The 144,179-nt window shown below is 41.4% G+C and overlaps 3 protein-coding genes, 1 long non-coding RNA gene and 1 pseudogene across 5 annotated transcripts; 3 read left to right on the forward strand and 2 right to left on the reverse strand.

The window, feature by feature from the left end:
• Positions 1–37,642: 37,642 nt before the first annotated feature.
• Positions 37,643–70,768, reverse strand: LOC118938253 (zinc finger protein 3-like). Of its 2 annotated transcripts, XM_036940700.1 has the most exons (4): positions 70,084–70,768; positions 47,501–48,040; positions 38,670–38,780; positions 37,643–38,233 (listed from the first exon to the last, which is right to left on the reverse strand). In XM_036940700.1, exons 1-4 carry the CDS (start codon positions 70,406–70,408, stop codon positions 38,040–38,042), a joined length of 1,170 nt encoding a protein of 389 aa, XP_036796595.1. In that variant the 5' UTR covers positions 70,409–70,768; the 3' UTR covers positions 37,643–38,039. The 2 variants fall into 2 exon arrangements, with proteins under 2 accessions (XP_036796595.1, XP_036796596.1); XM_036940701.1 differs by lacking the exons at positions 37,643–38,233; positions 38,670–38,780 and adding an exon at positions 54,011–54,084 and having other exon boundaries at positions 47,908–48,040; positions 70,084–70,762.
• Positions 70,769–84,405: 13,637 nt separating this feature from the next.
• LOC110487366 (zinc finger protein 3-like) lies at positions 84,406–90,500 on the forward strand. Its single transcript, XM_036940706.1, has 2 exons — positions 84,406–84,982; positions 87,379–90,500. The coding sequence occupies exons 1-2, from the start codon at positions 84,640–84,642 to the stop codon at positions 87,927–87,929; spliced, it is 894 nt and encodes a 297-aa protein (XP_036796601.1). The 5' UTR covers positions 84,406–84,639; the 3' UTR covers positions 87,930–90,500.
• A 3,028-nt stretch (positions 90,501–93,528) lies between these two features.
• On the forward strand, positions 93,529–98,447 carry LOC118938259 (zinc finger protein 664-like; the record flags this gene model as incomplete). The annotated part of the gene is made up of 2 exons (XM_036940703.1): positions 93,529–94,314; positions 97,549–98,447. Coding segments are annotated over exons 1-2 (1,431 nt in total), but the record flags the coding sequence as incomplete, so codon positions are not given.
• A 29,775-nt stretch (positions 98,448–128,222) lies between these two features.
• LOC118938260 lies at positions 128,223–130,190 on the forward strand (annotated as a pseudogene).
• A 5,526-nt stretch (positions 130,191–135,716) lies between these two features.
• Positions 135,717–138,945, reverse strand: LOC118938261. The gene is made up of 2 exons (XR_005035514.1): positions 138,592–138,945; positions 135,717–137,077 (listed from the first exon to the last, which is right to left on the reverse strand). It is a non-coding gene; the product is annotated as an uncharacterized LOC118938261 (long non-coding RNA).
• Positions 138,946–144,179: the final 5,234 nt, after the last annotated feature.

A 144,179-nucleotide genomic window follows, 5' to 3' on the forward strand; every position in this document is an offset into this window, starting at 1 on the left:
TGTAGTCTGTTTCGCTGTACAGTGGATGTGTACTTTCCCCAGCTTATGTGGCACGAGTCATGACCGAGTCCTGGCAAGTCCATAGTCTAGGTTTACTATTAGTTTAAACATATTGCCTTCAATGTCATATTCTGATCGTTATCTTGCACTCATTGCTATGATATAATTCCTCCACAAAGACGTAAGACGTGCAAACTGTTTGGCCTACCGGCCGTTGTGTCACTATTATTAGCTAGGCTACTTAGCTAGCCATGCTGGGTGTCCTGTGTGTGTATCAGTGTGTGTGTTTTTGACTGACCTGGTCCCTTACTGGCGAACATGTCGCTTATTTTGCAGCATTTAGCTGCGTCTGTGGCAAGGGCCTTTCTCTTTTTATATTATCTCCCTCTCTGCTCCATCTTTCCTTTTCTGACCATCCATTCCGCCTTGTGACTTGTCTAAAATGTAATCAGTAGAGAAACAGGTACACGGTTGCTATGTGCGTCGCTGAGAGACCTGATGTAATTTCTGCGCAGGGACACTGCAGCAAGAGAGTGAAAAAGTGCGCCTGATGTGTGGATTCTACGTCAACTCATTCCTGCTTACTATATTATCGCTGGTCAAGTTGACTATTCACGGTAAGCCAAAACGACCCTCAGGCCACCGGGAAATGTCCTGGTTCTCCCGACGGCCAGTCCGCCACTGCCGCTCGGCAATCGCTCATCCTTAAACTTCTATGTACATATTCTCATTCACCCCTTTAGATTTGTGTGTATTAGGTAGTTGTTGGGGAATTGTTAGATTACTTGTTAGATATTACTGCACTGTCAGAACTAGAAGCACAAGCATTTCGCTACACTCGCATTAACATCTGCTAAGCATGTGTAAGTGACCAATAAAATTTGATTTGATTCGATTTTCCAGTTAGCTACCTACTTGAAAGAGGAACTTTAGCATAAAACCCACATGGAAAACTGAGATTTGGCAAATAACATATAAAGAGGCTTATTTGACACCAAACAAACAACAGTAGTTACTAAAACATAAATTGCTAATGTACGATGTAAAAGGTGGATTTTATGATGTAATGTCAACTTTATACATTTCTATCCCCGGGACCAAAAACTCATGCTTCCTATATTAAACTTGTCTGCACATTTTAAATACGTTTTACTCAACTGCGTTACCCACTCCAGTCAGCAGATGGGGATCTGCGACTTTAAGGCAGTGCTGTTAATGTGACGTATAATCTAGTGGATGGAACGCTTCTTTCAACAGCAGCAACAGTTAGTCAGCCACCTCGGTAGTTTGCTAGACAAAATAGCCGGACCAATAAAACTCTTTAGATGCTTTCGTGTATATTAGTCACTTTGCTTTAAACACACTTCTGTCGTTGAGTTAGTTATCCGATTTCATTTCATATTTACTTTGTGGTTTTTGGTCAGATTAGCGGGCTGTTTAAGTTAGCACTAGCCTAGCTAGCTAACATCCCCGACCTTGAGGTCACTAAACTACTCCTGTTAAAGAAGTAAAAGAGGAAGAGGAGGCTCTTACAGTGAAAGAAGAGGAAGACGCGTTCAGAGTGAAAGGGGAGGAGGATGTTACAATAAAAGAGGAGGAAGAGAAAGAGGAGGAGATCCAAAAATGAGGAGGAAGAAGAGGTGGAAACTGGATATCTGGGCTCGGTTTCCCATCCAAAGATTTTCCCATCCAATGGTTCTAACGATGAACGGGTTAACACTAGTAAGTACTGTCTTAAATACAGAGGCACAAACTCTGCAGTTGTTGAACTGATGTTTGGTGTTCAAGGGGAAATCTGCAATTGCTACATCCTTATTTTGACTTTTAAATTATTTATTTATAGCGATTGATTCTTGAAGAATATAACACATTCCCCATGAGCTTAGTTCAACTGTTGTACCCCATCAGAACCCCAAATAAGCTTTCTTTACTCCAATGTTTAGAAACATTGTAAATCAACACTGTATAGCCTCAACATGGTTAAAACTATAATGTTGATATCATGGATGGTCAGTCCTTGCATCCATTGGTCTGTCTACGAATTTGAAAGTAGTTACATTTCTCCAGCCCCATCCATCATCTTATTACCAAAAGTGGTGGAATTACAGCTTTGTTATTGTTTGAACTGAAGATTGGTTTATTGATGTGGCTTTTTTAAACCGTAGGATTTAAAAATAAATAAAATGGCATCCCAGAGACCTGAGCTGTGTTTGAATACTCATGCTAACCGCACTATTTTGGTTTCTGGTAGGTTAATACAGTTGAAACATTTGAGTCATTTCTAAGTTATATTCTTCAAGAATCAATGGTTATATAGTAAATGGGTCTTTCTATAATTGCCAGTGTTGATTTCCTGTGAGGGTCAAATTGTTAGAGCTGTTGATAAGGCATTAGCTGTGTTAGAATACTCAACCTAACCGTACTATTTGTGACATGAATTGAGTATTTTGTATGCTTATTGGTCATAGTATGATATACAGTGGGGAGAACAAGTATTTGACACACTGCCGATTTTTGCAGGTTTTCCTACTTACAAAGCATGTAGAGGTCTGTAATTTTTATCATAGGTACACTTCAACTGTGAGAGACGGAATCTAAAACAAAAATCAGGAAAATCACATTGTATGATTTGTAAGTAATTAATTTGCATCCCGTCAGTTGAGGATGCCTGGTCATTTTTTTAAAGTAACTTCCTCACCATCTTAGACAAGCATGCTCTGTTAAAAAAAAATGCAGAACTAAGAACAGATATAGCCCTTGGTTCACTCCAGACCTGACTGCCCTCGACCAGCACAAAAACATCCTGTGGCGGACTGCAATAGCATCGAATAGTCCCCGCAATATGCAACTGTTCAGGGAAGTCAGGAGCAATACACGCAGTCAGTCAGGAAAGCAAAGGCCAGCTTTTTCAAGCAGAAATTTGCATCCTGTAGCTCTAACTCCAAAAAGTTCTGGGACACTGTAAAGTCCATGGAGAACAAGAGCACCTCCTCCCAGCTGCTCACTGCACTGAGGCTAGCTAACACAGTCACCACCGATAAATCCGTGATAATCGAAAACTTCGACAAGCATTTCTCAACGGCTGGCCATGCCTTCCTCCTGGCTACTCCAACCTCCGCCAACAGCTCCGCCCCCCCCCCCCCCCCCCCCCCCCGCGCAGCTACTCGCCCACGCCTCCCCAGCTTCTCCTTTACCCAAATCCAGATAGCAGATATTAGCAGATGTTCTGAAAGAGCTGCAAAACCTGGACCCATACAAATCATCTGGGCTTGACAATCTGGACCCTCTATTTCTGAAACTGTCCACCGCCATTGTCGCAACCCCTATTACTAGCCTGTTCAACCTCTCCTTCGTATCATCTAAGATCCCCAAGGATTGGAAAGCTGCCGCGGTCATCCCCCTCTCAAAGGGGGAGACACCCTGGACCCAAACTGTTACAGACCTCTATCCATCCTGCCCTGCCTATCTAAGGTCTTCGAAAGCCAAGTCAACAAACAGATCACTGACCATCTCGAATCCCACCGTACCTTCTCAGCTGTGCAATCCGGTTTCCGAGCCGGTCACGGGTGCACCTCAGCCACGCTCAAGGTACAAAATGATATCATAACCGCCATCGATAAAAGACAGTACTGTGCAACCGTCTTCATCGACCTGACCAAGGTTTTCGACTCTGTCAATCACCATATTCTTATCGGCAGGCTCAGTAGCCTCGGTTTTTCTAATGACTGCCTTGCCTGGTTCACCAACTACTTTGCAGACAGAGTTCAGTGTGTCAAATCGGAGGGCATGTTGTCCGGTCCTCTGGCAGTCTCTATGGGGGTGCCACAGGGTTCAATTCTCGGGCCGACTCTTTTCTCTGTATATATCAATGATGTTGCTCTTGCTGCGGGCGATTCCCTTATCCACCTCTACGCAGACGACACCATTCTGTATACTTCTGGCCCTTCCTTGGGCACTGTGCTATCTAACCTCCACACGAGCTTCAATGCCATACAACACTCCTTCCGTGGCCTCCAACTGCTCTTAAACGCTAGTAAAACCAAATACATGCTTTTCAACCGTTCGCTGCCTGCACCCGCACGCCCGACTAGCATCACCACCCTGGGTGGTTCCAACCTAGAATATGTGGACATCTATAAGTACCTAGGTGTCTAGCTAGACTGCAAACTCTCCTTCCAGACTCATATCAAACATCTCCAATCCAAAATCAAATCTAGAGTCGGCTTTCTATTTCGCAAACAAAACCTCCTTCACTCACGCCGCAAAACTTACCCTAGTAAAACTGACTATCCTACCGATCCTCGACTTCGGCGATGTCATCTACAAAATAGCTTCCAATACTCTACTCAGCAAGCTGGATGCAGTTTATCACAGTGCCATCCGTTTTGTTACTAAAGCACCTTATACCACCCACCACTGCGACCTGTATGCTCTAGTCGGCTGGCCCTCGCTACATGTTCGTCGCCAGACCCACTGGCTCCAGGTCACCAACAAGTCTATGCTAGGTAAAGCTCCGCCTTATCTCAGTTCACTGGTCACGATGGCAAAACCCACCCGTAGCACGCGCTCCAGCAGGTGTATCTCACTGATCATCCCAAAGGCAAAACATCATTTGGCCGCCTTTCCTTCCAGTTCTCTGCTGCCTGCGACTGGAACGAATTGCAAAAATCTCTGAAGTTGGAGACTTTTATCACCCTCACCAACTTCAAACATCTGCTATCTGAGCAGCTAACCGATCGCTGCAGCTGTACATAGTCCATCGGTATATAGCCCACCCAATTTACCTACCTCATCCCCATACTGTTTTTATCTTATTTACTTTTCTGCTCTTTTGCACACCAGTATCTCTACCTGCACATGTTCATCTAATAATTTATCACTCCAGTGTTAATCTGCTAAATTGTAATTATTCACTCCTATGGCCTATTTATTGCCTACCTCCTCATGCCTTTTGCACACAATGTATATAGATTCTTTGTTTTCTACAATGTTATTGACTTGTTTATTGTTTACTCCATGTGTAACTCTGTGTTGTTGTCTGTTCACACTGCTATGCTTGATCTTGGCCAGGTCGCAGTTGCAAATGAGAACTTGTTCTCAACTAGCCTACCTGGTTAAATAAAGGTGAAATAAATAAATATCTGAGTCCTCCATCTTCACCAGCTGATGGGGAAACCATCTGAAGTAACTCTGGGCAGTTTCACTCTCTGAAAGTGAGCAAAGCGCTCGAGGTCACTCTGGTGCAGTTTGGCGGGAAGGCAACAACGCTCTCTCGCTCGAGACTAACAACCAGCAGCCAATCACAGCGCTTCAACGGGGGCGTGTCTTGCCCAGAATACGACCAGCAGCTAATCACAGCACTTCAGCTTCAGCGGGGGCGTGTCCTGCCAGAATACGACCAGCAGCCAATCACAGCACTTCAAATTCAGCGGGGGCGTGTCTTGCCCAGAATACAAGCGGGAAATCAAATGACACGTCTGTGATTGATAGACAAGGATCTGACGCCTCTTCACCGGCAGCAGACAGTTTGAGCAAACTCCAACATTGAAAAACAACAACGATAGCACTTTATGTATCTAGTCCCCCCCCATTTGGAGAAGTCATAAGTCTTTGGAAAAATAGTCAAACCTTAAGCTTGTGACTACAAACTTGTTGCATGCACTTGCAGTTTGTGTTTTGCCCATAGAACCTGAATGAACTGTCATTTAAGTGACTTTTATTTTCAGTCAGAATAGAATATGTTTCTGAACACTACTACCATGATGATTATGGATAATCATGAATTCATGATTAATGATGAGTGACAAAGTTACAGAGGCACAAAGATCATACACCTCCAGCGTTCTCACTCATCCTTCATGATTTTTGGATCCAAGGACCGACCATCCATCCATCCATGATATCAACATTATAGTTTTACCCTGTTTTTAGGATATAGGCCACAGTGTTTGTTTCCATATTGTTTACAAACATTGGAGTAAAACAACCTATTTTGGATTTGATGGGGGTGCGACAGTTGAATTTAGCATGTATACGTTACTTTGTTCAACAATACATGGCATTGGTATATATAAATGGATGTAGGAAGTGCATAATGCCGTTTTAAAACCACACATCAGTTCAACAACTGCAGAGTTTGTGCCCGTTATTGAGATTAGTACTTAATGGTGTTTATCTGACCTGTCTCCTCCTCTTCTTCCTCCTCCTCTTTCAATATGACAGTTCTCTCCCTCCTCCTCACTCTACTTTTACTGTGACATCCTCCTCTTTCACGACAATGTTCAGCCCCAGAGCCTCTTTCTCCGTCCAGCAGACCTCCTCTTCTTTAACAGTGAGTGAGTAGTTTAGCGAGCTCATGGTCGGGATGTTAGCTAATTAGTTAGCATTAGCGGCTTGTGCTAAATTAACGGGCCAGCTGACTACCAACAACAACGTAAATATTAAATATGGCAACTAGTAGTTACGAAAGAAGTGGGTTTAAAACAGTGACTAATATCAAACGAAACAATCTAAAGAGCTTGAATCGTTTGGCTATATTGGTTCGCTAGTTACCGAGGTGGCGGACACGCTGTTATTGTTGAAGTGCCCCGTCCACTAGATTATATGTCACACGCTGGCTGCATCGCCTAAAAGACAAAAACAAATTTGTCATATTTTTTTTAAATAAAGTGGTGATCTGCATTTGCTACATCAGTTTTTTTCCACTCATAAATACATTATATGTACCCATTGATTGTTGAAGAAAATAACTTGTTTCATGAGTTTAGTTCAACTGTCGTACCCCTTCAGAACCCAAACTATAAACTACTCGGTCGGGGCGTTGGGTTTGAGCCTGAAGGTAGGGAGGGGCAGTTCCCCTTGCTGCTCCGTAGGCAAACACCTTGTAGTGTGAGTGTGCATAGGAGCAGGGTGACATGGGAGAACTTGGGAAGGTTGAACACCAGGCACAAACGGGGAGCCCAGCAAACAATGTTATTCTGGTTAAACAGTGAGAGACTAGTTGATAATGGACTAACAGTCTAACAGTTTGAAGGACACAACTGATGTTATTCTGGTTAAACAGTGAGAGACTAGTTGATTAAGGGGGGGGGTTGACCATTAGGAAATAATATGTCATGTTTTACTCGTACCTCAGCCAGCATTGTGAATGGTTAGGAAATAATATGTCATGTTTTACTCGTACCTCAGCCAGCATTGTGAATGGTTAGGAAATAATATGTCATGTTTTACTCATACATCAGCCAGCATTGTGAATGGTGTCTGAGGCAGTGACATACTAGACCGTGGCAGTAAATCTAATACATACAGTGCCTTGCGAAAGTATTCGGCACCCTTGAACTTTGCAAACTTTTGCCACATTTCAGGCTTCAAAAATAAAGATATAAAACTGTATTTTTTTGTGAAGAATCAACAACAAGTGGGACACAATCATGAAGTGGAACAACATTTATTGGATATTTCAAACCTTTTTAACAAATCAAAAACTGAAAAATTGGGCGTGCAAAATTATTCAGCCCCCTTAAGTTAATACTTTGTAGCGCCACCTTTTGCTGCGATTACAGCTGTAAGTCGCTTGGGGTATGTCTCTATCAGTTTTGCACATCGAGAGACTGAAATTTTTTCCCATTCCTCCTTGCAAAACAGCTCGAGCTCAGTGAGGTTGGATGGAGAGCATTTGTGAACAGCAGTTTTCAGTCCTTTCCACAGATTCTCGATTGGATTCAGGTCTGGACTTTGACTTGGCCATTCTAACACCTGGATATGTTTATTTTTGAACCATTCCATTGTAGATTTTGCTTTATGTTTTGGATCATTGTCTTGTTGGAAGACAAATCTCCGTCCCAGTCTCAGGTCTTTTGCAGACTCCATCAGGTTTTCTTCCAGAATGGTCCTGTATTTGGCTCCATCCATCTTCCCATCAATTTTAACCATCTTCCCTGTCCCTGCTGAAGAAAAGCAGGAAACCATGATGCTGCCACCACCATGTTTGACAGTGGGGATGGTGTGTTCAGCTGTGTTGCTTTTACGCCAAACATAACGTTTTGCATTGTTGCCAAAAAGTTCAATTTTGGTTTCATCTGACCAGAGCACCTTCTTCCACATGTTTGGTGTGTCTCCCAGGTGGCTTGTGGCAAACTTTAAACAACACTTTTTATGGATATCTTTAAGAAATGGCTTTCTTATGGACAGAGTCTCCCACCTCAGCTGTAGATCTCTGCAGTTCATCCAGAGTGATCATGGGCCTCTTTGCTGCATCTCTGATCAGTCTTCTCCTTGTATGAGCTGAAAGTTTAGAGGGACGGCCAGGTCATGGTAGATTTGCAGTGATACTCCTTCCATTTCAATATTATCGCTTGCACAGTGCTCCTTGGGATGTTTAAAGCTTGGGAAATATTTTTGTATCCAAATCCGGCTTTAAACTTCTTCACAACAGTATCTCGGACCTGCCTGGTGTGTTCCTTGTTCTTCATGATGCTCTCTGCGCTTTTAACGGACCTCTGAGACTATCACAGTGCAGGTGCATTTATACGGAGACTTGATTACACACAGGTGGATTGTATTTATCATCATTAGTCATTTAGGTCAACATTGGATCATTCAGAGATCCTCACTGAACTTCTGGAGAGAGTTTGCTGCACTGAAAGTAAAGGGGCTGAATAATTTTGCACGCCCAATTTTTCAGTTTTTGATTTGTTAAAAAAGTTTGAAATATCCAATAAATGTCGTTCCACTTCATGATTGTGTCCCACTTGTTGTTGATTCTTCACAAAAAAAATGCAGTTTTATATCTTTATGTTTGAAGCCTGAAATGTGGCAAAAGGTTGCAAAGTTCAAGGGGGCCTAATACTTTCGCAAGGCACTGTAGGTGTTTTTAGTCATGCATGAACATTGTTACACCATGTAGGAGTAGTATAGACCTAGTCTGTTCATTATATACATCTACATGATGTATCGTTACACCATGTAGGAGCAGTATATACCAGCAGTAGCTAGCTACTTATTTAGATGTAGTATGACTTAATGAAACTGCCTTAAATGTGCTGTAGTAAACATTTTTATTCGCACTAATCAATCAACACATTCCTGTCTTTGTATGTCTCAATATAATAGTATTATTTAATTAAATCCATTTAAAATAAGCTTTGTCTGAAAATAAAATATGATCCTCAACTGCGTTTCCCCTCCAGTGAGCTGTAACGGATTTCCTCCTCTTCGTCTGAGGAGGAGTAAGGATTGGACCAAAGCGCAGCTTGGTAAGTGTTCATGATGTAATCTTTAATGAAATGAACACTTAAATACAAAACAATAAAGTGAACGAACAAAAACCGAAACAGTTCCATGTGGACCAAACACTCACACGGAAAACAAACACCCACCAACCAAAAGTGAAACCCAGGCTACATAAGTTTGATTCTCAATCAGAGACAACTAACGACACTTGCCTCTGATTGCGATCCATACTGGGTCGAACACAAAAACCAACATAGAAAAACAAACATCGACTGCCCACCCCAACTCACACCCTCACCATACTAAAACAAAGACAAAACACAGGAACTAAGGTCAGAACGTGACACTCGCTGATTATTGAGTTGCGGCTGTCATTGAAAAGCATCTCAAATAGCTGTGAAGATATTGTCTCTTGAGTATAATTTAAAATGTTGAGACAAGGAGAAGGGGAGGGTTGTGTGATGAATATATACATGTAGGTGAGTCTCTATTCAGAATATGCTTTGCTGGCTTCCACCAATTCTTGTTTCTTCGTTGTTTCATTGTGTGAATTGATTGCCATTAGATTGAGTTTATTATATCAATTCCCCATTACAAATGTCACCAGTAGTAAATGTACCGTTACTTCATGTTATTTGGGTACATTCATTTCTGTTAATGCATGTATTAATTACATTAATTTACCGTTGTCATTCTCGGAGTGGAAACGTTGTCTGTTCAAAACCTGCTACACTTGTGAGAAACCAGTTTTGGTTTATTTCAGAACCATAATTTCCAAGATTTGTCCATTTTTTCATTGTTTTTTGTTTGTAGTTCTCCATGTGAGCCATGAGCATGTCTGGTTTCTCTGTCCTGATAATGTTGAGGGAGCGCCCACCTGAGTATAGAACTACTTGGCCTGCTGTGCTGAAATGTAGGAAAGTGTTGTTGTTGTTTTTTTTTACATCCAAGCCAAAAATGTCACCCAACCACATGCACATATAATATCATGTCTGCATTATAAATAGTCTATCACTAGTTTACTGAAATACCACTCTTGGCTTTGGACAAGGGACCAACACAGTCCACCAGAACCCTGCTGAAAGGTTTGTCAATAGCAGGAATAGGGTGCAACTGGTACAGCTTGGTTTGGTTTACCTGTCCTCTGGCAAACGCCACAGGATTTACAGTGAGCCACAACATCCTGTTTCAGATGTCTTGTTGACCCCAAGATGGCCTGCCATACAACCATCGTGAGCCAACCTCAGTATTTCTTGTCGAAGCGCAACTGGAACTACAATTTGATATAAACTGGGCCAATCGTCTTGCCCAGAAGTGGCGTGAGAACACCATTTCCTCATTAGAGCGGCGTTTTCTATTAGAGCGCCGTTTCCTCGTTAGAATGCCATATCTGTCAAAATTACCAACATGAACATCATTAAACTCCTCTTCTGGATGTATCTCAGCAAAAAGAGGGAAACATCTTTACTCTGTTCAGCAATCAGCAGCTTCCTAGACATCCAAGTGTCAACTGTAGGGATCCTCTCTTCATTCAGAGGTTCTACAAACTCTCACCTTTGGGGTTTTCGAAGGAGAGGTAAACTCAGGAGGTTTATGAAATCAGGATCACCCATAAACGTCTCAGACATATCGACCACTGTGGGATCGCTGACATCCACAATCTTCCCTCCAGCCAAATAATTTTCCAATTTGAATGAGACCCCCTTCACCAGTAGGCTAGGTCTCACTCCAACGACAACGGAATGAGAAATGTTTTAAAGTTGTACCAAGGATTATTTTGCTATTTAATTTTGAATTGTAAGACCAATGGAAGTATCAACAAAAAATATTCAAAAATTATTTTATGTCAAAAATGTATTAGGACATACTGCTATAACCCATAGTAACACATTGGATAACATTCACAATATGGAAAAACAGTAACCATAGTAACGCCGATACCGATTATTGGAGGACCAAAAAAAGCCGATACCGATTAATAGGACGATTTTGAAAAAACAGTTTTTTTATTTGTAATAAAGACAATAACAAAAATACTGAATGAACACTTATTTTAACTTAACATAATATATCAAAAAAATCAATTTAGCCTCAAATAAATAATGAAACGCGTTCAATTTGATTTAAATAATGCAAAAACAAAGTGTTGGAGAAGAAAGTAAAAGTGCAATATGTGCCATGTAAGAAAGCTAACGTTTAAGTTCCTTGCTCAGAACATGAGAACATATGCTGGTGCTGGTGGTTCCTTTTAACATGAGTCTTCAATATTCCCAGGTAGGAAGTTTTAGGTTGTATTTATTATAGTAATTATTGGACCATTTCTCTCTATACGATTAATATTTCATATACATTTGACTATTGGATGTTCTTATAGGTACTTTAGTATTGCCAGTGTACGGCACAACCCAAGGGGGGGGCGACAACCCAGACAGGAAGATCACATCAGTGACTCAACCCACTCAAGTGACGCACCCCTCCTAGGGATGGCATGAAAGAGCACCAGTAAGCCAGTGACTCAGCCCCTGTAATAGGGTTAGAGGCAGAGAATCCCAGTGGAGAGAGGGGAACCGGCCAATCAGAGACAGCAAGGGCAGTTCGTTGCTCCAGAGCCTTTCCGTTCACCTTCACACTCCTCCTTGAGACTACACTCAATCATATGACCCACTGAAGAGATGAGTCTTCAGTAAAGACTAAAAAGGTTGAGACCGAGTCTGCGTCTCTCACATGGGTAGGCAGACCATTCCATAAAAATGGAGCTCTATAGGAGAAAGCCCTGCCTCCAGCTGTTTGCTTAAAAATTCTAGGGACAATTAGGAGGCCTGCGTCTTGTGACCGTTGCGTATGTGTAGGTATGTACGGCAAGACCAAATCAGGAAGATAGGTAGGAGCAAGCCCATGTAATGCTTTGTAGGTTAGCAGTAAAACCTTGAAATCAGCCCTTGCCTTAACAGGAAGTCAGTGTAGGGAGGCTAGCACTGGAGTAATATGATCAAATGTTTTGTTTAAAAAATATATTATTTGTTTTTCAACAGGACAATGACCCCACACACCTCCAGGCTGTGTAAGGGCTATTTGACCAAAAAGGAGAGTTATGGAGTGCTGCATCAGATTACCTGGCCTCCACAATCACCCGACCTTAACCCAATTGAGATGGTTTGGGATGAGTTGGACTGCAGAGTGAAGGAAAAGCAGCCAATAAGTGCTCAGCATATGTGGAAACTCCTTCAAGAAGGTTGGAAAAGCATTCCAGGTGAAGCTGGTTGAGAGAATGCCAAGACTGTGCAAAGCTGTTATCAAGGCAAAGGGTGGCTACTTTGAAGAATCCAAAATATATTTTGATTTGTTTACCACTTTTTTGGTTACTACATGATTCCATGTGTGTTATTGCATAGTTGGCATGTATTCACTATTATTCTACAACTTAGAAAATAGTAAAAATAAAGACAAACCCTGGAATGACTAGGTGTGTCCTAACTTTTGACTGGTACGGTGTGTCTCATGAATGTTTTTGCATTCAGTTACAAAAAGTCACTTTCTTACCACTTCTTCCATAGTCAAACATGTAAGGAAAGCTTTTTTTTAATCAAAAGGGATGCTGTCAAAAATGTATTGAATTCAAATGGATTAACCCAGCCTACAAAGCACTCCAGCCACTCTGTGATGACCAGTTCTGATCTTTTATTGAGGGATCTAGTCTAGATTAAACCTCATAGGAAGACCTTTTTATCATGTGGAGGTTTCATTCAGGTCTCTGTTTAACGAGATACTCTGTCTTTGGCAGGAGAGAGACCAGACTCTCACTCTGACAGCGGGAAGAGTCCTTCAGGGGAACCAGACCCAGAGACGCCCAAACCAGTGAGACATCACCACTGCTCCCACTATGAAAATAGTTTTTGCTGGTTAAGGAACCTAAAACTGCATGAGAGGACACACACAGGACAAAAGCCTTTCCAATGTTCCCAGTGTGGAAAGAGTTTTACCTGGTTAGGGAGCCTGAAGGAGCATGAGAAGACACACTAAAAAAGTACTACCACTGCTCTCTCTCTGTGTGGAAGGACATTTTTCCAGTCAGAGAACCTGACATCACATGAGAAAATTAAAGGCGCTGTGTTCTGACTTATTTTTGATTGAGAATGTGTTTTTGTTTATGCCACATGAAATCATATTGTTTATGATTATACCTGTCTGTTTAAGGTCCCACGGTTAACAATGCATGTCAGAGCAAATACAAAGCAATGAGGTCAAAGAAATTGTCCGTAGAGCTCAGAGACAGGATGGTGTCGAGGCACAGATCTGGGGAATGGTACCAAAAATGTCTGTAGCATTGGAGATCTCCAAGAACACAGTGGTCACCATCATTCTTAAATGGAAGAAGTCTGGAACCACAAAGACTCTTCCTAGAGCTGGCCACCTGGCCAAACTGAGCAATGGAGGTGACCAAGAACCATATGGTGTAAGGGTTTTCCTGTGGTGAAGTAGAGGCGGACCGAAACGCAGCGTGGTTATATTGATTCATGTTTAATAAAAACAGATAAACATGAACACTACAAAACAATAAACGTGGAAAACCAAAAACAGTCCTATCTGGTGCAAAACACAGAGACAGGAACAATCACCCACAAACACACAGTGAAACCCAGGCTACCTAAATATGGTTCCCAATCAGAGACAATGACTAACACCTGCCTCTGATTGAGAACCATATCAGGCCAGACATAGAAATAGACAAACAAGACATCCAACATAGATCACACCCTGACCAACCAAAACATAGAAACATACAAAGCAAACTATGGTCAGGGTGTGACAGTACCCCCCCCCCCTGAACCTGAACCTATTGGGGAGGGTCTGGGTGGGCATCTGTCCGCGGTGGCGGCTCTGGTGCTGGACGTGGCCCCCACTTCACCATAGTCTTAGCCCCACCTTGTCCGCTTCCGTGGCATCCTAGCCACAGCGACCCTACAGTGCCTTGCGAAAGTATTCGGCCCCCTTGAACTTTGCGACCTTTTGCCACATTTCAGGCTTCAAACATAAAGATATAAAACTGTATTTTTTTGTGAAGAATCAACAACAAGTGGGACACAATCATGAAGTGGAACGACATTTACTGGATATTTCAAACTTTTTTAACAAATCAAAAACTGAAAAATTGGGCGTGCAAAATTATTCAGCCCCTTTACTTTCAGTGCAGCAAACTCTCTCCAGAAGTTCAGTGAGGATCTCTGAATGATCCAATGTTGACCTAAATGACTAATGATGATAAATACAATCCACCTGTGTGTAATCAAGTCTCCGTATAAATGCACCTGCACTGTGATAGTCTCAGAGGTTCGTTAAAAGTGCAGAGAGCATCATGAAGAACAAGGAACACACCAGGAAGGTCCGAGATACTGTTGTGAAGAAGTTTAAAGCCGGATTTGGATACAAAAAGATTTCCCAAGCTTTAAACATCCCAAGGAGCACAGTGCAAGCGATAATATTGAAATGGAAGGAGTATCAGACCACTGCAAATCTACCATGACCTGGCCGTCCCTCTAAACTTTCAGCTCATACAAGGAGAAGACTGATCAGAGATGCAGCCAAGAGGCCCATGATCACTCTGGATGAACTGCAGAGATCTACAGCTGAGGTGGGAGACTCTGTCCATAGGACAACAATCAGTCATATAGTGCACAAATCTGGCCTTTATGGAAGAGTGGCAAGAAGAAAGCCATTTCTTAAAGATATCCATAAAAAGTGTTGTTTAAAGTTTGCCACAAGCCACCTGGGAGACACACCAAACATGTGGAAGAAGGTGCTCTGGTCAGATGAAACCAAAATTGAACTTTTTGGCAACAATGCAAAACGTTATGTTTGGCGTAAAAGCAACACAGCTGAACACACCATCCCCACTGTCAAACATGGTGGTGGCAGCATCATGGTTTGGGCCTGCTTTTCTTCAGCAGGGACAGGGAAGATGGTTAAAATTGATGGGAAGATGGATGGAGCCAAATACAGGACCATTCTGGAAGAAAACCTGATGGAGTTTGCAAAAGACCTGAGACTGGGACGGAGATTTGTCTTCCAACAAGACAATGATCCAAAACATAAAGCAAAATCTACAATGGAATGGTTCAAAAATAAACATATCCAGGTGTTAGAATGGCCAAGTCAAAGTCCAGACCTGAATCCAATCGAGAATCTGTGGAAAGAACTGAAAACTGCTGTTCACAAATGCTCTCCATCCAACCTCACTGAGCTCGAGCTGTTTTGCAAGGAGGACTGGGAAAAAATGTCAGTCTCTCGATGTGCAAAACTGATAGAGACATACCCCAAGCGACTTACAGCTGTAATCGCAGCAAAAGGTGGCGCTACAAAATATTAACTTAAGGGGGCTGAATAATTTTGCACGCCCAATTTTTCAGTTTTTGATTTGTTAAACATTTTTGAAATATAAATGTTGTTCCACTTCATGATTGTGTCCCACTTGTTGTTGATTCTTCACAAAAAAATACAGTTTTATATCTTTATGTTTGAAGCCTGAAATGTGGCAAAAGGTCGCAAAGTTCAAGGGGGCCGAATACTTTTGCAAGACACTGTACTTAATGGCTCCGGCGACGCTGGGCAGACGGGAGGCTCCGGCGACGCTGGGCAGACGGGAATCTCCGGCGACGCTGGACTGAGTAGCTCTGGCGCCTCTGGAATGAGGGGCTCTGTCGCCTCTGGGCTGAGGGGCTCTGGCGCCTCTGGGCTGAGGGGCTCTGGCGCCTCTGGGCTGAGGGGCTCAGGCGCCGCTGGGCAGACGGGTGGCTCAGGCGCCGCTGGGCAGACGGGTGGCTCAGGCGCCGCTGGGCAGACGGGTGGCTCAGGCGCCGCTGGGCAGACGGGTGGCTCAGGCGCCGCTGGGCAGACGGGTGGCTCAGGCGCCGCTGGGCAGACGGGTGGCTCAGGCGCCGCTGGGCAGACGGGTGGCTCAGGCGCCGCTGGGATGGCTCAGGCGCCGCTGGGGTGGCTCAGGCAGCTCTGGGCAGACGGGTGGCTCAGGCGGCGCTGGGCAGACGGGTGGCTCAGGCGGCGCTGGGCAGACGGGTGGCTCAGGCGGCGCTGGGCAGACGGGAGGCTCCGGCGACGCTGGGCAGACGGGAGGCTCCGGCGACGCTGGGCAGACGGGAATCTCCGGCGACGCTGGACTGAGTAGCTCTGGCGCCTCTGGAATGAGGGGCTCTAGCGCCTCTGGAATGAGGGGCTCTAGCGCCTCTGGAATGAGGGGCGGGAGCTCTGGTAGCGCCGAACAGGCGGGAGACTCTGGCTGCGCTGGAGAGGAGGAAGCCTCTGGCAGCGCTGGAGAGGCGGGAGACTCCGGCAGCGCTGGAGAGGAAGAAGGCTCCGACAGCGCTGGAGAGCCGGGAGCCCCTGTAAGGATGAGACGGAGAGACAGCCTGGTGCGGGGGGCTGCCACCGGAGGGCTGGTGCGTGGAGGTGGTGACGGATAGACCGGACCGTGCAGGCGCACTGGAGCACCGAGCCTGCCCAACCTTACCTGGTTGAATGGTCCCGGTCACCCTGCCAGTGCGGCGAGGTGGAATACCCCGCACTGGGCTATGCAGGCGAACCGGGGACACTGTGCCCAAGGCTGGTGCAATGTAAGCCGGAACAAGGAGACGCACTGGAGACCAGATGCGTAGAGCCGGCTTCATGGCACTTGGCTCGATGCCCACTCTAGCCCGGCCGATACGCGGAGCTGGAATGTACCGCACCTGGCTATGCACCCGCACTGGGGACACCGTGCGCTCCACCGCATAACACGGTGCCTGCCCGGTCTCTCTCGCCCCCCGGTGATTACAGGAAGTTGGCGCAGGTCTCCTACCTGGCTTCGCCACACTTCCTGTGTGCCCCCCCCAATACATTTTTGGGGCTGCCTCTCAGGCTTCCTTGCCAGCCGTGTTCCCTCATATTGCCGGCTCCTCTCTCCGGCTGCCTCTGCTCTCCTAGCTGCCTCCACCTGTTCCCATGGAAGGCGATCCTTTCCCGCCAGGATCTCCTCCCATGTGTAGCAACCCTTGCCGTCCAATACATCGTCCCAAGTCCATTCCTCTTTGCGCCGCTGTTGCTGTTGCCCGTTACCACGCCGCTTGGTCCTGTTGAGGTGGGTGATTCTGTAAGGGTTTTCTTGTGGTGAAGGAGAGGCGGACCAAAACGCAGTGTGGTGATATTGATTCATGTTTAATAAAAACAGATAAACATGAACACTACAAAACAATAAACGTGGAAAACCAAAAACAGCCCTATCTGGTGCAAAACACAGAGACAGGAACAATCACCCACAAACACACAGTGAAACCCTAAGTATGATTCTCAATCAGAGACAACTAATGACACCTGCCTCTGATTGAGAACCATACTAGGCCGAAACATAGAAATACCCAAATCATAGAAAAACAAACATAGACTGCCCACCCAACTCACGCCCTGACCATACTAAATAAATACAAAACAAAGGAAATAAAGGTCAGAACATGACATATGGTCACTCTGATAGAGCTCCTCTGTGGAGATGGTTGTCCTTCTGGAAGGTTCCCCCATCTCTGCAGCACTCCACCAATCAGGCCTTTATGTAGCAATGATTAAAACCTCTTAAGGATGCGCCCCTTTTTTTCAAAAACCTGTTTTTGGTTTGTCATTATGGGCTATTGTGTGTAGATTGATGAGGAGGGGAAAATGTTCAATTTTAGAATAAGGCTGTAACGTAACAAAATATGGAAAAGATGAAGGAATGAATGAAGGAATACTTTCCGAATGCACTACCGCTGGCTGAGGTTTCTACCGCTGGTAGTTTTGTACACTCACGTGATACGTGGTATAGAAAAATCAAATTTTACGAGAGTACATGGGAGGCAGTATACTGTGTCTCTGCAGGTGTCTATCTGGTTAAAACCACTGAAACAGGAGCCCCTCCACCCTCTGGTGGGATGGATCATGTCTACAGAGAAACCTAGATTAAAATACTTAGATTTGTGTGTATTGGGTATATGTTGTGAAATTGTTAGATATTACTGCACTGTCAGGGCTAGAAACACAAGCATTTCACTACACCTGCAAAAATATCTGCTAAACACATGTATGTGATCAATAAAATGTGATTCGGTTTTGATTTGAAATAAAAGTCCTATTTATCAAAGGTGCTTTTGGCTGGAGTCAAAATGACTCCAAAGGATTTGAATTTGTTAAACGTCCATTTTGATACAGAAACATTAAACCATGATTTAGATTTATTAAGAACAAGTTGGTTGACAAAGTCATGAACATTTGGAAGAATTGAATAAACCACATTTTGGCTATGATAAAAGATATGCCTCTAGGGTCAAACTGATCTATGTCAGAAGTATGGTTCAATGCAAATATGTAGTGGGTGTACAGTTTGTTTTAAATTATCACTCATTAATAACGAATCAATCAACACATGCTTCTCTTTGAACGACTTAATATAATATTAAACTTTTATGAAATCAATGAAAAATGTACTTTTGGTTCCTCAACTGCGTTGCCCCCTCCAGTCAGCAGATGGCGATGTGCGTCTTTTAGGTTCAGGCGACGCTGCCAGTGTGACGAATAATTTAGTGGACGGGACGCTCAACAACAGCTTGTCAGACACCGGTAGCTTTCTAGCAAACATAGCTACAACACAACATTCATGCTCTTTACACTGTTTTGGTGTACATTAGTCGCTGTGTATTAAACCCACTTTTTTATGTATGTATGTACTTGTTGGCCCATTCAATTATATATTTACGTTGCTTGTCAGTTAGCTGGTTTGCTAAGGTAGCTTGGAACTAGGCTAGTCGCTAATGCTAGCTTGCTAACATCCCCGAGCATGAGTTCACTAAGCTACTCTCCTGATAAAGAAGACGAGGTCTGCTGGACGGAGAAAGAAGCTCTGGTGAAAGAGGAGGAGGAAGAGGAGGATGTTACAATACAAAAACAATTAGAGGGTGAGGCTGTTACCGTTTCAGTGAAAGAAGAGGAAGACCCGTTCAGAGTGAAAGAGGAGGATGTTATAGTAAAAGAAGAGGAGGAGGGGGTGATTTCTGTCACATTGGAGGAGGAAGAAGAGGTTGGAGATCTGTTTAACACCAGTAAGTACCGTCTCTGCAGTCGTTGAACCAATATGCAGTAAAGGGGTTTTACACTTTAATGTTGTTCTGTAGGAGTGGCTGAAGCTACACTGTAACTTGTCAAGAGTTGACCATCAGCAAAACGTTAACAATTGATCATATGCATCCAATGACAATGCCTGAAATACTGTAGTCCTCAATATCTCCTATTAGCTTAGCCCAATATGTAGTCTTAAAGGGGCAATCAGCAGTTACATCCATTTTGGGACTTATACATCAATGATATGTACCCATTGTTTCATGAAGAATTCACTTATAAATGCCTCATGAGCTTAGTTAAACTGTCGTACCCCATCAGATCCCAAAATAGATGCATTTTGTATTCCAATGTTTGTCAGTAAGTATGAACAAACACTTTATATCCCCAAAACATGGTTAAAACTATCATGTTGATTAGAGGTCGACCGATTATGATTTTTCAATGCCGATACCGATACCAATTATTGGAGGACCAAAAAAGCCGATACTGATTAATCTGCCTATTTTTTTTAATTTGTAATAATGACAATTACAATAATACTGAATGACCACTTATTTTAACTTAATATAATACATCAATAAAATCAATTTAGCCTCAAATAAATTATGAAACATGTTCAATTTGGTTTAAATAATGCAAAAACAAAGTGTTGGAGAAGAAAGTAATATTTGGCAATATGTGCCATGTAAAAAAGCTAACGTTTAAGTTCCTTGCTCAGAACATGAGAACATATGAAAGTTGGTGATTCCTTTTAACACGAGACTTCAATATTCCAAGGTAAGAGGTTTTACATTGTGGTTTATATAGTATTTATAGGACTATTTCTCTCTATACCATTTGTATTTCATATACCTTTGACTATTGGATGATCTTATAGGCACTTTAGTATTGCCAGTGTAACAGTATAGCTTCCGTCCCTCTCCTTGCCCCTACCTGGGCTCCAACCAGGAACACATCGACAACAGCCACACTCGAAGCAGCGTTACCCATCTCTCCACAAAAGCCCCGGCCCTTGCAGCGTAAGGGGAATAACTACTCCAAATCTAAAAGCGAGTGACGTTTGAAACGGTATTAGCGCACACCCAGCTAACTAGCTAGCCATTTCATATTGGTTACACCAGCCATTAGGCTGATAGACTTGAAGTCATAAACAGCACACGAAAGTGCTGTTTGAATGAATGATTGCGGGCCTGCTGCTGCTCAGTCAGACTGCTCTATCAAATCAGACTTAATTATAACATAATAACACACAGAAATACGAGCCTTTGGTCATTAATATGGTCGAATCCGGAAACTGTCATTTCGAAAACAAAACGTTTATTATTTCAGTGAAATACGGAACCGTTCGGTATTTTATCTAACGGGTGGCATCTCTAAGTCTAAATATTCTTGTTACATTGCACAACCTTCAATGTTATGTCATAATTACGTAAAATTCGGGCAAATTAGTTCGCAATGAGCCAGGCAGCCCAAACTGTTGCATATACCCTGACTCTGCGTGCAATGAACGCAAGAGAAATGATACATTTTCACCTGGTTAATATTGCCTGCTAAACTGGATTAGTAGTTATAACTAGTGATTATGAATGATTGTTTTTTATAAGATAAGTTTAAATCTAGCTAGCAATTTACCTTGGCTTCTACTGCATTCGCATAACAGGCATGCTCCTCGTGGAGTGCAATGGTTAGAGCGTTGGACTAGTTAACTGTACGGTTGCAAGATTGGATCCCCTGAGCTGACAAGGTGAAAATCTGTCGTTCTGCCCCTGAACAAGGCAGTTAACCCACCGTTCCTAGGCTGTCATTGAAATAAGAATGTGTTCTTAACTGACTTGCCTAGTTAAATAAAGGTATAAAAAATCGGAAATCTGCGCCCAAAAATACCGATTTCTGATTGTTATGAAAACTTGAAATCGGCCCTAATTAATCGGCCATTCCGATTAATCGGTCGACCTCTAATGTTGATATCATGGATGGTTACATTTCTCCAGCCCCACCCCTCAGCTTTTTACCGAAACGGGCAGGGAGTTTGCTTTGTTATTGTGTCTACTGCTGACTGCTGTCCCCGTTACTCCTTAAGGTCCAAGGACTGTATGTTATTTTCAGAGGTAGACTGGCTCTGGCAGCTAAAATAGTCAAATATTCCATCTAAATATGAATCGATTTTCCGTTGCGATACGTTTCTAGAAACATAAATTGCTGTACTTTCATATCACATCAACATAATTTCACAATACTTTCATATCACATCAAAATCGTTTTTTTAATGTGATTTTAAAGCTTCTGAACATGGTGGCTGGTAAAAGCTGTCATGGGATGTCAATGTTTCAAATAGACCTAGCTTGTGCATCACTAACACCAGAAATACTTTAAAAAATGAGGATATTGGAAACCCCTTTCGATTCGTTTTAACAGCTTAAAGAAAATGATATTGGCATGAATTACCCTCTGTGAACAACAAGCACAACATTACAAATATTTTCAGAGATGTGAGATAATTAACCTGTTCTCTGTAATATCGTATAGCTTTGCAATCGTGACATTACGTACTTTCAAGGTAAATAGGCATGTTTCTCGACTCATAGCCTGACTTTAAAAAGGGATTTTGTGAGAATTAGCTTAGGAACTGTGTGTCACAGCATGACAATGTGAACACGACAGTCTCTTGGACGGGCGTTATATACGCTTTGACATTTTCTGGAATAGTTTTTATTTGAAAACGGTTTTGTTTACTTGCCTGCCTGTTGAATTTGGAATACACTGTACTGTTCATCTCTGAAACTCACTGAGATAATTCCTTTGATACAGTAGTAGCAATACAGGGATATAACATCTACCTATGGGGGAGGTGTTGCTGTATACTTTTCATTCTGAAAGTATTCAGACCCCTTGACTTTTTCCACATTTTGTTACGTTAAAGCCTTATTCTAAAATGGATTACATTATTTTTTTACCCTTTCATTTAGCTAATTTATTTGGCACACCTGCATTTGGGGAGTTTCTCCCATCCTTCTCTGCAGACCCTCTCTAGCTCTGTCAACTTGGATGGGGAACATCACTGCACAGCTATTTTCAGGTCTCTCCAGAGATGTTAGATCAGGCTCAAGTCCAGGCTCTGGCTATGTCACTCAAGGACATTCAGAAACTTCTACTGAATCCAAACCACACTTGGCTGTGTGCTTAAGGTCATTGTCCTGTTGGACGGTGAACCTTCGCCCCCAGTCTAAGGTCCTGAGCACTCTGGAGCAGGTCTTTCATCAAGGATCTCTCTGCACTTTGCTCTGTTAATATTTCCCTCGATCCTGACTAGTCTCCCAGTCCCTGCTGCTGAAAAACATCCCCACAGCATGATGCTGCCACCACCATGCTTCACCATAGGGATGGTGCCTGGTTTCCTCCAGACGTGACACTTGGCATTCAAGCCAAAGAGTTCAATCTTGGTTTCGTCAAGCCAGAGAATCTTGTTTCTCGTGGTCTTAGCGTCTTAAGGTGTCTTTTGTCAAACTCCAAGCAGGCTGTCATGTACCTTTTACTGAGGAGTGGCTTCCGTCTGGCCACGCTACCATAAAGGTCTGATTGGTGGAGTGCTGCAGAGATGGTTGTCCTTCTGGAAGGTTTTCCCATCTCCACAGAGGAACTTTTGAGCTCTGTTAGAGTGACCATCAGGTTTTTGGTCACCTCCCTGACCAAAGCCCTTCTCCCCCAATTGCTCAGTTTGTCCGGGTGACCAGCTTTAGGAAGAGTATTTCATTTATGAATGATGGAGGCCACTGTGTTCTTGGGAACCTTCAATGCTGCAGTGTTTTTTTTTGGTTCCCTTCCCCAGATCAATCAATTGAATTTACTACAGGTGGACTCCGAACAAGATGTAGATACATCTCAAGGATGATTAATGGAAACAGGATGCACCTGAAAGCAATTTCGAGTCTCATAGCAAAGCGTCTGAATATTTTACCTGTTTTCACTTTTTCATTATTGTGTGTAGATGAATGAGGATTCTATTTGTTTAAATCCATTTTAAAATAAATCTGTAACGTAACAAAATGTGTAAAAAGGGAAGGGGTCTGAACATTCTGAATGAACTCTGTTTTATTTCATTTAAAAAAATGTAACCTTTATTTAACTCCCAATCACAGCCGGTTGTGACAGCCTGGACTCGAACCAGGGTGTCTGTAGTGACACCTCAAGCACAGAGAAGCAATGTCTTAGACCGCTGTGCCACTCAGGAGCACCAAAATCACGTTCTAGTACTGTCCCCACCTAAAATAAATGTTTCTACCAATCGATTGGTTGAAATGCTATGTGTATTTGTCCTTATAGACACACCCCACGTGTTTTAATAACATCTACTATATGTACTGAACTGGTCTGACTAGATGTCGACCGATTAATCGGAATGGCCGATTAATCAGGGCCGATTTCAAGTTTTCATAACAATCTGAAATCGTTATTTTGCAGATTAAAAAAAAAAAAAATGTAACATTTTTTTTTTAAACATCTTTTTTTTACACCTTTATTTAACTAGGCAAGTCAGTTAAGAACACATTCTTATTTTCAATTACGGCCTAGGAACAGTGGGTTAACTGCCTTGTTCAGGGGCAGAACGACAGATTTTTACCTTGTCAGTTCTGGGATTCAATCTTAACCTTACGGTTAACTAGTCCAACACTAACCACCTGCCTCTCATTGCACTCCACGAGGAGCCTGCCTGTTACGCGAATGCAGTAGAAGCCAAGATAAGTTGCTAGCTAGCATTAAACTTGTCTTATAAAAAACAATCAATCAATCATAATCACTAGTTAACTACACATGGTTGATGATATTACTAGTTTATCTAGCGTGTCCTACGCTGGGGGATGATTTAACAAAAACGCATTTGCAAAAAAGCACAATCGTTGCACGACTGTACCTAACCATAAACACCAATGCCTTTCTTAAACTCAATACACAGAAGTATATATTTTTAAACTTGCATATTTAGCTAAAAGAAATCCAGGTTAGCAGGCAATATTAACCAGGTGAAATTGTCACTGCTTTTGCGTTCATTGCACGCAGAGTCGGTGTATATACAACAGTTTGGGCAGCCTGACTCATTGCAAACTAATTTGCCAGAATTGTATGTAATTATGACATAACATTAAATGCCATACAACTCTCCTTCAGTGACCTCCAATTGCTCTTAAATACAAGTAAAACTAAATGCATGCTCTTCAACCGATCGCTGCCTGCACCTGCCCGCCTGTCCAACATCACTACTCTGGACGGTTCTGACTTAGAATATGTGGACAACTACAAATACTTAGGTGTCTGGTTAGACTGTAAACTCTCCTTCCAGACTGACATCAAACATCTCCAATCCAAAGTTAAATCAAATCAAATTTTATTTGTCACATACACATGGTTAGCAGATGTTAATGCGAGTGTAGCGAAATGCTTGTGCTTCTAGTTCCGACAATGCAGTAATAACAAGTAATCTAACTATCAATTCCAAAACTACTGTCTTGTACACAGTGTAAGGGGATAAAGAATATGTACATAAGGATATTTGAATGAGTGATGGTACAGAGCAGCATAGGCAAGATACAGTAGATGGTATCGAGTACAGTATGTACAAATGAGATGAGTATGTAAACAAAGTGGCATAGTATAAAGTGGCTAGTGATACATGTATTACATAATCCGTGTAGGCCGTCTCGTCGTTGTTGATAATCAAGCCTACCACTGTTGTGTCGTCCGCAAACTTGATGATTGAGTTGGAGGCGTGCGTGGCCACGCAGTCGTGGGTGAACAGGGAGTACAGGAGAGGGCTCAGAACGCACCCTTGTGGGGCCCCAGTGTTGACGATCAGCGGGGAGGAGATGTTGTTGCCTACCCTCACCACCTGGGGGCGGCCCGTCAGGAAGTCCAGTGCCCAGTTGCACAGGGCGGGGTCGAGACCCAGGGTCTCGAGCTTGATGACGAGCTTGGAGGGTACTATGGTGTTGAATGCCGAGCTGTAGTCGATGAACAGCATTCTCACATAGGTATTCCTCTTGTCCAGATGGGTTAGGGCAGTGTGCAGTGTGGTTGAGATTGCATCGTCTGTGGACCTAGAATTAGCTTCCTATTTCGCAACAAAGCATCCTTCACTCGTGCTGCCAAACATACCCTTGTAAAATTGACCATCCTACCGATCCTCGACTTCAGCGATGTCATTTACAAAATAGCCTCCAATACCCTACTCAATAAATTAAATGCAGTCTTTCACGGTGCCATCCGTTTTGTCACCAAAGCCCCATACACTACCCACCACTGCGACCTGTACGCTCTCGTTGGCTGGCCCTCGTTTCATACTCATCGCCAAACCCACTGGCTCCAGGTCATCTACAAGACCCTGCTAGGTAAAGTCCCCCCTTATCTCAGCTCGCTGGTCACCATAGCAGCACCCACCTGTAGCACGCGCTCCAGCAGGTATATCTCTCTGGTCACCCCCAAAACCAGTTCTTCCTTTGGCCACCTCTCCTTTCAGTTCTCTGCTGCCAATGACTGGAACGAACTACAAAAATCTCTGAAACTGGAAACACTTATTACCCTCACTAGCTTTAAGCACCAGCTGTCAGAGCAGCTCACAGATTACTGCACCTGCACATAGCCCATCTATAATTTAGCCCAAAGAACTACCTTTTCCCTACTGATTTATATCGCTACCTTGCACATTCTTCCACTGCAAATCTACCATTCCAGTGTTTTACTTGCTATATTGTTTTTACTTCGCCACAATGGCCTTTTTTTGCCTTTACCTCCCTTATCTCACCTCATTTGCTCAAATTGTATATAGACTTATTTTTCTACTGTATTATTGACTGTATGTTTGTTTTACTCCATGTGCAACTCTGTTGTTGTATGTGTCGAACTGCTTTGCTTTATCTTGGCCAGGTCGCAATTGTAAATGAGAACTTGTTCTCAACTTGCCTACCTGGTTAAATAAAGGTGAAATAAAAAAACATTGAATGTTGTACAATGTCACAAGAATATTTAAACTTAGGGATGCCACCCGTTATAAAATACCGAACGGTTCCTTATTTCACAGAAATAGTAAACGTTTTGTTTTTGAAATTATAGTTTCTGGATTCGACCATATTAATGACCAAAGGCTCGTATTTCTGTGTGTTATGTTATAATTAAATCTATGATTTGATATTTGATAGAGCAGTCTGACTGAGCGATGGTAGGCAGCAGCAGGCTCGTAAGCATTCATTCAAACAGCACTTTCGTGCGTTTTGCCAGCAGCTCTCGCAAGCACAGTGCTGTTTATGACTTCAAGCCTATCAGCCTAATGTAACCGATGTGAAATGGCTAGCTAGTTAGCGGGGTGCGCGCTAATAGCGTTTCAAACGTCACTCGCTCTGAAACTTGGAGTAGTTGCTCTGCTAGGGCCGCGGCTTTTGTGGAGCGATGGGTAACGCTGCTTCGAGTGTGGTTGTTGTCGATGTGTTCCTGGTTCGAGCCCAGGTAGGGGCGAGGAAAGGGACGGAAGCTATACTGTTACACTGGCAATACTAAAGTGCCTATAAGAACATCCAATAGTCAAAGGTATATGAAATACAAATGGTATAGAGAGAAATAGTCCTATAAATACTATATTATATTAACTACAACCTAAAATCTCTTAACTTGGAATATTGAAGTCTCATGTTAAAAGGAACCACCAACTTTCATATGTTCTCATGTTCTGAGCAAGGAACTCAAATGTTAGCTTTTTTACATGGCACATATTGCACTTTTACTTCTCCAACACTTTGTTTTTGCATTATTTAAACCAAATTGAACATGTTTCATTATTTATTTGAGGCTAAATTGATTTTTATTGATGTATTATATTAAGTTAAAATAAGTGTTCATTCAGTATTGTTGTAATTGTCATTATTACAAATAAATCCCCCCAAAAATCGTCCAATTCATCGGTATCTGCTTTTTTGGTCCACCAATAATCGGTATCGGTATCGGCGTTGAAAAATCATAATCGGTCGACCTCTAGGTCTGACGCTTTAAGCACGCTGTTTGATCAAATAATTAAAACACACAAATGACTCAAGGGAGCCAGAGATCAAGATAATTTTTCTCCTTCTGGTTAGGTTATGTTTTTATGCTACTGATGTTTCCGGTAATGGGCTACACCAGCGGTTGGCAAACTTTTCCAGTTGGAGTGCCAATTTATCTGACCATTTCAACCCAACCTGCGTGCCAGTTAGGATTTTCATAGGCACATTTTACTGGAGCAGTTTCATTTAATTTATAATAGTAATAATAGTTATAATAGTCTTTATCTCAAAGTCATTGTCTGTGATTAATCTACATTCTACATTATATCTAACTCTAAAGGAAAATGATACAAATCTAAAAGTAACTTTTATTGCCATTGCCAACTATGTAAAAATAGATCTACATAAAGCCAACAAATAAATATTTTGCAGCCTGCTGGTAGAAAATATCCTATAAATCACATTTGCTGCACATGGCCTATCTGGGCCCTCAGAATTTCCCATGCCTGTGAGTTTGGGACAGACACAACTGTCGGCTATTTGTTCAAAGAATAAGAAGTAATCCGGTATTTTATGACATTTCCACTGGATCAGAGCATTACATTTTTTCCCTTTCATGCCAAGTGGTTATCGAAAGACCATGAGCTGGAAATATTTTACGAAAATACTTTGAGGGACTATTGTCATTCGCAATTGATTTTGATTAGACTTTGTTTACTTGCTGTTTGAGGTGAAGAAAAAAATACTTTGAGAAGTGTTAGAATTGCGTAAATTCGAATCTGGTATCAGGATAAATATAACAATGAGTCACCGATTGCATACTAATCAAATCAAATCGAATATAGCCCTTCGTACATCAGCTGATATCTCAAAGTGCTGTACAGAAACCCAGCCTAAAACCCCAAACAGCAAGCAATGCAGGTGTAGAAGCACGGTGGCTAGGAAAAACTCCCTAGAAAGGCCAAAACCTAGGAAGAAACCTAGAGAGGAACCAGGCTATGTGGGGTGGCCAGTCCTCTTCTGGCTGTGCCGGGTGGAGATTATAACAGAACATGGCCAAGATGTTCAAATGTTCATAAGTGACCAGCATGTTCCAATGATAATAAGGCAGAACAGTTGAAACTGGAGCAGCAGCACGGCCAGGTGGACTGGGGACAGCAAGGAGTCATCATGTCAGGTAGTCCTGAGGCATGGTCCTAGGGCTCAGGTCCTCCGAGAGAGAGAGAGAGAGAGAAAGAGAGAATTAGAGAGAGCACACTTAAATTCACACAGGACACCGAATAGGACAGGAGAAGTACTCCAGATATAACAAACTGACCCTAGCCCCCCGACACATAAACTACTGCAGCATAAATACTGGAGGCTGAGACAGGAGGGCTCAGGAGACACTGTGGCTCCATCCGAGGACAGCCCCGGACAGGGCCAAACAGGAAGGATATAACCCCACCCACTTTGCCAAAGCACAGCCCCCACACCACTAGAGGGATATCTTCAACCACCAACTTACCATCCTGAGACAAGGCCGAGTATAGCCCACAAAGATCTCCGCCACAGCACAACCCAAGGGGGGGCGCCAACCCAGACAGGAAGATCACATCAGTGACTCAACCCACTCAAGTGACGCACCCCTCCTAGGGACGGTATGAAAGAGCCCCAGTAAGCCAGCGACTCAGCCCCTGTAATAGGGTTAGAGGCAGAGAATCCCAGTGGAAAGAGGGGAACCGGCCAGGCAGAGACAGCAAGGGCGGTTTGTTGCTCCAGAGCCTTTCTGTTCACCTTCCCACTCCTGGGCCAGAATACACTCAATCAAATGACCCACTGAAGAGATGAGTCTTCAGTAAAGACTAAAAAGGTTGAGACCGAGTTTGCGTCTCTCACATAAGTAGGCAGACCATTCCATAAAAATGGAGCTCTATAGGAGAAAGCCCTGCCTCCAGCTGTTTGCTTAGAAATTCTAGGGACAATTAGGAGGCCTGCGTCTTGTGACCGTAGCGTACGTGTAGGTATGTACGGCAGGACCAAATCAGAGATAGGTAGGAGCAAGCCCATGTAATGCTTTGTAGGTTAGCAGTAAAACCTTGAAATCAGCCCTTGCTTTGACAGGAAGCCAGTGTAGGGAGGCTAGCACTGGAGTAATATGATCAAATGTTTTGGTTCTAGTCAGGATTCTAGCAGCCGTATTTAGCACTAACTGAAGTTTATTTAGTGCTTTATTTGGGTAGCCGGAAAGTAGAGCATTGCAGTAGTCTAACCTAGAAGTGACAAAAGCATGGATTAATTGTTCTGCATCATTTTTGGACAGAAAGTTTCTGATTTTTGCAATGTTACGTAGATGGAAAAAAGCTGTCCTTGAAATGGTCTTGATATGTTCTTCAAAAGAGAGATCAGGGTCCAGAGTAACGCCGAGGTCCTTCACAGTTTTATTTGAGACGACTGTACAACCATTAAGATGAATTGTCAGATTCAACAGAAGATCTCTTTGTTTCTTGGGACCAAGAACAAGCATCTCTGTTTTGTCCGAGTTTAAAAGTAGAAAGTTTGCAGCCATCCACTTCCTTATGTCTGAAACGCATGCTTCTAGCAAGGGCAATTTTGGGGCTTCACCATGTTTCATTGAAATGTACAGCTGTGTGTCATCCGCATAGCAGTTAAAGTTAACATTATGTTTTCGAATGACATCCCCAAGAGGTAAAATAAATAGTGAAAACAATAGTGGTCCTAAAACGGAACCTTGAGGAACACCGAAATTTACAGTTGATTTGTCAGAGGACAAACCATTCACAGAGACAAACTGATATCTTTCCGACAGGGGCTTTATTACTGCCACTTTTATTGAGTTTGGTACACATCCGGTGGATAGAGAGCCGTTTATTATGTTCAACATAGGAGGGCCAAGCACAGGAAGCAGCTCTTTCAGTAGTTTAGTTGGAATAGGGTCCAGTATGCAGCTTGAAGGTTTAGAGGCCATGATTATTTTCATCATTGTGTCAAGAGATATAGTACTAAAACACTTGAGTGTCTCTCTTGATCCTAGGTCCTGGCAGAGTTGTGCAGTCTCAGGACAACTGATCTTTGAAGGAATACGCAGATTTAAAGAGGAGTCCGTAATTTGCTTTCTAATAATCATGATCTTTTCCTCAAAAAACATATGTACTATGTATTTTTTATTAGCTAAGTAATAAATGGCAAATGCAACTTTCGTATTAACGGGCTCACTGTAATACCACGCAGGGCAGAACAGAGAACTGACAAGATGTATGTAAACAGTGTTCTTATACTGTGATAGGCCAACAGACGGGTTGGAACAATGTCTATCACAGTAGAGGCTGGGTGTGGTTTAAACTTGCTCAGCCTATCTCAGGCGGGTCCCCGCCTCTTGGCGCTTCTTGGAGTCCTCCCTCCGTCGATGTATAGATTCCTACTGTTCTGGTATCACCCCCTAGTTATATCAGTTGCTCAGTTCCTGCTATTGTGTAGTTCAGTATTTTTCCATCTCAGTTAAACCTCGTGATGACCACCCCTCCCTATCACAACTTTGTAAGATACAGCAAGTCACACCATGTGCTCAATATTGTTACATACAAACACAAGCACAAAGCATCTGCTGGGCTGTTATCTACAGTTTTGCAACATGCAGGTCACACCATGTTACTCAGTTCTTGTCACACACACAAACAGGCAAGTAGCAAGCAGTTGTTTAATCTCATAATGATGCTCCAGTGCACAAATGCAGACACCTCACACAACCAACATCAGATAATATTTAATAATATATATGGTAATGGCTATAATGTAAAATACAGAATCCCACAGAAGCTCCACAACTCATTAGTGGTGCAGCGTTAAGACAATGAGAAGTACTATCAGACATCCCCAAATGGGCACATTTATAGGCCTAGGTCAGGTAGACTTATCCTACTTCTATATGGGTAATCAGTCGTGCGTCCTTACTCAACATTGACAGGAGTGTTTCAAACAAAAGACAAAGAATAAATTAACATAACTAACACATCTTGCGGGGTCAGGCCAGGGTGGTCTGCCATGGGCCGTTTAATTTTGTATCATTTTGGGTCGGCATGGGGAATGATTGTATTTCCCCATAGTATGTTGTACCGAAGTTGACCGACTGTAAGGGAGTGTAACTTTATGACTCTAATTACTGTTCCTTGAAGGAGGGACGTGAGGTACAACACCTGTTTGGCCCCGCCCTTTTCTGGGTCGGTGAAGAGCGGTATGAAATTGAAGGAATAAATCTGAGCCTCACGCTCATCACCTGTGGAAGGCCGGGCTTCAAATGAGGCGCGGATTTAATAGTATGTTGTACCTAGTTTCCCTCCTTCAGGGAACAGTAGTTATAGTCATAACGTTTACGCTTGTCATATGATGAACTTAAACTTAAATACTGGATCTTGCTGTGGGACAGGTTTTTGTATTCAGATCTCTGAAATGCTAACTACTTAACATTTAGTGTCTCCTTATGTTACCCTGGGAAAACAGGTTTCATGGGCACAGAAATCATAAATCATTTCAGAGTTTGCTAAATCCAATGGATCGGAGTCACCTTAACTTTATTGACACCCAAATCGATACTGTCAGTAAAATGGTTCTTCAATGATTACACATAATTCTTAAAACGGTAGCTGTTTAGTTACAGTCAAACGTTCCAACTATCATCAGCTGATCCAGGAAATCATTTTCTGAAATACAGTCAATTGACAAACATCACGACATGCAACAACAACCAAAGTGCTTCTTCATTCATTACTCTGGTAAAGACAGTTATGCCGTGCTCCATGTTGGATCCATCATCCCAAACAAATTGATGTTTATAATGTGTTATTGTCTGCTTGATTTACAGTCGGGTCTTGTTAGTCTGTTTGCACACAGAGATACTTTGCTCATAATGTGTAGTGAACTGTTCCTTGATGGATAGGCTATTGTACAACACACAGCTATTTTCCTTTATTCAGGACATTTATAATGACAACACATTACAGAGTAGCCTAGTGGGATTATTCACAAAATTATCTGGTTATGAAATGTCATGACAAAGACATTTTAGTTTCCATGTTTCACCTGAAATATGAAATGATTTATAGTCCTATGTCTATATTATTGTTAGGTGAAGTTATGGGTCCTACAGTAGGTCTATGTTATTGTTATGGGTCCTAGTTAGTGTACAAACCCTCATTGTCAGGCTGATGGCAAAGCCAAAGAGCATTTTACTGGTTGAAGTGTTTAAGTATAAAGCAGTTGATTTGCGGCAATAACACAAAGTTAAGTTGGAGATTCAAACGAGCCTTAGAATTATAATCTAACAGTAGTGTGAAATACACTCATAAGCAACCTGGAAATGGAGGCTATTTTTGCTGTCAGCCTATGAGAACTCCCCTGAGTTTTCCCCCACGGTGGTGAATTAGTGAATAGACACAGAGCTTAATGTGAGTTTCCTTGAGTAGCACTCCTGATCTTGCGCTGATAGTGTGCTGCAATATTCAGAATACATTGTGAAAAACTCAAATCTTTGCTCACCATTTTTGCTCAAGGCTACATCCATAACTTGTGGATTCCTTGTGAGCAGGGAGAAGTTTCTACAACCAGATATACTACATCCATAACTAGCGGTTTCCTCATTACCAGATATAATGAGGAACAGAGTGGTTTCCTCATTACCAGATATACTACATCCATAACTAGTGGTTTCCTCATTAGCAGGGAGAAGTTTCTGCAACCAAATTGTGTGTGCTTTCCCCTCATGCCGCAATTTTAGCAAACACAGAAAGTGGCCTATATTGGAGACCCAAAGTCGTCTGGCACATTGCTTAGGGTTTCAAGAACTTTAACTTATTTCTAGCCTGCAATCATCGATGTTACTAATAATGTGAAAACAAGACTAAATATCACTATTGTTGCTCATTTTAAGACAATTGTCAAATAATTGTCTAACATTCATTAGACGTTAATTGTTGTACAACATCATGGCTACGCTGTTGGCATCACCTTTTACAGTGGATTCAGCTGTTGTGGGTCTTTAACCACCTGTCTGACTTTGTTGTTCACACAGGAGAGAGACGGGACTACCGTGGGTCCTCTGGGGAGCCTCAACAACCTCATGACGCTGACGAGGCAGAGAAGAGTCTCTCCAGATCAGAACACCTGCAGAGATCCACAGGGAAGAGAACTCACTGCTGCTCTGACTGTGGGAAGAGATTCTCCTCCTTATCAGGCATTCAAATTCATCAGAGAATCCACACAGGAGAGAAATCTTATGGCTGTGATCAATGTGGGAAGACTTTTGTTCAATATCGCCGTCTGAAGATACACCAGAGGACACACACAGGAGAGAAATCATATAGCTGTGATCAATGTGGGAAGAGTTTTACTCAGCTAAGCAGCCTGATATCACACCAGAGAACACACATAGGCGAGAAACCTTATAGCTGTACGCAATGTGGGAAGAGTTTTACTCAGCTAAGCATCCTGATATCACACCAGAGAAGTGTCGTGACGTTGTATTAGTTAATGTGACGACTGTTGCTCATCGAATTAAATGTTTCTAATTGCGTGATTAAATGAATCAAGCAATTATTAACTCATTAACCTGGGGCACCATGGGAAAATTAGTTTTATTGAGTTTCTATTTCCCAAATTAACTCAAAGAATATCAGAATATCGATTTTATAACCTTCGCTAATTAATCAGTTTCCTTTACAATCTCATTCTGAACGTCGCATAATCCGTCAATCTGCACAAACCCGAGTCCCACCAATGAGTTCGTACCACACCAATCTTAGTCGAGTATTTATTTACTAGAAAGATAAAATGATGATACAAGATACACATACACCAAAAACACTGTCTAGGCTATTGATTAGAACTTAATATTATGGGCCAACACACTATGGCGCGTGTTACCCAAAATGGGGATTTAAAAGAGAGAGAAAAAGTGAAAGCACACGAGAGAAATATACATTTGGATGCATTTGTCAGTGATGCTTATTTTAACCCTAGCCTTTGCCCCAAACTGCCGCTCTTATGGGTCAGAATATAATGATGTAATTACGTGTGGGAGGTCTCAGATGGGAAGCTCCGCGTGGGTCGCTTTGGCTTCTCAATGACGCACTTCTCCAGCGCAACTCTTTGGTCGTCCTCACGATGTCAGTGTCCATTTGGTCTGATTCCTCGCCCTTGCTCTGGGAGGAGTCTTCTGAGGACAGACAGATCTGTAGCTCAGGGCTCACAGCGTAGGAATGAAACAGTGTAGATACCACGATTCGATGGAGAGTGGAGGTTAGGTGGTCCGGCTTGAATTCACCTGCTGAGACACAGCTACTCATCAGTAGCATGGGTAGAAAAATATTTCTTTGTCTTCAACCTTGGGTTGAGTTTTGGGTTCGTTTACTTTTTAGACCTAGGCTGCAGCTTGGGTCACTTAGTCTGATCTGTTCATTCTGACTCACAGGTCTTATACCCTCGGGTCAGAAGTGGGCGTAACTGCCTTCAGGGCAATTCTCTGGGTGTACCAAGTTAAGAGGAAAGGTCTAGATTTGACTCAAATCCAATTTTAGACAACTAACTTCACATTTCAACTTTACCAAAACATTCTCTTTGATTTGGACATTTTCCACACAACGTCCAATGAATAAACATCAAGTGTATCCTAGGAAAACTCTTAAAGTTACAATGTTTCCGTAAAGACATTGTTCTTTAACCTTTTAATAACCAGACAAAAATTACATACATTTTCCATCTATCGTCATGACCACCATTGTGGCTGATGGAAACCATTGTTCCAAAGTCCCTTTATTGCATGTTTAATGTTCTGAGGCTGGTTCTCCATAGTGAAAGGAATGTTGTCTGTGGCCTAAGATTGGGCGTGAGGGGTCATAAAACCCCCACATCTTCAGACCCCTAGATCTCTCCTCCTCTGTTGGGGGTGAGAGATTATCTGTAGGGTTGTGGTCTCCTGTAACCTGACCTGATCAGGACAGTCATTTTATTTATTTTTATTTTACCTTTATTTAACCAGGCAAGTCAGTTAAGAACAAATTCTTATTTTCAATGACGGCCTGGGAACAGTGGGTTAACTGCCTGTTCAGGGGCAGAACAACAGATGTACCTTGTCAGCTCGGGGGTTTGAACTCGCAACCTTCTGGTTACTAGTCCAACGCTCTAACCACTAGGCTACCCTGCCCCGCCCCGTCATGACAGAACACACACAGGAGAGAGACACCATATAGCTGTGATGAATGTGGGAAGAGTTTTACTGCATCTAGAAATCTGAATCTACACCAGAGAACACACACATGAGAGAAATATTTTAGCTGTACTCAGTGTGGGAAGAGTTTTACTCTGCTAAGCAACCTGATATCACACCAGAGAACACACACAGGAGATAAATCCTATAGCTGTGATCAATGTGGGAAGAGTTTTACTCAGTCAAACAGAGATTTACTCTGCTAAGCAACCTGATATCACACCAGAGAACACACACAGGAGAGAAATCTCTTAACTGTGACCAGAGATAATCTGATAAAAGATATCAGATCTTCAAGTACATACATGAAGGAGTTGTTTCATGATGTCAATTAATTCATGTCACAATGTAAAATGTTTTAACAATGTACTAGGAGTATTTTAATAATGTCACAATGTAGAAGCCTAAATGTTTGCCCCTTTATCAATTGATTTCAACATGATATGGATATTAGCCTCAGGGGAAAAATCCAGGCTATGAATTGAAAGTTGTGTTGTTTTACACTTACCACGTTGGTGACCCACTTGAATCAAAATGCAACACTTCAAAATGTAGCTAGCTGTTTACCACGTTGTTGTCCTCTAACCAGTGATGTACACATTATTCCCAGATTCCGTGTGGCTTTTGAGCTGTAAGTTTTAACAGGACGTGCAACCTCATCTCCCTCCTCTCACACAATTGATTTCAACGTGATATCGATGAGTGATGACAAATAAGTGAGGCGTTCCTTTGTTTAGTGACCCCTAAATTTAAATGCATCACTCCAAAATGTAGCTGACTGTCTTCTGCAGGTTGTCCTCTAATCAGTGAGGTAAAAGATATCTCCCATTTCAATGTGTTTTTTTAGTTGTGTTAGTTTCAACAGCATGTACAACCTGATTTCCCCCCTAATCGATATCAGTGATTTATTGCTGCTTGTTCATTTTTATAAGGTGCTTGTTTTCAATAATACAAGTAATATGATTATTGTGGCAGATGTTTGTGTATATTGCACATTTTATGTTTAGGTTTTCAATATATTACAAAGTGTTTCTGCATATTGGTTATTGATTTGCACACATTAAAACTGTGTGTTGACATTGGGGCTATCCCACCTAGCAAAATTGAAAAGAAGACTATGCCCAACGGCCAATAATCAATAAATCTGTAATCAATTTTATTAACAATCCTACATCACTCCAGTATTTCTTTACAACATTCAAATCCCAATTGTCTTTATTCCACTACTGAAGAAGCATGACTCAAATCACCTCATATTTCAAACATCCAGCCTTACAAAAGATACATGTTTTATTATTCCATGCCTCACCATTATGATAATTATTGCCAATACATATTAACAAAGGGTGTACATTTGGTTTTGATACATAGTATTTACAATTCATGTAACATTCAGTAATCATAATGATTTATGCAGCCAACTGACAATTTTTGGGTACAATTTCATTGACATTGTTACCTTGCTTTTATAATATCAGGATTACAATTTATTTTGACTGCACGTTTTTCCATATTGGAGATGAGTTTTGTTTGGGCTCCTTCCAAGGGGATGAGAGTTCTAGAAGCTAGTGAGTTTTAGGAAGACGAGAGTTTTCTAGTGGGTAATAAATGTTTTTTTTCTTGTTTTTAATTATTGAGAGCCAGTTGACACCATGTTTATAATGTAGAAGGTGAAGCATTGTAATTGATTATAATGTGAAATGGAAGTTGTTTTCTGTTGGTGGTAAGCATACTTGTCCAACAAAAATATACAATATATTTGGTGTCTTAAGAGGGAAGGTGTTACAGGCTTTGGTTTTTCCATTTATGTTTTGAGGTTGGACGTTAGCTCGTCAGCACGTACTGATTGGTGCCACCTCGTTAGTCAGTATGTGTTACACCTGTGCTGGCTTGTCCATCTCGTTAGTGGGAAGGTGTTTCACCTGAGCTGGTCCAGGTTCTATTTAAGAGTGTCTGGCCCAGTGCTCCAGTAGTCTTGATAGATGTGGAGAGTCAACACCTTTAGTTGCGCTACCTTTTTGGTTTGCTTCCTGTCTTTAAGTTTGGTGTGGGTTTTTCTTTTGTTTGCCTCTTCTTGGTCAGAATTAGTGGGTCTCATGGTGGGTGTCTTTTAGGTCCCAGTTGTTGTCACTCGTCAACTTTCGGTGGGCACCCCCATAGTGTCTTTCAGAGCCCCTCCTAAAAAACAAGCTTGTATTTTGGGTTGGATATTGCATCCAATTATTATTTTAATCAATGGCATTTCCTTAGGGTGCTCATTAGTCTTTCAGCTGTTAGTCTTCTGTTTGTTGTGTACTAAATATTATTTTTTTCTATTTATTTATTAGTTTTTTTCCTGTGAAGCCATTGTGTTGCATCCATGTCTGAAAAGAGCTGTATAAATTAAGCTTGATTTGATTTCAACAAATGAACCCAGTGAATGACCAATCAACAGACTCTTGGTCCATCTTAGTATGAAAAACAGTATCAATACCACTTTTCAAGCCTGCTGAATGTGTGGTGGAGTGGTAAACACCACCGGGCTTGAGGTGGTCTCCCACAGCTCTGCTTATGTCATGTTCTGTGGCCTTGTCATTCCATTTCTTGACTGCCCCTGCAACACAGAACGAAACACATTTGGTCATATTATATACAACACTCAAAGTAATGGATATGGAGCATCTATGGTCTCAGTTACACATGGCACCTAAATGTGACTTCTGTCATCTGATCACTCCAAGCTGCATTAGGTTCAGATCTACCAAATGGGCCTTTGACATAGTCTGGACGCAGTCAGGCCACCGAATATGCTTAAACAATGTAAAGAGATGGGGTGAATTAGTGGTGGGAAAAACAGACAAAAATGACCTTCATAATAACAAAGAACAAATGTGTGTGCCTGAGGGGAAATTAACTTTCATACAGCTGACAGGGGTGAGAAACTACACCAACATCAGTGGACCATTTGTACTAATGTAAATAAACATAGATGATGGAACATATTCCATTTTGCTGACGTGATGAACCGCTAAGGGGACATAAATATTTACCATCTAAACCATGTGTGACCTCTCTGGCTGGAGAAGTGTTCTTCCTAACCAGTCCCTCAACAGCTCTCTGACTGAGCTCCACCCTCACTGGGTCTTCAGAGGAGAGGAAGGCTGAGGAGAGATGGAAGGATGAATGGATCAGTCACTCAATAAAGTTTAGAGCTGCTATCTATGCTGTCTGACAAAATCATTATTTTAGTAGTTCATTAAAGGAAATCAGGTTCTATGACTGCTGAATGCCAACTATCAATCACTTAGATATTTTCAGGTAGAGATACATCCTTGGGACGTTCCTAGCCCATTGAAGTTGACTTTTAAAATGGCTACGTTTAGGGTAGGGATGTCCCAAGGATTCCAGATAGCATTGACCATTGTCCATTATTCTGTCTCTTTTTTATAGCAGGTGTAAAAGAAACAGATAAGACAAGTAGGTGGGCAGGGCATTATGGTGATTGTAGTTTAAAAAATAGCATATAATTATGCCAATCTGTATGTGGGGTTGTTAGAGAAGAACGTGATTGTCAGCCCTAACAATCCATTCTAGCACCTCAAAAAGTCTTCATTGATGACGTGTTCCTTCTATTCCATGGGACAGCAGAGGAACTTCCATCGATTCCACTCCATCATCAATACAAGCAGTGAACATCTGAAATTCACCCTCACCTTTGATGCGCATGAAACAAGTTATCTGGACATTTTTATTAAGAGGAATGGGGGTGGCTTTAGCACAGACCTATACAGGAAGCAGATGGACACTAATTCCTTCTTACGCGGAGACAGCTTCCACCCTACACCCCTAAAAAAACAATTGTAATACTTGAGTAAAGAAAACATTTAAAATGTAAATTTGTCATTTTAATTTTGTACATTTAAAACCTAACTGTTTGTACTTGTAGGTAATCAGATCGCGACTTCAACTCAGTTACTAAGTCTTTAACCACACTGTGTTGTTACACTGGTGAATAAAAAATCATGCTTCCTAAACTTTAACTTTTTGTCTGACAATAAAATCTATATTTTCCTCAACTGCGTCCAGTCAGCAGATGGACGAGATGCAGTTTAGGCCGCCCGTTGTGACTCCGTCAAGAATTCAGCAGAGCAAGTTTGTATGAAGGTCTGGTTATTAAATGGGTACATAGTTCAATAGTAATATCCTGTAACACCCTCTGGTGATGAACTTTGCTGCCCTGTTTCCAGTTGTCCACATTTCTGGGAGAACCTATTCAAGTAAGTAAGTAAATAGATTTTGAAAATGGAAAAAAAAACGATTATATTATTAGCTAACTAGCTACAGTGCAGGCTAACTCAAATGAGCTGCTAAATTAGCTATCTAGACAACTTCAAATACTGTATAGATAGCTAGCTAAGTGAATTAAATATCACCAGCTACCTAACTTCATATCAGCTAGCTATCTTGATGTATTTATCACTGTAAAAAAAGCAACTCCAAATGCATTTGTAGGTAGCTAGCTAACAGCCATGGAGGAGGGTGAAATGATAGCAGCCCCAACTGTCAGTGAGAGAGGAGGCTATTCTGGATAGGGCAGGTACTTTTGTGTAGTTCCTGGCCCCAGAAGTGAAGACGGAGATAATTGGAACAAAATATTCAGTGTGGTGTAATTTGACTAGAATGAAGTCTGTTTCTTGTGAGGTTTTCTGTCCTCAGATAAAGAGCGCTGTGAAAGCCAGTCTACATATGAAGAGGTCCCAATGAAGAGCAGTGGTTCTCAGTCCTGGAGACTCAGAGGCACATTGTTGTTTTTGCCTCAGCACTGCACAGCTGATTCAAATGATCAACTCATTATCAAGCTTCAAGTGGCATTTATGTATTCATTTGAGATGCCATCCTTGATATGATCCTGTTATGTACATGCTACACATGTACATATGTGTGTCCATGCATCTATCAATCCAATGTTATCATGATTTGTTATCAGGGATATTATACTTTAGTAATCCATAATGACCTGGTGATGTAACAGTCTAATAATTACATTGTCTTCCATATTCCTACAGATACCTTCAAATCGATTTCCTACAGTTCCTGTGTAGGGCACTGCAAGGTTGGGTGACCAAGGTCATCTGGGACTGCCTCCTGGAGGAATTCAGATGTGTGAAGGCTACCTGTGTCCTGCGTAACTTCATGAGGATGGACACAAGGACCAGGAGGGGATCTGCAGCTCACCACCGTGTGCCAGAGGAGGAGTCTGCTGCTCTGCAGGATGTTTTAAGAATGGGGTCCAACAACACAGCAAAAGAGGCAATCCGTGTGCAGGAGATCTTCACCTCCTACTTCTTCAAAGAGGGTGCTGTTCCCTGGCAACACCATAGACTACACTATGCACAACCAAAGGCTCTTTTAAGAGCCATTCACATTGCAATAAGATTATTCTTCCATTTACTTAGCTATGTCAACTGCAGTTATTCAATTCACAATTTCTCTCCCTTTGATTTCTACTTCTCATGTGAGGTTGCTGTTTAGGTAAGGGTGTGATGTCTGTGCAAAAAACAAAACAGGCTATTTTAAATTACCCATATTGAAAAAAATGTAGAACAATTAAGACACCCTATAACCCACACCTACACACTCATGTCTCAATCTGATTGATGGATTGTGTTGTGCAGTAAACAGGCTCAGGTGTATAACTGTGGCTCCTTCCACCTTCAAGAATAGGCAAGAGGGCCAACCATGGAAAACAGTAAGACACTTCATTATTTCTATAACTACGCTATATTGTTTGTCCTTGTGAGTCGTTCATGTTTTTCAGCATAAAGTACTCTGCAGCCACTTAGTGTGGTGTGGACACCAGGTGAGGCCACACAGATTCCTGTTGAATACTGTCGCTTTAACTACCTTGTTTTCTCAATAACAGTCTCTCCTTCACTTCATCCCTCTCTCCCCTTCTCCCTAAATCCTCTAGGTTATATCAGCTGTGTCGGTGAACCCCTTCTGCATCTGAACTGGCTACAAAGAGGACACAGCATGATCGGAGGTGAGAGGTCAGTTGGTCAGGTCAACAGGAAGTATTATTAAAGATATGCTTTACATTGAAATACAGATAGAGATGCAGTAGTCCCAGAGTTAATGATCCAAGGTCAGTTTTGCATTTCACCTCCTGATTGATGACTAACAACGTTAGGAATAAAAAATAAAAACACAAGGCTTAAACATGCTCTCTCTCCATCTGTCTCTCGTCTGCAGATATGTTTTGATGTGAGAGGATGCCAAACCCCAGTCCCATCATCGACCCTCTCACCTGCTTTTAAGATAAGTGTCTAGTCGGCACAATGGCTATGTACAGTGCCTTGCGAAAGTATTCGGCCCCCTTGAACTTTGCGACCTTTTGCCACATTTCAGGCTTCAAACAAAGATATAAAACTGTATTTTTTTGTGAAGAATCAACAACAAGTGGGACACAATCATGAAGTGGAACGACATTTATTGGATATTTCAAACTTTTTTAACAAATCAAAAACTGAAAAATTGGGCGTGCAAAATTATTCAGCCCCTTTACTTTCAGTGCAGCAAACTCTCTCCAGAAGTTCAGTGAGGATCTCTGAATGATTCAATGTTGACCTAAATGACTAATGATGATAAATACAATCCACCTGTGTGTAATCAAGTCTCCGTATAAATGCACCTGCACTGTGATAGTCTCAGAGGTCCGTTAAAAGCACAGAGAGCATCATGAAGAACAAGCAACACACCAGGCAGGTCCGAGATACTGTTGTGAAGAAGTTTAAAGCCGGATTTGGATACAAAAAGATTTCCCAAGCTTTAAACATCCCAAGGAGCACTGTGCAAGCGATAATATTGAAATGGAAGGAGTATCAGACCACTGCAAATCTACCAAGACCTGGCCGTCCCTCTAAACTTTCAGCTCATACAAGGAGAAGACTGATCAGAGATGCAGCCAAGAGGCCCATGATCACTCTGGATGAACTGCAGAGATCTACAGCTGAGGTGGGAGACTCTGTCCATAGGACAACAATCAGTCGTATATTGCACAAATCTGGCCTTTATGGAAGAGTGGCAAGAAGAAAGCAATTTTTTAAAGATATCCATAAAAAGTGTCGTTTAAAGTTTGCCACAAGCCACCTGGGAGACACACCAAACATGTGGAAGAAGGTGCTCTGGTGAAACCAGAGATGAAAAGATGAAACCAAAATTGAACTTTTTGGCAACAATGCAAAACGTTATGTTTGGCGTAAAAGCAACACAGCTGAACACACCATGCCCACTGTCAAACATGGTGGTGGCAGCATCATGGTTTGGGCCTGCTTTTCTTCAGCAGGGACAGGGAAGATGGTTAAAATTGATGGGAAAATGGATGGAGCCAAATACAGGACCATTCTGGAAGAAAACCTGATGGAGTCTGCAAAAGACCTGAGACGGAGATGTGTCTTCCAACAAGACAATGATCCAAAACATAAAGCAAAATCTACAATGGAATGGTTCAAAAAATAAACATATCCAGGTGTTAGAATGGCCAAGTCAAAGTCCAGACCTGAATCCAATCGACAATCTGTGGAAAGAACTGAAAACTGCTGTTCACAAATGCTCTCCATCCAACCTCACTGAGCTCGAGCTGTTTTGCAAGGAGGAATGGGAAAAAATGTCAGTCTCTCGATGTGCAAAACTGATAGAGACATACCCCAAGCGACTTACAGCTGTAATCGCAGCAAAAGGTGGCGCTACAAAGTATTTACTTAAGGGGGCTGAATAATTTTGCATGCCCAATTTTTCAGTTTTTGATTTGTTAAAAAAGTTTGAAATATCCAATAAATGTCGTTCCACTTCATGATTGTGTCCCACTTGTTGTTGATTCTTCACAAAAAAATACAGTTTTACATCTTTATGTTTGAAGCCTGAAATGTGGCGAAAGGTCGCAAAGTTCAAGGGGGCCGAATACTTTCGCAAGGCACTGTACATCTCCATCACTAACTTTAAGCATCAGCTGTCAGAGCAGCTTACTGATCATTGCACCTCTACACAGCCCATCTGTAAATAGCCAAACCCATCTACCTCATCCCCGTATTGTTATTTATTTTTGCTCCTTTGAACCCCAGTATCTCTCCTTGCACATCTATCACTCCAGTGTTTAATTGCTAAATTGTAATTATTTCACCACTATGGCCTATTTATTGCCTTACCTCCTTACTCCATTTACACACACTGTATATATATTTTTCTGTTGTGTTATTGACTGTACTTTTGTCGCACTGCTTTGCTTTATCTTGGCCAGGTTGCAGTTGTAAATTAGAACTTTTTCTCAAATGGCCTACCTGGTTAAATGAAGGTGAAATAAAAAATAACATTTTGTTGTTGAAATCAAATCAAACTTTATTTTTACAGCACATTTCAGACATGAATGCAAAACAATGGCTTCACAGGAAAAAACAAATATTTAGTACACAACAAACAGAACACTAATGAGCACCCTAAGGAAATGCCATTGATTAAAATAATAATTGGATGCAATATCCAACCCAAAATACAAGCTTGTTTTTTAGGAGGGGCTCTGAAAGACACTATGGGGGTGCCCACCGAAAGTTGACGAGTGACAACAACTGGGACCTAAAAGACACCCACCATGAGACCCACTAAATCTGCCCAAGAAGAGGCAAACAAAAGAAAAACCCACACCAAACTTAAAGACAGGAAGTAAACCAAAAAGGTGGAGCAACTAAAGGTGTTGACTCTCCACATCTATCAAGACAACTGGAGCACTGGGCCAGACACTCTTAAATAGAACCTGGACCAGCTCAGGTGAAACACCTTCCCACTAACGAGATGGACAAGCCAGCTCAAGTGTAACACATACTGACTAACGAGGTGGCACCAATCAGTGCGTCCTAAAGTCCAACCTCAAAACATAAATGGAAAAACCAAAGCCCGTAACACCTTCCCCTTTAAGACAACAAATTAGAGGTTGACCGATTATGATATTTCAACGCCGATACCGATTATTGGAGGACCAAAAAAGCCGATACCGATTAATCGGATGTTTATTTATTTATTTATTTGTAATAATGACAATTACATCAATACTGAATGAACACTTATTTTAACCTGATATAATACATCAATAAAATCAATTTAGCCTCAAGTAAATAATGCAAAAACAAAGTGTTGGAGAAGAAAGTAAAAGTGCAATATGTGCTATGTAAGAAAGCTAACCTTTCAGTTCCTTGCTCAGAACACGAGAACATATGAAAGCTGGAGGTTCCTTTCAACATGAGTCTTCAATATTCCCAGGTAAGAAGTTTTAGGTTGTATTTATTATAGGAATTATAGCACCATTTCCCTCTATACCATTTGTATTTCATTAACCTTTGACTATTGGATGTTCTTATAGGCACTTTAGTATTGACAGTGTAACAGTAAAGCTTCCGTCCCTCTCCTCGCTCCTCCCTGGGCTCGAACCAGCAACACAACGACAACAGCCACCATCAAAGCAGCGTTACCCATGCAGAGCAAGGGAAACAACCACCCCAAGAGCGAGTGACGTTTGAAACGCTATTTGCGCGCGCTAACTAGCTAGCCATTTCACTTCGGTTACACCAGCCTCATCTCAGGAGTTGATAGGCTTGAAGTCATAAACAGCGCAATGCTTCACGCACAACGAAGAGCCGCTGGCAAAACGCACGAAAGTGCTGTTTGAATGAATGTTTACTACTGCTTCTGCCTACCACCGCTCAGTCAGATACTTAGATACTTGTATATTCAGTAAGATTATATGCAACGCAGGACACGCTAGATAATATCTAGTAATATCATCAACGATGTGTAGTTAACTAGTGATTATGATTGATTGTTTTTTATAAGATAAGTTTAATGGTAGCTAGCAACTTACCTTGGCTTACTGCATTCACGTAACAGGCAGTCTCCTTGTGGAGCGCAACGAGAGAGAGGCAGGTCGTTATTGCGTTGGACTAGTTAACTGTAAGGTTGCAAGATTGTCTCCCCCGAGCTGACAAGGTGAAAATCTGTCGTTCTACCCCATAACGAGGCAGTTAACCCACCGTTCCTAGGCCGTCATTGAAAATAAGAATGTGTTCTTAACTGACTTGCCTAGTTAAATTAAGGTATAAAAAAACAACATTTATATTTTAAAAAATCGTCGGCCAAAAATATTTGATTTCCGATTGTTATGGAAACTTGAAATCGGCCCTAATTAATCGGCCATTCCGATTAATCGGTCGACCTCTACAACAAATATATCCTACATTTTTGATGGACGAGTTTGCTCACCACCAACAGAAAACAACTTCCATTTCACATGATCAACAACTACAATGCTTCACCTTCACCAATACAAACATGGCGTCTACTGGCTGTCAACAATTAAAAACTAAATATTAATATACAATAGTATTATTTTTTTCACATTTTTCTTTATAGAATCCGAAAACTCACTTGCTTCTAGATCTCTAGTCCACTTTTTATTTAACCTTTATTTAACTAGGCAAGTCAGTTAAGAACAAATTATTATCGACGGCCTAGGAACAGCGGGTTAACTGCCCTGTTCAGGGGCAGAACAACATATTTTTATCTTGTCAGCTCGGGGACTCGATCCTTTCGGTTACTAGTCCAACGCTCTAACCACTCGGCTACTGAAAGAACGTTGAAATTACGTTGTTTTAAAGTAATTTAAAAAATGACCCGAAAATACATATTTTAAACATCAACCAAACAAATATTGGACTTTGGGCAGAGTCTTCTTTTCAATTACATTTTGCTTAACGTGTCCAAATCAATAACCAATATTCAGAAACAGTTTGGGACAAATTGAAAGCCTAAACATAAAATGTACTATATACACAAACATCTGCCACAATAATCATATTACTTGTATTTTATAACAAGCACCTTATAAACTGCACAAGCACCAGAAACGCTGTTGTTTTGACAAGTAGCAATAAATCACTGATATCGATTAGGGGGGAAATCAGGTTAAAAGTGATGTGGAAACGAACACAACTAAAAAAACACATGGAAATGGGAGATCTTTTAGATCAATGGTTAGAGGACAACCTGCAGAAGACAGTCAGCTACATTTTGGAGAGATGCATTTAAATGTAGGGGTCTCTAAACAAAGGAACGCAACACTTATTTTCATCACTCAACAATATCATGTTGAAATCAATTGTGCGATAGGAGGGAGATGAGATTGAACATCCTGTTAAAACTAACAGCTCAAAAACCACACGGAATCTGGGAATAATGTGTACATCCCTGGTTAGAAGACAATTTGTAGAAAACAGATCGCTACATTTTATAGTGTTGCATTTTGATTCAAGTGGGACACCAACATAGTAAACAGCATAACGACTCTTTTTGTTAAAAGGCTAATATCCATAGCGTGCTGAAATCAATTGAACAGGGGGCAAACGTTAAGGCTTCAACATTGTGACATTATTAAAATAATCCTACTACAATGTTAAAACATTCTACATTGTGACATTAATTCATTGATATCATGAAACAACTCCTTCATGTATTTTCTGATGATTAATCAGATATCTTTTATCAGAGTATCTCTTCCCACATTGATTACAGCTACAAGGTTTCTCTCCTGTGTGTGTTCTCTGGTGTCGAGTCAGATTGCTAGACTTAGTAAAACTCTTCCCACATTGAGCACAGCTATAAGGTTTCTCTCCTGTGTGTGTTCTCTGGTGTGCTGTCAGGCCGCCAGATGAAACAAAACTCTTCCCACATTGATTACAGCTAAAAGATTTCTCTCCTGTGTGTGTTCTCTGGTGTACAGTCAGAACTCTAGATGAAGCAAAACTCTTCCCACATTGGTTACAGCTATAAGGTTTCTCACCTGTGTGTGTTCTTTGGTGTCTTGTCCGCTTGCTAGAGGTAGTAAAACTCTTCCCACATTGAGCACAGCTATAAGGTTTCTCTCCTGTGTGTGTTCTCTGGTGGTATATCAGGCTGCTTAGCTGAGTAAAACTCTTCTCACATTGATTACAGCTAAAAGGTCTCTCTCCTGTGTGTGTTCTCTGGTGTGCTGTCAGGCCACCAGATGAAACAAAACTCTTCAAACATTGAGCACAGCTATAAGGTTTCTCTCCTGTGTGTGTTCTCTGGTGTGATATCAGGCTGGATGACCGAGTAAAACTCTTCCCACAGTGAGAGCAGCAGTGAGATTTATCACTTGTGTGAATTCTCTGGTGTACTTTTAGTGAACTTGATCTTGAGTAACTCTTCCCACAGTCAAAGCAGCGGTGAGATCTCTTCCCTGTGGATCTCTCCAGGTGTTTCTTGAGGTGTTCTAATGTGGAGAGACTCTTCTCTGCCTTGTCAGCATCATGAGGTTGTTGAGGCTCCCCAGAGGGCCCATGGTAGTCCCGTCTCTCTCCTGTGTGAACAACAAAGTCAGACAGATGGTTAAAGGCCCACAACAGCAGAAATCCACTGTAAAAGATGCCAATAGCGTAGCCATGATGTTGTACAACAATTGACGTCTAATGAATGTAATGACTATTTGACATCTGTCTTAAAATGAGCAAGAATAGTCATATTTTGTCTTGTTTTCACATTAGAAGTAACATCTAAGATTGTAGACTAGAAATAAGTTATTCATGTTGTTGACTTTTGGTCTCCAATATAGGCCCCATTCTGTGTTTGCAAAAAAATGCGGCATGAGGGCGATGCACATGCAATTTGGTTGTAGAAACTCCTCCATGCTAATGAGGAAACCGATAGTTATGGATGTAGTATATCTGCCTGGAGCAAAAATGGTGAGCAAAGATTTTAGTTTTTCACAATGTATTCTGAATGTGAACGGGAGAAACCTCCATTTCCAGGTTGCTAATGAATGCATTTCACACTACTTTGGATTATAATTGTAAGGCTCGTTTGAATGTCCTGCTTAATATAATGTTTGTGTCATCATCGCAAACCAACCTCTTTGTACTTAAAAAAACACTTCAACCAGTAAAATGCTCTTTGGCTTTTTCATCAGCCTGACAATGAGGGTTTGTACACAGTCTGCCAAATTGGCCCATAACTTCACCTAACAACAAATATAGGAAAATAGCTCTGTGTGTTGTATAATAGCCTATCCATCAAGGAACAGTTCTGTACATTATGACCAAAGTAGGGATGTTGGATCCAACGTGGAGCACGGCATAACTGTCTTTACCAGAGTAATGAATAAAGAAGCACTTTTGTTGTTGTTGCATGTCGTGATGTTTGTCATTTGACTGTCATTCAGAAAATGATTTCTTGGATCAGCTGATGATAGTTGAACATGTGACTGTAACAAATTAGCTAAAGTATTAAGAATGTGTAATTATTGAAGAACCGCGTTAATGACAGTATCCATTTGGGTCAATAAAGTTACGGTATTTGTTTATTTTATTTATATTTCACCCTTATTTAACCAGGTAGGCCAGTTGAGAACAAATTATCATTCACAACTGTGACCTGGCCAAGATAAAGCAAAGCAGTGCGACAAAAACAACAGAGTTCCACGTGGGATAAACAAATGAACAGCCAATAACACAATAGAAAAATCTATATACAGTGTGTGCAAATGGAGTATGGAGGTAAGGCAATAAATAAGCCATAGTAGCAAAGTAATTACAATTTAGCAAATTAACACTGGAGAGATAGATGTGCAGATGATGATGTGCAAGCAGAAATACTGGTGTGCAAAAGAGGAAATAAAAACATGGGGTAGGTAGTTGGATGGGCTGTGTACAGCTGCATCGATCGGTAAGCTGCTCAGATAGCTGATGCTTAAAGTTAGTGAGGGAGATATACGTCTCCAACTTCAGCGATTTTCTCAATTCGTTCCAAACATTGGCAGCAGAGAACTGGAAGGAAAGGAGGCCAAAGGAGGTGTTGGCTTTGGGGATGACCAGTGAGATATACAGTGGGGCAAAAAAGTATTTAGTAAGCCACCAATTGTGCAAGTTCTCCCACTTAAAAAGATGAGAGGCCTGTAATTTTCATCATAGGTACACTTCAACTATGACAGACAAAATTATAAAAAAAATTCCAGAAAAATCACATTGTAGGATTTTTTATGAATTTATTTGCAAATTATGGTGGAAAATAAATATTTGGTCAATAACAAAAGTTTATCTCAATACTTTGTTATATACCCTTTGTTGGCAATGACAGAGGTCAAACGTTTTCTGTAAATCTTCACAAGGTTCACACACACTGTTGCAGGTATTTTGGCCCATTCCTCCATGCAGATCTCCTCTAGAGCAGTGATGTTTTGGGGCTGTTGCTGGGCAACATGGACTTTCAACTCCCTCCAAAGATTTTCTATGGGTTTGAGATCTGGAGACTGGCTAGGCCACTCCAGGACCTTGAAATGCTTCTTATGAAGCCACTCCTTCATTGCCCGGGTGGTGTGATTGGGATCATTGTCATGCTGAAAGACCCAGCCACGTTTCATCTTCAATGCCCTTGCTGAGGGAAGGAGGTTTTCACTCAAAATCTCACGATACATGGCCCCATTCATTCTTTCCTTTACCCGGATCAGTCGTCCTGGTCCCTTTGCAGAAAAACAGCCCCAAAGCATGATGTTTCCACCCCCATGCTTCACAGTAGGTATGGTGTTCTTTGGATGCAACTCGGCATTCTTTGTCCTTCAAACACAACGAGTTGAGTTTTTACCAAAAAGTTATATTTTGGTTTCATCTGACCATATGACATTCTCCCAATCTTCTTCTGGATCATCCAAATGCTCTCTAGCAAACTTCAGACGGGCCTGGACATGTACTGGCTTAAGCAGGGGGACACGTCTGGCACTGCAGGATTTGAATCCCTGGCGGCGTAGTGTGTTACTGATGGTAGGCTTTGTTACTTTGGTCCCAGCTCTCTGCAGGTCATTCACTAGGTCCCCCTGTGTGGTTCTGGGATTTTTGTTCACCGTTCTTGTGATCATTTTGACCCCACGGGGTGAGATCTTGCGTGGAGCCCCAGATCGAGGGAGATTATCAGTGGTCTTGTATGTCTTCCATTTCCTAATTGCTCCCACAATTGATTTCTTCAAACCAAGCTGCTTACCTATTGCAGATTCAGTCTTCCCAGCCTGGTGCAGGTCTACAATTTTGTTTCTGGTGTCCTTTGACAGCTCTTTGGTCTTGGCCATAGTGGAGTTTGGAGTGTGACTGTTTGAGGTTGTGGACAGGTGTCTTTTATACTGATAACAAGTTCCAACAGGTGCCATTAATACTGGCAACGAGTGGAGGACAGAGGAGCCCCTTAAAGAAGAAGTTACAGGTCTGCGAGAGCTAGAAATCTTGCTTGTTTGTAGGTGAACAAATACTTATTTTCTACCATAATTTGCAAATAAATTCATAAAAAATCCTACAATGTGATTTTCTGGATTTTTTTTCTCATTTTGTCTGTCATAGTTGAAGTGTACCTATCATGAAAATTACAAGCCTCTCATCTTTTTAAGTGGGAGAACTTGCACAATTGGTGGCTGACTAAATACTTTTTTGCCCCCCCCCCCACTGTATATGTGAATTCTTCAAGAAACAGATGGGTACATATCATTAAGGTAAAGTCCCCAAATGGATGTAACAACTGCTGATTGCCCCTTTTAGCTTAGCCCAATATGTAGTCTTATAGGAGATAGAGGACTACAGTATTTCAGACATTGTCATTGGATGCATTTGATCAATTGTTAACGTTTTGTTGATGGTCCACTCTTGATGTTCTACACGTTACAGTGTAGCTTCAGCCATTCTTACAGAACAACAATAAAGTGTAGAATCCCTTTACTGCATATTGTTTGGCGAGTGGCTTAGTGAACTCATTGTCGGGGATGTTAGCTAGCTAGCATTAGCGACTAGCCTAGTTCTAAGCTAACTTAGAAAACCAGCTAGCTGACAAATGTAAATAGATAATTAAATGGGCCAACAAGTACATACGACATAAGTGTGTTTAATACAGAGTGTCTAATATAAACCAAAACAGTGTAAAGAGCGTGAATGTTGTACCTATGTTTGCTAGAAAGCTACTGAGGTGTCTGTCTAGCTGTTGTTGTTGAAGGAGCATCCCGTCCACTCATTATACGTCACACTGGCAGCATCGCCTGAACCTAAAAGACGGACATCGCCATCTGCTGACTGGAGTGGGCAACACAGTTGAGGAGCAAAAAGTGTTTAATTTATTTCATAAAAGTTGATTATATTAAGTTATTCAAAGAGAAGCATGTCTTGATTGAGTCATTTGTAATGAGTGATAATTTAAAACAAACTTTACACCCACTACATATTTCCATTGAACCATACTTCTAACATGGATCATTTTCACCCCAGAGGCATATCTTTTGTCATAGCCAAAATGTGGTTCATTCAATTCTTCCAATTTTTCATGACTTTGTCAATCAACTGGTTCTTATTTAACCTAAATCATGCTTTGGTGTTTTTGTATCAAAATGGACTTTTAACTAATTCAAATCCTTTGGAGTCATTTTGACCCCATGCAAAAGCACCTTTGATAAATGGGCCGTTTATTTCAAATCAAAATCAAATCACATTTTATTGGTCACATACACGTGTTTAGCAAATGTTTTTGAGGGTATAAAGAAATTCTTGTTTCCCCAGCTCCGACAGTGCAGTAATATCTAACAAGTAATATCTAACAATTTCACAACATATACCCAATACACACAAATCTAAGTATTTGAATCTAGGTTTCTCTGTAGACATGATCCATCCCACCAGAGGGTGGAGGGGCTCCTGTTTCAGTGGTTTTGACCAGATAGACACCTGCAGAGACAGTATACTGCCTCCCATGTACTCTCCTAAAATGTGATTTTTCTATACCACGTATCACGTGACTGTGTACAAAACTACCAGCGGTAGAAAACTCTGCCAGCGGTATACAGTGTATTCGGAAAGTATTCAGAACCCTTCACCTTTTCCACATTTTGTTACGTTACAGCCCTGTTCTAAAATTGCATTTTTTCCCCTCATCAAATGACACACAATACCCCATAATGACAAACCAAAAACAGGTTTTTGAAAAAAGGGGCGTATCCTTAAGAGGTTTTAATCATTGACACATAAAAGGCCTGATTGGTGGAGTGCTGCAGAGATGGAAGAACCTTCCAGAAGGACAACCATCTCCACAGAGGAGCTCTATCAGAGTGACCATTGGGTTCTTGGTCACCTCTATGACGAAGACCCTTCTCCCCCGATTGCTCAGTTTGGCCAGGCGGCCAGCTCTAGGAAGAGTCTTGGTGGTTCCAAACTACTTCCATTAAAGAATGATGGTGGCCATTCTGTTCTTAGCGACCTCCAATGCTACAGACATTTTTGGTACCCTTCCCCAGATCTGTGCCGACACAATCCTGTCTCTGAGCTCCACGGACAATTTCTTTGACCTCATTGCTAGGTATTTGCTCTGGCATGCATTGTTAACCGTGGGACCTTAAACAGACAGGTATAATCATAAACAATATGATTTCATGTGGCATAAACAAAAACACAAATTCTCAATCAAAAATAAGTCAGAAAACAGCGCCTTTATTCTCTCATGTGATTTCAGGTTCTCTGACTGGAAAAATGTCCTTCCACACAGAGAGAGAGCAGGGGTAGGACTTTTTTAGTGTGTCTTCTATTGCTCCTTCAGGCTCCTTAACCAGATACAACTCTTTCCACACTGGGAACATAGAAAATGTTTCTCCTCTGTGCATTCTCTCATGCTCCTTCAGGCTCCCTAACAAGGTAAAAGTATTTTTACACTGGGAGCAGTGGTAAGGCTTTTCTCCTGTGTGTATTCTCTCATGCTCTTTTAGATGCCCTGTCTTGAGTAAAACTCCATTCACACTGGGAACATTGGAAAGGCTTTTCTCCTGTGTGTATTCTCTCAAGCCTTTTCAGGTTAGTTAACATGGCAAACCAATGTTCCCAGTGTGAAAAGATGTAAGGCTTTTTTCCTGTGTGTAGTCACATGCTTTTTCAGATTTCGTATCCGAGTAAAACTCTTTCCACAATGGGAACATTGGAAAGGCTTTTCTCCTGTGTGTATTCTCTCATGCTGTTTTACTTGCCCTTTCTTAGTAAAACTCTTTCCACACTGGGAACATTGGAAAGGTTTTTCTCCTGTGTGTGTCCTCATGAGCTTTTAGGTGCCCTAACTGAATAAAACTCATTCCACAGTGGGAACAGTGATAAGGCTTTTCTCCTGTGTGTATTCTCTCATGCCTTTTCAGGTTAGCTAACATGGAAAAACTCTTTCCACACTGGGAACATTGGAAAGGCTTTTCTCCTGTGTGTGTCCTCTCATGCAGTTTTAGGTTCCTTAACCAGCAAAAACTATTTTCACAGTGGGAGCAGTGGTATTGTCTCACTGGTTTGGGCGTCTCTGGGTCTGGTTCCCCTGAAGGACTCTTCCCGCTGTCAGAGTGAGAGTCTGGTCTCTCTCCTGCCAAAGACAGAGTATCTTGTTAAACAGAGACCTGAATGAAAACTCCACATGATAAAAAGGTCTTCCTATGAGGTTTAATCTAGACTAGATCCCTCAATAAAAGAGCAGAACTGGTCATCACAGAGTGGCTGTAGTGCTTTGTAGGCTGGGTAAATCCATTTGAATTCAATACATTTTTGACAGCATCCCCTTTGATTAAAAAAAGCTTTCCTTACATGTTTGACTATGGAAGAAGTGACTTTTTGTAACTGAATGCAAAAACATTCATGAGACACACAGTACCAGTCAAAAGTTTGGACACACCAAGTCATTCATGGGTTTTTCTTTATTTTTTACTATTTTCTACATTGTAGAATAATAGTGAAGACATCAAAACTATGAAATAACACACAGGGAATCATGTAGTAACCAAAAAAAGTGGTAAACAAATCAAAATATATTTTAGATTATTCAAAGTAGCCACCCTTTGCCTTGATGACAGCTTTGCACACTCTTGGCAGTGTCTCAAACAGCTTCACCATATGCTGAGCACTTGTTGGCTGCTTTTCCTTCACTCTGCGGTCCAAACCATCTCAATTGGGTTGAGGTCGGGTGATTGTGGAGGCCGGGTCATCTGATGCAGCACTCCATCACTCTCCTTTTTGGTCAAATAGCCCTTACACAGCCTGGAGGTGTGTGGGGTCATTGTCCTGTTGAAAAAAAAATTATAGTCCCACTAAGCGCAAACCAGATGGGATGGTGTATCGCTTCAGAATGCTGTGGTAGACAGACAGGTGTGTGCCTTTCCAAATCATGTCCAATCAATTTAATTTACCACAGGTGGACTCCAAACAAGTTGTAGAAACATCTCAACGATGATCAATGGAAACAGTATGCAAGTCTCATAGCAAACGGTCTGAATACTTATGCAAATAAGCTATCTGTTTTTTCTTTTTAATAAATGTGATATGTTTTCTACAAACCTACTTTAGCTTTTTCATTATGAGGTATTGTGTGTACAGTTGTGGCAAAAAGTTGAGAATGACACAAATATTAATTTTCAGTCTGCTGCCTTAGTTTGTATGATGGAAATTTGGATATTCTCCAGAATGTTATGAAGAGTGATCAGATGAATTGCAATGAATTGCAAACTGAATCCCCAAAAAACATTTCCACTTTGTTTCAGCCCTGCCACAAAAGGACCAGCTGACATCATGTCAGTGATTCTCTCGTTAACACAGGTGTGAGTGTTGACGAGGACAAGGCTGGAGATCACTCTGTCATGCTGATTGAGTTCGAATAACAAACTGGAAGCTTCAAAAGGAGGGTGGTGCTTGGAATCATTGTTCTTCCTCTGTAATCCATGGTTACCTGCGAGGAAACACGTGCCGCCATCATTGCTTTGCACAAAAAGGGCTTCACAGGCAAGGATATTGTTGCCGGTAAGATTGCACCTAAATAAACCATTTATCGGATCATCAAGAACTTCAAGGAGAGCGGTTCAACTGTTGTGAAGGCTTCAGGGCGCCAAAGAAAGTCCAGCCAGCACCAGGACCGTCTCCTAAAGTTGATTCAGCTGCGGGATCGGGGCACCACCAGTACAGAGCTTGCTCAGGAATGGCAGCAGGCAGGTGTGAATGCATCTACAAGCACAGTGAGGCAAAGACTTTTGGAGGATGGCCTGGTGTCAAGAAGGGCAGCAAAGAAGCCACTTCTCTCCAGGAAAAACATCAGGGACAGACTGATATTCTGCAAAAGGTACAGAGATTGGACTGCTGAGGACTGGGGTAAAGTAATTTTCTCTGATGAATCCCCTTTCCGATTGTTTGGGGCATCAGGAGAAAATTTTGTCCGGAGAAGACAAGGTGTGCGCTACCATCAGTCCTGTGTCATGCCAACAGTAAAGCATCCTGAGACCATTCATGTGTGGGGTTGCTTCTCAGCCAAGGGAGTGGGCTCACTCACAATTTTGCCTAAGAACACAGCCATGAATAAAGAATGGTACCAACACATCCTCTGAGAGCAACTTCTCCCAACCTCCAGGAACAGGTTGGTGATGAACAATGCCTTTTCAAGCATGATGGAGCACCTTGCCATAAGCCAAAAGTGATAACCAAGTGGCTCGGGGAACAAAACATCGATATTTCGGGTCCATGGGCAGGAAAGTCCCCAGACCTTAATCCCATTGAGAACTTGTGGTCAATCCTAAAGAGGCGGGTGGGCAAACAAAAACCCACAAATTCTGACAAACTCCAAGCATTGATTATGCAAGAAAGGGCTGCCATCAGCTGTGGCCCAGAAGTTAATTGACAGCATGCCAGGGTGGATTGCAGAGGTCTTGAAAAAGAAGGGTCAACACTGCAAATATTGACTCTGCATCAACTTCATGTAATTGTCAATAAAAGCCTTTGACACTAATGAAATGCTTGTAATTATACTTCAGTATTCGATAGGAACATCTGACAAAAATATCTAAAGACACTGAAGCAGCAAACTTTGTGGAAATTAATATTTGTCGATCTCAAAACTTTTGGCCACAACTGTAGATTGATGAGGATTTTTGTTTATTTAATCCATAGTACAATTAGGCTGTAACATAAAATGTGGAAAGACTTTAGTGACATAAATAAGGGGTTAAAGACATGCACTATTTTATTTTTTATATATCTTAGATATAGGAACAAACTTCCGAACAAACTTCCTTTAGATGTTTTCGGGGAAACAATGTTACTATGGTTACTGTTGTTCTATGTTGTGAATGTTATCCAATGTGTTACTAGAGGTCGACCAATTATGATTTTTCAACACCGATACCGATTATTGGAGGGCCAAAAAAGCCGATACCGATTAATCGGCCGATTATTTTTTTTTATTTGTAATAATGACAATTACTACAATACTGAATGAAAACGTGTTTTATCTTAATATAATACATCAATAAAATCAATTTAACCTCAAGTAAATAATGAAACATTTTCAAATTGGTTTAAACAATGCAAAAACAAAGTGTTGGAGAAGAAAGTAAAAGTGCAATATGTGCTATGTAAGAAAGCTGACCTTTCAGTTCCTTGCTCAGAACATGACAACATATGAAAGCTGGTGGTTCCTTTTAACATGAGTCTCCAATATTCCCAGGTAAGAAGTTTTAGGTTGTAGTTATTATAGGAATTATAGGACTATTTCCTTCTATACCATTTGTATTTCATTAACCTTTGAGTATTGGATGTTCTTATAGGCACTTTAGTATTGCCAGTGTAACAGTATAGCTTCCGTCCCTCTCCTCGCTCCTCCCTGGGCTCGAACCAGCGACACAACGACAACAGCCACCCTCAAAGCAGCGTTACCTATGCAGAGCAAGGGGAACAACTACTAGAAGGCTCAGAGGGAGTGACGTTTGAAACTATGAGCTATACTGATAGATAGAAATAATGGGGTGCAAAGGAGAAAAATAAATAAATACAGTAGGGGGAGAGGTAGTTGTTTGGGCTAAATTATAGATGGGATATGTACAGGTGCAGTAATCTGTGAGCTGCTCTGACAGCTGGTGCTTAAATCTAGTGAGGGAGATGAGTGTTTCCAGTTTCAGAGATGTTTGTAGTTCATTCCAGTCATTGGCAGCAGAGAACTGGAAGGAGAGGCGGCCAAAGGAAGAATTGATTTTGGGGGTGACCAGAGAGATATACCTGCTGGAGCACGTGCTACAGGTGGGTGCTGCTATGGTGACCAGCGAGCTGAGATTAGGGGGGACTTTAACTAGCAGGGTCTTGTGCATTACCTGGAGCCAGTGGGTTTGGCGATGAGTATGAAGCGAGGGCCAGCCAACGAGAGCGTACAGGTCGCAGTGGTGGGTAGTATATGGGGCTTTGGTGACAAAACGGATGGCACTGTGATAGACTGCATCCAATTTATTGAGTAGGGTATTGAAGGCTATTTTGTAAATGACATTGACGAAGTCGAGGATTGATAGGATGGTCAGTTTTACAAGAGTATGTTTGGCAGCATGAGTTAAGGATGCTTTGTTGCGAAATAGGAAGTCAATTCTAGATTCTAGTAACTTTGGATTGGAGATGTTTGATGTGAGTCTGGAAGGAGAGTTTACAGTCTAACCAGACACCTAGGTATTTGTAGTTGTCCACATATTCTAAGTCAGAGCAGTCCAGAGTAGTGATGTTGGACAGGAGGGCAGGTGCAGGCAGTGATTGGTTGAAGAGCATGCATTTAGTTTTACTTGTATTTAAGAGCAATTGGAGGCCACGGTAGGAGAGTTGTATGGCATTGAAGCTCGCCTGGAGGGTTGTTAACACCGTGTCCAAAGAAGGGCCAGAAGTATACAGAATGGTGTTGTCGTGTCTTTGGCTATGCCGGATTAATTGCTAAAACATGCTATTCTATAAAATAATGTCTCCGTAATTAATCACCTGATTGAGCTAATCATGTAAATGTAATTAACTAGAGAGTCGGGCACCACAAAATAATATTTATAGAGCTGTTATCTTCTGAATTAACTCTTAAAGATCTAGTAATATTGTACATCAATAGCAGTCAATATCAATCATCATCTTACTTCAGTCTCATAATCATAAGTTGTCAATTCTTGATTTTCTGCAAGAACCCTGGCTAACAATTTGAATCCGCAATACAAAATTGGGTTGAATTATTTTTTACTAAATACCTAACTAATCACACAGAATTCACATACACAAAGAATGAATTATACCTGGATAATTCTTTACGTCATAGAAAAACGTCCCTAGCGGGCGGAACAGATATGACAGCTTGTTACCCAAAGGAAAAGGGGCTGGGTTGAGTGGGAAGACAGGAACCAAGGTGAAGCTGTGCTATCGTAAATACAGTATCTTATGCAATTCTAAATGACCACCCATTTGGAAAAGGTTTTATAGCCCTTGTCCCTTCACAGGGGAGGGCCACTGATTGAGCAGCCCTATCTTATGAAAATCCAAATCTCACATTTTAGAAGCTAAAAATCACATTTCATCCCATCACAAATAATTTCATATTCAAACATTTAAATTGAACAACAATTCCATGTGAATCTGATAACTCTCATGTGTAGACTTTCCACTGTAGAGTTTGTCATCATTGATGAGAATGTCTCAGATGACAACCGAACTGACATCATATTCATTAAGTACCACTGCATATGTTCAATTGTTCGGATTACCAGAATATAGTTCATTTCCCCCCACATACTGATGTTCCCAGAATCTCTATGTTAACCAAGTTTTTTTTTTAAATGCAACCTCAGTAGGTTAAAGAAGGGAAATGGGGGAAGAGGTATTTATGACTGTCATAAACCTATCCCCCAGGCCAACATCATGACAGTGTCTTCTGCGTAGAGGTGGATCAGAGACTCACCAGCAGTAAGAGCGACATCATTGATGTATACAGAGAAGAGAGTCGGTCAAGAATTTAACCCTGGGGCACCCCAATAGAGACTGCCAGAGGCCCGGACAACAGATCCTCCGATTTGACACACTGAACTCTATCAGAGAAGTAGTTGGTGAACCAGACGAGGCAATCATTTGAGAAACCAAGGCTGTCGAGACTGCCGAAGAGGATGTGGTGAATGACAGAATCGAAAACCTTGGCCAGGTCAATGAATACGGCTGCACAGTATTGTTTCTTATCGATGGCGGTTAAGATATCGTTTAGGACCTTGAGCGTGGCTGAGGTTCACCCATGACCAGCTCTGAAACCAGATTGCATAGCGGAGAAGGTATGGTGGGATTCGAAATGGTCAGTAATCTGTTTGTTGACTTGGCTTTCGAAGACCATAGAAAGGCAGGGTAGGATAGATATAGGTCTGTAGCAGTTTGGGTCAAGAGTGTGTCCCCCTTTGAAGAGGGGGATGACCGCAGCTGCTTTCCAATCTCTGGGAATCTCAGACGATATGAAAGAGAGGTTGAACAGGCTAGTAACAGGATGCGGTGCGCATTCACGAAAAAGTCGTTGCTTTTCGTGTCGTTGCTCCAACATGTACCTAACCATAAACTTCAATGCCTTTCTTAACCTGTTAGAGCTCTAGGGGCGCTATTTCATTTTTGGATAAAAAACGTTCCCGTTTTAAGCGCGATATTTTGTCACGAAAAGATGCTCGACTATGCATATTCTTGACAGTTTTGGAAAGAAAACACTCTGAAGTTTCAGAATCTGCAAAGATTTTGTCTGTAAGTGCCCCAGAACTCATTCTACAGGCGAAACCAAGATGATGCATCACCCAGGAATTAGCAGAATTTCTGAAGCTCTGTTTTCCATTCTCTCCTTATATGGCTGTGATTGCGCAACGAATGAGCCTACACTTTCTGTCGTTCGCCCAAGGTCTTAGCAGCATTGTGACGTATTTGTAGGCATATCATTGGAAGATTGACCATAAGAGACTACATTTTCCAAGTGTCCGCCTGGTGTCCTGCGTCGAATTCGGTGCGCAATTGCCAGCTGCTTCCACTTTACCATTTGATTCAGGGGAGAAAGCATGTGTCCAAGAACGATGTATCAATGAAGAGATATGTGAAAAACACCTTGATGATTGATTCTAAACAACGTTTGCCATGTTTTCAGTCGATATTATGGAGTTAATTTGGAAAAAAGTTTGCGTTTTGAGGACTGAATTTATGGATTTTTTTTGGTAGCCAAATGTGATGTATAAAACGGAGCTATTTCTAATACACAAGGAATGAAAGAATAAATAAATAAACGTGTTGTTTTCAAGATGATCGTTTCCTGATTTTACCATGTTAATGACCAAAGGCTCGTATTTCTGTGTGTTTATTATAATTAAATCTATGATTTGATAGAGCAGTCTGACTGAGCGGTGGTAGGCACCAGCAGGCTCGTAAGCATTCATTCAAACAGCACTTTCGTGCGTTTCGCAAGCAGCTCGCCAGCAGCTTCAAGCATTAAGCTGTTTATGACTTCAAGCCTGTCAACTCCCGAGATTAGGCTGGTGTAATCGATGTGAAATGGCTAGCTAGTTAGCGGGGTGCGCGCTAATAGCGTTTCAAACATCACTCGCTCTGAGACTTTGCTCTGCAAGTGCTGCGGATTTTGTGGAGTGATGGGTAACGCTGCTTCGAGGGTGGCTGTTGTCGATGTGTTCCTGGTTAGAGCCCAGGTAGGGGCAAGGATAGGGATGGAAGCTATACTGTTACACTGGCAATACCAAAGTGCCTATAAGAACATCCAATAGTCAAAGGTATATGAAATACAAATCGTATAGAGAGAAATAGTCCTATAATTCCTATAATAACTACAACCTAAAACGTCTTACCTGGGAATATTGAAGACTCATGTTAAAAGGAACCTCTTTAGGCTACGGGGCAGTATTTTGATGTTTGGATGAAAAACGTGCCTATGATGTTTGGATGAAAAACGTGCCGAACGTGCCTAAAGTAAACTGCCTATTTCTCAGGCCCAGAAGCTAGAATATGCATATAATTGGCAGATTAGGATAGAAAACACTCTAAAGTCTCAAACTGTCAAAATATTGTCTGTGAGCATAACATAACTGATATTGCAGGTGAAAACCTGAGGAAAATCCACTCAGGAAGTGCTGTTTTTCTGAAACTACTATTTTCCATTGCAAGCCTATCCTCCATTTAAAAGGATATAAACCAGATTCCTTTCCCTATGGCTTCCACAAGTTGTGAACCGTCTTTAGACATAGTTTCAGGCTTTTATTCTGAAAAATGAGTGAGAATGATCACATAGCATCAGTGGATAGCCAGATGTCCTCAGATTTGTGCGTGCTCCGGGAGCGAGACCTTTTCTTTCTCTGTTCTATTGACAAGGCCTGAGGGTTGATTATAAAAACGTTTGACATGTTTCTACGAACTTTCCGGATACTATTTGGAATTTTTGTCAGCCCGTCGTGACCACACGAGCCTGTGGATTACTGAGCAAAACACGCCAACCAAATGAAGGTTTTTGGATATAAAGAGAATCTTTATCGAACAAAACAAACATGTATTGTGTAACTGGGAGTCTCGTGAGTACAAACATACAAAGATCATCAAAGTTAAGCGATTAATTTGATTGCTTTTCTGACTTTCGTGACCAATCTACTTTGCTGCTGGCTGTTTGTAATGTTTTGTCTGCTGAGAGCTGTCCTCAAATAATTGCATGGTTTGCTTTCACTGTAAAGCCTTTTTGAAATCTGACACGCCGGCTGGATTAACAACATGTTAAGCGGTGTTTTTTTGTATTGCACTTGTGATTTCATGAAAATTAAATATGTTTAGTAATTTCATTTGAATTTGGCGCTCTGCAATTCACAGGATGTTGATGAAAATGATCCCGCTAAAGGGATCTGTGCGGCAAGAGGTTAAAAGGAACCACCAGCTTTCATATGTTCTCATGTCCTGAGCAAGAAACTTAAAGTTAGCTTTCTTACATGGCACATATTGCACTTTTACTTTCTTCTCCAACACTTTGTTTTTGCATCATTTAAATGAAATTGAACCCGTTTCATTATTTATTTGAGGCTAAATTGATTTGATTTATGTATTATATGAAGTTAAAATAAGTGTTCATTCAGTATTGTTGTAATTGTCATTATTACACATTTTTTTTAAATGGCCAATTAATCGGTATCGGCTTTTTTTGGCCCGCCAATAATCGGTATCGGTATTGAAAAATCATAATCGTTCGACCTCTAGTTACTATGGTTACTGTTGTTCCATATTGTGAATGTTATCCAATTTGTTACTATGGGTTACAGCAGTATGGCCAAATACATTTTTGACATGAAATAATTAGCTTTTTTTTTGTTGATTCAAAATGGTCCATGGTATAACCTTAAAACATTTCTCATCCCGTTGTCGTTGGAGTGAGGCCTAGCCTACTGGTGAAGGGGGTCTCATTCAAATTGGAAAATTATTTGGCTGGAGGGAAGGTTGTGCCAAATCCTGTCGTTTGTAAGGAACCCAGAATTGAGGAACCTGATGGTTTATCAGAAAAGTACCCTACAGTATTCCCAGCATGTGCCGTTACACATGCTCTGTCTAAGAAATTGGCCGGGAGCAAGTCTAGTGTTGAGGATGTCAGCGATCCCACCATGGTCAATCTGTCCGAGACGTTTATGGGTGATCCTGATTTAGGTAAACCTCCTGAGTTTACCTCTCCTTCAAAAACCCCAAAGGTGAGAGTTTTAAGAACCTCTGAATGAAGAGAGGATCCCTACAGTTGGCACTTGGATGTCTAGGAAGCAGCTGATTGCTGAACAGATTAAAGATGTTTCTTGGAAGCTGCAGATTGATGAACAGAGTAAAGATGTTTCTAGGAAGCAGCAGATTGATGAACAGAGTAAAGATGTTTCTAGGAAGCAGCAGATTGATGAACAGAGTAAAGATGTTTCTTGGAAGCAGCAGATTGATGAACAGAGTAAAGATGTTTCTGGGAAGCAGCTGATTGATGAACAGAGTAAAGATGTTTCCCTCTCTCCTCTTTTTGCTGAGATACATGCAGAAGTAGAGTTTAATGAAGTTCGTGTTTGTAATTTTGACAGATATGGCATTCTAATGAGGAAAATGCGGTCTAACAAGGAAACGGCATTCTCGGGCGCCACTTCTGGGCAAGACGATTGGCCCAGTTTATATCAAATTGTTGTTCCAGTTGCGCTTCGACAAGAAATACTGAGGTTGGCTCACGATGGTAGTATGGCAGGTCATCTTGGGATCAACAAGACGTCTGATACAGGATGTTGTGGCTCACTGTAAATCCTGTGGCGTTTGCCAGAGGACAGGTAAACCAAACCAAGCTGACCTAGTTGCACCTTTGCAGCCTATTCCTGCTATTGACAAACCTTTCAGCAGGGTTCTGGTGGACTGTGTTGGTTCTTTGCCAAAAGCCAAGAGTGGTAAGTATTTCAGTTAACTAGTGATAGACTATTTATAATGCAGACATGATATAGTAGTTCATATGCATCTGGTTGAGTGACATTTTTGGCTTGGATGTAAAAAAAACAACACTTTCCTACATTTTAGCACAGCAGGCCAAGTAGTTCTATACTCAGGTGGGCACTGCCTCAACATCAACTACAAACAAAAAGACAATGAAAAAAATTGACAAATCTTGTAAATGGTGGTTCTGAAATAAACCAAAACTGGTTTCTCACAAGTGGAGCAGGTTTTGAACAGAAAATGTTTCCACTCCGAGAATGACAACGGTAAATGACTAATTAATACATGCATTAACAGAAATGAATGTAACCAAATGACAGGCAGTAACGGTACATTTACTACTGGTGACATTTGTAATGGGGAATTGATAAAATAAACTCAATCAATTCACGTTTTTTACCAAGATCGCATAGCAGTTCAGACGTCTTTTGTCCTCGTCTTGTCGTGTCCTGTATATATATATATATATTTACAACTTTTTTTCACATACATTTTATTTTTATTTTCCATCAACTCATCTTCAAAACACTCTCCTGCAACCCGCCTCACCAATTTATATTTATAAAAAATTATTATTTACCTCTGTATCTGTAATCTGTAATCTGTGATCTGTAATCCTCCAAGAAGCTAGCCAGAAACTTTTTTCAAACACGGTTTGTGGACATCAGCTATCCTTTAGCTCGAAAATCTATCGCCAGTTTTGTACGGCGCTGCGCGGCTCGGAACGGAACATACCGGACCAATTTTTCTCTCCATGTCCCTGGATTTCAACTGCTCTCTGGACATTCATACCCGGATCTCACAGCTAGCTAGCTGCTATCCGTGTGACAATCGGCTTTCGTCGATTCCGGAGCAAACATCAATTATTCCGGTGCTAGCCAGCTCCGTCAATCACTCCTGAGTTCCATCATTCACTCCTGGGCTGCAGTCACCTATCCGGACCCGTTTTACTGCCTACGCGGAGCCCCACCGGGCCTTCACAACTGGACTGCCGACGTTATCTACCCGAAGGAGATCCGGCTGGCTCCTCCGTCGCGACGTTACCTGAACGCCCATCTGCGGCCCGCTAACCGTTAGCTGTCTTACCGGCTGCTATCTGAATAGACAATCGGACAATTTGTTTATTTTTATTATGTTTTCTTCTTGGGCCTCTATAACTATATCTATTGTTCTTATTTTTGTTGTTGTTGTGTGATTTGGATTAATCCCATCTACCACACGGAACCCCACTAATCTACTGACCGAACGCAAGAGGTGGCTAACAACAGACCTCCATCCTATGCTAGCTTGCTACCGATGGCCTGGTTAGCTGTCTAAATCGCCGTGACCCCCAACCAACCTCTCCACTCACTGGACCCTTTTGATCACTCGACTAAGCATGCCTCTCCTTAATGTCAATATGTCTTGTCCATTGCTGTTCTGGTTAGTGTTTATTGGCTTATTTCACTGTAGAGCCTCTAGTCCTGCTCACTATACCTTATCCAACCTATTAGTTCCACCACCCACACATGCAATGACATCTCCTGGTTTCAATGATGATTCTAGAGACAATATCTCTCTCTTCATCACTCAATACCTAGGTTTACCTCCACTGTATTCACATCCTACCATATCTTTGTCTGTACATTATACCTTGATGCTATTTTATCGCCCCCAGAAACCTCCTTTTACTCTCTGTTCCAGACGTTCTAGACGACCAATTCTTATTGCTTTTAGCCGCACCCTTATTCTACTCCTCCTATGTTCCTCTGGCGATGTAGAGGTGAATCCAGGCCCTGCAGTGCCTAGCTCCACTCCTATTCCCCAGGCGCTCTCTTTTGACGACTTCTGTAACCGTAATAGCCTTGGTTTCATGCATGTTAACATTAGAAGCCTCCTCCCTGAGTTTGTTCTATTCACTGCTTTAGCACACTCTGCCAACCCGGATGTTCTAGCTGTGTCTGAATCCTGGCTTAGGAAGACCACCAAAAATTCAGACATTTTAATTCCAAACTACAACATTTTCAGACAAGATAGAACTGCCAAAGGGGGCGGTGTTGCAATCTACTGCAAAGATAGCCTGCAGAGTTCTGTCCTACTATCCAGGTCTGTACCCAAACAATTTGAACTTCTACTTTTAAAAATCCACCTCTCTAAAAACTAGTCTCTCACCGTGGCCGCCTGCTATAGACCACCCTCTGCCCCCAGCTGTGCTCTGGACACCATATGTGAACTGATTGCCCCCCATCTATCTTCAGAGCTCGTGCTGCTAGGCGACCTAAACTGGAACATGCTTAACACCCCAGCCATCCTACAATCTAAACTTGATGCCCTCAATCTCACACAAATTATCAATGAACCTACCAGGTACCTCCCCAAAGCCTTAAACACAGGCACCCTCATAGATATCATCCTAACCAACTTCCCCTCTAAATACACCTCTGCTGTCTTCAACCAAGATCTCAGCGATCACTGCCTCATTGCCTGCATCCGTAATGGGTCAGCGGTCAAACGACCTCCACTCATCACTGTAAAACGCTCCCTGAAACACTTCAGCGAGCAGACCTTTCTAATCGACCTGGCCGGGGTATCCTGGAAGGATATTGATCTCATCCCGTCAGTAGAGGATGCCTGGTTATTTTTTTTAAATGCCTTCCTAACCATCTTAAATAAGCATGCCCCATTCAAGAAATTTAGAACCAGGAACAGATATAGCCCTTGGTTCTCCCCAGACCTGACTGCCCTTAACCAACACAAAAACATCCTATGGCGTTCTGCATTAGCATCGAACAGCCCCCGTGATATGCAGCTGTTCAGGGAAGCTAGAAACCATTATACACAGGCAGTTAGAAAAGCCAAGGCTAGCTTTTTCAAGCAGAAATTTGCTTCCTGCAACACTAACTCAAAAAAGTTCTGGGACACTGTAAAGTCCATGGAGAATAAGAACACCTCCTCCCAGCTGCCCACTGCACTGAAGATAGGAAACACTGTCACCACAGATAAATCCACCATAATTGAGAATTTCAATAAGCATTTTTCTACGGCTGGCCATGCTTTCCACCTGGCTACTCCTACCCCTGTCAACAGCACTGCACCCCCAACAGCAACTCGCCCAAGCCTTCCCCATTTCTCCTTCTCCCAAATCCAGTCAGCTGATGTTCTGAAAGAGCTGCAAAATCTGGACCCCTACAAATCAGCCGGGCTAGACAATCTGGACCCTTTCTTTCTAAAATGATATGCCGAAATTGTTGCCACCCCTATTACTAGCCTGTTCAACCTCTCTTTCGTGTCGTCTGAGATTCCCAAAGATTGGAAAGCAGCTGCGGTCATCCCCCTCTTCAAAGGGGGGGACACTCTTGACCCAAACTGCTACAGACCTATATCTATCCTACCATGCCTTTCTAAGGTCTTCGAAAGTCAAGTCAACAAACAGATTACCGACCATTTCGAATCTCACCATACCTTCTCTGCTATGCAATTTGGTTTCAGAGCTGGTCATGGGTGCACCTCAGCCACGCTCAAGGCCCTAAACGATATCTGAACCGCCATCGATAAGAAACATTACTGTGCAGCCGTATTCATTGATCTGGCCAAGGCTTTCGACTCTGTCAATCACCACATCCTCATCGGCAGACTCGACAGCCTTGGTTTCTCAAATGATTGCCTCGCCTGGTTCACCAACTACTTCTCTGATAGAGTTCAGTGTGTCAAATCGGTGGGTCTGTTGTCCGGACCTCTGCCAGTCTCTATGGGGGTGCCACAGGGTTCAATTCTTGGACCGACTATCTTCTCTGTATACATCAATGAGGTCGCTCTTGCTGCTGATCCACCTCTACGCAGACGACACCATTCTGTATGCTTCTGGCCCTTCTTTGGACACTGTGTTAACAACCCTCCAGGCAAGCTTCAATGCCATACAACTCTCCTTCCGTGGCCTCCAATTGCTCTTAAATACAAGTAAAACTAAATGCATGCTCTTCAACCGATCGCTACCTGCACCTACCCTCCTGTCCAACATCACTACTCTGGACGGCTCTGACTTAGAATACGTGGACAACTACAAATACTTAGGTGTCTGGTTAGACTGTAAACTCTCCTTCCAGACCCATATCAAACATCTCCGATCCAAAGTTAAATCTAGAATTGGCTTCCTATTTCGCAACAAAGCATCCTTCACTCATGCTGCCAAACATACCCTTGTAAAACTGACCATCCTACCAATCCTCGACTTTGGCGATGTCATTTACAAAATAGCCTCCAATACCCTACTCAACAAATTGGATGCAGTCTATCACAGTGCAATCCGTTTTGTCACCAAAGCCCCATATACTACCCACCATTGCGACCTGTACGCTCTCGTTGGCTGGCCCTCGCTTCATACTCGTCGCCAAACCCACTGGCTCCATGTCATCTACAAGACCCTGCTAGGTAAAGTCCCCCCTTATCTCAGCTCGCTGGTCACCATAGCATCTCCCACCTGTAGCACACGCTCCAGCAGGTATATCTCTCTAGTCACCCCCAAAACCAATTCTTTCTTTGGCCGCCTCGCTTTCCAGTTCTCTGCTGCCAATGACTGGAACGAACTACAAAAATCTCTGAAACTGGAAACACTTATCTCCCTCACTAGCTTTAAGCACCAACTGTCAGAGCAGCTCACAGATTACTGCACCTGTACATAGCCCACCTATAATTTAGCTCAAACAACTACCTCTTTCCCAACTGTATTTAATGTATTTATTTATTTTGCTCTTTTGCACCCCATTATTTTTATTTCTACTTTGCACATTCTTCCATTGCAAATCTACCATTCCAGTGTTTTACTTGCTATATTGTATTTACCTTGCCACCATGGCCTTTTTTGCCTTTACCTCCCTTCTCACCTCATTTGCTCACATTGTATATAGACTTGTTTATACTGTATTATTGACTGTATGTTTGTTTTACTCCATGTGTAACTCTGTGTCGTTGTATCTGTCGAACTGCTTTGCTTTATCTTGGCCAGGTCGCAATTGTAAATGAGAACTTGTTCTCAACTTGCCTACCTGGTTAAATAAAGGTAAATAATAAACACAATGAAACAATGAAGGAGCAAGAATTGGTGGAATCCAGCAAAGGATATTCTGAAGAGAGACTCGCATATAACTTCACCACATAACCATCCCCTTCTTCTTGTCTCAACATTTTAAATTATATTCAAGAGACATTATCTTCACACATATTTGAGACGCTTTTCACTGACAGCCGCAACTCAATAATCAGCAAAGCCTATTGCCACACGCACTGCCCAAATAGACATAAGCCTACAAGCTTGTGATTTGAAACCATACACAGCTAATTTTTTTTATTCCTCATTTGGGCAAATTTAGGTTAATTTACTTCCGTATTGGACACACCACTATGTCATTTCTCTCCAGTTCTATTAGATCCACCACTATGTAATTTCTCTCCTGTTCTATTAGACCCACCACTATGTCATTTCTCTCCTGTTCTATTAGACCCACCACTATGTCATTTCTCTCCTGTTCTATTATTTCGTTGTCCAGAAGTCAAAGGCACAATCCTAGTTGTTGCAGCTTTAGTCTCGCCCTCTTTCTAAGTTTCTAACATAGACTTTCATCTCTGTCAAATATGAACCTCTATCAGGTGGACTGTATAGAACGATGTGTTCATCTCTGTCAGATATGAACCTCTAGCAGGTGGACTCTATAGAATGGTGTGTTCTAATAAAACACTATAGGAGTTATCTCCAGATCGCTATGCATATTCATGTCATGAGGCTAGTAGCTTAGCATTTCTCTCCATTGAATACAGGCGGTTGGCTTAGCCAACCCAACTCTCACATTGGCACTATTGGGGGCACGGTGTGTAATAAATCATCACTACACGAAGATCACTACATGCCGTGACCCCCAGTCTGCGGTCAGCAGATAGACCCTTCTCAAATATATATGTTAATAAGTCACTTTTTGGAAACGGAACGGAGAAAACAAGGGGTAGCTTGTTCTCTACGTTGTCTGATTCTAGACATATCAGTCATCATCCTGGGGCCCTCCGTTGAAGAGGTACTGACGAGCCAACTCTGAATATCCAAAGTTAAAAACACATTTAAGGCGGTACTTACTGGTGTTAATCAGATCTATCTCCTCCTCTTCATCTTTCAATGTGACAGTAATCTCTCCTTCCTCTTTCACTCCAAAAACAGCATCCTCTTCCTTCACAGTAACATCCTCCTCCTCTTTCACTCTGAACGCGTCTTCCTCTTCTTTGACTGTAACGTCGTTCTCTTTTTTATTCACAGTAACAGCCTCACCCACCACTTCTTTTTTTACTGTGACATCCTCTTCTTCCTTCTCCTCTTTCACGACAATGTTCAGCCCCAGAGCTTCTTTCTCCGTCCAGCAGACCTCCTCTTCTTTAACAGGAGGAGAGAAGTTTAGGGAGCTCATGTTCGGGGATGTTAGCTAGCAAGCTATCATTAGCGACTAGGCTAGTGCTAACTTAACCAGCCAGCCACTATAGCTGACTAATACAAAATAACGTAATATTATATTAAATAGGTTAACAAGTAGATACGACAGAAGTGTGTCTAAAATACAGTACCTAATATACACCGAAAGCGTATAAATAGCTTGAATCTTTCGGCTATGTTGTCTAGCAAGCTACCGAGGTGGTTGACGAGCTGTTTATGAAGAACCGTCGACAAGATTATACGTCACGCTGGTAGCATCGCCTGAAAGACGCACATCACCGTCTGCTGACTGGAGGGGAAACGCAGTTGAGGATCATATTTTATTTTCAGACTAAGATTATTTTCAATTAATTTAATTAAATCATACTATTATATTGACACATACAAAGACAGGAAAGTGTTGATTGATTAGTGCGAATAAAAAATGTTTACTACAGCACATGTAAGGCAGTTTCATTAAGTCATACTAAATGCAAATAAGTAGCTAGCTACTGTAGGTATATACTGCTTCTACATGGTGTAACAATACATCACGTAGATGTATATAATGAACAGACTAGGTCTATACTGCTCCTACATGGTGTAACAATACATCATGTAGATGTATATAATGAACAGACTAGGTCTGTACTGCTCCTACATGGTGTAACAATACATCATATAGATGTATATAATGAACAGACTAGGTCTATACTGCTCCTACATGGTGTAACATCATGTGGGACTTTAAGGCAATGCTGTTGTTACACTGGTGAGTATAAACTCATGCTTCCTACACTTTAACTTGTTTGAAAATAAAATATACGTTTTACTCAACTGCGTTACCCACTCCAGTCAGCAGATAGCGGTCTGGGAATTTAAGGCAATGCTGTTAGTGTGACGTATAATCTAGTGGACGGAACGCTTCTTTCAACTGCAGCAACAGTTAGTCAGCCACCTCCGTAGCTTGCTAGACAAAATAGACGAACCAATAAAGCGCGTTAGACGCTTTATTGATTATAAGCCACTGTGTTTAAAACCGACTTCTGTCGTCTAGTTAGTTATCCGATTTAATTTCATATTTACGGTGTTGTAGTTATTATTCAGCTAGCGGGCTGGTTAAGTTAGCATTAGCCTAGCTAACATCCCCGACCATGAGCTCACTAAGCTACTCTCCTCCTGAAGACGATGAGGTCTGCTTGACGGAGAAAGAGGGTCTGTGGCTAAACGTTATCGTGAAAGAGGAAGAGGAGGATGTCACAATACAAAAACAAGTAGAGGGTGAGGGTGTTACAGTGAAAGAAGAAGAGAAAGACGTTTCAGTGAAAGAAGAGGAAGATGTGTTCAGAGTGAAAGAGGAGGAGGATGTTACTGTAAAAGAAGAGGAGAAAGAGGAGGATGCAGTTTTTGGAGTGAAAGAGGAGGAGGGGGAGATGACTGTCACATTGGAAGAAGAGGAGGAAACTGAATATATGGGCTCGGTATCCCAAAGGCATGTTAAGGCATCCAATAGTTCTAACGATGGACGGTTCCTGAATAACACCAGTAAGTACTGTCTTAAAAACAGAGGCATTAACTCTGCAGTTGTTGAACTGATGTGTGTTGTTAAAGGGGAACTATGCAATTGTGTTTATTTATAGTGTGTTTATTTATAGTCATTGATTCTTGAAGAATATAACGCCTGCCTCATGAGCTTCGTTCAACTGTCTACCACATCAGAACCCAAAATAAGCTTTTTTTTACTCCAATGTTTAGAAACAATGTAAACCAACACTCTATAGCCTCAACATGGTTAAAACTATAATGCTGATATCATGGATGGTCAGTCCTTGCATCCGTAGGTCTGTCTATGAATTTGAGACTAGTTACATTTCTCCAGACCCATCATCTTATTACCAAAACAGTGGTGGAATGACAGCTTTGTTATTGTTTGAACTGCAGATTGGTTGATTGATTGTGTGGCTTTTTTAAAGGGGCAACCTAGGATTTAAACAGCAACAAAATGGCTGCCCTGGTACTTGGTTTGGTAAACAGCTGAGGGATGGGGGCTGGAGAAATGTAACCACTTTCACATTCATAGAGAGAGCTATTGTAGCATCCGTAACCCAAAACCTAGAGCCCTCGTCAAGAAGTTCAGACGTAACAGTTATAAGGTGTTGGCTTGACAGGCCATCCATAAGGTCAAAATTATAGTTTTAAACAAGATTTCGAGGCTATACAGTGCTTGTTTACAAACAATGGCGTTATACGAGCTTATGTTTTGGTATACTACAATGAACTAATAGTATGTAGTATATACTCATTAAGTATGTAGCTACAGTATACTACAATGAACTAATAGTATATAGTATATACTTATTAAGTATGTAGTTACAGTATGCTAAAGTTAACTAATAGTATAGTATGTAGTATATGCTCATTGAGTATGTAGTATACAGTATGTTAGTATGGGTCACAGCTATTCGCATTTTTTCAATTGATTTTTAATGCCATTACATTAAAGGCGAAACATACCTACATTCCATAACATTTATGAATTGTTTGAAACCTTTGTTTTAAACCCTTCTCAAAGTTGGTGCCTTGCCGGATTTGTAAATAAAAAAAAGAAACACTACATGACTTTCTTTGTATTTATGGCAGTGTAGTTCCCTTAATGTTCAGTCAACTTTGGTACAACATGCTATGAGGAGTCGCGATATTCAACTTGGTTGAAGGATCTAAAATCACACCTGAAAAGGCCAATGAAATCCGCTCCTGGCTAGAAGTCCCGCTTTCCACAGGTGATGAGCGTCAGGCTCGGATTCATTCCTTCAATTATTCTGCTTTTCACCACGGTGTGAACAGGAACAATTCATGCTACTAAAACAAACAATTGGAACACAAGAATGTTTTTTTGTTGCGCCAACTAAACTGACCCTTAGTGGTAGAGCGTGATCACCCCGTGGACTTTGTGTGTTTCTCATAGTTTCCTAATCAAAATGTCCTGGCTATAGCAATGAGTTAAATGGCTAAAAATGCGACCTAAACAATGAAAGTTAATCCGGGTTCGGGTTAGCGACCATGCCCAAATTAATAAATGTTCAAGTTACAAACATGTTCTCAAATGCCATTGAAATGGCAGCAGCGGTATGAGAGCAATACAGCTTTCCTCAGTAGGAAATCCTGGTGGACCCACTGTGATGTCAGACTGTTAATGCTCATTGGGCTGACATCACTGGTCCAAATGTCAGTCGTGAAGCTAATAGCAGTGACGCTCGTAGCTAATAGTGATGACACCCATAGCTAACAGCAGTGACGCCCGTAGCTAATAGTGGTGACACCCATAGCTAACAGCAGTGACGCCCGTAGCTAATAGCGGTGACGCCTGCAGCTAACAGCAGTAGCTCATGGATGTGAGTTTCAACAAGACTGTAACTCCGGTAGGGAAACATTTGTCAAATTGCGCCTACTTGGTAGTGTGTACCGGTGCTCGACCAGTCGGCGAAAGCCCACATCATCCTCGACAGAGAACGGTTGATTGCCAAGGGCAGTGAATTCCATTTTCTTGGCGTTAATGGATTTGATAAGATGGTTGATGCTGTCAGGGGGAGTTTTAGGTGAAGTTATGGGTCCTACAGTAGGTCAATGTTCATGTTATGTTAACAATAACACAATAACACGCAGGACATTCAAACCAGCCTTACAATTATAATCCAATAGTAGTGTTAAATTCACTCGTATTCAACCTGTAAATGGAGGTGATTTGTGCTGTCAGCCTATGAGAACTCTCCTGAGTTTTCCCCCACGGTGGTGAATTAGTGAATAAACACAGAGCATAATGTACGTTTCCTTGACTAGCACTCCTGATCTTGCGCTAATAGTGCGCTGTAATATTCAGAATACATTGTGAAAAACTAAAATCTTTGCTCACCATTTTTGCTCCATGCAGTTATACTACATCCATAACTAGCGGTTTCCTCATTAGTGGGGAGGAGTTTCTGCAATCAAATTGTGTGTTTTTTTTAACACAGAAAGGGGTCTATATTTGGAGACCAAAAGTTGTCTGGCACACTGCTTGGGATTTCAACAACTTTAATAATTTATTTCTAGTTACCACTAATGTGAAAACCAGACAAAATATGACTTGTTGCTAACTTGATTGTCTTAATTGTCAAATAATTTAACAGACGTCAGTTGTTGTACAGCTTTATGGGTATGCTCCGGGCATCACCTTTTACCTCGAATTAACAGTGGACTTTGTCATTCACACAGGAGAGAGACCTGACTATCGTGGATCCTCTGGGGAGCCTCAACAACATCATGATGCTGACGAGGCAGAGAAAAGTCTCTCCAGATCAGAACTCCTCAAGAAACACCTGCAGAGATCCACAGGGAAGAAATCTCACTGCTGCTCTGACTGTGGGAAGAGATTCAACTCTTCAGTAAAACTTAAAATACATCAAAGAATTCACACTGGAGTGAAACCATATAGCTGTAGTCAATGTGGAAAGAGTTTTTCTACATCTCGCTATCTAACTATACACCAGAGAACACACACAGGAGAGAAACCTTTTGGCTGTGATCACTGTGGGAAGAGTTTTATTCGGCAACAAACCCTGAAATCACACCAGAGAATACACACTGGAGAGAAACCTTACAGCTGTAATCAATGTGGGAAGAGTTTTTCTACATCTAGCTATGTAACTATACACCAGAGAACACACACAGGAGAGAAACCATATAGCTGTAATCAATGTGGGAAGAGTTTTACTTGGCCAGACAGCCTGATAGTACACCAGAGAACACATACAGAAGAAAATCCTTGTAGCTGTGATCAATGTGGGAAGAGTTTTACTACATCTAGCCAGCTGACTTTGCACCAGAGGACACACACAGGAGAGAAATCTTGTAGCTGTGATCAATGTGGGAAGAGTTTTACTCGGCCATACAACCTGATAGTACACCAGAGAACACACACAGGAGAGAAACCTTGTAGCTGTGCTCAATGTGGGAAGAGTTTTACTACATCTAGCCAGCTGACTTTGCACCAGAGAACACACACAGGAGAAAAACCTTTTAGGTGTGATCAATGTGGGAAGAGTTTTACTAGATCTAGCTATCTATCTATACACCAGAGAACACACACAGGAGAGAATCCTTGCTGTAATCAATGTGGGAAGAGATACTCTGATAAAAGATCTCTGACTAAACATCAGAAAATACATGAAGGAGTTGTTTCATGATATCAATAAAATGTCACAATGTAGAATGTTTTAACATTGTAGTAGCAGTATTCTAATGTCAGGATATAGAATGTTTTAACATTGTAGTAATAGTATTCTAATGATGTCACATTGTAGAATGTTTTAACATTGTAGTAGCAGTATTTTAATGTCACATTGTAGAATGTGTTAACATTGTAGTAGCAGTATTTTAATGATGTCACAATGTAGAATGTTTTAGCATTGTAGTAGCAGTATTCTAATGATGTCACAATATAGAATGTTTTAACATTGTGGGAGCAGTATTTTAATGAATGTCAGAATGTAGAAGCCTAAATGTTTGCCCCTTGTTCAATTGATATTAGTTACTAAGGATATTGCAGGAGTTTCTTCTTGAAATCAGACATGTCTGTGTGAGGACAACTTGGTTGCTGATTGTATCAAGGGTGGGCAGTCAAAAAGATTAGTGTTTTGCGTTTAGCCAGTGCGTTACCATGGCTACCACAATTTATTTTGGCTGCATGTTTTTCCGTATTGGAGATGAGTTTTGTTTGGGCTCGTTCCAAGGGGACGAGTGTTCTAGAAGCTAGTGAGTTTTAGGAAGAAGAGAGTTCTAGAAGCGAGTGAGTTTTAGGATTCTATAGTAAGAAAAAGGATTTAAAAAATAATACTATTGTATATTATTATTTAGAAATGTGTTTTTTCTTGTTTTTAATCTTTGACAGCCAGTAGACACCATGTTTATATTGTAGAAGGTGAAGCATTGTAGTTGATTATAATGTGAAATGGAAGTTGTTTTCTGTTGGTGGTGAGCAAACTTTTCCAAGAAAAATATAGGATATATTTGTTGTCTTTTGTTTTGAGGTTGGACTTTAGCACGTAGGATGCACTCGTTAGTCAGTATGTGTTACACCTGTGCTGGCTTGTCCATCTTGTTAGTGGGAAGGTGTTTCACCTGAGCTGGTCCAGGTTCTATTTAAGAGCATCTGGCCCAGTGCTCCAGTTGTCTTGATAGATGTGAAGAGTCTCCACCTTTTTGGTTTGCTTCCTGTCTTTTAGTTTGGTTTGGGTTTTTCTTTTATTTGCCTCTTCTTGGGCAGATTTAGTGGGTCTCATGGTGGGTGTCTTTTATGTCCCAGTTGTTGTTACTAGTCAACTTTCAGAACCCCTCCTAAAACCCCACCTGTTTATTTGTGGTTGTTGTCAGTGACTCTTTGTTAGTTCCACCTTCTATTTAAGTGACATTTGGTTTTCTTGATGGGGACTGTAGCATTGAGTAAAACATGCTTATATTTTGGGTTGGATATTGCATCCAATTCTTAATCGATGTCATTTCCTTAGAATGCTCATTAGTCTTTCAGTTATTATTCAGTTTTTTTTATACTGTTTGTTGTGGTAAATATTTCTGTTTAAAAAAATTAAAAATCCAGTGAAGCCATTGAGTTGCATCCATGTCTGAAATGTACTATATAAATCAAACTTGACTTGAATATGTTGCAAAACTATCCCAGTGACTGAAGAATCAACAGACTCTTGCTGAACCAATGAACAAATGTGCAAAAGCAACACATATCTTGGTTGGCCTTATTATGAAAAACAGTATGAATTCAGTTTATCTTCCACTGTCAAAATAGTGAATGGTATGTAAGTTTCGTATCAGTTTTCAACCAACCAAGTGTATTTGTTGAAGATGAAGCAGATCATTCCCACTTTTCAAGCCTGCTGAAGGCGTGGTGGAGTGGTAAACACCACCCCCGGCTCTACCAGGGGCTTGAGGTGGTCTCCCACAGCTCTGCTTATGTCATGTTCTGTGGCCTTCCCGTTATATTTCTTGTCTGCCCCTGCAACACATTTAGTCATATTATATAAAACACAAACTAATGTATATGGAGTATCTATGGCTTCAGTTACACCTGGCACCTAAATATGACTTCTATCATCTGATCACTCCAAGCTGCATTAGGTTCCTTTGACAGTCTGGATGCAGCCAGGCCACTGAATATAAATAAGCAATGTAAAGAGGTGGGGTGAATGAGTGGGGAAAAGTACATTCTACACAAATGACCTTCATAAGAACAAATGTGTGTGCCTGAGGGGAAACTAACTTTCTTACTGAAAAAAATGGGTGAGAAATTACACCAAAATCGGTAGACAATTTGCACTGCTGCTGATCTCCACAGCTTGATGTTGCCACCACCATGCTTCACCCGAAGTTACCAATTTTCTCCAGGCATAACACATGACGTTCAGGCCAAAGAGTTCAATCTTGGTTTAATCAGACCATAGAATCTTGTTTCTCATGGTCTGAGAGTCCTTTAAGTGCCTTTTGGAAAACTCCAAAAGGGCTGTCATGTGCCTTTTACTGAGGACTAGCTTCCGTCTGGCCTCTCTACCATAAATGCCTGATTGGTGGAGTGCTGCAGAGATGATTGTCCTTCTGGAAGGTTCTCCCATCGCCACAGAGGAACTCTGGAGCTCTGTCAGGGTGACCATCTAGTTTTTGGTCACCTCCCTGACCAAGGCCCTTCTCCCCCGATTGCTCAGTTTGGCCGGGCAGCCAGCTCTAGCAAGAGTCTTGGTGGTTCCAAACTTCTTCCAAATAAGAATGAAGGAGGCCACTGTGTTCTTGAGGACCTTCAATGCTGCAGACATTTTGTGGTACCTTTCCCCAAATCTGTGCCTCGACACAATCCTGTCTCAGAGCTCTAAGGACAATTCCTTTGATCTCACGGCTTGTTTTTTGCTCTGAAAAAAACTGTGGGACCTTATATGCACAGACCCACACCTCTCCTTAAGAAATCATGTCCAATCAATTGAATTTACCACAGGTGGACTCCAATCAAGTTGTAGAAACATCTCAAGGATGATTAATGGAAACAGGATGCACCTGAGCTCAATTTCGAGTCTCATAGCAAAGGGTCTGAACACTTAAGTAAATACATTGGCAAAAATGTCTAAAAACCTGTTTTGGGTTTGTCATTGTGGGGTACTGTGATGTCATTGGCAGGTATTGTATGTAGATTGATGAGGGCGAAAAATTATTCCATTTTAGAATAAGGCTGTAAAGTAACAAAATGTGGAAAAAGTGAAGGTGTCTGAATACTTTACAAATTCACTGTTTATCACTGTATACCACTGGCAGAGTTTTCTAACGCTGGCAATTTTGTACACAGTCACGTGGCATAGAAAAGTCTGGTCAAAACCACTGATGCAGGTGCCCTTCCACCATCTGGTGGTATGGATCATGTCTACAGAAAAACCTAGATTCAAATACTTAGATTTGTGTGAATTGGGTATATGTTGTGAAATTGGTAGATATCACTTGTTAGATATTACAGCACAGTCGGAGCAAGAAACACAAGCATTTCACTACACCCGCAATAACATCTGCTAAACACGTGTATGTGACCAATAAAATGGGATTAGATTTGAAATAAACGTCCTATTTATCAAGGTGCTTTTGGCTGATATCAAAATGACTCATGAAGGGTTTGAATTAGTTAAAAGTCCATTTTGATACAGAAACATTAAACCATGATTTAGATTTATTAAGAACAAGTTGATTGACAAAGTCATGAAAAATTGGAAGAATTGAATAAACCACATTTTGTCTAAGATAAAAGATATGCCTCTGGGATCAAAATTATCCATGTCAGAAGTATGGTTCAATGCAAATATGTAGTGGGTGTAAAGTTTGATTCGTTTTTAATGAGTGAGAAAATAAAAGAATCAACACATGCTTCTCTTTGAACGACTTAATATAATATTAAACATTTATGAAATAAATGAAAAATAACCTTTTGGTTCCTCAACTGCCTCAATATGCGTATTTTAGGTTCTGGCGATGCTGCCAGTGTGACGTATAATCTAGTGGACGGGACGCTCCTTGAACAACAAAAGCTAGTCAGACACCTCGGTAGCTTTCTAGCAAACATAGCTACAACATTCACGCTATGTACACTGTTTTGGTGTATATTAGTTGCTGTGTATTAAACACACTTCTGTCGTATGTACTTGTTGGCCCATTTAATTATATATTTACGTTGTTTGTCAGCTAGCTGGTTTTCTAAGTTAGCTTAGAACTAGGCTAGTCGCTAATGCTAGCTAGCTAACACCCCAGAAATGAGTACACTAAGCTACTCTCCTCCTGTTAAAGTAGAGGAAGTCTCAGTGAAACAAGTAGAGGGTTAGGTTCTTACAGTGAAAGAAGAAGAGAAAGACGTTTCAGTGAAAGAAGAGGAGGATACAGTTTTGAGTGAAAAAGGAGGAAGAAGGAGGAAACTGGATATCTGGGCCCGGTTTCCAAAAGGCATCTTAAGGCATCCAATGGTTCTAATGATGAACGGACCATGATTGACACTTTAAGTACTGTCTTCAAAACAGAGTCACAAACTCCTGCCCAGACCCATTAGAACACTCCTCCATCTCCATGAACTACATCACACCTGCCCAGACCCACTAGAACACACCTCCATCTCTATGTACTACATCACACCTGCCCAGACCCACTAGAACACACCTCCATCTCCATGAACTACACCACACCTGCACAGACCCACTAAACACACCCCCATCTCCATGAACTACATCACACCTGCCCAGACCCACTAGAACACACCTCCATCTCCATTAACTACACCACACCTGCACAGACCCACTAAACACACCCCCATCTCCATGAACTACATCACATCTGCCCAGACCCACTAGAACACACCTCCATCTCCATTAACTTAATCACACCTGCCCAGACCCACTAGAACACACCCACATCTCCATTAACTACATCACACGTGCCCAGACCCACTAGAACACACCCACATCTCCATTAACTACATCACACCTGCCCAGACCCACAAGAACACACCTCCATCTCCATGAACTACATCACACCTGCATCACACCTGCCCAGACCCACTAGAACACAGCCCCATCTCCATTACCTACATCACACCTTCCCAGACCCACTAGAACACACCCCCATCTCCATTAACTACATCACACCTGCCCAGACCCACTAGAACACACCCCCATCTCCATTAACTACATCACACCTGCCCAGACCCACTAGAACACACCCCATCTCCATTAACTACATCACACCTGCCCAGACCCAATAGAACACACCTCCATCTCCATGAACTACATCACACCTGCATCACACCTGCCCAGACCCACTAGAACACAGCCCCATCTCCATTACCTACATCACACCTTCCCAGACCCCTTAGAACACACCCCTATCTCCATTAACTACATCACACCTTCCCAGACCCACTAGAACACACCCCCATCTCCATTAACTACATCACACCTGCCCAGACCCACTAGAACACACCCCATCTCCATTAACTACATCACACCTGCCCAGACCCAATAGAACAAACCTCCATCTCCATTAATTACATCACACCTTCCCAGACCCACTAGAACACACCTCCATCAACTACATCACACGTGCCCAGACCCACTAGAACACATTCCCATCTCCATTAACTACATCACACCTGCCCAGACCCACTAGAACAAAGCCCCATCTCCACTGACTACATCACACCTGCCCAGACCTTCTAAAACACACATCCATCTCCATTAACTACATCACACCTGCCCAGACCCACTTGAACACCCCCTCATGTCCATTAACTACATCACACCTGCCCAGACCCACTAGAACACACCTCCATCTCCATTAACTACATCACACCTGCCCAAACCCACTAGAACACACTCCCATCTCCATTAAATACATCACACCTGCCCAGACCCACTAGAACACACTTCCATCTCCATGAACTACATCACACCTGCCCAGACCCACTAGAACACCCCCCCCCCCCCATCTCCATTAACTACATCACACCTGCCCAGACCCACTAGAACACACCACCATCTCCATTAACTGCATCACACCTGCCCAGACCCACTAGAACAAAGCCCCATCTCCATTAACTACATCACACCTGCCCAGACCCACTTGAACACCCCCCCCATCTCCATTAATACATCACACCTGCCCAGACCCACTAGAACAACCCCCCCATCTCCATTAACTACATCACACCTGCCCAGACCCACTAGATCACACCCCCATCTCCATTAACTACACCACACCTGCCCAGACCCACTAGAACACACCTCCATCTCCATTAACTACATCACAAATGACCAGATCCCCTAGAACACAGCCCCATCTCCATGAACTACACCACACCTGCACAGACCCACTAAACACACCCCCATCTCCATCAACTACATCACACGTGCCCAGACCCACTAGAACACATTCCCATCTCCATTAACTACATCACACCTGCCCAGACCCACTTGAACACAGCCCCATCTCCATTAATACATCACACCTGCCCAGACCCACTAGAACAACCCCCCCCATCTCCATTAACTACATCACACCTGCCCAGACCCACTAGATCACATCTCCATCTCCATTAACTTCTCCAGCGCCTCATCAGCACCATTTTATTTCTCTCCGTCACTTTAAACTTTTAGATAATAAAGCATTTGACCTTTCTTTTTAATTAATACTTATTTTCCACCATCATTTGCAAATAAATTCTTTAAAAATCCTACAATGTGATTTTCTGTATTTTTTTCTCATTTTGTCTGTCATAGTTGAAGTGTACCTATGGTGAAAATTCCAGGCCTCTCGTCTTTTTAAGTAGGAGAACTTGTACAATTGGTGGCTGACTAAATACTTTTTTGCCCCACTGTATATACAGTGCATTTGGAAAGTATTCAGACCCCTTCACTTTTTCCACATTTTGTTCTGTTATTCTAAAATGGATTAAATCAATACTTTCCACTCTACACACAATACCCCATAATGACATCTCAATACCCCATAATGACATCACAATACCCCATCATGACATCACAATGCCCCATAATGACATCTCAATACCCCATAATGACATCACAATACCCCATCATGACATCACAATGCCCCATAATGACATCTCAATACCCCATAATGACATCACAATACCCCATCATGACATCACAATGCCCCATAATGACATCTCAATACCCCATAATGACATCACAATACCCCATCATGACATCACAATACCCCATAATGACATCTCAATACCCCTTAATGACAAAGCAAAAACTGTTTTTGTAAATGTTTCAAATGTAACAAAAACAACAACTGAAGAATCACATTTACATACAGTGCCAGTCAAAAGTTTGGACACACCTACTCATTCAAGGGTTTTTCCTTTATTTGTACTATTTTCTACATTGTAGAAGAGTGAAGATATCAAAACGATGAATTAACACATATGGAATCATGTAGTAACCAAAAAAAGGTTAAACAAATCAAAATATATTTTATATTTCAGACTCTTCAAAGCAGTCACCCTTTGCCTTGATGACAGCTTTGCACACTCTTGGCATTCTCTCAACCAGCTTCATGAGGTAGTCACCTGGAATTCATTCAATTAACAGGTGTGCCTTGTTAAATGTTAATTTGTGGAATGTATTTCCTTTTTGATGCATTTGAGCCAATCAGTTGTGTTGTGACAAGGTATGGGTGGCTCTCATGAGGATTGCCACCGGAAAGGAAGACCCAGAGTTACCTCTGCTGCAGAAGATACGTTCCTTAGAGTTAACTGTACATCAGATTGCTGCCCAAATAAATGCTTCACAGAGTTCAAGTAACAGACACATCTCAACATCAACTGTTCAGAAACTGCATGAATCAGGCCTTCGTGGTTGGTTGAATTGCTGCATGAAAAAACACTGTTTACAAAAGCTTTGTTATAGAACAAGAAGGCCGGCATAGTGTTTACAAAAAAATGTGCTTTTCTTTCAAAAACAAGGACATTTCTAAGTGACCCCAAACTTTTGAACGGTACTATACATCTACAGCTCCCCATCCAACCTGACAAAGCTTGAGAGGATCTGCAGAGAAAAATGATAGAAACTCCCCAAATACAGGTGTGCCAAGTTTGTAGTGTCATACCCAAGAAGACTCAAGGCTGTAATCGCTGCCAAAGGTGTTTCAACAAAGTACGTAGTAAACGGTCTGAATACTTATGTAAATATGATTTTTCTGTTTATTTTAATAAATTAGCAAACAAATCTAAATACGTGTTTTTGGTTTGTCATTATGGGGTATTGTGTGTAGATTGAGAATTATTATAATTTTTTAAATCCATTTTTAAAATAAGGCTGCCACGGTAATGTAAAAAAAAATGAAAAAGTGAAGGGGTTTTAATACTTTCCGAATGCACTGTATTGTTACGCCATGTAGGAGCAGTATAGACCTAGTCTGTTCATTATGTACATCTACATAATGTATTGTTAAACCAACAAAATAAGTAAGGCCAAGTTTCAGCCTCCTAGCAGAGAGGTAACCAGGTTTTGGGCTAAAATATCCTGGTAGTGGGTAAAGTTTATTCATTTATTTTATACAGTCATTTCTGCTCATCTTTATCAAGGGTATCAATAACTAGGTGCTTATTTTGATATCTAGTTATTTGACTGAATCAGAAATACAGATGTGGAGTAGATGTAGAGTTTGTTTTAAATTCTCATAAAAAAATCTGAACTAATCAAACAACACTTGTTGCTCTTTGTACGTGTTGATATAATATTCTTATTTAATGGAGAGAAAAAAAACGTTTCCTTAAACTGCTTTATAATATTATAATTCAATGAAGAATAAAAATAGTTTTCCCTCCTCAACTGCGTTTCCTCCCTCCAGACAGCAGATGGCGATATGTGTCTTTCAGGTGAGGTTTCTAGTGTGACGTATATTCTAGTGGACGGAACGCTTCTTCAACAACTGCAGCCACCTCGGTAGCTTGCTGGACAACAAAGTCGGAACATTTAAGTTATTTAGGCAGTTTTGTTCTTTATTTGCCACTATGAGTTAAATATACTTATGTGGAAACAACTAGATACCCCATTTAATGTAATGTTTACGTTGTAAGTCAACTAGCTGGCTGGTTAAGTTAGCACTAGTTTAGTCGCTAATGCTAACTAGCTATTATCTCCGACCATGAGTTCACTAAGCTACTCTCCTCCTGCTATAGAAGAGGGGGTCTGCTGGACGGAGAAAGAAACTCTCGTGAAAGAGGAGGAGGAAGAGGAGGCTGTTACAATACAAAAACAAGTAGAGGGTGAGGCTGTTGCCGTGAAAGAAGAAGAGAAAGACGTTTCAATGAAAGAAGAGGAAGACGCCTTCAGAGTGAAAGAGGAGGAGGAGGAGGAGGATGTTACTGTGAAAGAAGAGAAAGAAGATGCAGTTTTTGGAGTGGAGGATGAAGAGGGGGAGATTACTGTCACATTAGAGGAGGACGAAGAAGAGAAGACTGGAGAACTGATTAACACCAGTAAATACAGTGAGTACTATCTTATAAAACAGGGACATTGTTCTGATTAACCCCAGTACATACAGTGAGTACTATCTTATAAAACAGGGACATTGATCTGATTAACACCAGTAAATACAGTGAGTACTATCTTATAAAACAGGGACACAAACTCTGCAGTTGTTGAACTAATGTGTTTATATTTTTTAAAAGGGCGTTCTACACTTAAATATGTTTTTGTACTGTCTGAATTGTTCATGACGTCCCCCAGTGATTTAAAAAAAAACTTTTCCCGTTGAAAAGTGATATATAAATACAGTAAAGTCTAAACACACTAAAGGGAAACAAATAAATGTTTTGAGAAAAAGTTATGTAAGGCATTCAAGGAGTTGGCTTGATGGGAAGTCGTGATGTCATCCAATAGGCGACTGATCTTCATGTGAATATTCATTATTTATTTTTTTTAAATCCTTCCTGTTCTGTCAAGTTGGTTGTTGATCATTGCTAGAATGCCATTTTCAAGTCTTGCTATAGACCTTCAAGACGATCCAAGCTGTAACTAGGCCACTCAGGAACATTCAATGTCATCTTGGTAAGTTCCTCCAGTGTATATTTGGCCTTGTGGTTTAGGTTATTTTCCTATTAGTACAGTTTTTTGTATTCAGATCTCTGAATTGTAACATTTAGTGTCTCCTTATATTACACTGGGAAAACAGTTTTCATGGGTACAGAAATCCTAAATAATTTCAGAGTATCCGAAATCCAATGATTCTCAACGAGAGTCACCTTAACTTTATTGACAACACCCAAATGGACACTGTCATTAACGTGGTTCTTCAATAATTACACATAATACTTAATACTGTAGTTGTTTAGTTACAGTCACATGTTCAACTATCATCAGAAGATCCAGGAAATCATTTTCTGAATGGCAGTCAAATGACAAACATCACGACATGCAACAACAATCAAAGTGCTTCTTCATTCATTACTCTGGTAAAGACAGTTATGCCGTGCTCCATGTTGGATCCAACATCCCTAACAAATTGATGTTTATAATGTTATTGTCTGCTTGATTTACAGGAGGGTCTTGTTAGTCTGTTTGGAAACAGAGATACTTAGCTCATAATGTGTAGAGAACTGTTCCTTGATGGATAGCGCTGTGTGTTGTACAATAGCCTATTTTCCTTTATTCAGGACATTTATAATGACAACACATTACATACAGAGTAGCCTAGTGGGATTATTCACAAAATTATCTGGTGATCAGGTTATGAAATGTCATGACAAATACAGTTTAGATTCCATGTTTCACCTGAAATATTAAATGATTTGTAGTCCTAGGTCTATGTTATTGTTAGGTTAAGTTATGGGTCCTACAGTAGGTCTATGTTGTTGTTAGGTGAAGATATGGGTCCTACAGTAGGTCTATGTTGTTGTTAGGTGAAGTTATGGGTCCTACAGTAGGTCTATGTTATTTTAAGGTGAAGTTATGGGTCCTACAGTAGGTCTATGTTATTGTTAGGTGAAGTTATGGGTCCTACAGTAGGTCTATGTTAGGAGACATTATGGGTACTACAGTAGGTCTATGTTGTTGTTAGGTGAAGTTATGGGTCCTACAGTAGGTCTATGTTATTGTTAGGTGAAGTTATGGGCCAATTTGTTAAACACTTACTGTACGAACCCTCATTGTCAGGCTGATGGCAAAGCTAGCCAAAGAGCATTTTACTGGTTGAAGTGTTTTGTAGGTGTAAAGCAGTTGATTTGCGACAAGCAGGAAATTCAAACGAGCCTTACAATTATATTCCAATAGTAATGTGAAATACACTCATAAGCAACCTGTAAATGGAGGCTATTTTTGCTGTCAGCCTATGAGAACTCCCCTGAGTTTTCCCCACGGTGTTGAATTAGTGAATAGACACAGAGCATAATGTGAGTTTCCTAGAGTACTCCTGATCTTGCGCTGATAGTGCGCTGTAATATTCAGAATACATTGTGAAAAACTAAAATCTTTGCTCGCCATTTTTGCTCCAGGCAGATGTACTACATCCATAACTAGTGGTTTCCTCATTAGCATGGAGGAGTTTCTACAACCAAATTGTGTGTGCATCGCCCTCGTGCGCCAATTTTAGCAAACACAGAAGGGGCCTATATTGGAGACCAAACGTTGTCTGGCGCAATGCTTAGGATTTCAACAACTTGAATAACTTATTTCTAGCCTGCAATCATCGATGCTACAACTTATGTGAAAACAATACAAAATGACTTGTTGCTAACTTGACTGTCATAATTGTCAAATTTAACAGACGTCAATTGTTGTACAACTTCATGAGTACACTCTGGGAATCACCTTTTACCTCAAATAAACAGTGGATTTCTGCTGTTGTGGGCCTTTAACCATCTGTCTGACTTTGTCGTTCACACAGGAGAGAGATTGGACAATCGTGGATCCTCTGGGGAGCCTCAACAACATCATAATGCTGACAAGGCGAAGACCAGTCTCTCCGGATCAGAACTCCCCAAGAAACACCAGCGGAGACGCACAAGGAAGAAATCTATCTGCTGCTCTGACTGTGGGAAAAGATTGAACTCTTCATCGGACCTTAAAATACATCAAAGAATTCACACAGGAGAGAAACCTTACGGCTGTGAACAATGTGGGAAGAGTTTTACTCAGCGATGCAACCTGATAGTACACCAGCGGGGACATACAGGAGAGAAACCTTTTAGCTGTGCTCAATGTGGGAAGAGTTTTACTACATCTAGTTATCTAACTATACACCAGAGAATACACACAGGAGAGAAACCTTATAGCTGTGCTCAATGTGGGAAGAGTTTTACTCAGCAAAGCAGCCTAATAGTACACCAGCGGACACACACAGGAGAGAAACCTTGTGGCTGTGATCAATGTGGGAAGAGATACTCTGTTAAAAGATCTCTGATTAAACATCAGAAAATACATGGAGTTGTTTCATGATATCAATAAAATAATGTCACAATGTAGAATGTTTTTAATATGTCGTAGGAGTATTTTAATGAATGTCAGAATGTAAACGTTTGCCCCCCTGTTCAGGTGATATTAGCCTCAGGGGAAAAATCCAGGCTCTGAATTGAAAGAGTTACTATTTATGAGATTTAACAAAAAGTGACAAACAAAAATAGAGCTGTGTTACACTTACCACGTTGATGACCCACTTGAATCAAAATACAACACTTCAAAATGTTTAGGTTTTCAATATATCCCAAACTGTTTCTACATATTGGTGATTTGGACACGTTAAAACTGTGTTTTGACATTGCGCTATTCCCATTCAGCAAAATGTAATTGAACAGATGTCTTCTAATTTTTTTCAATGACTTGAAAACAACTTAATTTCAACGTACTTGCAGCCTATACACATCGGCAATTGGTCTATAATCAATTTTATTAACAATCCTACATCACTCCAGTATTTCTTGACAACATTGAAGTGCTAATTGTCTTTATTACACTACTGAAGAAGCATGACTCAAATCACCTCATATTTCAAACATTCAGCCTGACAAAAGATACATGTTTTATTATTCCATGCCTCAACATTAAGTGATTAATTGACAACACATATTAACAAAAGGGTGTATATTTGGTTTTGATATTTCATATTTACAAGTCATGTAACGTTTAGTAATAATTATTATGCAACCAACTGACAATTTTTGGGTACAATTATATTGACATTGTTGCCCAGCTTTTAGAATATCAGGGTTAATTCTCAGATGTGCCAACCCAAATGTACTAGAGGATGACATTGGGAACTGGGCCCCGATCCAACAACATGCTTATCTAGTGAACCCTGAAAAGAGAGAGAAGCTCTGCAGTGAGGTGGAAAGTAACTAAGGATATTGCAGGAGTTTCCTCTTGAAATCAGACATGTCCGTGGTAAGGACATCTTGGTTGCTGATTGTCTCAAAGGTGGGCAGTTAGAAAGATTTGTGTTTTGCGTTTAGCCAATGTGTTACCATGGATCACAATTTATTTTGACTGCCCGTTTTTCCATATTGGAGATGAGTTTTGTTTGGGCTCGTTCCAAGGGGACTAGAGTTCTAGAAGCTTGTGGAGTTTTCCCCCAAAATGTATTATTTAGAAATGTGTTTTCTTGTTGACAGTGAACACCATGTTTATATTGGTGAAGGTGAAGCTTTGTAGTTGATTTATAATGTGAAATGGCAGTAGTTTTCTGTTGGTGGTGAGCAAACTTGTCCAACAAAAATATAGGATATATTGGTTGTCTTCAGTCGGAAGGTGTTACAGGCTTTGGTTTTTCCATTTATGTTTTGAGGTTGGACGTTAGCATGTAGGAAAGGGGGAAACATCGTCAGTTGTACAACTGAAATGTGTCTTTGGTGCACGTCTAGCTCGTTAGCACGTAGGACGCACTGATTGGAGTCACCTTGTTAGTCAGTATGTGTTACACCTGTGCTGGCTTGTCCATCTCGTTAGTGGGAAGGTGTTTCACCTGAGCTGGTCCAGGTTCTATTTAAGAGTGTCTGGCCCAGTGCTCCAGTTGTCTTGATAGATGTGGAGAATCAACACCTTTAGTTGCTCCACTTTTTTGGTTTGCTTCCTGTCTTTAAGTTTGTTGTGGGTTTTTCTTTTGTTTGCCTTTTGGGTGTCTTTTAGGTCCCAGTTGTTGTTACTAGTCAACTTTAAGTGGACACCCCCATTGTGTCTTTCAGAGCCGCTCCTAAAACACAAGCCTATAATTTGGATTAAATTTTGCATCCAATTAATATTTTAATCAATGGCATTTCCTTAGGGTGCTCATTAGTCTTTCAGTTAGTCTTCTGTTTGTTGTGTACTAAATATTTCTGTTTATTTTCATTGGATTTTCCTGTGAAGTCATTTTGTTGCATTCATGTCAGAAATGTGCTGTACAAATAAAGCTTGATTTCAACAAATGAACACGATGACCGACCAATCAACAGACTCTTGGTCCCGGTTAGTATGAAAATCAGTATCAATCCCATGTCAAAGGATTCAACTACTGAAAACGTAAACAAAGAAATGGATCAACCAGATCAATCCCACTTTTCCAGCCTGCTGAAGGCATGGTGGAGTGGTAAACCAGGGGCTTGAGGTGGTCTCCCACAGCTCTGCTTATGTCATGTCCTGTGGCCTTGTCGTTCCATTTCTTGACTGCCCCTGCAACACAGAAATAAACATATTGTCATATATAAAACATTCAAAGTAATGGATATGGAGCATCTATGGCCTCATTTACACCGGGCACCTAAATGTGACTTCTGTCATCTGATCACGCCAAGCTGCATTAGGTTCAGATCTACCAGGATGGACCTTTGACAGTCTGGATGCAGTCAGGCCACTGAATATCAGCAATGTAAAGTCATGGGGTGAATGTGTGGGGTAAAAGTACATTTTACACATGACCTTCATAATATCAAAGAACAAATGTTTGTGTCTGAGGGGAAATTAATTTTCATACAGCCAAAAGGGTGAGAAATTTAACCAATATCAGTGGACAATTTGTACTAATGTAAATAAACAGATGATGGAACATATTCCCTTTTGCTTACATGATGAACCGCTAAGGGGACATACATATTTACCATCTAAACCTCTCTGGCTGTAGAAGTGTTCTGTCTCTTTTACATAGCAGGTGTAAAAGAAACACAGACAAGACAAGTAGGCACGCAAGTCATTATGGTCATTGTAGTTTTTTATTTAAAATCTAATTATGCCAATCTGTATGTTAGGTTTTTTGAGAAGAATGTGAATGTCAATCCATTCTAGCACCTCATCAGGCTCTGAAAAAGTCTTAATTGATGACGTGTTTCTTCTATTCCAGAGGACAGCAGAGGAACTTCATCAATTCCACTCCTTCATCAATACAAGCAGTGAACATCTGAAATTCACCCTCACCTTTCATGCGCATGAAACAAGTTACCCGATGTTTGGACGATACTTTTCTCGTCAATCATCTTACATACTATACTTAAAAACTGGAAATCAACCAATCCTCCATTGTTAACGCAGTGGAAAGGTCAAATGCTTTATTATCTAAAAAGTGAAAGTGAGTGACGGAGGGTAATAAAATGGTTAAGCTATGGTAACGTTTATAAAAGGTCAAATACAATATAAAAAAAAAAAAAAAATGTAAGTCCCATTGCAAAGTCACACCTCACTGCTCTATTTTTGGAGCTATTACATAAAACCAATCAATCAGAATTCAGAATGATGAAGTCAGGTGTGATGTAATACCGAGGACCAGCCGATTCCCTATGATGTAAACTACAACAGAAATAACTTCAAATGTAGAACTTCAAATTAAACCAATCGGTTGCACTCATTACTTGGGTGATTAAAGTAGCCAACGTTTTGGAAATACATAACGCCATCTAACCAAATATCAAAGAATGTTAGCTATATGCAGTTATCTTAGCCAGCCAGCTAACATGCGTTATTTAGCCAACTAGCTATTAGCCTAAATAGCATAACCAACCAGCACGGTTATGGTCAGCGAGCTGGAGCCCAACTAAAACATAACTGCAGATCAAAAGGGCAGAGACATACAGAATGATGGCAGGGAAATCCCCAACATCCAAAATAGATAACGATTCCAGATGTCAGTCAGCGCGGTAGCAGTTAGCCAAGGTGGAAAACGTTACAAAACTCGCGTAGTCTACTTCACAGATAACATGCTGAAAAGTTGTAAACAAAGCTTCCTGGAAGCATTGGCTCTTTCCATCCAATTGTGTCAAAAATAGGTTCATTACTTTGAGCAACACAGAATTTAGAACAGCCACATTATTATAGATGACGTCACACACGTCGTAGTGCCTGCGCAGTGTAGCCTTTATGTCATCTACTAAACCACTGGCCATGTTCGAGAGCATCAAATCCATGCTGCGTTGTGGGTAACAGGTACAGGCTGACAGATTTACAAATAATAATAAGTAGTTATTTATGATGCAAGGTGATTTGTAGATCAGTCAGTCAGCAGTCACCTGCACTGTCGGCTGCAATGTTGAACAAGCCCAAACCAATCAGGTGGTTGTTAGACGTTTTGAGCCCACTGCAAGAAGGCACCAGAGCCCACCGTGCTAACGGGTTCCCACTAGATAACACAACCACACAGTTCATGAAAAGGTGTGGTTAACGTTTGCAACGGTCCCGCCTCTCAAGTCAGTGAGTCAAAACAGGAAGGAACAATGAATGGATAGTTCCTTTATTTCCAAAGCTGCAATGATGGGACACATACAGTATGGATGGATGATCAGTAGTGACGGGATATAAATTGCACTCATACAGCAATTCTCCATAAATCTGCCCTATAATATACTAACAAAAAAACAGTTGAAATGTCTATCAAAGTTATTGTGATCGTATAGTGGATTTAACAATTCCTACTAATTCCTCATTTACTATAATACAAAAAAATACATTGTTTCTATGTGGCTCATATTCACTACATCAGAATAAACTGTCTTCCATTTTTAGTATCAAAATATATCAAATTAACCTGGGAAATTACTCGATGTCCCCCTCTGGTGGCGGAGAAGTATAATACACCTAAACTAACAACCGGGATAATAAACTGTCTGGTGTTTCATGAGTTTATAAAACATATACTTTATACATTTGTCATAAATCACCTGCATTGATGAGACACACAGTGTGGATGAATGATCAGTAGTCGACAGGGTAAAAATAGCACTCCTAAAGATGATGCATTTTCCAGTCAATTTGAAAGAGGGAACTTTCACATAAAACCCAAATGAAAATCTGAGATTCGGAAAATAACATATAAAGAGATTTATTTGACGCCAAACCAACAACAGTTGTTACTAAAACATAAATTGCTAATGTATGATTTAAAACGTGGATTGTATGATGTAATGTCAACTTTATACATTTCTATCCCAGGACCACTCAAATTTCAAATTTTCCAAAAATCTGCTGTGGATTACCCAGAATCCCATACCTTTATCACTGAGTGTATTACACTGAGTGTAATGCAAACACACGAGCAGCGCAGCGCAGCATTACAGTGCTAGAGGCTTCAGTGCTAGAGGCTTCACTACAGACCCTAGTTCAAATCCAGGCTGTTTCATAACAAGCCGTGATTTGGAGTCGCATAGAGCAGCGCACAATTGGCCCAGCATCGTCTGTGTTAGGGTTTGGCCGGGGTAGGCCGTCAATGTAAATAAGAATTTATTCTTAACTGACTTGCCTAGTTAAATAAAGGTTAAATATATATTTTTTTAAATTGTAACTTTATTACACCGTTACACTGGCATACAAACTCAGTAGCACCGAGTTGATCATCCATATGACGTTGAGAAATACTGCATTGTAGGTAGTTTGGAAGAGTTCACAAAATAAGTTAATAAATATGTAATAACGCAAAAACATAACAGTTTGTACTTATAGGTAACCAGATCGTGACTACAACTAGCTTACTAAATATTTAACCACAGTGTTGTTACACTGGTGAGTAAAAACTCATGCGTCCTGCATTTACATTTTACTCAACTGCGTTACCCACTCCAGTCAGCAGATGGCGGTGTGAGAATTTAAGGCAATGCTGCTAGTGTGACGTATAATCTAGTGGACGGAACGCTTCTTTCAACAGCAGCAACAGTTAGTCAGCCACCTCGGTAGCTTGTTAGACAAAATAGCTGAACCAATAAAGCTCTTTAGACGCTTTCGTGGGTATTAGCCACTGTGTTTTAAAGTTATCCGATTTGATTTCATATTTACTGTGTTGTTATTATTCAGCTAGCGGGCTGGTTAATTTAGCATTAGCCTAGCTAGCTAACATCTCCGACCATGAGTTCACTAAGCTACTCTCCTTCTGCTAAAGAAGAGGATGTCTGGTGGACGGAGAAAGAAGCTCTCGTCAAAGAGGAGAAGGAAGAGAAGGATGTCACAGTAAAACAAGAAGTTGAGAGTGAGGCTGTTATAGTTAAAGAAGAGAAAGACGTTTCAGTGAAAGAAGGAGAAGACTCGTTCAGAGTGAAAGAGGAGGAGGATGTTACAGTAAAAGAAGAGGAGGAAGAGAAGGATGTTACAATACAAAAACAAGTAGAGAGTGAGGCTGTTACAGGGAAAGAAGAAGAGAAAGACGTTTCGGTGAAAGAAGAGGAAGACGCGTTCAGAGTGAAGGAGGGGGAGGATGTTACAGTAAAAGAAGAGGAGGATGCAGTTTTTGAAGTGAAAGGGGAGATTACGGCCACATCGGAAGAGGAGGAAACTGGATATCTGGGCCCGATTTCCCAAACGCAATTTAAGGCATCCAGTGGTTCTAACGATGAACTTAGCCATCAGATGGTTTTGAGAAACCGGGCCGTGATTACCACTGGTAAGTACTGTCTTAAATACAGAGGTACAAACTCTGCAGTTGTTGAACTAATGTTTGGTGTTAAAGGGGAAATCTGCAATTGCTACATCCTTATTTTGACTTTTAAATAATTTATTTATAGCCAATGATTCTTGAAGAATATAACACATGCCTCATGAGCTTAGTTCAACTGTTGTACCCAATCAGAAACCCAAATCAGTTTTTTTACTCCAATGTTTAGAAACAATGTAAATCAACAGCCTCAACATGGTTAAAACTATAATGTTGATTAGCATCCATAGGTCTGTTCAATTTCTCCAGGCCCGTCATCATCTTATTACCAAAACAGTTGTGGAATGACTGCTTTGTTATTGTTTCAACTGCAGATTGGTTGATTGATCTGTGGCTTTTTAAAGGGACAACCTAGTATTTAAACAGCAACAAAATGGCTGCCAAGATAATTTTTTTGGTAAACAGCTGAGTGATGGGGCTGGAGACATGTAAGCACTCTCAAGTTCATAGGGACCTCGTCAAGAAGTTAAGACATCTTGGCTTAACTGTTATAAGGTGTTGGCTTGACAGTCACTGGACTCCCCCTGTATTCACTACACTATGAGTACAAGGACTGGCCATCCATGATGTCATAATTATAGTTTAACCAGGTTTCTAGGCTATATAGTATATTCTAGAATTCATCCATGATGTCATAATGATAGTTTAACCAGGTTTTTAGGATATATAGTATATTCTAGAATTCATCCACGATGTCATAATGACAGTTTAACCAGGTTTCTAGGATATATAGTATATTCTAGAATTGCCAGTGAAGATTTCCTGTGGGGGTCAAATTGTTAGAGCTGTTGATAAGTCATTGTATAATATTCAGCCAATTTATTTTCATTTCACCAGAAGAGAAGAAACTCTTCCTGAACCACCTTCTCCTGCTGGCCTTCATAAATTCTGACGTTGCTGGTAATAGGCTACACAAGCAGTCGGCAACCTACATTTGGAGTGCAAATGTGTCTTACCTTTTCTACCAATTTGCGTACCAGTTATGATTTTAATATGCACATTTTTGTGGAACAGTTTCATTTAATTTATAATAGTATCTCAAAATCATTGTCTGTGATTAGAATGTAGATGATCTAAATCAATAGGAAAATTGTACAAATCTAAAAGTAACTTTTATTGCCATTGCCAACTATGTAAAAATAGCCTACATAAAGCCAACAAATAAAAACATTGCAGCCTGCAGGTAGAAAATATCCTGATAAAAATAAATATTCTATATATTACATTGGCTGCACTTGGCCTATGTACAACGAACTTGAAACATTCTATCAACTGGGTTGGCTCGAATCTCGCAGGTTTGCAACATTGTTTAAAATAATCTGGGCCCTCGGGTTTCCCGCTCCAGTGAGTTTAGGACAGACACCGCTGTAAGCTATTTGTGCAAAGGATAAGAAGTAATCAGGTATTTTATGACATTTCCACTGGATCAGCGCATTACGTTTTTTTCCTTTCGTGCCGAGTGGTTATCGAAAGGGCGAGAGCTGGAAATATTTTACAAATACTTCGAGCAACTATTGTCAATCATAATGGATTCTAATAAGACTTTGTTTACTTGCTGTTTGAGGCGAAGAAAAAATTAGTTGGAGAGCTGAATCTTTTTTTTTTTTTGAGAAGCTCCACAACTCATTAGTGGTGGTGCATTAAGACAATCAGAAATACTATCAGACATCCCCAAATGGGCACATATATAGGCCTACATTTGCGAACTGGCCAGGTAGACTAGTCCTACTTCTATATGCATAATCAGGTGTGCGTCCTTACTCAACATTGACAGGAGTGTTTCAAACAAAAGACAGTGAATACAATTACAAAACTGACACATCTTGCGGGGTCAGGTCTGGGTGGTCTGCTATGGGCCATTTCATGTAGTATCCGTTTGGGTCGGTTGGGGAATGATTTTATTTTCCCATAGTATGTTGTACATAGTTTCCCTCCTTCAGGGAACAGTAGTCATAGTCATAACGTTAAGCTTGTCATATGATGAAGTTGAACTTAAATACTGGATCTTGCTGTCGGACACTTTTTTTCTATTCAGATCTATGAAATGCACTCTAACTACGTAACATTTAGTGTCTCCTTGTGTTACGCTGGGAAAACAGTTTTCATGGGCACAGAAAGCCTAAATGATTTCAGGGTTTGCAAAATCCAATGGTTCTAACCGAGTGTCACCTTAACTTTATTTACAACGCCCAAATGGACACTGTCATTAACGCGGTTCTTCAATAATTACACATCATTCTTAATACTGTAGCTGTTTAGTTAGACACATGTTCAACTATCATCAGCTGATCCAGGAAATAATTTTCTGAATGCCAGTCGCATGACAAACATCACGACATACAACAACAACCAAAGTGCTTCTTCATTCATTTACATCGGTAAAGACAGTTTTATGACAAAGACATTTTAGTTTTCATGTTTCACCTGAAATATGAAATGATTTGCAGTCCTAGGTCTATGTTATTGTTAGGTGAAGTTATGGATCCTACAGTAGGTCTATGTTGTTGTTAGGGGAAGTTATGGGTCCTACAGTAGGTCTATGTTATTGTTAGGAGAAGTTATGGGTCCTACAGTAGGTCTATGTTGTTGTTAGGGGAAGTTATGGGTCCTACAGTAGGTCAGTGTTATTGCTTGTTGAAGTTATGGGTCCTACAGTAGGTCTATGTTATTGTTAGGAGAAGTTATGGGTCCTACAGTAGGTCTATGTTGTTGTTAGGGGAAGTTATGGGTCCTACAGTAGGTCTATGTTATTGTTATGTGAAGTTATGGATCCTACAGTAGGTCTATGTTATTGTTAGGAGAAGTTATGGGTCCTACACTAGGTCTATGTTGGTGTTTCTGCATTAGCATGGAGGAGTTTCTGCAACCAAATTGTGTGGATCGCCCTCGTGCTCCAATTTTAGAAAACACAGTAAGGGGCCTATATTGGAGACCAAAAGTTGTCTGGCACACTGCTTAGGATTTCAACAACTTTAATAACTTATTTCTAGCCTACAATCATCGATGTTACTGCTAATGTGAAAACAAGACAAATTATGACTTTTTGCTCATTTTAAGACATTTGTCAAATCATTTCGTCAATTGTTTGAACAACAACATGGCTACGCTGTTGGCATCACGTTTTACAGTGGGTTTCTGCTGTTGTCGGCCTTAAACCATCTGTCTGACTTGTTGTTCACACAGGAGAGATACGGGACTATCGTGGATCCTCTGGGGAGCCTCAACAACATCATGATACTGACGAGGCAGAGCAGAGTCTCTCCACATCAGAACTCCTCAAGAAACACCAGCAGAGACCCACAGGGAATATATCTATTTGCTGCTCTGCCTGTGGGAAATGTTGCAAATCTTCATCAGAACTTAAAATACACCAGCAAGTCCACACAGGAGAGAAACCACACTGCTGCTCTGACTGCGGGAAACGTTTCTCAAGATCAAATTCACTAAAAGTACACCTGAGAATTCACACTGGAGAGAAATCTCACCACTGTTTTGATTGTGGGAAAAGTTACTTAAGATTAAAATCACTAAAAGTACACATGAGAATTCACACTGGAGAGAAACCTTATAGATGTGATCAATGTGGGAAGAGTTTTACTATATCTAGCTGTCTGACTATACATCAGAGAACACATACAGGAGAAAAACCGTATAGCTGTACTCAATGTGGGAAGAGTTTCACTACATCTAGCCAATGGATTGTACACCAGAGAACACACACAGGAAAGAAACCTATTAGCTGTACTCAATGTGGGAAGAGTTTCACTCACTTAGGCAGCCTGTTATCACACCAGAGAAAACACACAGGAGAGAAATCTTATAACTGTGATCAATGTGGGAAGACTTTTACTCAGTCAAGCAACCTGGTATCACACCAGAGAACACACACAGGAGAGAAACCTTATAGCTGTGATCAATGTGGGAAGAGTTTTACTAAATCGAGCAGTCTTATTGTACACAAGAGAACACACACAGGAGAGAAACCTCATAGCTGTGATCAATGTGGGAAGAGTTTTGTTACATCTAGCCGTCTTCTTGAACACCAGAGAACACACACAGGAGAGAAACCTCATAGCTGTGATCAATGTGACAAGAGATACTCTGATAAAAGATCGCTGATCAAACATCAGAAAATACATACATGAAGGAGTTGTTTCATGATATCAATGAAATGTCACAGTGTAGAATGTTTTAACATTGTAGTAGGAGTATTTTAATTATGTCACAATGGAGAACCCTAATTGTTTGCCCCCTGTTCTATTGATTTCAGCGTGATATGGATATGTAGAAACATCTTTGTACTTTGCTCCGTTCATCTTTCCCTCAATCTTGACTAGTCTACCAGTCCCTGCCACTGAAAAACATCCCCACAGCATGATGCTGCCACCACCGTGCTTCACCGTAGGGATGGTGCCTGGTTTCCTCCAGACGTCATGCTTTGCATTCAGGCCAAAGAGTTCAATCTTGGTTTCATCAGACCAGAGAATCTTGTTTCTCATGGTCTGCGAGTCCTTTAGGTGCCTTTTGGCAAACTCCAAGTGGGCTGTCATATGCCTTTTACTGAGGAGTGGCTTCCATCTGGCCAATCTATCATAAAGGCCTGATTTGTGGATTGCTGGTCTGATGGTTGTCCTTCTGGAAGGTTCTCCAATCTCCACAGAGGAACTCTGGAGCTCTGTCATTGTGACCAGCGGGTTCTTGGTCATTGAACATCCCTTCTCCCCTGATTGCTCTGTTTGAAGAGCCTTGGTGGTTTCAATCCTCTTACATTTAAGAATGATGGAGGCCACTGTGTTCTTGGGGACCTTCAATACTGTAGACATTTTTTGATACCCTTCCCCAGATCTGTGCCTTGACACAATCCTGTCTCGAAGCTCTACGGCCAATTAATTCGACCGCATGGCTTGGTTTTGGCTCTGACATGAATTAATGGCAGGTAGACTCCAAGTTGTAGAAATATCTCAATGGAAACAATATGCACCTGAGCTCAATTTCGAGTCTCATAGCAATGAATACTTATGTAAATAAGGTATTTCTGTTTTTCGCTTTGTCATTATGGGGTATTGTTTGTAGATTGATGAGGAAAATATTATTTCATCCATTTTAGAATAAGGCTGTAACGTAACAAAATGTGGAAAAAGACAAGGGGTCTGAATACTTTATTGGTTTACTGTTAGAATAAGTTGTACGACTACACCAATACTGTTAAAGCAACGATTCACAGACCTAGAAAATGGATGGCCAACCTTCCTGCTAGAGATCTAGCTACTGGGTGTGCAGGTTTCTGTTCCAGCCCTGCCCTAACACCTGACATTGTGTTGATTATTTGGATTAGACACTATTCAACTATTCAATCATGTCTTGTTGTGGAGTCAGATGGATGTCTAAATCCACTACCCATTTCCACAGGTGTTCTTCATGATATGAAATAAAGTGGTGATTCACAGAATGAAGTATAGTGGGTCATTGAACATTCCCTGTTTGTCTGTTTTATGTGGTTGTTACTCTGATTTTGCACAATCACTGTCTGGCTGACAGTCTGAGTCAATCTAGAACCCACAGAATGAATGTTGTGGATATTTAATTCTGCTTATTTTAAGCTTTATTTTTACTAGGCAAGACAGTTAAGAACAAATTCTTATTTACATTGACGGCCTACCGCGGAACATTGGGTTAACTGCTTTGTTCAGGGGCAGAACGACAGATTTTTACCATGTCAGCTCGGGATTCGATCCACAAACCTTTTGGTTTCTGGCCCAATGCTCTAACCACTAGGCGACCTGCTGGCCCATAGACATGTCCAATACAGACATGATGGATTAGTATTGGCTTCATAGGCGTGTCCAATGCAGACATGGTGGGATTCGTATTGACCTCATAGACATGTCCAATGCAGACATGGTGGGATTCGTATTGACCTCATAGACATGTCCAATGCAGACATGATGGATTAGTATTGACCTCATAGACGTGTCCAATGCAGACATGATGGATTAGTATTGACGTCATAGACGTGTCCAATGCAGACATGATGGATTAGTATTGACGTCATAGACGTGTCCAATGCAGACATGATGGATTAGTATTGGCTTCATAGACGTGTCCAATGCAGACATGATGGATTAGTATTGACCTCATAGACGTGTCCAATGCAGACATGATGGATTAGTATTGGCTTCATAGACGTGTCCAATGCAGACATGATGGATTAGTATTGACCTCATAGACGTGTCCAATGCAGACATGATGGATTAGTATTGACCTCATAGACGTGTCCAATGCAGACATGATGGATTAGTATTGACGTCATAAACGTGTCCAATGCAGACATGGTGGGATTCGTATTGGTTTCATAGACGTGTCCAATGCACTTGTTCATGTGGTTTGTAATTTCGATACTGAAACAGGATTGGCTAATCCTCCCACAGTTTCCATTTTGCTGAGATGTTTTCTCCATTTGAAATTATACTGTTAGAAATGGGTAAAGCACTCACACATATTTGAACTTGTGTGTGTTCATCATTAGTTAATAACTTGAAAGAAAACAAAAGGCTGATTGATACTGATCAGTGTGTGGATTTTCTTTTTCATCAGACAATTAATGAGGCTCACCATGTTGAAGGAGACCAGATTAGATTTATAATGAGGCTAACCATGTTGAAGGAGACCAGATTAGAATCTTAATGAGACTACCATGTTGAAGGAGACCAGATTAGATCCATAATCTAATAATAATAATAATAATCCATGTCGAAGTAGACCAGATAATGAGGCTACCATGTTAAAGGAGAACGGAATAGACTCATAATGAGCCTACCACGTTGAAGGAGACCAGATTACACTCCTAATGAGGCTGACCATGTCAAAGGAGACCAGATTAAACTAATAATGAGGCTAACCATGTTGAAGGAGACCAGATTAGACTAATAATTAGGCTAACCATGTTGAAGGACACCAGATTAGACTAATAATGAGGCTAACCATGCTGAAGGAGACCAGATTAGACTCATGATCAGTGGTGGAAAAAGTACCCCATTGTCATACTTGAGTAAAAGTATAGAAACCTGAATAGAAAGTCACCCAGTAAAATACTACTTGAGTAAAAGTCTAAAAGTATTTTGTTTTAAATATTCTTAAGTATCAAAAGTAAAAATATGAATAATTTCAAGTTATTTATATTAAGCAAACCAGACGGCACCATTTTCTTGTTTTTTTATTTACGGATAGCCAGGGGCATACTCCAACACTCAGACATCATTTACAAACGAAGCATTTGTGTTTAGTGAGTCCGTCAGAACAGAGGCAGTAGGGATGACCAGGGAAGTTCTCTTGATAAGTGCTGAATTGGACCATTTTCCTAACCTGTTAAACATTAAAAATGTAATGAGTAGTTCTAGGTGTCAGCGAAAATGTATGGATTAAAAAGTACATTTTTTTCTTTTAGGAATGTAGTGAAGTAAAAGTTGTCAAAAATATAAAAAAAATACAGATACCCCAAAACAACTACTTCAGTAGTACTTGAAAGTACTTTTACTTAAGTGCTTTACACCAGTGGTACTGTGTTACAGCTGCTCTCTCCTCCTCAATGTCATGAACTAGACCAGGTACTGTGTTACAGCTGCTCTCTCCTCAATGTCATGTACTAGACCAGGTACTGTTGTTATGATGTTGGCCTGGGGGGTTGGTTTATGACAGTCATAAATACCTCTTCCCCCCTTTTTCCTCTCTCTACCCTACTAAGATTACATTTGCAAATCCTTTGGTTAACATAGAGATTCTGGGAACGTCAGAATGTGGGGGGAAATGAACTATATTCTGGTAATCCGAACAGTTGAACATATGCGGTGGTACTTAATGAATATGATGTCATCTGAGACATTCTCACCAATGATAAGATGACAACTCTACAGTGGAAAGTCTACACATCAGAGTTATCGGATTCACATGGAATTGTTGTTCAATGTAAATGTTTGAATATGCAATTATTTGTGATGGGATGAAATGTGATTTTAGCTTCTAAAAAGTGACATTTGGGTTTTCATAAGATAGGGCTGCTCAATCAGTGGCCCTCCCCTGTGAAGGGACAAGGGCTATAAAAGTATTCAAACACATCCTCCTCTCCCTTCCTATATAAAGCCCTGACAACAGAACTTCCTGTTCTGATGAGGTAGGATGACGATCCTATGGTTCAGAAAATAACTACAGGACAAAGCCAACATCAGCAGGAGCTTTGGTTGCGAATGGTATGAACTTTGAACTCTTATTCTCTACAGAAGTGATACCTCCTAGCTGTTGAGTTAGCGACCGCAGGTTAAGAAGGAACAGACAGAGTATCCCGTCTATCACACAACGAAGTTACTACAACGTATCCAATTGACAACCAGAGACATTCTTCAAAGGACAGAGGACTCGGTTTGGCAACACGGCCTTCCATCTACCACCAACCTACTGAAGCACAGCTCAGAGTAAATATTTATTGCATTTTCCTTTTCCAAATGGGCGGTAATTTAGAATGCATAAGATACTGTATTTACGATAACACAGCTTTGCCTTTGTTCCTGTCTTCCTTCTCTTTCACTCAACCCAGCCCCTTTTCCTTTGTGTAACAAGCCGTCATATCTGTTCCGTCCGCTAGGGACGTTTTCCTATGACGTAATCAAGTTATGATTTAATTATGTGTATATGAATTATGTGTGATTAGTTAGGTATTTAGTAAATAAATGATTAAACCCAAATTTGTATTGCTGATTCAATTTGTTATCCAGGGTTCTTTCAGATTATGAGACTGAAGTAAAATGAAGATTAAATGTTGACTGCTATTGATGTAAAATATTACTAGGTCTTTAAGAGTTTATTCTGAAGATAGCAGCTCTATAAATATTATTTTGTGGTGCCCGACTCTCTAGTTAATTACATTTACATGATTAGCTCAATCAGGTGATATTAATTACGGAGAAATTATTTTATAAAATAGCATGTCATATCACTTAATCCGGCATAGCCAAAGACACGACACTGTGTTACAGCTGCTCTCTCCTCCTCAATGTCATGAACTAGACCAGGTACTGTGTTACAGCTGCTCTCTCCTCCTCGATGTCATGAACTATACCAGGTACTGTGTTATAGCTGCTCTCTCCTCCTCGATGTCATGAACTAGACCAGGTACTGTGTTACAGCTGCTCTCTCCTCCTCGATGTCATGAACTAGACCAGGTACTGTGTTACAGCTGCTCTCTCCTCCTCAATGTCATGAACTAGACCAGGTACTGTGTTACAGCTGCTCTCTCCTCCTCAATGTCATGAACTAGACCAGGTACTGTTTTACAGCTGTTCTCCTCCTCAATGTCATGAACTAGACCAGGTACTGTGTTACAGCTGCTCTCCTCCTCAATGGCATGAACTAGACCAGGTACTGTGTTACAGCTGCTCTCTCCTCCTCAATGTCATGAACTAGACCAGGTACTGTGTTACAGCTGCTCTCTCCTCCTCGATGTCATGAACTAGACCAGGTACTGTGTTACAGCTGCTCTCTCCTCCTCAATGTCATGAACTAGACCAGGTACTGTGTTACAGCTGCTCTCTCCTCCTCGATGTCATGAACTAGACCAGGTACTGTGTTACAGCTGCTCTCTCCTCCTCAATGTCATGAACTAGACCAGGTACTGTGTTACAGCTGCTCTCTCCTCCTCAATGTCATGAACTAGACCAGGTACTGTGTTGCAGCTGCTCTCTCCTCCTCGATGTCATGAACTAGACCAGGTACTGTGTTACAGCTGCTCTCTCCTCCTCGATGTCATGAACTAGACCAGGTACTGTGTTACAGCTGCTCTCTCCTCCTCGATGTCATGAACTAGACCAGGTACTGTGTTACAGCTGCTCTCTCCTCCTCGATGTCATGAACTAGACCAGGTACTGTGTTACAGCTGCTCTCTCCTCCTCAATGTCATGAACTAGACCAGGTACTGTGTTACAGCTGCTCTCTCCCCCTCAATGACATGAACTAGGTCCAAAGCCCAACCTAAACTCACTGAGATGAGGTCCAAAGCCCTCTCCTCCGTGGTTTCCCCAACCTAAACTCACTGAGATGAGGTCCAAAGCCGTCTCCTCCGTGGTTTCCCAACCTAAACTCACTGAGATGAGGTCCAAAGCCCTCTCCTCCACGGTTTCCCCAACCTAAACTAATAGAGGTGGTTTAGTTAACCACATGAGTAACCTTGCCTGAAGACTTGTTAGGTTCCCAAACACTTGGTGTCCATGTTTCATGGAAAGAGACAGCAAAGTTAACCCCAGAGTGTAGCAGGTGGACATTGGGTTTAATTCAGACCCTGTCAGTGTGCCAGGTGGACATTGGGTTTTATTCAGACCCTGCCAGTGTGCCAGGTGGACATTGGGTTTTATTCAGACCCTGCCAGTGTGTCAGGTGGACATTGGGTTTTATTCAGACCCTGCCAGTGTGCCAGGTGGACATTGGGTTTTATTCAGACCCTGCCAGTGTGCCAGGTGGACATTGGGTTTGATTCAGACCCTGTCAGTGTGCCAGGTGGACATTGGGGTTTGATTCAGACCCTGCCAGTGTGCCAGGTGGACATTTGGGTTTGATTCAGACCCTGCCAGTGTGCCAGGTGGACATTGGGTTTTATTCAGACCCTGCCAGTGTGCCAGGTGGACATTGGGTTTGATTCAGACCCTGTCAGTGTGCCAGGTGGACATTGGGGTTTGATTCAGACCCTGCCAGTGTGCCAGGTGGACATTTGGGTTTGATTCAGACCCTGCCAGTGTGCCAGGTGGACATTGGGTTTGATTCAGACCCTGCCAGTGTGCCAGGTGGACATTGGGTTTGATTCAGACCCTGCCAGCATGGCCAGAAATGTATTCCAAGGTCATTAACTTATAACCACAGAACCACCACAGACCTTTCATGCATGACCAGGTTTACTGCCATGGTCTAGTCTGTCACCACCTCAGACACCATTCACAATGCTGGCTGAGGTACGAATAAAACATGACATTATTTCCTAACCATTCACAATGCTGGCTGGGGTACGAGTAAAACATGACATATTATTTCCTAACCATTCACAATGCTGGCTGGGGTACGAGTAAAACATGACATATTATTTCCTAATTGTCAAAAAATCCCCACTCCTTAATCAACCTGTCTCTCACTGTTTAACCAGAATAACAGGAGTTGTGTCATTCAAACTGTTAGACTGTTAGTCCATTATCAACTAGTCTCTCACTGTTTAACCAGAATAACATTGTTTGCTGGGCTCCCCGTTTGTGCCATCAATTTATCCAGAACGCCGCAGCCCGCCTGGTGTTCAACCTTCCCAAGTTCTCCCATGTCACCCTGCTCCTCCGCACACTCACACTACAAGGTGTTTGCCTACGGAGCAGCAAGGGGAACTGCCCCTCCCTACCTTCATGCTCAAGCCCAACGGGGTACGACGGTTGAACAAAACTCAAGAAACAAGTTATATTCTTCAATAATCAATGGGTACATATAATGCATTCATGCGTGGAACAAACTGATGTAGCAAGTGCAGATCACCACTTTATTTAAAAAAAAATATGACAGTTGTTTTTGTCTTTAGGCTAGCTAGTTAGAGATGGTGCCCGCTGATAGCGGTTCAATCGGTGACGTCACTCGCTCTGAGCCCTTGAAGTAGTGGTTCGATGCTTCGGGGGAGGCAGTTGTCTGTGCAGAGAGTCCCTGGTTCAAGCCCAGATTGGGGCGAGGAGAGGGACGGAAGCTATACTGTTACAGATGGTCAGTATGCATCCTGAAATCAGAGTGAAACTGACCAGAGGGACTTCAGATGGCTTGTGCTTTGAAGTGAAGACCTCACCTGATCTACATAGTAGACATGAACCTGGAGAATTGGTCCTCACCTGATCTACATAGTAGACATGAACCTGGAGAACTGCTCCTCACCTGGCCTGGTCTACATAGTAGACATGTACCTGGAGGACTGGTCCTCACCTGATCTACATAGTAGACATGTACCTGGAGGACTGGTCCTCACCTGATCTACATAGTAGACATGAACCTGGAGGACTGTTCCTCACCTGATCTACATAGTAGACATGTACCTGGAGGACTGGTCCTCATCTGGCCTGGTCTACATAGTAGACATGAACCTGGAGGACTGGTCCTCACCTGATCTACATAGTAGACATGAACCTGGAGGACTGCTCCTCACCTGATCTACATAGTAGACATGTACCTGGAGAACTGTTCCTCACCTGGCCTGATCTACATAGTAGACATGAACTTGAGGAAAAAGCTTATTTCTGTAGCCAATGGTTGTAACATAACCCAAGGAGGCACTACCAACCAGAATGTTTACTAAGTCTGATACCACATCATCGAACTGTGTTCATCATATTTTTACCAACATGGCTGAAAACATTATTCTAAAGCTGTGTCAGTGGTGATCAGAACTTGGTGACCCTCAAGAGAAAAACACAAATACCAAAGTAATTTACCCAAGGCCCTACAAGAGGTTCAGTCAGGACTCATTTATGGATGAGGTTCAGAATGTGCGATGGCTGGAAGTGTGTAGTGAGGATGATCCTGAAAGGGCACCGAGTGTGTTTATGAAATGATTTATACATTTTGTTGATAAGCAAGGCCCCATTAAGAAAACAGACTGAGGTCAAACGATGCCCCAGGGATTGATGAGCTGAGAAATGTAATGAATCAACGTAATGATACCAAAAAGGTAGCGGGCAGATCTGTCTGATGAGCAAAGTTATTGTAGATGAATACATCTAGTCTGAGTCTGTTGCCGTGAAAGAAGAGGAAGACGCGTTCAGAATGAAAGAGGAGGATGTTACATTAAAAGATGCAGTTTGAGTGAAAGAGGAGGAGGGGGAGATGACTGTCACATCGAAGAAGAGGAGGAAACTGGATATCTGGGCCCGGTTTCCAAAACGTATCCATCAATGAATTTAGCCGTAAGATGCTTTTGGGAAACCGGGCCCTGATTAACACTAGTAAGTACTGTCTTAAATACAGAGGCACAAGCTCTGCAGTTGTTGAACTGATGTTTGGTGTTAAAGCGGAAATCTGCAATTGCCACATCAATATTTTGGACTTTTAAATGATTTATTTATAGCCATTGATCCTTGAAGAATATACACATGCCCCATGAGCTTAGTTCAACTGTTGTACCCCATCAGAACCCCCAATCTTTAGAAACAATGTAAACCAACACTGTATAGCCTCAACATGGTTAAAACTATAATGTTGATATCATAGATGGTCAGTCCTTGCATCCATAGGTCTGTCTATGAATTTGAGACTAGTTACATTTCTCCAGCCCCATCATTATCTTATTACCAAAACAGTGGTGGAATGACAGCTTTGTTATTGTTTCAACTGCAGATTGGTTGATTGATTTGTGGCTTTTTTAAAACCAAGGATTTAAACAGAAACAAAATGGCAGCCCAGAGACCTGAGCTGTGTTCGAATACTAACCACACTATTTGTGAATGAAATTGAGTATATAGTATGCTTGTTGGTCATAGTTAGTATGCCTAAAGATCCTAGATGTTGTACTACATTCGCCAAAATACGAAGTATACAAGCAGTGGACACTATTTCAGTGCAATTCTGAATAAAATGTACTTTAGGGCCCATAATGCAATTCTTCAGGAAATGGTGTTAGGGTTGCGTCAAATCGAATCTGGTATCAGAACAAGTTATAACACTGAGTCACTGATTGTACTCTATGTACTTTTATTAGCTAAGCAATAAATGGCAAATGCAACTTTCGTATATACAGGCTCACTGTAATGCCACGCAGGGCAGAACAGGGAACTGACAAGATGTAAGAAAACAGCTGTTCATATACTGTGATAGACATAGTTCCAACCCGTCTGTTGGCCTATCACAGTAGAGGCTGAGCGTGGTTTAGACTTGCTCAGGCTGGTCCCCGCCTCTTGGCGCTTCTTGGAGTCCACCCTCTGTCGATGTATAGATTCTCACTGTTCTGGTATCACCCCCTAGTTATAACAGTTGCTCAGTATTTTTCCATCTCAGTTAAACCTCGTGATGACCACCCCTCCCTACACCTGATTAACCACAACTTTGTAAGATACAGCAAGTCACACCATGTGCTCAATATTGTCACATACAAACACAAGGACAAAGCATCTGCTGGGCTGTTATCTACAGTTTTGCAACATGCAGGTCACACCATGTTACTCAGTTCTTGTCACACACAAACAGGCAAGTAGATGTAGCAAGCAGTTGTTTAATCTCCTGATGATGCTCACGTGCACAAATGCAGATACTTCACACAGCCAACATCAGATAATATTGAATCATATATATATGGTAATGGCTATAATGTAAAACAGAATCCCACAATGGGCGTGGCTTCACAATTTTTTTCAGATTTGAAGAAAATGGTGAAAAATATGCAAGTCCGACGAGAGCCGATACAAATTCATCTCTAACGGATTATGACAAATGTTAACAAAATGTTGAGCAATGTAATAAAGTAATGACTTTTAAAGTAAGTTAACTGATAATTTGTTAACTACACTGTCCTTACGAACCAGATAACTTATCATTACAGCAGAATGTACCGGTATGTTTGTCACGTTCGTTGTATGGAGGAGACCAAGGCGCAGCGTGGTAAGCATACACACTTCTTTTATTAAAGAAAGAACACTGAACAAACTAACAAAACGAACTTGACACTATAAAACGAGTGCTGACAGGCAACTACACATAGACAAGAACCCACGAAAACAAAAGGGAAAATGGCAACCTAAATAGGATCCCCAATCAGAGACAACGATAAACAGCTGCCTCTGATTGGGAACCAATTCAGGCCACCATAGACATACAATTACCTAGACTTACAAAAAAAACTAGATATACAAAAACCCTAGACAAGACAAAACAAGCATACCCACCCTCGTTACACCCTGACCTAACTAAAATAATAACAAAAGCAGAGATAACTAAGGTCAGGGCGTGACAATGTTATCTACACTGTCCTTACGAACCACATAACATATCATTACAGCAGTATGTATCAGTATGTTAACTAGCTACCTAACGTTAGTTGGCTACTTATACATCACACTTGCCAGTATATGAACTATATTCTAACTAACTACCCAACGTTTTAATGACTTGATTATTCCCGTCATTCTTAGCTTAGCTAAATGGTATGGTCGTTGTGTGTTTTCAATGGACATTCGGGTGCTTTCATAAATTTGCTCTGGCTATCTACTCTGATTTCAGAGCACTCTTGTCTGAGTACCAGAGAGCAGAATAATGAATTTACTAGCGCTCAACACCCGTTGAATATGTCCAGGTGTCAGTAAACGCTGGCAAAACAAAACGTAATTCAATTGGTGCAGTCAGCATAGTTAGTCACCAACGCTCTGGATAACATGAAAACTGCCTAACCAGCTCTGCTAGGTCGAGTAAAATGGTCAGAGTCTCATTTGTGTCTGGAAGTTGTATTATTATTTTTATTTCACCTTTATTTAACCAGGTAGGCAAGTTGAGAACAAGTTCTCATTTACAATTGCGACCTGGCCAAGATAAAGCAAAGCAGTTCGACACATACAACGACACAGAGTTACACATGGAGTAAAACAAACATACAGTCAATAATACAGTAGACAAAGTCTATATACAATGTGAGCAAGTGAGGTGAGAAGGGAAGTAAAGGCAAAAAAAGGCCATGGTGGCGAAGTAAATACAATATAGCAAGTAAAACACTGGAATGGTAGATTTGCACTGGAAGAATGTGCAAAGTAAAGATAGAAATAATGGGGTGCAAAGGAGCAAAATACATGAATACAGTAGGGGGAGAGGGAGTTTGTGCTAAATTATAGATGGGCTTTGTACAGGTGCAGTAATCTGTGAGCTGCTCTGACAGCTGGTGCTTAAAGCTAGTAAGGGAGAGAAGTTTCCTGCTGTCAGTGAGTTCGGACAGGCATAGCTGTCGGCTATTTGTTCAAATAATCAAGTAATCAGGTATTTTATGACATTTCCACTGGATCATTACATTTTTCCCTTTCGTGCTGAATGGTTATCGAAAGGCCATGAGCTGGAAATATTTGTAAAATACGTTGAACTATTGTAATTCACAATTGATTTTGATTAGACTTTGTTTACTTGCTGTTTGTGAGGCGACACTTTTTTTTGAGAAGCTCCTCAGCTCATTAGTGGTGGTGCGTTAAGACAATGAGAAATACTATCAGACATCCCCAAATGGGCACATTTATAGGCCTACATTTGCGCGCAGGCCAGGTAGACTGGCATTGTGGCATTGTGTCAAGAAGCAGTGCGGCTTGGTTGGGGCTCTCGACCTTCACCTCTCCCCAGTTTATACAGGAGTTGCAGCGATGAGACAAGACTAACTACCAATTGAATACCACGAAATTGGGGAGAAAAAGGGGTAAAAAACAGAACCTTGAGGAACACCAAAACTTACAACTGATTTGTCAGAGGACAAGCCATCCACAGAGACAAACTGATCTAAACCAGGCCAGAACTTGTCCATGTAGACCAATTTGGGATTCCAATCTCTCCAAAAGGATGTGGTGACAGCCTTGGTCTCATGCCATTAAAATGTAATTTACCATCTTCAAGAGTGCAGTCTCAGTGCTATGATGGGGTCTAAAACCAGACTGAAGTGTTTCGTATGCAGTTTTTATTCAGGGAGGCAGTGGTTTGCTGCCCAACATATATATTTTTTTTAATTAAGAGAAAATGGAGATTCGATATAGGCCGATAGTTTTTTAAAAATACTAAAATTCAGAGAATCCACACAGGAGAGAAACCTTATAGCTGTGGTCAATGTGGGAAGAGGTTTTTGTCAATCTAATGATCTGACAGTGCACCAGAGAACACACACAGGAGAGCTACAGTACTGCACCGTTATCTAGCTAGATAACTTAATGTCCTAACTAGGCAGAACTAGGTTTGGATTATTTCCCTCAATTATATTTTTTCAGATATATTGTATATCGTTTCCATAAAGCCAACATGGCTTTACACTCATTAACGTAAGTTTCAAATCTAGAGCAGTTCTCACTTGTGTGATAATGAACTAGCTAACTAACTAATTAACTAACTAACTAAGGACGGTGACCTGTCCATACGAGATGTTACAACGAACTGAATCGTCAATGGAGGTCTTCCTCTTTATATAGCCTGCTACAGCATGCAATACTATTAACTCACAAGGGGGCATAACGTTACATGTACAATACTATCCCATTTTGGAAACGTTACATGTACAATACTATCCCATTTTGGAAACGTTACATGTACAATACTATCCCATTTTGGAAACGTTACATGGACAATACTATCCCATTTTGGAAACGTTACATGGACAATACTATCCCATTTTGGAAACGTTACATGCCCTAAAGTGGACACACTCCCATCAGTTTCTGAGACAATTTCCCAGACTTCGTAGACTGTTTCGTAGACTGCTTAAACCCCATCTTTATCAAATTATCCATTAAAGATACCAACTCAAAACCTACGTTCATCCACATATGGGTTGTTTAAATTGTATCTAATTATATTCCCAGTATTACTTTATCAAATCTCTAGTAATCGATAATGCACACATAATTCATAATATTTTCATATATTCACAGAAACCATATAAAACGTAAGAAATTCTCAGGTTCTCACGACAACCATTCCATTTGCTTTTTCAAGGACTCTCCATAGCTACGAAGCAGTTCTCCAAACATACTCCCAGCAGAACAAAAAATATATACTTTTGTTTCCCGGACAAGACCGGCCAGTCATGGGATTGTCAAAGGTTCTCTAACCTCCCAGAGACCACGGCAAAAATCAAGCCTCCCAGGAACTACCGACCTTCCTCTGCTTTCTAAACTATCATCCCGCTCTCAATCCCACCCTGTGATCTTCTATGATGGCAGTGAAGGAATGGAAGTCCAAGATAAAGTTATATCAAAGCTTATTATCCACATGTCAATCATCTGATTAAGCATATTTCTATATGTTACTATCCAAACGTCAGATTAAGACTCAGTCACCCAACTCTCATATCACAGTCACCCAACTCTCATATCTGTCACACAATGCTATTCCCAAACATACCTAATCAATTAGTTGTTTTTCAACAATATTTTAACCTGCAGAAATATTTTCATATTTCTATGTCATGGTTAGGTCCTAGGATAATGTAATTCATACATTTACATCTTTCAATACTTCTAAAATGGGGTCCAGATTTAAAATAAATACAGGTGCACCTTACTAGCTTATACTATATTATAAATGGTCATAACTAGTAAACACAGATTCTAGTTTAATTCAGTTTGCACAGATTCCGGATGTTTTAACATTAAATGGCCAAAACTAATTCACACAGATTCAAGATATTTAACTCAAAATGACCAAACCCTGGGCATACATGGCCAGAACATTTAAAATAATTGAACTTCACCACTTCTGAGGGTCACAAAGTCACTTTTCAGAATGACGTCCTTCTTCCAATAGTTTCACCAGGTACCATGTTTCACACAGAACCCACAGTCACCCTGGCCCCTCACCCCTACAGACCGCACCAATCCCCACTGTGACCAATTCAGTGTCAGTTGCCCGCAACCGACCAATGATAGGTGTCTGAGTCGATTGACTCGAAGATCATCCTCCACTGACTCGGCCCTGTTTAAACCTCCAAGGTGCCCCCCCCACACACACACACAGAAATACACACTCAAAGCCTATGAGGTTTTGATAAAAACTCCACTTTGCGTGTTTTGCTCACCTCTTTTTTTAAACTACATTCGAGATGTGGCATCCACTCGGCTCGCTGCCTCTCAGATCAAAGGTGGGTCCATCGGCTCCTTTCCCGAAATGCGGTCTTCCTGAGATCCCAAGTTAGAGGGATCCCTCATGCACCATTTACCCAGGTCGTCAGGAGCGGTTTCCAAGTCAAGATTCACATCCCCATCGGCAAATGTGGTGGTTCATTTCTTTAATATCAAATGAGAGAACTTATCACACAAGTCAGAGTTATTCTTAAACTAAATCTTTATTAACTTATTAATAAGGGAGCAGGTCAATACAACGTACACATGAAGAGAATCAATTGAGTGCTCTACGATAATGGCTGGTCGACCCACGGGACAAAAGTACAAAGGTCTTTTATAGCCAAGATACACTCCTTTCAACCTACATGACGAATAATAGATGTATAGAACGGGTCACAAGGTTAAGATTTGTATGAAAGATACTTATAATTCTCAGCAGACAGTATCTGCTGTAAAAACAATACTCTTTGTGTAGAGACCAGGGTCTGGCCCTGGGGTCATCTCGCCCTGGTACCATACAGAACAGAAACATTAACTCATGCTCTGGAATGCGGTTTCTTTAGGTTTTATCACCCAAAAGACATTGTAAATCTCCTGTCAGTGTTACCTCCCAGAGGCCCATCGTCAGTAGAACACAGACACAATAGTTATAAGAACTCTATTTTGTTGCATGAAACAACCATTTGATGCAATAAAAATATTATAACAATCTTGCTCTCACAGTGTCAACTGAAAGTTGACTAGTAACAACAACTGGGACATAAAAGTCACCCACCATGAGACCCACTAAATCTGCCCAAGAAGAGGCAAACAAAAGAAAGACACACACCAAACTTGAAAAAGGGAAGCAAACAAAAAAATTGGAGCAACTAAAGTTGTTGATTCACCACATCTATCAAGACAACTGGAGCACTGGGCCAGACACTCTTAAATAGAACCTGGACCAGATCAGGTGAAACACCTTCCCACAAACGAGATGGACAAGCCAGCACAGGTGTAACACATACTGACTAACGAGGTGACACCAATCAGTGCGTCCTATGTGCTAACGAGCTAGACGTGCTAATGAGCTACAGGTGCTAAAGTCCAACCTCAAAACATAAATGGAAAAACAAAAGACTAACACTAAGAGAATGCTTACCACCAAAAGAAAACAACTTCCATTTCACATTATAAATATGGCGTCTACTGGCTGTCAACAATTAAAAACAAGAAAAAAACATTTTTCCCCCATTAGCTTCTAGAACTCTCGTCCCCTTGGAACAAGCCCAAACAAAACTTATCTTCGATATGGAAAAACATAGTCAAAATAAATTGTGATCCATGGCAACTCACTGCCTAAACGCAAAACACAACTTTTTAGACTGCCCACCCTTGAGACAATCAGTAACCAAGTTGTCCTTACCATGGACATGTCTGATTTCAAAAGGAAACTCCTGCGATATCCGAAGTAACTTTTCACCTCACTGCAGAGCTTCTCTCTCTTTTCAGGGTTCACTAGATAGGCATGTTGTTGGATCGGGGCCCAGTCCCCAATGTCATGCTCTAGTACATTTGGGTTGGCACATCTGAGAATTAACCCTGATATTCTAAAAGCAGGGCCACAATGTCAATATAATTGTACCAAAAAATTGTCACTTGGTTGCATAAATAATTATCATTACTAAATGTTTCATGAATTGGAAATATTAAATATTTGGTTGCATAGTCTTATTTTCAACGGCTTTTCAATTACATTGTGCTAGGTGGGATAGCCTGTGTCCAAATCAATAACCAATGTGCAGAAACAGTTTGGGATAAATTGAAAGCCTAAACATAAAATGTGCTATATACACAAACATCTGCCACAATAATCATATTACTTGTATTTTTTAAAACAAGCATCTTATAAACTGCACACGCACCAAAAACGCTGTTGTTTTGAAAGGTAGCAATAAATCACTGATATCGATTAGGGGGGGAAAATCAGGTTGTATGTGCTGTTGAAACGAACACAACAAAAAAAAACACATGGAAATGGGAGATATCTTTTACCTCACTGGTTAGAGGACAACCTGCAGAAGACAGTCCGCTACAAATTGGAGTGATGCATTTAGATGTAGGGGTTGCTAAACAAAGGAACGCAACACTTAGTGGGGAGAACAAGTATTTGATACAATGCCGATTTTGCAGGTTTTCCCACTTACAAAGCATGTAGAGGTCTGTAATTTTTATCATAGGTACACTTCAACTGTGAGAGACGGAATCTAAAACAAAAATCCAGAAAATGACATTGTATGATTAAGTAATTAATTTGCATTTTATTGCATGACATAAATATTTGATACATCAGAAAAGCAGAACTTAATATTAGGTACAGAAACTTTTGTTTGCAATTACAGAGATCATACGTTTCCTGTAGTTCTTGACCAAGTTTACACACACTGCAGCAGGGATTTTGGCCCACTCCTCCATATAGACCTTCTCCAGATCCTTCAGGTTTCGGGGCTGTCGCTGGGGAATACGGACTTTCAGCTCCCTCCAAAGATGTTCTATTGGGTTCAGGTCTGGAGGCTAGCTAGGCCACTCCAGGACCTTGAGATGCTTCTTGCGGAGCCACTTCTTAGTTGCCCTGGCTATGTGTTTCGGATTGTTGTCATGCTGGAAGACCCAGCCACGACCCATCTTCAATGCTCTTACTGAGGGAAGCAGGTTGTTGGCCAAGATCTCGCGATACATGGCCCCATCCATCCTCCCCTCAATACGGTGCAGTCGTCCTGTCCCCTTTGCCGAAAAGCATCCCCAAAGAATGTTTCCACCTCCATGCTTCATGTTTGGGATGGTGTTCTTGGGGTTGTACTCATCCTTCTTCTTCCTCCAAACACGGCGAGTGGAGTTTAGACCAAAAAGCTCTATTTTTGTCTCATCAGACCGCATGAGCTTCATCAGACCATTCCTCCTCTGGATCATCCAGATGGTCAATAGCAAACTTCAGACGGGCCTGGACATGCACTGGCTTGAGCAGGGGGACCTTGCGTGCGCTGCAGGATTTTAATCCATGACGGCGTAGTGTGTTACTAATGGTTTTCTTTGAGACTGTGGTCTCAGCTCTCTTCAGGTCATTGACCAGGTCCTGCCGTGTTGTTCTGGGCTGATCCCTCACCTTCTTCATGATCATTGATGCCCCACGAGGTGAGATCTTGCATGGAGCCCCAGACCGAGGGTGATTGACTGTCAATCTTGAACTTCTTCCATTTTCTAATAATTGCGCCAACAGTTGTTGCCTTCTCACTAAGCTGCTTGCCTATTGTCCTGTAGTCCCATCCCAGCCTTATGCAGGTCTACAATTTTATCCCTGATGTCCTTTCACGGCTCTCTGGTCTTGGCCACTGTGGAGAGGTTGGAGTCTGTTTGATTGAGTGTGTGGAAAGGTGTCTTTTATACAGGTAACGAGTTCAAACAGGTGGAGTTAATACAGGTAATGAGTGGAGAACAGGGGGGCTTCTTAAAGAAAAACTAACAGGTCTGTGAGAGCCGGAATTCTTACTGGTTGGTAGGTGATCAAATACTTATGTCATGCAATAAAATGCAAATTAATTACTTAAAAATCATACATTGTGATTTTCTAGATTTTTGTTTTAGATTCCGTCTCTCACAGTTGAAGTGTACCTATGATAAAAAATTACAGACCTCTACATGCTTTGTAAGTAGGAAAACCTGCAAAATCGGCAGTGTATCAAATACTTGTTCTCTCCACTGTATTTGTCATCACTCATCGATATCATGCTAAAATAATGTGTGTGACAGGAGGGAGATCAGATTGAACGTCCTGTTAAAACTAACAGCTCAAAAACCACAGGGAATCTGGGAATAATGTTTACATCCCTGATTAGAGGACAACTCTTTTTTTGTTAGTCAATTTTTGTTAAATCACATAAATAGTACTCTTCCATTTCAGAGCCTGGATTTCCCCCGAGAGTAATATCCATATCATGTTGAAATAAATAGAATTGGGGGCAAATGTTTAGGGTTCTACATTGTGACATCATTAAAATAGTCCTACTACAATGTTTAAATATTCTACATTGTGACATCACTAAAATACTCCTGTATTTTAACAATGTTAAAATATTCCACATTGTGACATGAATTCATTGATATAATGAAACAACTCCTTTGTGTACAGTGAGGCAAGAAAGTATTTAGTCAGCCACCAATTGTGCAAGCTCTCCAACGTAAAAAGATGAGAGAGGCCTGTAATTGTCATCATAGGTACACTTCAACTATGACAGACAAAATGAGAGAAAAAAATCCAGAAAATCACATTGTAGGATTTTTAATGAATTTATTTGCAAATTATGGTGGAAAATAAGTATTTGGTCACCTACAAACAAGAAAGATTTCTGGCTCTCACAGACCTGTAACTTCTTCTTTAAGAGGCTCCTCTGTCCTCCACTCGTTACCAGTATTAATGGAACCTGTTTGAACGTGTTATCAGTATAAAAGACACCTGTCCACAACCTCAAACAGTCACACTCCAAACTCCACTGTGGCCAAGACCAAAGAGCTGTCAAAGGACACCAGAAACAAAATTGTACACCTGCACCAGGCTGGGAAGACTGAATCTGCAATAGGTAAGCAGCTTGGTTTGAAGAAATCAACTGTGGGAGCAATTATTAGGAAATGGAAGACATACAAGACCCTGATAATCTCCCTCGATCTGGTGCTCCACGCAAGATCTCACCGTGGGGTCAAAATGATCACAAGAACAGTGAGCAAAAATCCCAGAACCACATGGGGGGACCTAGTGAATGACCTGCAGAGAGCTGGGACCAAAGTAACAAAGCATACCATCAGCAACACACTACGCCGCCAGGGACTCAAATCCTGCAGTGCCAGATGTGTCCCCCTGCTTAAGCCAGTACATGTCCAGGCCCGTCTGAAGTTTGCTAGAGAGCATTTGGATGATCCAGAAGAAGATTGGGAGAATGTCATATGGTCAGATGAAACCAAAATATAACTTTTTGGTAAAAACTCAACTTGTCGTGTTTGGAGGACAAAGAATGCTGAGTTGCATCCAAAGAACACCATACCTACTGTGAAGCATGGGTGAAGCATTTCAAGGTCCTGGAGTGGCCTAGCCAGTCTCCAGATCTCAACCCCATAGAAAATCTTTGGAGGGAGTTGAAAGTCCGTCTTGCCCAGCAACAGCCCCAAAACATCACTGCTCTAGAGGAGATCTGCATGGAGGAATGGGCCAAAATACCAGCAACAGTGTGTGAAAACCTTGTGAAGACTTACAGAAAACATTTGACCTCTGTCATTGCCAACAAAGGGTGTATAACAAAGTATTGAGATAAACTTTTGTTATTGACCAAATACTTATTTTCCACCATGATTTGCAAATCAATTCATTAAAAATCCTACAATGTGATTTTCTGGATTTTCTTTCTCATTTTGTCTGTCATAGTTGAAGTGTACCTATGATGAAAATTACAGGCCTCTCATCTTTTTAAGTGAGAGAACTTGCACAATTGGTGGCTGACTAAATACTTTTTTGCCCCACTGCATGTATTTTCTGATATTTGATCAGAGATCTTTCATCAGATTATCTCTGGTCACAGCTATACGATTTCTCTCCTGTGTGTGTTCTCTGGTGTACTGTCAGATGGCTAGATGCAATAAAACTCTTCCCACATTGATCACAGCTATAAGGTTTAACTCCTGTGTGTATTCTATGGTGCACTGTCAGTTCAATAGATTGACCAAAACTCTTCCCACATTGACCACAGCTATAAGATTTCTCTCTGGTGTACTGGCAGATGGCGAAATGTAATAAAACTCTTCCCACATTGATTACAACTATAATATTTCTCTCCTGTGTGTGTTCTCTGGTGTACTGTCAGAATGCTAGATGCAATAAAACTCTTCCCACATTGATCACAGCTACAAGGTTTCTCTCCTGTGTGGATTCTCTGATTAATTTTAATGCCTGATGAGGTGAATCTCTTCCCACAGTCAGAGCAACAGTGAGTTATCTTCCCTGTGGATCGCTGCGGGTGTATCTTGAGGTGTTCTAATGTGGAAAGACTCTTCTCTGCCTCGTCAGCATCATGAGGTTGTTGAGGCTCCCCAGAGGATCCACAATTGTCCCGTCTCTCTCTTGTGTGAATGACAAAGTCAAACAGATGGTTAAAGGCCCACAACAGCAGAAATCTACTGTGAAAGGTGGCTACCAACAGCGTAGCCATGATGTTGTACAACAATTGACGCCTGTAATGAATGTAATGATTATTTGACAATTGTCTTAAAACGAGCAAGAATAGTCATATTGTCTTGTTTTCACATTAGTAGTAATTCATGTTGTTGAAACTCTAAGCAGTGTGTCAGACGACGTTTGCTCTCCAATATGGGCCCATTTCTGTGTTTAATAAAATTGCGGCACGAGGGTGATGCCCACACAATTTGATTGCAGAAACACCTCCCTGCTAATGAGGAAACCGATAGTTATGGATGTACTATATCTGCCTGGAGCAAAAATGGTGAGAAAAGATTTTAGTTTTTCACAATGTATTCTGAATGTGAATGGGGGGAAAACTCAGGGGAGTAACCTCCATTTCCAGGTTGCTAATGAATGCATTTCACGCTACTTTGGATTATAATTGTAAGGCTGGTTTGAATGTCCTGCTTAATATAATGTTTGTGTCGTCATCGCAAATCAACCGCATTATACTTAAACACTTCAACCAGTAAAATGCTCTTTGGCTTTTCCATCAGCCTGGCAATGAGGGTTTGTACACTGTTTGCCAAATTGGCCCATAACTTTACCTAACAATAACATAGACCTATGTAATGAATGAAGAAGCACTTTGGTTGTTGTTGCATGACACACATAGTGTACTCCAGGACTCATAACAATAACATTGACCTACTGTAGGACCCATAACTTCACCTAAAAACAAAAATAGGAAAATAGCTCTGTGTGTTATAAAATAGCCTAACCATCAAGGAAACAGTTCTCTACACATTATGAGCTAAGTATCTCTGTCTCCAAACAGACTAACGAGACCCTACTGTAAATCAAGCAGACAATAACACATTATAAACATCAATTTGTTAGGGATGTTGGATCCAACGTGCAGCACGGCATAACTGTCTTTACCAAAGTAATGAATGAAGAAGCACTTTGGTTGTTGTTGCATGTCGTGATGTTTGTCATTTGACTGTCATTCAGATCAGCTGATGATAGTTGAACATGTGACTAACAAAACAGCTAAAGTATTAAGAATTATGTGTAATTATTGAAGAACCGCATTAATGACAGTCTCCATTTGGGTGTTGTCAATAAAGTTATGATTTTTTTTTATTTCACCTTTATTTAACCAGGTAGGCTAGTTTAGAACAAGTTCTCATTTACAACTGTGATCTGGCCAAGATAAAGAAAAGCAGTGTGACAAAAACAACAACACCGAGTTACACGTGGGATAAACAAACGTACAGTCAATGACACAATAGAAAAATATATATACAGTCTGTGCAAATGAAAAATGGAGGTAAGGCAATAAATAGGCCATAGCAGCAGAGTAATTACAATTTAGCAAATTAACACTGGAGTGATCGATGTGCATATGATATGCAAGTAAAAATACTGGTGTGCAAAAGAGCAAAAAAAGTCAATAAAAACATGGGGATGAGGTAGGTAATTGGATGGGCTATTTACAGATGAGCTGTGTACAGCTGCAGTGATCGGTAAACTGCTCAGATAGCTGATGCTTAAAGTTAGTGAGGGAGATATAAGTCTCCAACTTCAGCGATTTTTGCAATTCGTTCCAGTCATTGGCAGCAGAGAACTGGAAGGAAATGAGGCCAAAGTAGGTGTTGGCTTTGGGGATGACCAGTGAGATGTACCTCCTGGAGCGCGTGCTATGGGTGGGTGTTGCTATGGTGACCAGTGAGCTGAGTGAAGGCGGCCTAGCAAATACTTATAGATGACCTAGAGCCAGTGGGTTTGGCGACGAATATGTAGCGAGGGCCAGCCGACGAGAGCATACAGGTCCTAATGGTGGGTAGTATATGGGGCTTTGGTGACAAAACGGATGGCACTGTGATAGACTGCATCTAGTTTGCTGAGTAGAGTGTTGGAGGCTATTTTGAAAATGACATTGCCGAAGTCAAGGATCGGTAGGATAGTCAGCTTTACGAGGGTATGTTTGGCAGCGTGAGTGAAGGAGGCTTTGTTGTGAAATATGAAGCCGATTCTAGATTACATTTTTGGATTGGAAATGCTTAAAATTAACCTGGAAGGAGAGTTTACAGTCTAGCCAGACACCTAGGTATTTATAGTTGTCCACATAATCTAAGTCAGAACCGTTCAGAGTAGTGATGCTGGACGGGCGGGTGCGGGCAGCGATCGGTTGAAGAGCATACATGTAGTTTTACTAGCGTTTAAGAGCAGTTGGAGGCCACGGATGGAGTGTTGTATGGCATTGAAGCTCGTTTGGAGGTTTGTTAACAGTGTCCAATGAAGGCCCAGATGTATACAGAATGGTGTTGTCTGCGTAGAGGTGGATAAAGGAATCACACACAGCAAGAGCAACATCGTTATACAAAGAAAAGGGTCTGTCCGAGAATTGAACCCTGTGGTACCTCCATAGAGACTGCCAGAGGTCCGGACAACAGGCACTCCGATTTGGCACACTGAACTCTGTATGAGAAGTAGTTGGGGAACCAGGCGAGTCAGTCATTTGAGAAACGAAGGCTGTTGAGTCTGCCGATAAGAATACAGTGATTGACAGAGTCAAAAGCCTTGGCCAGGTTGATGAAGACGACTGCACAGTACTGTCTTTTATTAATGGCGGTTATGATATCGCTTAGTACCTTGAGTGTGGCTGAGGTGCACCCGTGACCAGCTCGGAAACTGGATGGCACAGCAGAGATGGTACGGTGTGATTCAAAATTGTCAGTGATCTGTTTGTTAACTTCACTTTCGAAGACTTTAGAAAGGCAGGGCAGGATGGAAAGGTCTGTAATAGTTTGGGTCTAGAGTGTCACCTCCTTTGAAGAGGGGGATGACCGCGGCAGTTTTCCAATCTTTAGGAATCTTAGACGATACGAAAGAGAGGTTGAACAGACTAGTAATAGGGGTTGCCACAATGGCGGCAGATCATTTTAGGAAGAGAGGGTCCAGATTGTCTAGCCCAGCTGATTTGTACGGGTCCAGGTTTTGCAGCACGTTTAGAACATCAGCTATCTGGATTTGGGTGAAGGAGAATCTGGGGAGGCTTGAGCAAGTAGCTGCGGGGGGTGCGGAGCTGTTGGCCGGGGTTGGGGTAGCCATGAGGAAAGCATGGCCAGCTGTAGAGAAATGCTTCTTGAAATTCTTGATAATCGTGGATTTATCGGTGGTGACAGTGTTTCCTAGCCTCAGTGCAGTGCGCAGCTGGGAGGAGGTGCTCTTATTCTCCATGGACTTTACAGTGTCCCAGCACTTTTTGGAGTTAGAGCTACAGAATGCAAATTTCTGTTTGAAAAAGCTAGCCTTTGCTTTCCTAACTGACTGTGTGTATTGGTTCCCGACTTCTCTGAAAAGATGCATATCGCGGGGACTATTTGATGCTAGTGCAGTACGCCACAGGATGTTTTTTTGCTGTTCGAGGGCAGTCAGTTCTGGAGTGAACCAAAGGCTATATCTGTTCTTAGTTCTACATTTTTTGAAAGGGGCATGTTTATTTAAGATGGTGAGGAAATTTTATTTTAACTTATTTGGGATAGGGGGCAGTATTTTGATGGGGGCAGTATTTGAATGAAAAGCGTGCCCAAAGTAAACTGCCTGTTACTCAGGCCCAGAAGCTAGGATATGCATATAATTGGTAGATTTAGATAGAAAGCACGCTACAGTTTCTAAAACTGTTAAAATAATGTCTGTGAGTATAACAGAACTGATTTGGAAGGCGAAACCCAAAGGAGAAAAATATTGATGTCATAGGATTTTCCAATAGGTTTCTATGGGATAACCTTATTATTAGGAACCTGGTTGCAGTTCCTATAGCTTCCACGAGATGTCAACAGTCTTTACAAATTGTTCAATGTTTTTCTTTTGAGAAATTACGAAGTAGTCCTACTCATTGTATGTGTCACTCAAGGTGGACTCTACTGTTTTGGTAAGCGTGAACAGGAACGCGCTCCAAGTTGTTTTTATCCGATATTAGAAACAGTTTATTCCATCTTAAATTGTTTCTATTATTTACGTTTCAGGGTAACTGAGATTGGATTAGGAACATTGTTTGAAATGTTTGGACCAAGTTTACAGGTAACTTATTAGATACTTTGTAGGCATGTTGGGCGAGTTGAAACCAGTGGATTTCTGAATCAAACGCACCAAATAAATGGACATTCTTGGGACATAAAGAAGAACATTATCAAACAAAAGGACCATTTGTGATGTTTCTGGGACATTTTGGAGTGCCAACAGAAGAAGATCTTGAAAGGTAAGACATTAATTAAATCGCTATTTCTGACTTTTGTGTTGCACCTGCCTGGTTGAAAAATGATTTTCATGTGTTTGTATGCGGGCGCTGTCCTCAGATAATCGCATGGTGTGCTTTCGCTGTAAAGCCTTTTTGAAATCTGACACTTTTGCTGGATTAACAAGAAGTAAAGCTTTATTTTGATGTATGACACACATTTTCAAGAATGTTAAATATTTGAATAGAGTATTTTTTAATTTTGCGCTCTGCAATTTCACCGGATGTTGGCCGGGTGGGACGGTAGCGTGCCAAATAACTTAAGAGAAGTTAAAGGCAGTCAACTTAGTGTATGTAAACTTCTGACCCACTGGAATTGTGAAACAGTGAATTATAAGTGAAATAATCTGTCTGTAAACAATTGTTGGAAAAATGACTTGTGTCATGCACAAAATAGATGTCCTAACAGACTTGCCAAAACTATAGTTTGTTAACAAGAAATTTGTGGAGTGGTTGAAAAACAAGTTTTAATGTCTCCAACCTAAGTGTATCTAAACTTCGAACTTCAACTGTATGAAACAGGGAAGCCGTTAGGTAGTCGTTACTACGCTAGCCGGGAGATGCGCCTGGCTCGAGGCTAACTGGTGCTAGCGTTGGGATAAGGGCATCACCGACGTCCGGCAAAGGCCGGTTGAGGGCACATCGGGCGGAATTACGTCGGCAGACCAGACGTGATGGATCGGCGGGGTTCCGTGTCGACAAAGGGTCCAGGCCAATTGGCAAAAGAGGTATTGTAGCTTGAGTAATTTTGTTTGCTAGCCGGGAGATGCACCTGGCTCGAGGCTAACTGGTGCTAGCTTTGGGACAAGGGCATTAGCCACTATAGCCACTCCAGTGCATCCGGTGCAAAGGGCCAGAGCTTACGACAAGAATCCGGTGATGTAGTGGTTTCTAGTTGTGTTAGTGAAGAGTCTGGGAGGCATCAGCTGTGTGATCATAGGGTCCACTGAGCAGGCCGAGAGATGGGCCTGGCTCAAGGCTAGCGTCGGGGCTGGGCCACGCGGTAGCAGCTAGCTAGCTGCGATTATCTGGTGTAATGGTCCAGAGCTTACGGCAGGAATACAGTGATGTAGTGGAGAAAAACAATCTGATATGCTCAGGGTTGATATCGCGCTGTGCAGACTTGAGGTCGGACGATTAATTAGGTCCGATTTCAAGTTTTCATTACAATCGGTGATCGGCATTTTTGGACACCGATTGTGGCCGATTACATTGCACTCCACGAGGAGACTGAGTGGCAGGCTGACTACCTGTTATGCGAATGCAGCAAGGAGCCATGGTAAGGTGCTAGTTAGCATTAAACTTATCTTATAAAAAAACAATCAATCTTAATATAATCACTAGTTAACTACACATGGTTGATGATATTACTAGTTTATCTAGCTTGTCCTGCGTTGCATATAATCGATGCGGTGCCTGTTAATTTATCATTGAATCACAGCCTACTTCGCCAAACGGGTGATGATTTAACAAAAGCGATTTGTGAAAAAAGCAGTGTCATTGCACCAATGTGTACCTAACCATAAACATCAACGCCATTCTTAAAATCAATACACAAGTATATATTTTTAAACCTGCATATTTAGTTAGCATTGCCTGCTAACATGAATTTATTTTAACTAGGGAAATTGTCACTTCTCTTGCGTTCTGTGCAACAGAGTCAGGGTTGTCATGACGTTGCCCTCTTTGGGTACAGCAAGCCTTATCCCCCTCTCCCTGCCTCCTTCAATTAGGCTGCTGTGGTCAGAGAGGTCGTAAATTCCTGGAAGAGATTGTCATGGACACAGTATGGAGACAGAGTGAAGTTTCATAGAGAACAAAGGAATTTCTTCCACCTCACAGAACATGAGGTCTGAACAACATTTATGTTCCGGAGAAGGTATAAAAGATCGGTGAAGAATCCAGCTACGAACGGGTCCGTTTGTTACATTTTGGTGAGGCTCATGGGAGACGGTGCGGCCACATTACTATAACGCTGTTTATATAATAGCCTCAGATATGAGGTTTACATCTAATTGTTGTATAAGAGGAATGAGTGAGTATGATACTGTTTGTAAAATTGTGTAATGTGATTTTGGACTTTTTAATGAAGGAAACTCCAATTCCCTTTTGAGTTTAACTAAATCAGAGGACCGCCCAGGAGCCCAGTTAGGGTCGGGCATCTTGGGACAGGCCCTATTCTGCAACTCCTGAATAAAACCCCAACTTTGAGAAATTCTCACTAGACCATGTTTTTCTCCATTACGAGAGGACAAAGGTTACAGACCATGTTTTCTCTCAATCACGAGAGGACAAAGGTTGCAGACCATTGCTGAATATTTTAACCATACCACGTGGTTAAACTCTTAGACTATCAATACCGACAGAATAAGAACAAGTCTTTGATATTAATTAATTGTCAGCAGCTAGGAATTCGGAATCATTGAACGCGAAGAACGACAACCGCCGAAACAGACGTTCTATAATGAGATGAATGAATGTCACTCTGAACAATCCATTCTAACCGCGACAGAGAGAGAGAGAGAGAGAGAGCGAGGACGGAAACTCTCCAACAGAAACTAACATTTCAATAGCAATCAAGACGACACACTGAGCGTAAATATATATATTGATTGCAATTGTTCCCGAATGAGTGAGTGTTCATGTGCAAAGGATTATCATTTCAGTTGTTATAATTATCAACTGTCTGTTGTCTTCTCAGTCGACCCCCACTTCCCTTTTGTACAACAAGCCGCCATGCCGGTTTAGCCCACTAGGGCATATTCCCCTGTCATTTCTTGTAACCATTTTTACTTTGTTTGTTTGTTTATGCATTTCTGTGAATTACTTAGTTAGTAAATAAATTATTTAAGACAATTGATGTATGGATGACTCATAGTGAAGACTGGGTTCGTGCAGATAACCAACAATTTACGATGTTTGTAATGAGACTAACATGAGGTAAAGTAAATAATTCATTAATTCGAAGACTAATTGATCAGATATAAAATATTTGAAAGTTTTATTAGGAAATTATAACTTTGTAATCTGAATATTTTCCTTGGTGCCCCGACTTCCTAGTTAATTACAGTTACATGATTAATCAGTTTAATCGCGTAATACTAATTATAGAGAAGTCTTCATTTAATGATAGTAAAGACACGACAGGGTATATGCAGCAGTTTGGGCTGCCTGGCTCGTTGCCAACTGTGTGAAGACTATTTCTTCATAAAGAAACAGCCAACGTCGCCAAACGGGGGATGATTTAACAAAAGCGCATTTGTCAAAAAAAGCACAATCGTTGCACGAATGTACCTAACCATAAACATCAATGCCTTTCTTAAAATCAATAAACAGAAGTATATATTTTTTAACCTGCATATTTAGTTAAAAGAAATTCATGTTAGCAGGCAATATTACCTAGGGAAATTGTGTCACTTCTCTTGCGTTCATCGCACACAGAGTCAGGGTATATGCAACAGTTTGGGCCGCCTGGCTCATTGCGAACTAATTTGCCAGAATTTTACATAGTTATGACATAACATTGAAGGTTTTACAATGTAACAACAATATTTAGACTTATGGATGCCACCCGTTAGATAAAATACGGAACGGTTCTGTATTTCCCTGATAGAATAAACATTTTGTTTTCGAAATTATAGTTTCCGGATTTGACCATAATGACTTAAGGCTCGTATTTGTGTATTTATTATATTATAGTTAAGTCTATGATTTGATATAGCAGTCTGACTGGGCGGTGGTAGGAAGCAGCAGGTTCGTAATGGTCAAAGGTATATGGTTTAGAGAGAAATAGTTGACGCGTCATAATTCCTATAATAACATGTGGCTGAACTTGAAAGGGGTTCCTTCGTTATTTTACCGTTCATGTCTTTCATAATAGAGAATGTCTTGATCTACTTCAAATAAGTTCTGTGTTTCGTTCAGGCTTAAACCGCCTCAGCGTTTTGATACCCATGTAAATCTCACTAGGATAAGGTAACATTTGTCAACATATTATCAGAAATCCACTCTACAATTGTTTTTATCTTCGCTTATATTGATCAGAGTTACCTTGTCCTATGGATATCTACAGTTATAAAATTGGCAAGGTGGTGTAAGCCTACACGAAACACAGACCTTATTTTGAGTGAATCTAAAAATATCCTATAGAATAAATGAATGAAGGAACCGCTTTTCAGATTTTGCTAGAAGGTGTCATGAGGATTATGACTCACACTTTGGTAGTCAATTCTTACCATGCCCATTATTAAAATAGGATTTCCTGCATATATAAATTACAGTTTTTGTTTTCAACATTCATCACAGGTAACTTAAACTCTATTTTTATTATTCAAACAGTTGAGAGTATTTGTCTCCAAAGCAGACTCTTCAGTATCATTGTCACTTCAGAGCTGTGTGTGTGTGTGTGTGTGTGTGTTTTACAGATGGCAGAGAAAAGCAGAGCACCAGTGTGGGACTATTACATGGAATTGGCACCAGGGAAAGCAAGGTGTCTTATTTGTGATAAAGATGTAAGCATGGGGTCAGCAACGGTTAAATAAAAAAATACCATCAACCTGTGGAATCACCTTAAGAACACCCACCCAGAAGCCCATAAGGAAGCAATGATGAAAAAAGCAAATGCAAATTCTTCACAAGGAAAAAGTGATACAGACACGTCACAGACATCGCAGGCTACAATCTTACAACTTTTTAATAAACAAGCAAAATGGCAGGACAAAGACCCAAGGGCCAAAAAGATGGATGTAGCAATTATTGAGCTGATTGCCACTGACAACCAGCCATTCACAGTGGTGTCTGATGTTGGCTTTCAGCGGCTGATTACTCTTGCTGAACAGGATCAAAGATGAATGCTAGATAAAACACGTGAAAGAGTTGTGATAAAAGTGAAGAATCTGGTGGCACTAGTGAACGCTCCACACGTGGCATTCACAACTGACTGCTGGTCAGGCACTACAGAGTCCCTGATGAACCTTACTGGACATTTTATTGATAATGTCTGGACAAGAAAGCAGGTTGTGCTGAATGTCAAGACTATGACTGGATCACACACAGGAAACTACATCAGAGAGATGTTTTTGACCATGTTGGAATACTGGGAAATCCACACAGAACGTGTAGTGCTAGTCCTCAGGGACAGTGGGGCAAACATGGTGAAAGGTATGAGACTGGCAGAGCTTCCAGACTTCAGCTACAGAGCACACACCCTACAGCTTGTAATCAATGATGGCCTATCCAGTCAGAGAGCTGTGCTAGACATTATTGCCATGTTGAAGAGCTGTGCAACTCACTTTGACCACTCCGTACTGGACAAACAGAGGCTGAGGGCCATTCAGGAAGAGCTTGGCCTCCCCAAACACAACATCATCCAAGCAGTTCAAACTCGCTGGAACTCAACACTACACATGTTGCAGAGGATGTTTGAACAGAGGCATGCACTGAATGTGTATGCAGGTGAATACGGACACATCAGCAGTTTGTCTGCTGCACAGTGGGACATTGTCTCTAACCTAATTGAGACTCTGGCACCTATGGAGGAGGTGACACTGGAGATGAGCCACTCCAACTCTACAGCAGCATGAAGCATCCCCAGTGTGACGGTGCTGAAGCTGATGCTGCAGCAGGAGGGTTCTTCTACTCAAGGCATCAAAACTTTACGGAACACCATGTTGGACAGTCTGACAAGGAGGTTCTCCAATTCCGAGGAGACAAAGGGCCTGGTGCTGGCAATTGTCCTGGATCCACGTTACAAGGGCTATGCCTTCAGCTCAGGGACAGCACTAGAGAAAGCAAGAGTGGCTGAAGGAGGAGTCTGACCTACTAAGGAAACCAAATCCAAGAGCCACAGCGGAAGGGACAAGTGAAGAGGAGGACCCAGATCCAGGTGCAAAAAGGCGAAGAGTCCAGGTAGATCAGCCACCCAGTCTGGTGGATAGCCTCTATGCTAGAATCCTTGGAAGCAAAGAGAGCAGGGCTGAAGTCCAGCGCAGTTTTGAAATTGAGTTTGAGCGTTACCTCACAGAGCCTGTCATTGACAGAAAGAGCGGCTTGCCTTTGGAGTGGTGGAAGCAGAATTAGTATTTTTTTTATTTTTACATTTTTTTATTTAACCTTTAATTAACTAGGCAAGTAAGTTAAGAACAAATTCTTATTTTCAATGACGGCCTAGGAACAGTGGGTTAACTGCCTTGTCAGCTTGGGGGTTTGAACTTGCAACCTTCCGGCTACTACTCTAACCACTAGGCTACCTTGCCACCCCAGAGGACAGACTTCAATCACTCGCTCCACTGGCAAAGAAGTTTCTCTGTCCCCCACCTTCTTCGGTCCCAAGAGAGAGAGTGTTCAGTGAGGTGGGGAACATTTATGATAAGCAGAGGAGCTGACTGACAGGGGAGCATGCAGACAAGCTCTGCTTTCTGCACTACAACCTAAAACTTCTGAACTGGGAATATTGAAGACCCATGAAAGCTGGTGGTTCCTTTGAACATATGTTCTCATGTTATTTGAGACTAAATTGATTTCATTTATGGATTATATTAAGTTAAAATAAAAGTGTTCATTGTTCATTCAGTATTATTGCAATTGTCATTATTACAAAAATGTGTGTGTTTAAAAATATATTTATATATTTATATATCGGCCGAATAACTGGTATCGGCTTTTTTGGGTCCTCCAATAATCGGTATCGGCATTGAAAAATCATAATCGGTCGACCTCTAGTAGAAACAATAACTCTCTGCCTGTTTCGGTAAAAAGCTGAGGGATGGGGCTGGAGAAATGCAACAATCCATGATATCAACATTATAGTTGTAACCATGTTTTGAGGATAGACAGTGTTTGTTTATATTTACTGACAAACATTGGAGTAAAACAAAAAGCTTATATTTTGGGTTCTAATGGGGTACGACAGTTGAACTAAGCTCATGGGGCATTTATAAGTGAAATCTTCAAGGAACAGATGGGTACATATCATTAATGTATAAGTCCCAAAATGTATGTAACAACTGCTGATTGCCCCTTTAAGAGTATTGGGACAATCTAATAGGAGATATTGAGGACTACAGTATTTCAGGCATTGTCATTGGATGGATCTGATCAATTGGTAACGTTTTGTTGATGGTCCACTCTTGATGTTCAATGCGTTACAGTGTAGCTTCAGCCATTCCTACAGAACAACATTAAAGTGTAGAACCCCTTTACTGCATATTGGTTCAACGACTGCAGAGACGGTGCTTACTGCTGTCAAACAGATCTCCAACCTCCTCTTCCTCCTCCTCTTCCAATGTGACAGTCATCTTCTCCTCCTCTTTCACTCCAAAAACTGCATTCTCCTCTTTCACTCTAAAAACTGTATCCTCCTCTTTCTCTGCTTCCTCTTGTTCTACTGTAACATCCTCCTCTTTCACTCTGAACGCGTCTTTCTCTTCTTCTTTCACTGTAACAGCCTGAACTTGTTTTTGTATTGTAACATATTTCTCTTCCTCCTCTTTGACGAGAGCTTCTTTCTCCGTTCAGCAGACCGCCTCTTCTTTATCAGCAGGAGATTAGCTTAGTGAACTCATGGTCGGGGATGTTAGCTAGTCAGCATTAGCGACTGGCCTGTGTTAATAATGGGATATGTAGGAGGGTGAGCCGGTCAAGGATCGATTCAGACAAGGTGGTCTATTGTATGACAAGTGACAGTTTAATTATGAGTAAAGATATCTGGTACAACGTATACGGGCCATTTCATTCGGTTCTTAAGGAACCAGCAGAAAAAGAAGCGCAGATAACAGAGTGCACATGTCTCATATACAGAACAGAAAGTAGGTTGATTCTAGAAGATCGGGTCTTCGGGTTGGTTCAGGCTGAGGTGTAGTCTTCTTGGATTGGCCCTGTTGGGCCGTCCGTCATCCCTCTGAGTCTTGTTCTTTGTCACACAATGTTTAGCTAAAAAGGAGATTAGGTGTGTGCGCTGTCCTCAGTCACACAATGTTCGGCTAGAAAGGAGATTAGGTGTGTGCGCTGGTTTCTGCAAGTCAAGGCTGTCTCTTCCTCCCAATGTGTGGGTGTATGTCTTATCTGTGTGTCCTCGGCAGTTAGTGTGTGTAATGTGTGTGTGCTGTGTGTGTGGGTGTGGGAGCTATCCTGTATGGGACCTAACATGTTTTACTGTGAAAATACGTTGTCTCAGTTATAGCAATGTAATAGCAGTAGGCTGGTCACCTGCATAAGAAATAGCACTTCCTTACAAATCCCTCTCTTCACGTCTCCCCAGAGACGTGACACAACCTAACTATATCCAGACACAAAAAGAAAACTTTTCCCAGAAGGAAAAGTTTTGTGATTCCCTCTCTTCACATCTCCTAAGAGATGTGACATAAACTAGGCTAACAATTACAAAGTTTAAAATACCTTCATGTTCTCCATTCGATCCCACTATGTACTAGATTGGCTACCAGCCACCTAGGAACTTGCAACCCTCATGTCAAAAGAGAACAACAGCTCATTCAAAAACAGAACAAAAGAAAATGATGTGAAATTTAAGCCCCCCTTTTTGACACCCACTAGGGTGTCACTCATTATCCCTTATTTCAGCAGTCATAGCATTTCATGAAAAGAAAAACAAAACCTAGTAGGCACTCTCAACCTCATCCTCAAATTCGGGCAGGTCATTAGCAAGCAGAGGAAACATCTGGGAAAGGGGGGAAGGGTCAATAGCTCTAGAGATAACCCTAGTGGTGAGGGAACGGATACATGGAATGCAACAGCATCCACAGAGAACCAAAATGGCCGCGAACACCGAAATGGAGACCAAAATGGAGGAGACCAGGGTTTTATATTTACCAAAGGCACTCATCCAGGAGTCCCACATTGAGGTATCAATCCCAGAATGAGATTTCATTTTACCATTAAGAGTCCTCAAACCTTCTAGGGCTACGGTCAAGCTACCATCGGAGGCTGTGTTATTAGGGATGAAAATACAACACTGTTCACCAAACATAGTGCAAGCTCCACCTTTCTCTGCCGGTAGCATATCCACTGCAATGCGATTCTGGAATGTATTCTATCCACATTTTTATTAACAGTGCACCACCAACAAATGGAGGACTCAAACCCAGCTGCCACCTGATCCACCAACTTGTACTCGTCAGGAACTCCCCTTGGGACTCCAATGGCGTCTATGTACGTCGGATCACCACTAGATGGGGTGGTGGCACGCCTGGAACGTCCCCTCCAATATTCAGGGTTCACCCCCTGGACCCTAAGGATGAGGTCTCCAGCCTCTGTAGGGTAGATAGAAACAGGCAAAAGGAGAGTAACAAGTGTAACAAGCTTCCAGTAGTATTGGAGGGTAATTTATCAAACAGGACAGTGTTGCCACACCACCACCTCACATCTGCTCTGGATATTGGACTGAAACTCCCAACAATGTTGATTGTATCCAGACACCAATTCCCAGGAACCTGTCCCACATTAGTACCGCCTCCCGTCATTTTGACACAGGTGAAATGTGCCCTGGCAACCTTGTTGGAAAACAATGGTTTCCTAGCAGTAGATTTAGTCATGGGATAGACAGCATCCCAGGCAGAGCAATTACAACTGGGGTTATCCGTAGTCATTAATGGGATTAAACATGTTAGAGTCACATCTGTAACAGACTTCTTAAAACACGGTATGATGCAAGCAGCACAACACATCAATAATACAAATACAAGAATTAGGGTCAGAAATCCAGTAACCACCATACCAGTGTACTTACCAAACCAGGCTCCCAACCAAAAGAACAGTCCAGACTCCTCCACCCCCGCCATGGTCCTCATCTCAGCAGATAATGCACCAAGCCCATTAAAGGCCTTAGCTATACCACCATCTGGAGTGGTGTTATTAGGAATATACGTGCAACATTGTTCACCGAACATCTTGCAGACTGTCTGGCAACCCTAGATGTGGCCTCAAGCTGTTCAGACAGACCAGTGAGTGCATCACGGGGGTAATTCACAAAACGCTGTTGATTATAGTAGATATAACTGATCCATGCAGTCTGTCTAGCATCCACTATGGCTGGACCTATAATAGGTAGTAAGTGCCAGAGTCCATCATTCCTACCCAAGGCCTGAAACTCATGAGGAACCCCCACTGGCACTCCCAACAGGTTAGTGTGTATGTCAACTACATCCTCTGTCCATGGAGCACTACATCTATGTCTCCCATGGGATGGAATGTTTTCAGGTCCCCTGGATACAGAACCCAACAGCTGTTCAGAAGTAACATCAACAATGGTCAGTGGAATTATCAAACTGGTCAGAGCACACGTACCTTGCCAGTCTCCTCTAAGAATGGGTCTCAGTACTCTTTTGGGTCCACATATTCACCACACATCAGCCAGACCACTAGTTTGGTTTAGGCCTGTAACTGGCCAAGTGGCATAAATGGTTATGTTACTGCTGCAATCAGCTTCAGGCAATCTCCCATAGTCCATGCCACTACCTGTACCCGTGATGCAACTGTAATTGCCCCCATATGCCTTAACACCCCAAGGGGCCCGATGAGGAGGTACTGTAGGAAACACAAGGCTCAAAGAGGAACAGAGGGTTGAATTGGGCTGAACCTGGTAAAAACCTCTCAGAATACACAACCACCCTTCTCCTTCTCCTATAGCAAATGGGTGTGTAGCCAGAACAAGTCTAGCATGACTACAAATAGTGCAGTCCTTTCTTCTCATGGTTTTAGCTGTGTACCTCATATAAGACAGCCACAAATTGTCCCTACCATCAAAACCAGTCTCAGTGCCTAATTGATCAATAGCTGTGTAGTCTCTAACATTAATTACCTGAATGGGATTTTTTAACACAGTGGTGGTAGGTGGCAGGTTCGGTCCAGGGGTGGTAGAGGAGTGTGTCTGGCCCTGGTTCGTCTGGGACCTCTGGTTTTGGCAGCTCCTTAATAGAAAACACATCCATCGTGTCTGTCCCGGTCCTTTGTAGTCCGAGGGTGTAAGTGCCTGCATCAGAGAGCTTAATAGTTTTGATGGTTAGTAGGATTTCATCACCTTTACAAAGTTCAACAGTGCTCCCAGGTTTTCCCCATATGATGGAAAACCTATCCACCTTTGTGGGATCCCCTATGCTATAAGAATACCCTCTTCTCCAATCCTAGAATTGTCCCAAGTTGGTTATCATGTAATCCCCATATGGACACCCTCCCCCATTACACAGGTACACTGACACTCCTGTAAAGCCCCACCCTCTCCCAGAGAACACATCACTAGCAAGAGCCAGACACATCTTCACTTCTATGAACAAAAACAGGGGTGACAGGACAGGGAGGGTTACTTCATTCGAGAGATGGCCCCCGGAATCCTGTTAATTCCAGTTCTCCTCTCGAACACTGTTTATTGTTCGACAGTGTCAGTGTCCTACCCTTCCCCGTGCGATATGAATCCGGGTAGCTCTTTCAGCTAGCTGTCACCAGGAGTCCTTGTATGGTCCCCCCAACAAGCCTCTGGGACTGGATTGAGTGACTTCACCTGTAGTTCACCTGTAATGCATAAAATCCTGGACATACAGGCTTGGTTAACAAACAGTGTCTCATATGTTTTATCTGATTATATCTTTAGTTTCTTATCCAATAGGCCCCATCCTATCCTAGACCACAATTTACCCATCCCCCTTTTGATACCTGGCTCTGCCCAGGTAACAACCTTACCTACTCTAAATAATGACTTAGGTAAGATTAGTATATTATCCTTCTGTTCTGACATTATCATGTAGGAGCGCCCCTTTCATTTTCCACATGTCCAATTCTCCCTTTTGTCTCCACTCAGTAACTGTTATCTACACATTCTGTTATCTTTGCTCGTCCTGGCTCCCTTTTAAAACTTATCCTCTCTGCTCTCCAACCTTCAAGGTCTCTGCAGTGCAGGGGAGGGCTCTTCTGTCTGCCTTTTCCCCTTATCTGTCTGTAGCTCGTTTTCTCATGTTTCCAAATTTGAACTAAATGTCTCACTGTTTGGCTTTATCTAAACTCATGGATTTTTTTTTTTAGAAAAACATGTCTATGGTGGCACTTACTAAAGTCCTTATATAGGTTAATTAAACCCCACTATAATTAATTTACCTTAAAAAATAAAAACAAAAACAAACCGTATTACCCATGACCACAAATTAAATATTCAAATGGCACCCCCTATATACAGGTGTTAAAACCAAACACAAATATCTCAATTTCTTCCCTGCCCTGTTTGCTCAAAATATGTCCCAAATACTTAACATGAGTCTACCATAAATAAAACTTATCCTAGCTAAATTTTCACACCACGTTCATCAGAGAAAATATAATGACACTATAATGTAAATTTCACTGCCTTTTTGTATTAAATTACCTTAATATCAGTATTACAAATTACCCTAGATTCTCCATCCAAATGGCTTTCCAATGAGGCTGATCAGACCACAAAGGAAAGTTACAATGGAGGTCATAAGTCATACCACCTTCCCTGTGTTTGATTACCAATTTCAAACCAGTTGTAACTTTAGTTAACGTCAACCTGCTCCGCCACAGGAGTGCCATCTGATGCACTGTCCAGCTAGACCAGTCAGGACCAGTCTCTGCCACTAAATTCTTCCACGTCCATTTATTATACCCCCCTTCTGTCATGTACCACACTGATCTAGACCAACTGATTGCATGAGTACCATAACCGCCACCTGGGCTTCCAATAACACCCCAGGTAAGTATAACAGTGGTAGTAGCGTTAGGCGGGATACACAGAGTAGCTGACCTAATCAATTCTGCAGTACACTCAAAGTCATTATTCTGAACTTGACGTTTAGAACATGCGTATCCGAGAATATTGAAGCATTGGTGATGTTTAGCTGGGTAGTCTGTTCCTGGTCAGTGATTATACGCTGGGCTGCCCATATCATTACTCCCAATGTCAAAACAACATTGACTATAATTAGGACAAACAATGGGCCAGAACAACCCAGTCTTTCCCATGGTCTCCTAGCCCTTCTAGCCCATGGTGCTACTCTAGTGTCCCTATCATCTGAGGATGGGAGTCTCCTCCACATGATCAGACGGGAGGGATGTCAGAATTTGAATTCGAATTGGATGTGAGTAAATCACTTCTTACTTCAGCCAGAGTTCTGGCAGGGGTTGGGGCTGGTGTACAATGTGTCAGGTGGTGCCAAGGTGCGCCTAATTTACCTTTGACCTGGACTGAGTGTGAAGTAACCTCCTTCACTTCGTACGGTCCAGTCCACCTGGGATCAGCCCACTTTCTCTTGTGGACCTTGATCCTTACCCAGTCCCCAACTTTTACCCTTGGTTGTTCCGGGACGTCAGTCAGCTCCCTCTCTGCGACACGGTGTATCTGTTTGGAGAGAGCTGCAGACAATTCCGTCAATTTCTTCACATAGTCAGACATCCCTATTTGGTGCACATCAAGAGGGGGCATATGACCTCCCTCTCTTGGTGGCCCTGGCATTACTCTACCTGTCATTATTTCATGGGGTGAAAGATGTGTCCCTGCACCTGGTGAGGACCTCATGGCCATCAGTGCCAGGGGCAGGGCTTCCACCCAGGTCAATTTAGTTCCTGCACATACTTTAGCTATTTTAGCTTTCAGATTTTGATTACAGCGTTCCACAAGGCCCTGCGATTGCGGCCTATACACAGAGCCAAACTTGTGTGTAATGCCAAACCTCTCCTCCACCTGTCTTAGGTGCTGATTTGACGTGTTTTTTTTTAGAAATATTTTGTACACTCTTTGGATATACTTAGCCCGTCACTGGCTCGTGCCAGTGATGTATTCTTAGGAGACACTATTACTCGTACTCTGTCTTAACTCAGAGCCTCTCCGTCATATATCCAGAATTTTAAACAATAATGTTTTAATGATTAAACACGAGCCCCTAATTCAGGAAATGATTATCAACATAAACTATGTTTTAACAATTTGGATAATAGAGATTTTTTTTTTTTTTTTTTTTTTAGGAAATACTTTTCTCACAATAATTTTAAATATTGGTAATAATATCAGGGACTTGTGAAACGCCGTTTACATTTAGTCTATAGTCAACACACAAATATTATTACATGGACATAGTTTTAAACACAATTGTTCAATTAGAACATCTTATTCTATGACATCACACATTAGTACATTTATCACATTCATTCTGGCCACAACACAAAGCGGACTTTTCAGTCCAACATATCTTAATCATACATTAATCTATTGTAGACACCTCACCGGACACTACCAGCTATTGGATTTTAACCTCACCGGACACTACCGGCTATTGGTTCTATCTAAAACACTAATTGGATTTATCTTTTGCAGATGAATGATCGAATCATACTCAGATGTTAATGATAAAACTGATCACGCCCTTTTTCAGACGCCCGAACGAATATCACTTATACATAGAATATAATCCTGGTCACATCAATACTCAATAATAGACCACCTTACCAGACACAGCTGGACCGGTCACTAGCCGGACTATCGGTGAAAATCTATCCTAGACTATATTATTTATTCCTTACTGGTGTCTGCCACCAGACCGTTCACAGCCGGACTATCAGAATATTCTATTAATATTAGGTCTACTACTAAATATCCCTTACCGGTGTCTGCCACCGGACCGTTCTCATGCCGGACTATCGGAATATTCTAACTACTACTCATCCCTTACCGGTGTCTGCCACCGGACCGTTCTCATGCCGGACTATCGGGATATTCTAATTACCACATATGTTTACTTCACTGTCAATTTCAAGTCCATTATTTATATAAAATTTACACAAAAATTCTTACCCACACTCGGTACTACTGATCGTAATTTGGTATGACTATTCGACAATATGCAAAGTTTGATAAAACAGGTTTTGCTTACCTTATTTTGTGGTCGACCAGAGATCAGTTTCCCGAGTTGAGCAGAATTGTTGTCCACCCCCGAATGGTTTTCACCTGTCCTCCGGGAACCGTCCTTTCACCAACTCGCCCCCTCACACCCACATCAACCACTCTGGACTGGGTCGTTAGTAAACCATCCCTCTGCTACCAAGTTTCTGTTAATAATGGGATATGTAGGAGGGTGAGCCGGTCAAGGATCGATTCAGACAAGGTGGTCTATTGTATGACAAGTGACAGTTTAATTATGAGTAAAGATATCTGGTACAACGTATACGGGCCATTTCATTCGGTTCTTAAGGAACCAGCAGAAAAAGAAGCGCAGATAACAGAGTGCACATGTCTCATATACAGAACAGAAAGTAGGTTGATTCTAGAAGATCGGGTCTTCGGGTTGGTTCAGGCTGAGGTGTAGTCTTCTTGGATTGGCCCTGTTGGGCCGTCCGTCATCCCTCTGAGTCTTGTTCTTTGTCACACAATGTTTAGCTAAAAAGGAGATTAGGTGTGTGCGCTGTCCTCAGTCACACAATGTTCGGCTAGAAAGGAGATTAGGTGTGTGCGCTGGTTTCTGCAAGTCAAGGCTGTCTCTTCCTCCCAATGTGTGGGTGTATGTCTTATCTGTGTGTCCTCGGCAGTTAGTGTGTGTAATGTGTGTGTGCTGTGTGTGTGGGTGTGGGAGCTATCCTGTATGGGACCTAACATGTTTTACTGTGAAAATACGTTGTCTCAGTTATAGCAATGTAATAGCAGTAGGCTGGTCACCTGCATAAGAAATAGCACTTCCTTACACCTGGTCCTAAGCTAACTTAGCAAACCAGCTAGCTGGCAAAGAAGGTAAATATATAATTAAATGGGTCAACAAGTACATACGACATAAGTGTGTTTAATATACACCAAAACAGTGTAAAGAGCGTGAATGTTGTAGCTGTGTTTGCTAGAAAGCTACCGAGGTGTCTGACTAGCTGTTGTTGTTGAAGGAGCGTCCCGTCCACTAGATTATACGTCACACTGGCAGCGTCGCCTGAACCTAAAAGACGCACATCTGCCATCTGGACTGGAGGGGGCAACGCAGTTGAACCAAACGTTTATTTTTCATTTATTTCATAAAAGTTTAATATTATATTAAGTCGTTCAAAGAGAAGCATGTGTTGATTGGTTCGTTTTTAATGAGAGAGAATTTAAAACAAACTTTACACCCACTACATATTTGCATTGAACCATACTTCTAACATGGATCATTTTGACCCCAGAGGCATATATTTTATCATAGGCCAAATGTGGTTTATTCAATTCTTCCAAATTTTTCATGACTTTGTCAATCAACTTGTTCTTAATAAATCTAATTCATGGTTTAGTGTTTCTGTATCAATATGGACTTTTAACTATTTCAAATCCTTTGGAGTCATTTTGACTCCATCCAAAAGCACCTTTGACAAATAGGACGTTTATTTCAAATCAAGATCACATTTTATTGGTCACATACACGTGTTTAGCAGATATTATTGCAGGTGTTGTGAAATGCTTGCGTTTCTAGCTCCGACAGGGCAGTAATATCTAACAAGTAATATCTAACAATTTCACAACATTTACCCAAAACACACAAATCTAAGTATTTGAATCTAGGTTTCTCTGTAGACATGATCCATCCCACCAGAGGGTGGAGGGACACATGTATCAGTGGGTTTGACCAGATTGCCACCTGCAGATATAGTGCCACTCCCATGTACTCTCCTAAGATTGGACTTTTCTATACCAGGCATCACATGACTGTGTTCCTGCCAAGGCAGCAGCTACTCTTCCTGGGGTTTATTAGTTCCTGCCGAGTAAAGTCAGAGAGCGTGCCAGCCGGTTGTGAATTAACAGGTATAAATGATGGGTTATGAATCAACAGGTATAAATGATGGGTTATGAACTAACAGGTATAAATGATGGGTTATGAACTAACAGGTATAAATGATGGGTTATGAACTAACAGGTATAAATGATGGGTTATGGACTAACAGGTATAAATGATGGGTTATGAACTAACAGGTATAAATGATGGGTTATGAACTAACAGGTATAAATTATGGGTTATGGACTAACAGGTATAAATGATGGGTTGTGAACAGGTATAAATGATGGATTATGAATCAACAGGTATAAATGATGGGTTATGAACTAACAGGTATAAATGACGGGTTATGAACTAACAGGTATAAATAATGGGTTATGGACTAACAGGTATAAATTATGGGTTGTGAACTAACAGGTATAAATGATGGGTTGTGAACTAACAGGTATAAATGATGGGTTGTGAATTAACAGTTGTAAATGAAGGGTTATGAATTAACAGGTATAAATGATGGGTTATGAATTAACAGGTATAAATGATGGGTTGTGAACTAACAGGTATAAATGATGGGTTGTGAACTAACAGGTATAAATGATGGGTTGTGAACTAACAGGTATAAATGATGGGTTGTGAATTAACAGGTATAAATGATGGGTTATGAATTAACAGGTATAAATGATGGGTTATGAATTAACAGGTATAAATGATGGGTTACGAACTAACAGGTATAATTGATGGGTTATCAATTAACACATCCCATCCAGGCATTTCAATACGTTCAGGATTTCTTATAGTGAGCATAACATGACAATACATGACATCTAAGTAGCTGAATATGCTTATGGACTGACAGTCTAACAGTCTGAAGGTCACAACTCATGTTATTCTGGTTAGAGACTAGTTGATTGAGGAGTGGGGATTTTTTTTTACAATCAGGAAATAATATTTCATGTTTTACTCGTACCTCCATTCTCGTACTTCCATTCTCTTCACTATCCCCTCCACTCCCAATCTCTCCCTGTCTTTACCATGTCCCGCCTGGCTTCCCACAGCCCCTGTTTAAAGAGGCTTATGAGAAGCCAGAGCAGAAACCTGTCCCTGACCGTCCCCCCTCACTCTCCCTACACCTCTCTCTACCCTAGCACAAGTTCAAACAAAATTCCCTTTCACCCACGTAACAACAGCCATGCCCATACTACTCCGGCAAAGGCACAGTCCCAAAAGGTGTCTCCTCCACGCCACAAGATGGTCTTGGACAGGTGGGGGATCGAGCCAAGCTATGCCTGTACATGATGGAACGTACTGGCAAGCACTTGTAGACGGCTCAACCAATTCAGGTCCCTGAGCCTGTTGTCCAGACCCCGCGCCTGCACTCCCTCCCAGACCACTGCCGAGATGCCCACTACAGGCGCCGTACACCCTCCCTGTCTGACCTCCTCGTAAAGTGTCTGTGGTCTAAACCTACTCGGGCAACTTCAACCTCAGGGTGAGCACACAGCCACTTGGCCGCATGACCAAAGTGCCACGGCAGCTACTCCATCCGAGGACCCGTGTTAGACCACACCATTACGCTTCTCACCTGATATGAGAAGAACAGCCACAGGAAGTAACCAGACGGGTGTATTACTGGCTGAGCAATGGTCTCAGAATCCTCAGGGCCCCATTACAGAGAGAGAACCCCCCGGGCACATCCGTCCTACCACGTCATCATCCCAATAACCACGCTAAGTCTTCTGTGAAGTTAAGCACAGCTCCCGACACTCGGGTGAAATCCTCAAAAATGGCAAGAGACCTTGTCAGACACGAGTCCTTGCAAAGCAGAAAGGACATGTCATCTGCGTACTGCGTCAACTTAACGCAACAAGTCTTGTTGTGTTCTAAAAACCCACTATGTGCACGCTCCAGGAAAGCTCGAGCCTTCCGCTCCTACAGCTCCCTGAGTTGCGCCTTCAGGGCTGTGGATCTCTCCCAGTCGACCGACCCGCCGAGGTTGCCTGCCTCCTACTCGAGTTCGAGCAGCCTTTGGATATGATCCACCTACCTCCTTTGCTCCCTTTTTCTCCTCCTACAATATCCTATAATAAAGACTCTAATCTCTTACCTTAACTAAATCCCACCACTCTACCACCCCCTCACACATGGACCGGAGGCCTTCAATCCCCCGAAACAAACCAGTAAATGATTCAATGAAAGCTCATCCAGCACATCCCGATCTAATTTCCAGTACCACCTATCCGAAGAGGCAGACTGGTGACTTCACCTGCAGGAGCACCCCGTAGTGATACAAAAAGAACAGGCTACAGCTGCCTAGACAACTGACCCATTTTGGGAATTTTGCGCCATCTGCATTCCCGCTCTCTTCCAAAAAAGGTAAAACTGAAAAGAAAAGCAAAAACGTCTGAGAATCGTTAGCCCCCCCAAAACTTTTTTTTACCGCCCTCCGCCCTTCGACTTTCAGCTAAGAGGTTACTACGGTACCTCAGTACCCAACTTGAGCTTAGCCACACAGGAGAGAAGCCTTATAAGCGGTGAACAATGTGACAAGAGATACTCTCATTCAAATGGTCTGATTAAACATCAGAAAATACATGCAGGAGATCCACAAAGTGTAGAATGGCCTGCATCACCAGACCTGGGTAGTAGAACACCGAGTGTGGAATGATTCTCCAACACCAGACCTGGGTAAGAGAACACAGAGTGTAGAATGATCAACACCAGACCTATATACATCAAATCACATTTTATTTGTTACATACACTTGTTTAGCAGATGTTATTGTGGGTCTAGCTCCAACAGTCCAGTAATATCTAACAAGTAATATCTAACAATACACAAAATCTAAAGGAATGGAATTAAGAATTTATAAATATTTGGATGAGTGATGTCAGAGGGGCATAGACTAAGATAAGGTAGAATTGGATAAAATACAGTAGACATATGAGTTGAGTAATACATAGACTAAGATACAGTAGAATAGGATACAGTATATTCCAGAGGTGGGACCAAGTAATTGTTTTACAAGTCACAAGTAAGTCTCAAGTCTTAGCACTCAAGTCCCAAGTCAAGACAAGCTATGGGGCGCAATCAGGCGATGTAGGCTTGTACACAATCGCCCAGGCTACCACAATTGTAGCTCAATCTTGGGTGTAATGTTCACGTTCCCGCACTGACTGGCTGTGTGGAGGCACATTGATTTAATGTTACGTTAGTCTACATGCTATACTATATATTTTTTTATATAGCTGTCGGCTATATTAGCCACGATTTACCATTCTTTGTGCAGCTTCAAATGTCGAACAAAGTTGGAAGTTGGTGCGCCTCCGTCTGTAATTTTCTTCCCAGATGTTTTGAAAGTTCCAATCCGTTTTTTGTTGATACAGCGTCGTCTTTATATCCGAAAATAATAATTACTTAATTACATCAAGTGTTCAAATGGAAAAACGTTTGAGTTAATTTTGTTCTGACACGGTCACTTTGCCCGCTGTTTATTACCACGTTGTGATGCAACCTTTTTTTAATAACCTTTTTTATATATTTACAAACAAAAATGACCCCCGTTTTTTCTCGAACCCGGGTCTCTAGTGACGCCTCTAGCACTGCGATGCAGTACCTTAGACTGCTGCACAACTCGGGTCTATAGTGACACCTCTAACACTGCGATACTGTGCCACCCGGGCATAACCTTTTTTAACCAATTCTGATGTTTGTTAAAAGTTGAATTTTGACATTATTACCGT

The sequence above is a fragment of the Oncorhynchus mykiss genome, chromosome 13 (genome assembly GCF_013265735.2).
Source record: "Oncorhynchus mykiss isolate Arlee chromosome 13, USDA_OmykA_1.1, whole genome shotgun sequence".
NCBI classification, from domain to species: Eukaryota; Metazoa; Chordata; class Actinopteri; order Salmoniformes; family Salmonidae; genus Oncorhynchus; species Oncorhynchus mykiss.

Excerpts from the sequence above, each read along its gene's own strand:
- LOC118938253 (XM_036940700.1), bottom strand. The coding sequence starts at position 70,408 with ATGAGCTCCCTAAACTTCTCTCCTCCTGTTAAAGAAGAGGAGGTCTGC. Across the intron at positions 48,041-70,083 it reads GATAGATCTGATTAACACCA|GAGAGAGACGGGACTACCAT; the intron begins GTAAGTACCGCC and ends TTGTTCACACAG. Across the intron at positions 38,234-38,669 it reads GGTCACACATGGTTTAGATG|GGGCAGTCAAGAAATGGAAT; the intron begins GTAAATATTTAT and ends TCTGTGTTGCAG.
- LOC110487366 (XM_036940706.1), top strand. The coding sequence starts at position 84,640 with ATGAGTTCACTAAGCTACTCTCCTCCTGCTATAGAAGAGGGGGTCTGC. Across the intron at positions 84,983-87,378 it reads GATTAACACCAGTAAATACA|GAGAGAGATTGGACAATCGT; the intron begins GTGAGTACTATC and ends TCGTTCACACAG.